The 132666-nt window shown below is 64.0% G+C and overlaps 5 protein-coding genes across 5 annotated transcripts; 3 read left to right on the forward strand and 2 right to left on the reverse strand.

The window, feature by feature from the left end:
* The first annotated feature begins 10568 nt into the window (after positions 1-10568).
* On the forward strand, positions 10569-55675 carry SEC14L5 (SEC14 like lipid binding 5). Its single transcript, XM_054180715.1, has 15 exons — positions 10569-10636; positions 30087-30236; positions 31462-31593; positions 34916-35044; positions 37724-37964; positions 39965-40077; positions 44258-44447; positions 45948-46036; positions 46801-46871; positions 48309-48480; positions 50713-50847; positions 51971-52108; positions 52519-52764; positions 53655-53833; positions 55033-55675. Exons 1-15 carry the CDS (start codon positions 10574-10576, stop codon positions 55136-55138), a joined length of 2154 nt encoding a protein of 717 aa, XP_054036690.1. The 5' UTR covers positions 10569-10573; the 3' UTR covers positions 55139-55675.
* Positions 55676-62508: 6833 nt separating this feature from the next.
* On the reverse strand, positions 62509-74797 carry NAGPA (N-acetylglucosamine-1-phosphodiester alpha-N-acetylglucosaminidase). Its single transcript, XM_054161262.1, has 10 exons — positions 74649-74797; positions 73190-73672; positions 71520-71659; positions 69940-70048; positions 69495-69623; positions 67281-67489; positions 65173-65220; positions 64725-64853; positions 62766-62891; positions 62509-62608 (listed from the first exon to the last, which is right to left on the reverse strand). Exons 1-10 carry the CDS (start codon positions 74795-74797, stop codon positions 62544-62546), a joined length of 1587 nt encoding a protein of 528 aa, XP_054017237.1. The 3' UTR covers positions 62509-62543.
* A 6345-nt stretch (positions 74798-81142) lies between these two features.
* On the forward strand, positions 81143-101277 carry ALG1 (ALG1 chitobiosyldiphosphodolichol beta-mannosyltransferase). Its single transcript, XM_054161355.1, has 13 exons — positions 81143-81350; positions 81454-81531; positions 82923-83026; positions 84917-85065; positions 88442-88531; positions 90119-90228; positions 91140-91262; positions 92454-92492; positions 93726-93785; positions 95227-95337; positions 97583-97697; positions 99893-99968; positions 101042-101277. Exons 1-13 carry the CDS (start codon positions 81143-81145, stop codon positions 101174-101176), a joined length of 1398 nt encoding a protein of 465 aa, XP_054017330.1. The 3' UTR covers positions 101177-101277.
* Positions 101278-102509: 1232 nt separating this feature from the next.
* Positions 102510-114819, reverse strand: EEF2KMT (eukaryotic elongation factor 2 lysine methyltransferase). Its single transcript, XM_054161357.1, has 8 exons — positions 114742-114819; positions 114598-114660; positions 113805-113885; positions 112618-112719; positions 112360-112493; positions 109965-110272; positions 107823-107972; positions 102510-102953 (listed from the first exon to the last, which is right to left on the reverse strand). Exons 1-8 carry the CDS (start codon positions 114817-114819, stop codon positions 102853-102855), a joined length of 1017 nt encoding a protein of 338 aa, XP_054017332.1. The 3' UTR covers positions 102510-102852.
* A 284-nt stretch (positions 114820-115103) lies between these two features.
* NDUFB6 (NADH:ubiquinone oxidoreductase subunit B6) lies at positions 115104-119040 on the forward strand. Its single transcript, XM_054161356.1, has 4 exons — positions 115104-115288; positions 115368-115460; positions 117308-117352; positions 118882-119040. Exons 1-4 carry the CDS (start codon positions 115109-115111, stop codon positions 118948-118950), a joined length of 387 nt encoding a protein of 128 aa, XP_054017331.1. The 5' UTR covers positions 115104-115108; the 3' UTR covers positions 118951-119040.
* Positions 119041-132666: the final 13626 nt, after the last annotated feature.

Genomic DNA, 132666 nt, shown 5'->3' on the forward strand with positions numbered 1-132666 from the left:
AATGAAGCCACTTGCTGCTGGCTTTCACCCCCCCAGCAGCAGGCAGCTGTGGGCTGGAAGGAGCTGAGCAGAGCTGCTGCTGAGCTGGCTGAGGAGCAGGGCTGGGCTGGGGGCTTTGAGTCAGGGCTTCCTCTCTAGCTAAGGCAGGAACTCAGTGTGTGGCTTCCAAGCAGCTGGCTGCTCTCTGCCAGCTCAGCCTCTGCTAGAGTGAAAGTTAAGCATATGGAGAACCCCTCAGGGACAGAGAGGATGACTTGAACCCAAATGGAGGCACAGGGTGAGCGTGGCTGCCTCTCCTCCCTGGCTGTGTCTGCTGAGCTGTGCTCCTCAGGGGAGTGCTCAGCACTCTGCCAGCTCAGCTGCCATGCAGCAGCAGCTTTGCAGGCTGGCTGCACCCCCCTGCTGGGTGTCAGTTGTAGTCTGAGACCTCACCTGCACTGCTGTGCCCAGCTCTGGGGCCCCCAGCACAAGAGAGGCAGGGAGCTGCTGGAGAGGGGCCAGAGGAGGCCAAGGGGATGATCAGAGGCTGCAGAACCTCCCCTGTGAGGCCAGGCTGGGAGAGCTGGGGCTGTGCAGCCTGGAGAAGAGAAGGCTCCAGGGAGACCTCAGAGCAGCTTCCAGTACCTGAAGGGCTCCAGGAGAGCTGGGCAGGGACAGTTCAGAAGGGCTGTGGTGACAGGATGAGGGGCAGGAGCAGGGCAGGGTTAGGTTGGACACCAGAGGCAGTTCTGCACAGGGAGACTCTGGCACAGGCTGCCCTGGGAGGTGGCTGAGGCTCCATCCCTGGAGCCATTCAAGCTCAGCCTGGCTGTGGCCCTGAGCAACCTGCTCTGGTTGGAGCTGTCCCTGCTGCCTGCAGGGGGGCTGGGCAAGATGACCTTTGAGGGTCCCTTCCACCCTGATGCAAGCTGTGACTTTCTAATGCTGCCAACTACAGCAGGGAACTGCATGTGCCATCTTCCATCAGGGGTTCCTGTCCTTCCTCTCCATGCCTCCTTCCCCTGGTACAGTGCCAGCTGGGCTGTCTCAAGCTTCTGATGACCTCTCTGCCTTCCAGGGTTTGCTTCATGTGTGACTTGCTGGGGGGCAGGTTGCAGCCAGAGGGGGTGCAGGGGCCAGCTGGCCTCAGCTGTGGGCACTGCTGGCAGCCTGGCACAGCATGTCCTGGGCCATGGCACTGTGGCTGCCCTCTGTCTTAGGTGTGCAGAGACCCTGAGTGCCCTGCATGGCCAGACCTTGGGGAATACCCCCTGCTTGAGGCCAGGCTGGGAGAGTTGGGGCTGTGCAGCCTGGAGGAGGCTCCAGGGAGACCACCTGGGGACACTGCAGTGCTGAAAGGGGACAGAAAGCTGAGGACAGACTGCTGAGCAGGGCCTGTTGGGCCAGGCCAAGGGGGGATGGTTGGAACTGCAAAAGGGAGACTGAGAGTGGAGAGAAGGGAGAAAGGTTTGGTGCTGAGGGTGGGGAGAGCCTGTGCCAGGCTGCCCAGAGAGCTGGGAGCTGCCCCATGGCTGGCAGCAGTGCAGGGCAGATTGGTTGGGGCTGGGAGCAGCCTGCTGTGGCTGCAGCTGTCCCTGCTGGCTGCAGGGCTTGCTCTGGGTGAGCTCTAAAGGTTCCTTCCAACCCAGTCCATGATCCTAGGGACAACTCTGGCTCCTGGGCTGGGGTGATGGAGCTGCTGCTCCAGTGCACTGCAGCTCCAGCCTCTCTCTTACAAACCATAAGGCCTGGAGGGAGGTGTCCCTGCCCATGGAGGGGAGGTTGGAACTGGATGATGCTTAAGGGCCCTTCCAACCCAAACCATTCTATGATTCACTCTGTGCTGGGCTTGGCCAACTGCAGCCTTGCCTCTTCCCAGGGGTCAGCAGTGAATGGCCACAGAACTGCCTCTGGCCATGGCTTAGGCTTTCCAAGTGGCCTTTATTGGATCACTGGCTGGGGGCAGAGTGGCTGAGAGCAGCCAGGCAGAGAGGGACCTGGGGGTAGTGGTGGGCAGCGGCTGAACAGGAGCCAGCAGTGTGCCCAGGGGGCCAAGAAGGCCAAGGGCATCCTGGCCTGCAGCAGGCAGAGTGTGGCCAGCAGGAGCAGGGAAGTCCTTGTGCCCTGTGCTCAGCACTGCTTAGGCCACCCCTGGAGTCCTGTGTCCAGCTCTGGGCTCCTCAGCTCAAGAAGGACATTGAGAGACTTGAAGGCGTCCAGAGAAGGGCAACAAAGCTGGGGAGGGGTCTGGGGCACAGCCCTGGGAGGAGAGGCTGAGGGAGCTGGGGTTGCTTAGCCTGCAGAAGAGGAGGCTCAGGGGAGACCTTCTTGCTCTCTGCAACTCCCTGCAGGGAGGTTGGAGCCAGCTGGGGGTTGGGCTCTGCTCCCAGGCAGCCAGCAGCAGAACAAGAGGACACAGTCTCAAGCTGTGCCAGGGGAGGTTCAGGCTGGATGTTAAAAAGAGAGATTGCCCACTGGGCTGTGCTGCCTGGGGAGGTGGTGGAGTCCCCATCCCTGGAGGTGTTCAAGAGGGGCTTGGATGTGGTACTTGGAGCCATGGGTTAGTTGTCAGGAGGTGCTGGGTGACAGCTTGGACTTGGTGATCTCTGAGGTCCTTTCCAGCCTTCCTGATTCTGTGATTCCAGGCAGATGCCAGCATGGAGCAGCTTTGGGTGGGCTGTGGTGCTGCAGGGTGCTCTGCTAGGTGTTTGAGGAGCAGGCTCATTCTGCAGCTGCTGAGCTCCTTTCTGCTTTCCTTTCAAGGTGGCTGAACTGTTTGGACTGGGACTTGAGTCCTGAGCTGCCTCCTTTTGGTTCTCAAGCTTTAGGAGATTCATAGAATCCCTGAATGGGTTGGGCTGGACCTCAGAGCTCATCCAGCTCCAGCCCCCTGCCCTGGGCAGGGACCCCTCCCACCAGCACAGGCTGCTCAGGGCCTCATCCAGCCTGGTCCTGAACACCTCCAGGCAGGAGGCAGCCACAGCCTCCCTGGGCAGCCTGTGCCAGAGTCTCCCCAGCCTCACTGCAAGGAATTTCTTCCTCCTCTCCAGTCTCAGTGTGCCCCTGGGGATGCACATCCTTAGCTAAGGTGGCCCTGAACATCCTGCCTGGCTCTGTGCTGTGTCTGTGTGCCCTGAGCAGCACTTCCACTGCCTTGCTGACTCTCTTTGGTTTCTGCAGGAGCTGCAGCTGGAGCCTCTCTTGCTGCCAGGAGCAGAATGACTGCCTTGGAGCTCTGTCTTGAGAAGAGGGCATAGAAGGTCTGCTGCTGAGCTTTCCTCAAGGTATGAAAGCTTTCTTGGGCAGGTGTGAGTTAGCAGTCACTCTGTTCCACAGGGATATCACAGAGTGCCAGGGTGGGAGGGACCCCAAGGACCTCCTGCTCCATCCTCTCTAGGTCCCAGAGCAGCTGAAATGAGCTGGCCCAACCCCTGCCAAGCTGAGCCTGCAAAGTGCCCAGTGCAGGGCACTGCCCTGCTGCCCCTGGGAGATGATTCCAGTGCCTGCCTGTGCCCATGGGGAAACATTTCCTTCTGGAGCCCAAGGGGAGTCTCCCCAGCAGGAACTTGTCCCCATCAGCCCTTGTTTTTCCCAAGGCAGTCTCCACCCTCCTGGGAGCCACCCTGTGTGTCCTGCTCCATGCTGATAAGGTCTGCCCTGAGCCTTCTCTGCTCCAGGCTGAACAAACCCAGCTCTCCCAGCCCCTCCTCATACACCTCCCTGCCTGGCTCTTTCTGTCAGCAAGAGCAGTGTGGGACAAGAAACTGTGGCAGCTCCCAGGGAGCTGCAGCTGTGCCCAAGCATGGTTAAGGCTGTTGAACTGCAGCTTGTGCCATCCCTTTGTGGCTGCTGGCTTCATTTCTGGCTGATTCTAGGCTCAATCATGGAATCAATAAGGTTGGAAAAGACCTCAGAGATCACCAAGTCCAAACTCTCCCCCACCACCATCTGATCAACTCAACCATGGCACCAAGGGCCTCAGCCAGGCTCTTCCTGAACACCTCCAGGGATGGGGACTCCACCACCTCCCTGGGCAGCACATCCCCAGGGCCAATCTCTCTTGCTGGGAAGAACTTTCTCCTCCCCTCCAGCCTAAACCTCCCCTGGCACAGCTTGAGACTGTGTCCTCTTGTTCTGCTGCTGCTTGCCTGCCTGGGAGAGGAGCCCAACCCCCAGCTGGCTCCAACCTCCCTGCAGGGAGTTGCAGAGAGCAAGAAGGTCTCCCCTGAGCCTCCTCTTCTGCAGGCTAAGCAACCCCAGCTCCCTCAGCCTCTCCTCCCAGGGCTGTGCCCCAGACCCCTCCCCAGCTTTGTTGCCCTTCTCTGGACACCTTCAAGTCTCTCAATGTCCTTCTTGAGCTGAGGAGCCCAGAGCTGGACACAGGACTCCAGGGGTGGCCTGAGCAGTGCTGGGCACAGGGCAGGATGACTTCCCTGCTCCTGCTGGCCACACTCTGCCTGAGACTCCTCCTCCTGTGGAGGTTGGGAGAGACCTCTGAGATCCATCCAGCCTGGCTGCTGTCACTCAGCCTTCCTCCTCTGGAGGTCCCTGCCTTCTTCCTGCAGAGCTGCAGCGCTTCCTGGTCCAGCAGGCAAGGTCAGAACAGGGAGTGAGAGGCAGCTGGATCCCTGTGCTGAGGCTTCTGCTGCTGTGGGAGCCCCCTGGGCAGGGTGCAGCAGGGCCTGGCTCTGGCTCTTGGCATGGTCCTGCCCCAGCATTGCATTACAAGGTGCCCTGTGCCTCCGGGCTCGGCTGCCTGATACCTGATAGCTGCCTGCCTGCCTGGCCCTGCTCTGCTCACTCCCCTGGGGGCTGGATGCTCTCTGTGCTCACTTCTGCACAGGCTGCCTGCTAGCAGCAGCAAGTCCCCAAGAGGTTCAGCAAGTCCCCAAGAGGTTCAGCAAGTCCTGTGTTGCCCCTTGAGCAAGGTGATCCTCGGTGGAGTGGCTGAGTGTGAGATCCTGCTGCTAGCATTGCCCCTCCTCAGGTACTCAAAGCTTTGTGAAGTCTCTTTCCCCTCTCCCTTGCTGAGCTCTGGCTGTCAGAGGGTGTTTTGCAGCTGTCTCTCAGGGAGAACCTACCCAAGCACAAGCCCAGGCTGGGTGAGGAGTGGCTGAGAGCAGCCCTGAGGAGAAGGCCTTGTGGGGGTCAGCTGGTGACAAAGTCCCCAGGAGCCAGCACTGGTCCCTGGCAGCCCAGAGGCAGCTGAGTGCTGAGCTGCAGCCAGAGCAGGGAGAGCAGCAGCACAGGGAGGGGATTCTGCCCCTCTGCTCTGCTCTGCTCAGCCCCCACCTGCAGCACTGCCTCCAGCTCTGGGGCCCCCAGCACAGGAAGGACCTGGAGCTGCTGGAGAGGCTCCAGAGGAGGCCACAGAGATGAGCAGAGGCTGCAGAACCTCCCCTGTGAAGCCAGGCTGGGAGAGCTGGGGCTGTGCAGCCTGGAGAAGAGAAGGCTGCAGGCAGACCTCAGAGCAGCCTCCCAGGACCTGAAGGGCTCCTGGAGAGCTGGGGAGGGACCTGGGACAAGGGCTGGGAGTGCCAGGCCCAGGGCCAATGGCTTTGAGCTGGGAGAGAGGAGACTGAGAGTGGAGAGGAGGAAGAAATTGTTTGCAGTGAGGCTGGGGAGACTCTGGCACAGGCTGCCCAGGGAGGCTGTGGAGGCTCCAAGGCTGGAGGTGCTGAAGGCCAGGCTGGATGAGGCCCTGAGCAAGCTGTGCTGGTGGGAGGGGTCCCTGCCCATGGCAGGGGCTTGGGGCTGGATGATCTTGAAGCTCCCTTCCAACCCAGCCCATTCTTGGAATCTATGTTCTGCTTGCCTTCAACTCTCTTGGGCTTAAAATGTCAGGGCTGGGCTGGGGGCTGAGGTGAGGGCTGAGGGCGGGGCAGGGCTGGGCTGAGGTGAGGGCTGGGCTGAGGGCGGGGCTGGGCTGAGGTGAGGGCTGGGGTGGGGGCTGGGCTGTGGGCTGGGGTGAGGGCTGGGCTGAGGTGAGGGCTGGGCTGGGCTGTGGGCTGAGGTGAAGGCTGGGCTGGGCTGAGGTGGGGGCTGGGCTGGGCTGTGGGCTGAGGTGAAGGCTGGGCTGGGCTGAGGTGGGGGCTGGGCTGGGCTGTGGGCTGAGGTGAGGGCTGGGCTGTGGTGAGGGCTGGGCTGGGCTGAGGGCTGGGCTGTGGGCTGAGGTGAGGGCTGGGCTGGGCTGTGGGCTGAGGTGAGGGCTGGGCTGGGGTGGGGGCTGGGCTGCAGGCTGAAGTGAAGGCTGAGCTGCGGGCTGGGCTCCGGGCTGATGTGAGGGCTGGGCTGGGCTCCAGGCTGGGCTGAGGGCTGAGGTGAGGGCTGGGCTGGGGTGGGGGCTGGGCTGTGGGCTGAAGTGAAGGCTGAGCTGCGGGCTGGGCTCCGGGCTGATGTGAGGGCTGGGCTGGGCTCCAGGCTGGGCTGCGGGCTGAGGTGAGGGCTGGGCTGGGCTGCGGGCTGAGGTGAGGGCTGAGGTGAGGGCTGGGCTGGGCTGCGGGCTGAGGTGAGGGCTGGGCTGAGGGTGGGGCGGGGCTGGGCTGCGGGCTGGGTTTGGGGGCTGGGGTGGGCGTTGAGGTGAGGGCTGGGCTGCAGGCTGAGGTGGGGGCTGGACTGCGGTGGGGGCTGGGGTGAGGGCTGGGCTGCAGGCTGAGGTGAGGTGAGGGCTGGGCTGCAGGCTGAAGTGAAGGCTGAGCCGCAGGCTGGGCTGGGCTGAGGGCTGAGGTGAGGGCTGGGCTGGGGTGAGGGCTGGGCTGGGGTGAGGGCTGGGCTGCAGGCTGAAGTGAAGGCTGAGCCGCAGGCTGGGCTCCGGGCTGGGCTGAGGTGAGGTGAGGGCTGGGCTGCGGGCTGGGCTCCGGGCTGATGTGAGGGCTGGGCTGGGCTCCGGGCTGGGCTGAGGGCTGAGGTGAGGGCTGGGCTGGGGTGGGGGCTGGGCTGCAGGCTGAAGTGAAGGCTGAGCTGTAGGCTGGGCTCCGGGCTGATGTGAGGGCTGGGCTCCAGGCTGGGCTGAGGTGAGGGCTGGGCTGGGGTGGGGGCTGGGCTGCAGGCTCAAGTGAAGGCTGAGCTGCGGGCTGGGCTCCGGGCTGATGTGAGGGCTCCAGGCTGGGCTCCGGGCTGGGCTGAGGGCTGCTCTGCATCCTGCTGCCCAGGGCTGCATCTGCTCCCTGCTGGAATTTGAGTGGGGTGCTATCAGCACAGCATCTCCTGCCAGCAGGGCAGTCAGTGCTGCTTCTGCTGCTCACAGAGGATATTAATAGGAGGGATTTAAAGGAAAAGGAGCTGCATAAAGCAGCCCTAATAACTCTTTCCTCCCCCCCCGCCCCGGTGATGTGCTCCTGGAAATGCTGGTTAGTGATGCATACTTGAGGGTTAAAGCCCCAGCAAGGGAGTGTGAGGGAGGAATCCTGATGAGAACAGTGAGAGGTGGCTGGGAGAACTGTCATGCTGAGCAGGGAACTGTTTGCACTGCCTGCACTTACTGCCTGCCTTCAGCTGGAAGCAGGCAGTAGGCATCCAGGCAGTGGGATGTGGTTGCTAGCTTAGCATCAGGCCCTGCTCTTTAACCATGCTGCTTCCTGGCCCCTTCTTTCCCTGGCTTAAACCAGCTCAGAGCTGCTTGGTGTCCAGAAGCATTTAAACCCCCATCAAAGGGGGCTGAAAGCCCTCCTGAGTGCTTCCAGCCAGCTGTGTGGCTGCTGCTTGGTGTCCAGAAGCATTTAAACCCCCGTCAAAGGGGGCTGAAAGCCCTCCTGAGTGCTTCCAGCCAGCTGTGTGGCTGCTGCTTGGTGTCCAGAAGCATTTAAACCCCCATCAAAGGGGGCTGAAAGCCCTCCTGAGTGCTTCCAGCCAGCTGTGTGGCTGCTGCTTGGTGTCCAGAAGCATTTAAACCACCATCAAAGGGGGCTGAAAGCCCTCCTGAGTGCTTCCAGCCAGCTGTGTGGCTGCTGCTTGGTGTCCAGAAGCATTTAAACCCCCGTCAAAGGGGGTTGAAAGCCCTCCTGAGTGCTTCCAGCCAGCTGTGTGGCTGCTGCTTGGTGTCCAGAAGCATTTAAACCACCATCAAAGGGGGCTGAGAGCCCTCCTGAGTGCTTCCAGCCAGCTGTGTGGCTGCTGCTTGGTGTGAGGAGTCGTTTGTCCCCTCCTGTGCCACTTGAGGGGGCTGGGGCTGGGCTGCAGAGGTCACTGGCAGCAGCTGGGAGCAGCCTGAGCCATGCTACCACTGCCCTGCTCTGTGTGGCCAGCCTGGAGGGTGTGCCAGTGGCAGCTTCACAGCAACACAAGCTGCAGCCTGGCACAGCTTGCCCTCAGCTTCCCCTCTCTGTGAAAAGAAAGAAGTTTGAAAGGTCTGGGGAGGGAGCTGGGGGTGTTGAGCCTGGAGGAGGCTGAGGGAGCCCTCCTTGCTCCCTGAGAGGAGGCTGGAGCCAGGTGGCTCCCAAGGAACAAGGGACAGGACAAAAGGAGATGGCCTCAGGCTGCCCCAGGGGAGGTTCAGGTTGGAGATGAGGAGAAACAACTCTGCTGCAAGGGTTCTCCAAGCCTGGCCCAGGCTGCCCAAGGAGGTGGCTGAATCCCCACCCCTGGAGGTGTTTCAGAGAGGCAGAGCTGTGGTGCTGAGGGCCAGGGCTCAGCCCCAGCCTTGGAGGAGTTAGAGATGATCTTGGAGGGCTCTGCCAACCCAGCCCAGGTGTGTGATGCAGGCAGCTGTGGAAGCTTTCAGCAAGGGTTTGGTTTTGCCTGATGGTTGCAGATGTGGTGCAGGGAAGGGGGCTCAGGGCAGGAGTCACCACTGCAGCTTTGCAGGGCTCCTAGGGCAGGCTGCTCCTCTAGAGGACAACTGATTCTGGCTTTGCCTCTGGGCTGTGAGTGATGTAGGGGCTCCAAGCTGAATTTGCTGCAGTCCTGTTGGGAAGGGGGAAAGGACAGCACCATGTGCTGGGTGCTGCACTGCCTGGCACTGCAGGGCCTGCCTGGCCTTCTGCCCCTGCCTTGCTAACTGATGCTGGGCAAGATGTTCATCCTGCTTTGAGCTAGAGCAGAGCTGATCCTGCTCAGTGCTGTCCCTGCCCACCTCAGCCTCTGCTCACTGAGGCTCCTGCAGCTCAGGGCAGCTTGGCACAGCCAGGGGCTGCTGCCAGCAGGGAGGAGCCGATGGGCAGAGCTCCTGCCAAGGGCTGGGGGGCAGAAGGGCTCTGCCTGAGACTTGCTCCTGGCACACCAAGGGCACTGCCACAGCTTGTGCCACACCTTGGGGGGCAGGAGGTGGCAGCTGTGGGGAGGAGCAGGCAGCACAGGGGACCCTCAGCTGCCCACCAAGGGACTGCAGCCTGTGGAGGGCATCTTCAGGAGAGAGCTGAGGGATCCCCAGGGCCAAGCCTCTTCTTCAGTGATCAGTGTCCCAGGAGGGCTCTGAATCTTCTGCCCAACCCATGAGCTCCTGAGTCTGGTTCCCCTCTGGTGCTGGATCCATTCTGGGACTTGCCCAGTGCCTGCCCCCAGCATCAGTGGTGCCAGTGGTGCCATCAGGGCTTGGGTTCTGTACTGGTTTGTGTCTCTGTCTCTATCCCATGGCATTGTTCTTCTTCCCATCCCAGCTGGTTCAGTTTCCTTCCCACCCCATGAGTCTCTCTCCCTTTCTCTTCCCCCTGGGAAGCAGAGGGCTCCCAGAGGGCATCAGGCACTCATTTAGTGGCCAGCCCAGCCCTGCCCCTTGGCCACACTCTGCCTACCCATGGCTCCTCTGCCCTCTCTGGGATTTATAGGCTGCTTGTAAGGTCTGTTTGTGCAGGGGGCTGGAATGCCTTGCAGTGTTCAGAGAATCAGTAAGATTGGAAAGGACCTCAGAGATCACCAAGTCCAAGCTGTCACCCAGCACCTCCTGACAGCTAACCCATGGCTCCAAGTGCCACATCCAAGCCCCTCTTGAACACCTCCAGAGATGGGGACTCCACCACCTCCCTGGGCAGCACAGCCCAATGGCAAATTCCTCTTGCTGGGAAGAACTTCCTCCTCCCCTCCAGCCTGAACCTCCCCTGGCACAGCTTGAGACTGTGTGCTCTTGTTCTGCTGCTGGCTGCCTGGGAGCAGAGCCCAACCCCCACCTGGCTCCAACCTCCCTGCAGGGAGTTGCAGAGAGCAAGAAGGTCTCCCCTGAGCCTCCTCTTCTGCAGGCTAAGCAACCCCAGCTCCCTCAGCCTCTCCTCCCAGGGCTGTGCCCCAGACCCCTCCCCAGCTTTGTTGCCCTTCTCTGGACACTTTCAAGTCTCTCAATGTCCTTCTTGAGCTGAGGAGCCCAGAGCTGGACACAGGACTCCAGGTGTGGCCTGAGCAGTGCTGAGCACAGGGCACAAGGACTTCCCTGCTCCTGCTGGCCACACTCTTCCTGCTGCAGGCCAGGATGCCCTTGGCCTTCTTGGCCCCCTGGGCACACTGCTGGCTCCTGTTCAGCCACTGCCCACCACTACCCCCAGGTCCCTCTCTGCCTGGCTGCTCTCAGCCACTCTGCCCCCAGCCTGCAGCACTGCCTGGGGCTGGTGTGTGGCAGGGATCTGACCTGTTCCTGTCTCTTTGTGTCTCCCTGCTCCAGGTGGTGACCATGGTGCAGAAGTACCAGTCCCCAGTTCGAGTCTACAAGTACCCCTTTGAGCTGGTCATGGCAGTGAGTACCACCCCTGCTCCCCAGCCTCCCCAGGGCTGCTGCCACCTGGGGACTCCCCTCCTGCCTGCAGCCTCCTGGGGAGGTTGCAGCAGCAAAGGTTTAGTTCCCTTTTCATTTTGTTTTGCTCTGTGAGACCTCTCTGCAGTTTCCCAGGGAAAAATCAAATCAGAAGTTCATAGAATCAGTGAGGTTGGAAAGGACCTCAGAGGTCACCAAGTCCAAGCTGTCACCCAGCACCCCCTGACAGCTAACCCATGGCTCCAAGTGCCACATCCCAGCCCCTTTTGAACACCTCCAGGGGTGGGGACTCCACCTCCCTGGGCAGCACAGCCCAATGGCCAATTCATCTCTCTGGGAAGAACTTTCTCCTCCCCTCCAGCTTGTTAGCAGAGTGCCAGAGGGCTGGGGCTGGGTTTGCTTTCCAGGTGCTTCACTGCTGTTAGCTTGCAGGGCCTCAGCTTGCCTGGGATTGCAGTGCTGGGATGGTCAAGGCCATGCCTTAGTTGTTCAACAAACTCCAGCCCCATTAGTTTAGCAGAGCTGTTAGTCCCCTTCCTTCTGAAGGCCAAGAGTGACTTAGAGACATGGAACTGTTTGGGTTGGAAGAGTCCTCCAAGAGCACCCAGTCCAACATCAACCCAACCCAACCCCACCATGGCCCCAGGTGCCATGGCCACAGGGTTCTGCAACCCCTCCAGCCATGGGGACTCCACCATCCCCCTGGGCAGCCTCTGCCAGGCCCTGACCACTCTGGCACCAAAGACATTTTGCCTTCTCTCCAACCTAACCCTCCCCTGGCACAGTTTCAGGCCATTGCCTCTCCTTCTGTCCCCTTGCAGAGAGCAAGGAGGTCTCCCTCAGCCTCCTCTTCTCCAGGCTCACCACCCCCAGCTCCCTCAGCTGCTCCTCCCCAGCCCTCTTCTCCAGACCCTTCCCCAGCTCTCTTGCCCTTCTCTGGCCCTGCTCCAGCTCCTCAAGGTCCTTCCTGCAGTGAGGAGCCCAGAGCTGAACCCAGCACTCAAACTGTGGTCTCACCAGTGGGCACAATCCCTGTCCTGCTGCTGCTGCCACCCCAGTGCTGCTCCAGCCCAGGCTGCTGCTGCCCTTCTTGCCCCCCTGGCTCCTCTCCAGCTGCTGGCACCCAGCACCCCCAGGGCCTTCTCTGCTGGGCACTTTGCAGCCACTCTGCCCCCAGCCTGGAGCCTGCCTGGGCTGGCAGGACCCAGCCTGCAGCTGACCTTAGCCCATTGGTGCAGCCTCTCCATAGCTCTCTGTGCAGCCTCCCTGTGCAGCAGTCTAAGGCTGGTGGCAGAGCTGCTGTCCATGTGAGTGGCTCCTGTGGAGGCAGCAAGGCTTCCAAGGGCTCTCAGCTGTGCCTGGCAGTGGCTGCAGGGTGTGCAGGCAGGGTGGGTGTGCAGCAGGCTGCTCCTCAGCACGTGGAGCTGCTGCTGAGCTGCTGCTGCAGCCATCTGACAGCAGCCTCCCCAGAGCTGGGAGCTGCCACTCAGCTGCTCCCCTCAAGTGCTCTGTGTGAGCCTTTGGGGGTCTCAGTCTGTGGTTGCCAGGAGGAAGGCAGAGGTCTTGTGGCTGACCTCGAGACACCTCCTTGTTTCACAGGGCTCTGTGCACCCTGAGACACTTGTGCTTTGTTCACAGGATGGGAGGGGGTGGAAGGGACCTCTGAGGCTTGAGTCCAACCCCCTGCCAGAGCAGGGGCACCCAGGGCAGGGCACAGCCAGGTGGGGCTTGGAAGTCTCCAGAGAAGGAGACTCCACAACCCCCCTGGGCAGCCTGCTCCAGGGCTCTGCCACCCTCACACCAAAGAAGTTTCTCCTCCTGTTGGGGTGGAACCTCCTGGGTCCCAGCTTGTACCTGTTGCCCCTTGTCCTGTCACTGGGCACCACTGAGCAGAGCCAGCCCCCTTCATCCTGCCCCCACCCCTCACATATTGATAGACATTGACCAGATCCCCTCTCAGCCTTCTCCTGCCCAGGCTAACCAGCCCCAGGGCTCTGAGCCTTTCCCCCTCACACAGATGTGCCAGTCTCTTCATCATCCTCACAGCCTCCCCTGGGCTTCCCCCAGCAGGTCTCTGTCTCTCTGGAACTGGAGAGCCCAGAACTGGACACAGCATTCCAGCTGTGGTGTCCCCAGGGCAGAGCAGAGGGACAGGGGAACCTCCCTAGACCAAGGCATCTGTGGCTCCAGGGGGGGAAATGCTCTTCCTGACACATCCCTTAGCCCATGGCACAGCCTGAGCTGCCCAGGGGATGCAGGACCCTGTGCTGCAGAGGTGAGGAATCCATGGGATTGTGTGAGGAGAGGCTGAGAGCTGGGGCTGGGCAGGCTGGACAAGAGGAGGCTGAGGGGGCATCTGATCAATGCTTGCAGGTATCTGAGGGGTGGATGTCAGGAGGACAGGGCCAGGCTCTTCTCAGGGACAGGACAAGAGGCACTGAGCACAAACTGACCACAGAAAGTTCCATCTGAACATGAGGAGGAACTTCTGCCCTGTGAGGGTGGCAGAGCCCTGCAGCAGGCTGCCCAGAGGGGTTCTGGAGTCTCCTTCTCTGCAGAGCTTCCAGCCCCCCCTGGCTGTGTCCCTGCGTGCCCTGCCCTGGCAGGGCTTTGTGCTGGGTGGTCTGCAGAGGTCCCTTCCAGCTCTGCCAGTGTGTGGCTCAGCTGCAGAGAGCTCTGTGCTGGGTGTGAGGGCCTCAGATAGGATGGGGATGTCTGAGCCAAGGGAGGCAGTGGAGTCCCTGCTTCCTGGCCTTGTTGGCCATGCCTGCTGCCGAGCTCTGCCACCAGCAGCACCGTGTCTCACCCCTGCTCCTGGCTGGAGTGCACTTGTGTGGCTCAGCCTGGGGGCTGTGCCTGGTGCTGAGCTCCTCCTGCTCACCCCTGTGTTGTTGTGGCTGTGGATTCACAGCCTGCTAGCTCCTGTGTGCTGCCTGCAGGCAGCAGCTTGCAGGTCCTGCCTGAGGCTCCAAGTCCATGGGAGGAGAGCTGCCTTCCCCTCCCTCCAGGGAAGAGAGGGGATCCTGCCCCTGGGCTCTGCTCTGCTCAGGCCTCACCTCCAACCCTGCCTCCAGCTCTGCTGGCCCCAGCAGCAGAAGGACACAGAGCTGCTGCAGAGAGCTCAGAGGAGGCCACAGAGATGCTGCCAGGGCTGGAGCAGCTCTGCTGGGAGCACAGGCTGAGGGAGCTGGGGCTGTGCAGCCTGCAGAGGAGAAGGCTCCAGGGGCTCCTCAGAGCTGCTGCCAGCACCTGAAGGGATCCTGCAGGAAGGCTGCAGAGGAACTTTGGCTGAGGGGGTCTGAGCCAGGCCAAGGGGGAAGGGTTTGGAGCTGAGGCAGAGCAGGGTTAGAGTGGAGCTGAGGAAGAAGTTGTTGAGTGTGAGGCTGGGGAGCCTCTGGCCCAGGCTGCCCAGGGAGGCTGTGGCTGCCTCCTGCCTGGGGGTGCTGAAGGCCAGGCTGGATGAGGCCCTGAGCAACCAAGCCTAGCTGAGAGGTGTCCCTGCCCATGGAGCAGATAATGTCTGAGGTCCCTTCTAACCCAAGCCCCTCCAGGGTTCTGTGCCCTTGCCTCTCTCCTGGTCATTCAGGACCTCTCTTTCCTGTTCAGAGTCCTCCCAGCTAACCAGAGGACATCTTTCCACCCCTGGCCTCACTCCCAGCAGATGCTTTCTCCTGCTTTGCTCCTAATCCCCACTCCCATAAAAGGATCCAAAAGCAGCTCTTCAAATGATAACCTCAGGGCTTAGAGGCTGAAACTCCCCAAAGGAGAGTGTGAAAAGAGAGCTGGCCCTGAGGCTGCTGCATGGCAGCCTCTGTGTACAGCCTTGCAGAGGGTCACTGCTGTCCCCTCAGCACCTGCCCTGCTTTAGCTAGGACAGAGCAGGGCTCAGGCCTTTGGCAGCCTGCAGCAGCAGACCTCATGGTGTCTGTGAGCTGTGCTCTGTGCTTCCACCCAAGCTGCTCTGAGCCCTGTGCTGGGAGTCAGGGCTGCCTTCTGCTTCAGCTCCCTGCCTGCCGCTGCCCAGGGCGGCTGCTGACACACTTAGAGCAGCAGCTGAGAGCCTGAGCTCTGGGAAGCAAGGTCACAGCCTGCCCTGGGCTGGGAGAGAGCCTCCAAGGGCCTCCTGTCCCAGCCCCTGCAGGCAGCAGGGACAGCTCCAGCCAGAGCAGGCTGCCCAGGGACACAGCCAGGCTGAGCTTCGATGGCTCCAGGGATGAGGCCTCAAGCACCTCCCTGGGCAGCCTGTGCCAGAGTCTCCCCAGCCTCCCTGTGCAGAGCTCCCTCCTGGTGTCCAACCTAACTCTGCCCTGCTCCACTTCCAAGCCATTGCCTCAGGTCCTATCCCCACAGCCCCTCCCCAGCTCTCCTGGAGCCCTTCAGGTCCTGGGAGGCTGCTCTGAGGTCTGCCTGGAGCCTTCTCTTCTCCAGGCTGCACAGCCCCAGCTCTCCCAGCCTGGCCCCACAGGGGAGGTTCTGCAGCCTCTGCTCATCTCTGTGGCCTCCTCTGGCCCCTCTCCAGCAGCTCCAGGTCTCTCTTGTGCTGGGGGTCCCATACCTGGCCCCAGCCCTGCAGGTGAGGTCTCCCCAGAGCAGAGCAGAGGGGCAGGATCCTCTCTTTCCAACTCTGGCAATGGGCCAGCCCATTGCTGGCTCCTGCCCAGCTCCTCCCCACCCCCAGCACCCCCAAGCCCTTCCCTGCAGGGCTGCTCTCAACCTCCTCACCCCCAGCCTGGATTGATAATGAGGATTGCCCTGACCCAGGTGCAGGACCTTGCACTTAGAACCACAGCACTGTCAGGGCTGGAAGGGAGCTCAAGGCTCAGCCAGCCCCAACCCCCTGCCATGGCCAGGGACACCTCACACTGCAGCAGGTTGCTCACAGCCACCTCCAGCCTGGCTGCAAACACCTCCAGGCAGGAGGCTGCCACCACCTCCCTGGGCAGCCTGTGCCAGGCTCTCACCACCCTCCTGGCCAACAACTTCTTCCTCACAGCCAATCTCCAGCTCCCCACTTCTAGTTCTGCTCCATCCCCCCCAGTCCTATCCCTCCCTGACACCCTCCAAAGTCCCTCCCCAGCTTTCCTGTCCCCCCCCCCCCTGCAGATCCTGGAAGGCCACAATGAGGTCTCCTCAGTGTCTCTTCCTCACTTGGCTTTATTGAGCCTCCTGAGGTTCTCCTCAGCCTGTCCAGGTCCCTTTGGGTGGCTCCCACCCTTCAGCCTTATCAGCCACACCACTCCAGCACAGCAGTGCCCCCCCCCCCGGGGCTGCTTCGGTGCCTCCCCCCCCGGGGGCTGCTGTGCCAGCTCTTCAGCCTGGGCTGCTTCTGCTGCAGGCAGTCTTTCATCTGGGACCAGGAGCAGTTGCTTGGGGGCTTCCTGGCTGCTGTTCAGGCCTTGCTTCTGCTCAGCATCCCCCAGCCCTGTTGGTGCCCTGCCTGGTGAAAGCCTGGTCCAAGCCTGGTCCAAGCCTGGGCCTGGCCTCCCACTGCACTTCCAAGCAGCCTTTCTGCTGTCCAGCAGCAGCTGCTGGCCTTTAGTTCCCAGACTCCTGGACTGGAAGGGATCACCCAGTTCCAAGCCCCAGCCCTGAGCAGCTCCCAGCAGCTCAGGTTGCTCAAGGTCTCCACGGAAGGTAGCTGAGGGAGTGGATGGCAGCAGGGTGGTGGCTCCTGGGCCCCCTCCCCGTGCTGGGGCTCTCAGGTTGCTCAGGGGCTGGGCAGCAGACTTGGCTCAGGCTCCAAATGGTGCAGGTTCATTTGGAGGCAGGAGTTGCTCCCATGAAGGAAGCAGCAGCCAGCAGCCCTGCTCCACCTTCTTCCCTGCCTCATCCTCTCCCAGGGGGGCAGAGGCCATCAAAAGCAAGCTCCCTGCTGCCTGGGTGAGATGTCTTCTGCTGTGCCTGCTCCTGCTGAAGCAGCCCCTGGGCTGGGCATGGGTCTGCACTCCTTCCCCTGGTCACTGCCCCATCCCAAGGCTGTTCTGTGCCAGTGGTGCTGAGGGGGCTCAGTAGCAGTGGAACTGCAGGCAGCTCCTTGCTGGTTTGGATCTCAGCTCCAGCTGCAGAAGAAACTCTGAGTGCTGGCCAGCAGGGCAGGGATTGTGCCCCTGGGCTGGGCACTGGGCAGGCCACAGCTTGAGTGCTGGGTTCAGCTCTGGGCTGAATGTCCTTCTTGGACTCAAAGAATGACACTGAGGAGCTGGAGCAGGGCCAGAGAAGGGCAAGAGAGCTGGGGAAGGGTCTGGGGAGGAGCAGCTGAGGGAGCTGGGGGTGTTGAGGCTGGAGAAGAGGAGGCTGAGGGAGACCTCCTTGCTCTCTGCAGCTCCCTGAGAGGAGGCTGCAGCCAGCTGGGGCTTGGGCTCTGCTCCCTAGGGACAGGACAAGAGGAAATGGCTTCCAGTTGCTCCAGGGGAGGTTTGAGTTGGACATTGGAAGAGGGTTCTTAAGCCCTGGCCCAGGCTGCCCAGGGAGGTGGTGGAGTCCCCACCCCTGGGGGTGTTCAGGACAGGGTGGCCCTGGCTCTTGGGGCCAGGGTCTGGGTGCAGGCTGGACTGGGTGAGCTCAGACAGCAAAGCAGTTGTGTGACTCAGATCCTGCCAGCTGGAATTGCTTTCAGGGTGCTTTGGATTTGTGCCTTTCCCCCAGTCCCTGTGTTCAAGAGGTTCTGTGCTCAAATAGCTTCACTGAATGACTTCTGCCTGTTGCCTGGAGCACACTGAGTGGGTCAGGATGCTGCTCGAGTCCTGCTCTCTGGTGCAAGCTCTCCTCTGCTGTTGGGGTGTCCTGGGGGGGGGCTCTATGTCCCTGCCTGAGGTGATGCTGTTGCAGCAGAAGCTCCAAGGCCTCTTTAGCTGGGTAGGCAGCCAGCAGCAGAGTGCTGTGCCCCAGCCAGCCTGCAGTGCAGCTTGGGGCTGGGTGAGGCAGGGGGGGCTGGGTGTGAGGGCAGAGAGGGTGGTGTGAAAGCAGTGTGGTGAGCAAGCAGGCTGCTGCCTAGCCAGGATCATGTCCCTGCTGGGGGCTGGTTTGGTGACAGCCTCACCCTGTGTGATCACAGCACAGCCAGGCCATGGAGGCTCCAGCAGCTGTGCAGTGGAGCTGGCTGGGTCTGCAGCACGCTGCTTGGCAGGGAGCTTCTGAGGTACCTCACTGCCATCACTGCCTGGGATGTCCCCATGTGCTGAGGGGCCTGGAGCAGCTCTGGGAGCAGCAAAGGCTGAGAGCCTGCAGAAGAGCAGCCCCAGAGGGCAGCTGAGCAATGCTCAGCAAGAGCTAAAGGAGCTGTGGGGGGCAAGAGGCTGGGGCCAGGCTCTGCTGAGTGCTGCCCAGGGCCAGCACAAGGGGCAAGGGGCAGCAAGTGTCAGGCAGGAGGTTGGAGCTGAGCAGGAGGAGAAAGTTGTTTGGGGTGAGGCTGCTGGAGGCCTGGAGCAGGCTGCCCAGAGAGGTTGTGGAGTGTCCTGGTGTGGAGAGCTTCCAACCCCCCCTGGGCACTGTGCTGCTGGGCAGGGTGCTGGGGGTGCCCTGCTGGAGCAGGGCTTGGGCTGGGGCAGCTCCAGAGCTCCCTTGCAGCCTCACCCTGCTGGGGTGCTGCGAACCCAAACTGCATCTGTGAGACATTCAGACCTCTACCCCCAGTGCTGCTGTTTTAAGAGCTCCTGGATGGGGTTCTGTGACCCATCCCAAGCTGGGATTCTGTGAGCTGCAGCTCCAAGCTGTTGTCACTGCTGCAGGCTGACGAGAGGCTGAGTTTAAATAAGGAGAAGCAGAATCCTCACTGGTTTGTGGCAGTTCCCAGCCCCTGCTGGCAAGTGGCAGCTCAGGGAGCTGCTGGGGCAGTTCCTGGCAGCTGAACCCCTCTGGAGCAGCAGTGATGGAGCAGCCTGAGCAGGGCTTGGCAGAGCAGCTGCAGAGGCTGGGGTGAAGCTCTAGGTGCAGCCCCTCCAGCAGTGCCAGATCAGAGGTTCCTGCAGGGCCTTGCTGCTCTCTCTGCCCTTGGGACAGCTGCAGATGCCATGGAGCCCAGTGCTGGGAAGCTCCCTTGGAGCTGCTGTGACACAGGTGAGGACACAGTTTGCAGCCACCCTCTGAAGTGTGCTGCTGGATGGCACCACCCCAGAGACTGAGAAAGGATCCAGCTGTAAGTGGGGGGAAGTGCAGCTCCTGCAGCCCTCAGGCAGCTGTGTGCTGGGCTGCAGCCAGAGCAGGGTGGGCAGAGGGCAGCAGAGGGGATCCTGCCCCTGGGCTCTGCTCTGCTCAGACCTCACCTCCAACCCTGCCTCCAGCTCTGCTGTCCCCAGCAGCAGAAGGACACAGAGCTGCTGCAGAGAGGCCAGAGGAGGCCCCAGAGATGCTGCCAGGGCTGGAGCAGCTCTGCTGGGAGCACAGGCTGAGGGAGCTGGGGCTGTGCAGCCTGCAGAGGAGAAGGCTCCAGGGGCTCCTCAGAGCTGCTGCCAGCACCTGAAGGGATCCTGCAGGAAGGCTGCAGAGGAACTTTTGCTGAGGGGGTCTGAGCCAGGCCAAGGGGGAAGGGTTTGGAGCTGAGGCAGAGCAGGGTTAGAGTGGAGCTGAGGAAGAAGCTGTTGAGTGTGAGGCTGGGGAGCCTCTGGCCCAGACTGCCCAGGGAGGCTGTGGCTGCCTCCTGCCTGGGGGTGCTGAAGGCCAGGCTGGATGAGGCCTTGGGCAATCAGGTGAGAAGTGTCCCTGCCCATGGCAGGGGCTTGCAGGAGATGCTGAGGTCCTTTCCCACCTGAGGCCTTCTGTGAAATGCTTTCAGAGAGCTGCTCTTGGTGTTCAGTGCACGGCAGGGGATGCCCCAGGGCTCAGCTCAGCTGTGCTGAGGAACTGGCTCCCCCCCTTGCAGAGAGGATCTCTCAGGCTGGCAGGATTGACCCAGAGCTCCTGCCTGGGGTGCAGCCACACCACCTGTGCTGCAGCTGTGCTCTGTGCCAGCTGCTTCCAAGGTTCAGCTTCCCTTCTCTGCTCTGCCCTGGCCTGCAGCTGAGTTTGCTGTGGCTGGCAGCAGCTGCTGGGTTAACATTTCCCTGCCCCCAGAGCAGGCAGCGTTGAGTCAAGGCAGGCTGCTGCAGTGTGGCTGGCAATCATGCTGTCAAGATTAGGCTATAAATACCCCAATCACCTTCCTGCTGGGGAGATGTGTCAGCTGGGATGGCTCTCCCAGCTGCACCCAGGATGTGCTCACTCCCTGCCCCTGCCACCCCCTCCTCCAGGCTGAGAGCCAGCAGCAGGCAGCTGAGCACCGAGCTGAAGCCTCCCTGGAGGCTGTGGTGTGAGACATGGCCCTGCAGCAGGCAGGGGGCTGGGGCCCTGCAGCAGGCAGGGGGCTGGGGCCCTGCAGCAGGCAGGGGGCTGGGGCCCTGCAGCAGCTCCCTTCTGAGGGCTGCCTGGGGCCTGCTCCATGTGGCTTGTGGGGGTCATCACAGAGAGGTTGGCTTGGAAGGGACCTCAGATCTCATCCAGCTCCAAGCCCCCCTGCCACGGGCAGGGACCCCTCCCACCAGCACAGGCTGCTCAGGGCCTCATCCAGCCTGGCCCTCAACACCTCCAGGCAGGAGGCAGCCACAGCCTCCCTGGGCAGCCTGTGCCAGAGTCTCCCCAGCCTCACTGCAAGGAATTTCTTCCTCCTCTCCACTCTCAGTCTCCTCTCTCCCAGCTCAAAGCCATTGGCCCTGGGCCTGGCACTCCCAGCCCTTGTTCCAAGTCCCTCCCCAGCTCTCCTGGAGCCCTTCAGGTCCTGGGAGGCTGCTCTGAGGTCTGCCTGCAGCCTTCTCTTCTGCAGGCTGCACAGCCCCAGCTCTCCCAGCCTGGCCCCACAGGGGAGGTTCTGCAGCCTCTGAGCATCGCTGTGGCCTCCTCTGGCCCCTCTCCAGCAGCTCCAGGTCTCTCTTGTGCTGAGGGTCCCATACCTGGCCCCAGCCCTGCAGGGGAGGTCTCCCCAGAGCAGAGCAGAGGGCAGGATCCTCTCTCCAGCTCTGGCCACCCTGCTGTGGCTGCAGCCCAGGCTGCCCTTGGCCTCCTGTGCTGCCAGTGCCCATTGCTGGCTCCTGCCCAGCTTCTCCCCCCCAGCACCCCCAAGGCCTTCCCTGCAGGGCTGCTCTCAGTCTCATCCCCCCCAGCCTGGGCTGATGTCAAGGACTGCAGGACCTTGCAGTTGGCCTTGCTGAACCTCCTGAGGCTTTCCTCAGCCACCCCTGCAGCCTGTCCAGGTCCCTCTGGCTGCCTTCCCCTCCTTCAGCCTTACCAACCCCACTCAGCCTGCTGTGCCCTGCAGCCCTGCTCAGGGTGCCTCAGGCTCTGTGGCATTGAGGAAGATGCTGCACAGCTCTGGTCCCAGTGCAGGCCCCTGGGGGTCACCACCTGTGCCCCATCTCCATGTGGGGGTCACCACCTGTCCCCCATCTGCATCTGGCATCCAGACAAATAACAAACTCTCTTAGTCCCTGCTTAAGTGGTGAGAAAACTCCCCCCCTCAGGCCCTGGCATGGATTTGTTTGCAAGCTCCAAGCCCAGTGACCTGCCCAAGCCTGACCCCAGATGATGGCCAACTCCTCTCACTGCTGGCAGCAGCCCCTGGCAAGGAGAGGTTGTCCTCTGGTGCTGCTGCTGTGTGAGGCAGCCTGGGCTGGGGGTGGCTCAGGGAGCTGGGAGGCTGCTGTGCCGCTTGAGTGCTGTGCTTTGCTCCCTGGGGTGTGAGGCACTGGCATGCAGCACCCCTGGGGGTGCCTCTCTCTGTCTCCACATCTCTCTCAGATGTGTCCAGGCAGCCAGCAGAGCTCCTGGGCAAGGTGTAGCTGCCACAGTTGTGCTCTTTGTCACTTCACAGAGCCCCAGCAGGGGGAGGCTGCAAGGGAGCTCTGGAGCTGCCCCAGCCCAAGCCCTGCTCCAGCAGGGCACCCCCAGCACCCTGCCCAGCAGCACAGTGCCCAGGGGGGGTTGGAAGCTCTCCACACCAGGACACTCCACAACCTCTCTGGGCAGCCTGCTCCAGGCCTCCAGCAGCCTCACCCCAAACAACTTTCTCCTCCTGCTCAGCTCCAACCTCCTGCCTGACACTTGCTGCCCCTTGCCCCTTGTGCTGGCCCTGGGCAGCACTCAGCAGAGCCTGGCCCCAGCCTCTTGCCCCCCACAGCTCCTTTAGCTCTTGCTGAGCATTGCTCAGCTGCCCTCTGGGGCTGCTCTTCTGCAGGCTCTCAGCCCCAGGGCTCTCAGCCTTTGCTGCTCCCAGAGCTGCTCCAGGCCCCTCAGCAGCTCTGCAGCCTGCCCTGGGCTCTCTCCAGCAGTTCTCTGTCTCTCCTGACCTGGGGAACCCAGAACTGGACCCAGGACTCCAGATGTGGCCTTGCTAGGACAGAGTAGAGGGGGAGGAGAACCTCCCTTGCCCTGCTGGCCACACTCTTCCTCATTCCCCCCAGGACACCTTCCTGGCCATGAGAGCACGTTGCTGGCTCCTGGGGACCTTGCTGTCCCCCAGCACTCCCAGGTCCTTCTCCACAGAGCTGCTTCCCAGCAGCTCTCTCCTCCCCTGTCCTGCTCTAGGGCTTGTTCCTCCCCAGGGGCAGGGCTCTGTGCTTGCCCTGGATGAAGGAGGTCTTGCAGTGCTCCCCCAGCGAGGTTCCTCTGTGTGGTGTGCAGAGGAGGCTGCAGCAGAGCAGCCTGCATGGGACACTGTTCCTCCCCAGCAGGAGCTCAGGCTCCTTGGTAGTTTCCTGCATTAGCTTTGTGCAGCTGCAGCCCCTGGCCTGCCTGGGGGAGGTTTGCTGCTCTGCCCTGCAGCAGGCAGCTACAGTTGCATTCTTTCACCAAGATCTGCAGCAATGAGGCCAATCTTTGGCTGGAGTCCAGGCAGAGATGCCCCTGGGTCAGTGTTTGCAGCCTGGCTGCCGTGGTCCAGCGGCCTTGCTGCTGGCAAAGCTCTTTCTTCCTCCCCTCAGAAGTGGTGGTGGTTGTTGGTTTGTCTCCTCAGGCCCCCAGGACCTTTCCAGCTGCTCTGCAGATCCTGCTCCTCTTCTCCCTGAGCCCACCCCAAATACCCACCTGCTCCCTGCCTGCTGCCAGCTGTTCCACATCTGCTGCACTGTACTGTGGCTAGCCAGGAGCTGGTGCCTGTGCTGGTGAGCCCAGAGCAAAGGGATCATTGTCTGTGGGGCCATCTACCAGGGAGGGCAAGCAGGAGGAGGGGCTGCAGGGTCTCCTGGAAGGCCAGAAGCTGAAATGACCTCGATCTGGAGAGAGATGCACAGGAGGAGTTAGAGCTGAGGGAGCTGGGGTTGCTTAGCCTGCAGAAGAGGAGGCTCAGGGGAGACCTTCTTGCTCTCTGCAACTCCCTGCAGGGAGGTTGGAGCCAGCTGGGGGTTGGGCTCTGCTCCCAGGCACCCAGCAGCAGAACAAGAGGATATAGTCTCAAGCTGTGCCAGGGGAGGTTTAGGCTGGAGGTGAGGAGAAGGTTCTTCCCAGCAAGAGGAATTTGCCATTGGGATGTGCTCCCAGGGAGGTGGTGGAGTCCCCATCCCTGGAGGTGTTCAGGAAGAGCCTGGCTGAGGCCCTTGGTGCCATGGTTGAGTTGCTCAGATGGTGCTGGGGGATAGGTTGGACTTGGTGCTCTCCAAGGTCCCTTCCAACCTGGTTCATTCTGTACTCTGTAAATACTCTAAGTCCTGAGAGTTTGTTTCCTGCCTGCTCTCAGGGAGTCTGCTGGAGCACAAGTGCGCTGCATGCCCAGCTGCTGCTGCTGGGCTGTGCCCCCTGCCTGCCCGCGGGGCGAGCAGCTCTGCCCCCTGCCTGCCTGCCCGCGGGGGGAGCGGCTCTGCCCCCTGCCTGCCTGCCCGCGGGGGGAGCGGCTGTGCCCCCTGCCTGCCTGCCCGCGGGGGGAGCGGCTGTGCCCCCTGCCTGCCCGCGGAGCGAGCGGCTCTGCCCCCTGCCTGCCTGCCCGCGGGGCGAGCGGCTGTGCCCCCTGCCTGCCTGCCTGCCCGCGGGGGGAGCGGCTCTGCCCCCTGCCTGCCTGCCTGCCCGCGGGGGGAGCGGCTGTGCCCCCTGCCTGCCTGCCCGCGGGGCGAGCGGCTGTGCCCCCTGCCTGCCTGCCCGCGGGGGGAGCGGCACTGCCCCCTGCCTGCCTGCCTGCCCGCGGGGGGAGCGGCTGTGCCCCCTGCCTGCCTGCCCGCGGGGCGAGCGGCTGTGCCCCCTGCCTGCCTGCCCGCGGGGGGAGCGGCTGTGCCCCCTGCCTGCCTGCCTGCCCGCGGGGCGAGCGGCTGTGCCCCCTGCCTGCCTGCCCGCGGGGCGAGCGGCTGTGCCCCCTGCCTGCCTGCCCGCGGGGCGAGCGGCTGTGCCCCCTGCCAGCCTGCCCGCGGGGCGAGCGGCTGTGCCCCCTGCCAGCCTGCCCGCGGGGGGAGCGGCTGTGCCCCCTGCCAGCCTGCCCGCGGGGCGAGCGGCTGTGCCCCCTGCCTGCCTGCCCGCGGGGCGAGCGGCTCTGCCCCCTGCCTGCCTGCCCGCGGGGGGAGCGGCTGTGCCCCCTGCCTGCCTGCCCGCGGGGGGAGCGGCTCTGCCCCCTGCCTGCCTGCCTGCCCGCGGGGGGAGCGGCTCTGCCCCCTGCCTGCCTGCCTGCCCGCGGGGGGAGCGGCTGTGCCCCCTGCCTGCCTGCCCGCGGGGCGAGCGGCTGTGCCCCCTGCCTGCCTGCCCGCGGGGGGAGCGGCTCTGCCCCCTGCCTGCCTGCCTGCCCGCGGGGGGAGCGGCTGTGCCCCCTGCCTGCCTGCCCGCGGGGCGAGCGGCTGTGCCCCCTGCCTGCCTGCCCGCGGGGGGAGCGGCTGTGCCCCCTGCCTGCCTGCCTGCCCGCGGGGCGAGCGGCTGTGCCCCCTGCCTGCCTGCCCGCGGGGCGAGCGGCTGTGCCCCCTGCCTGCCTGCCCGCGGGGCGAGCGGCTGTGCCCCCTGCCAGCCTGCCCGCGGGGCGAGCGGCTGTGCCCCCTGCCAGCCTGCCCGCGGGGGGAGCGGCTGTGCCCCCTGCCAGCCTGCCCGCGGGGCGAGCGGCTGTGCCCCCTGCCTGCCTGCCCGCGGGGCGAGCGGCTCTGCCCCCTGCCTGCCTGCCCGCGGGGGGAGCGGCTGTGCCCCCTGCCTGCCTGCCCGCGGGGGGAGCGGCTCTGCCCCCTGCCTGCCTGCCTGCCCGCGGGGGGAGCGGCTCTGCCCCCTGCCTGCCTGCCTGCCCGCGGGGGGAGCGGCTGTGCCCCCTGCCTGCCTGCCCGCGGGGGGAGCGGCTCTGCCCCCTGCCTGCCTGCCCGCGGGGGGAGCGGCTCTGCCCCCTGCCTGCCTGCCTGCCCGCGGAGCGAGCGGCTCTGCCCCCTGCCTGCCTGCCCGCGGGGGGAGCGGCTCTGCCCCCTGCCTGCCTGCCCGCGGGGGGAGCGGCTGTGCCCCCTGCCTGCCTGCCCGCGGGGCGAGCGGCTCTGCCCCCTGCCTGCCTGCCCGCGGGGGGAGCGGCTGTGCCCCCTGCCTGCCTGCCTGCCCGCGGGGGGAGCGGCTCTGCCCCCTGCCTGCCTGCCTGCCCGCGGGGGGAGCGGCTGTGCCCCCTGCCTGCCTGCAGGGTGAGTGGCTCTGCCCCTGCCTGCCTGCGGGGTGAGTGGCTCTGCCCCCTGCCTGCCTGCAGGGTGAGTGGCTCTGCCCCCTGCCTGCCTGCAGGGTGAGTGGCTCTGCCCCTGCCTGCCTGCAGGGTGAGTGGCTCCTTTGCCTGCGGGGTGAGTGGCTCTGCCCCTGCCTGCCTGCGGGGTGAGTGGCTCTGCCCCTGCCTGCCTGCGGGGTGAGTGGCTCTGCCCCTGCCTGCCCGCGGGGTGAGTGGCTCTGCCCCTGCCTGCCTGCGGGGTGAGTGGCTCTGCCCCTGCCTGCCTGCGGGGTGAGTGGCTCTGCCCCTTGCCTGCCTGCGGGGTGAGTGGCTCTGCTGCCTGCAGGATGTTGCTCTGCCCCTGCCCCCTGCCTGCCTGCTGGGTGAGTGGCTCCTTTGCCTGCGGGGTGAGTGGCTCTGCTGCCTGCAGGATGTTGCTCTGCCCCTGCCCCCTGCCTGCCTGCTGGGTGAGTGGCTCCTTTGCCTGCGGGGTGAGTGGCTCTGCTGCCTGCAGGATGTTGCTCTGCCCCTGCCCCCTGCCTGCCTGCAGGGTGAGTGGCTCCTTTGCCTGCAGGATGTTGCTCTGCCCCTGCCTGCCTGCAGGGTGAGTGGCTCTGCTGCCTGCTTGTTCTGCCTGCCCGCGGGGCACACCAGGCACAGCTTTATCGTGGTGCCTCAGCTGGCCCTCACATGATCTGTGGCATCTTCAGCTGCTGTATTTTTAGCCCTGGTGGTGCGAGGAGATTAGCAGAGGACTTGGGATCAAAGTGTGGAAGGGATTCTTTGCAGATGGGGGCATGTCCCACCTCTCTGCCTGGGGTACGACCCCCAGCACCAGCACAGCCAGAAGGGTTTGAGCTGCTGGGAAGCAGCTCCATGGAGAAGGACCTGGGAGTGCTGAGGGACTGACTTCTCCATGAGTCCTTGTGGCCAAGAGGCCAATGGTCTCCTGGGGTGCATGAGGAAGAGTGTGGCCAGCAGGGCAAGGGAGGTTCTCCTGCCCCTCTGATCTACCCTTTGAGGCCACATCTGGAGTATTGTATCCAGTGCCAGGCTCCCCATTTCAGGAAGGACAGGGAACTACTGGACAGTGTCCAGAGCAGATCATGAGGATGGTGAAGGGATTGGAACATCTGTCTGGTGAGGAGCAAAGGCTGAGAGCCTGGGGCTGAGAGCCTGCAGAAGAGCAGCCCCAGAGGGCAGCTGAGCAATGCTCAGCAAGAGCTAAAGGAGCTGTGGGGGGCAAGAGGCTGGGGCCAGGCTCTGCTGAGTGCTGCCCAGGGCCAGCACAAGGGGCAAGGGGCAGCAAGTGTCAGGCAGGAGGTTGGAGCTGAGCAGGAGGAGAAAGTTGTTTGGGGTGAGGCTGCTGGAGGCCTGGAGCAGGCTGCCCAGAGAGGTTGTGGAGTGTCCTGGTGTGGAGAGCTTCCAACCCCCCCTGGGCACTGTGCTGCTGGGCAGGGTGCTGTGGGTATCCTGCTGGGGCAGGGCTTGGGCTGGGGGAGCTCCAGAGCTCCCTTCCAACCCTCTCCATTCTATGCAGAGAGCAGAGGTGGTGATGTGGAGGATGGGAAGAGGGCAGGTAGAGGCAGAAGCAGGGAGTATGAACTTTGCCTGAGAAGATCAATGTGCTGGCAGCTGCAGCTGGCAGAGAGCAGGCCCTGAGGGATGCACAGCTCACCTTGTGACCCTCAAGGACCGTGCAGTGTCCTGGGGATAGGTAGCTGGCAGCACCCTGCAGCAGTGTCCCTGGATCCCCAGTGTCGCAGATTCAGCTGCTTCAAGCAGAGAGGGGCTGTGCACCCAGGGGGGTTGGAGGCCTTCTGGAAGTTTGATGTTTGTCTAAACTGGCTGAGTTTTTCTGCTGGTCAAGAGTGGAAAGCACAGGATGAGGCCTTGCAGATAAAGAATCCTGGAACCACAGATTGGGTTGGAAGGGACCTGTGAGGCTCACCCAGTGCAAGCCCTGCAGCCAGCAGGGACAGCTGCAGCCACAGCAGGCTGCTCCCAGCCCCAACCAACCTGGGGATTGAAGCTGCAGCAGCACCTCTGCTGCTCCTGGCTGCCTTCTCCTTCCACCAGCTCTCTGTCTCCACAGCTGAGAGGTTTAGAGGGGAATCACAGAATCCCAGAATGGTTTGACTGGAAGGGACCTTTAGAGCTCACCCAGAGCAAGCCCTGCAGCCAGCAGGGACAGCTGCAGCCACAGCAGGCTGCTCCCAGCCCCAACCAACCTGCCCTGCACTGCTGCCAGCCATGGGGCAGCTCCCAGCTCTCTGGGCAGCCTGGCACAGGCTCTCCCCACCCTCAGCACCAAACCTTTCTCCCTTCTCTCCACTCTCAGTCTCCCTCTTGCAGTTCCAACCATCCCCCCTTGGCCTGCCCCAACAGGCCCTGCTCAGCAGTCTGTCCCCAGCTCTCTTCTGTCCCCCTGAAGCACTGCAAGGCCACCAGGAGGTCTCCCTGGAGCCTTCTCCTCTGCAGGCTGCACAACCCCAACCCTCCCAGCCTGGCCTCCCAGCAGAGGGCTTCCAGCCTCCCAGCACTGCTGTGGCCTCCTCTGGCCCTGCTCCAGCAGCTCCCTGGCTGTGCTGAGGGCTCCAGAGCTGGCCCTGGAGTGGGGCAGGGGCCGAATCTCTCCTTCCTCCTGCTGCCCACACTTCTTTTGGGGCACGTTCCCCAAGCAGTGTGTCCAAGCAAGGAGAGCATTGCTCAGTGCTTCAGGGAGAATAATTCCAAGTCTCCTGCAGGCTGTGGTGGGCAGAGCTCCAGCTGCTTGTCTGCACTTTCCTCCTGCTGCAGGAGCAGTGTGATAAGCTGAGAGAACTTCTGCTCCATGCAGCAGTGCTGAGCAGGAGCTGTGGAATGTGTCCTCAGGTGCCTGAGCTATTTCAGGAGCAGGGATCATTCCCAGCCCCAGGGGCAAGCAGGCTGGGAGCTGCTGTGGTAGTGGAGAGCAGTGCCCTCATCTGCCACACTGATATTGCCTTCTGCATTTGGGCTTGGCCCAGCCTTGCTCTTTGCCTTGTTGACCCTCCTGCAGTCTGTGCTGGCCCACTGCTCATCCCTGGCAAGATCCCTCTGGATTCATTTATTCACAGCAGGGCTCAGGTTGGAAGGGACCTTCAAGAGCATCCAGCTCCAGCCCCCTGCCATGGGCAGGGACACCTCCCACCAGCACAGCTTGCTCAGGGCCTCATCCAGCCTGGTCCTGAGCACCTCCAGGCAGGAGGCAGCCACAGCCTCCCTGGGCAGCCTGTGCCAGAGTCTCCCCAGCCTCACTGCAAGGAATTTCTTCCTCAGCTCCAGTGTCAGTCTCCTCTCAAGCTTAAAGCTGTTCCCTCTCGTGCCGTGGATGGATCCCTTCCCTCAAGCCAGTCCTCTGCAGCACACAGCTTGGTGGCATCAGCAGAGCTGCTGAGGGAGCCTCAGTGCCACTGCCCACGTTGCTGACAAAGATGTTAACAGCCATGGGCCCAGGACAGACCCCTGAGGTCCTCCACTTGTCACTGGCCTCCACCTGCACTCTTTTGAGTGCAAACATGCAGCCAGTTCCTTATCCACTGCATGATCCATGCAGCAAGTCCATGGCCCTGTGCTGAGACCCTGAAACAGGTTGCCCAGAGAGGTTGTGGAGGCTCCAAGCCTGGAGGTGTTGAAGGCCAGGCTGGATGAGGCCTTGGGCAAGCTGTGCTGGTGGGAAGGGTCCCTGCCCATGGCAGGGGCTTGGAGCTGGATGATCTTTGAGGTCCCTTCCAACCCAACCCATTGCATGAGTCTATGACAATGACTACCCAGTAACTGAGGCCTTGGCCTTGATAGTCCGGGGCCACTACCAGTCCAGCTTGGGGGCAGCCAGGAGCAAAAGGTGATGCAGGCAGGAATCCAAGCTGGGTGCAGCCAGAAGCCCAAGGTGCTGCAGCCAAGAGCCCGGGTGTGCAGCCCCGAGCCCGGAGCTGCAGGCAGGAGCCCAGGTGTGCAGCCCTGAGCCCAGAGCTGCAGCCAAGAGCCCAGGTGTGCAGCCCTGAGCCCAGAGCTGCAGGCAGGAGCCCGGGTGTGCGGCCCTGAGCCCAGCGTTGCAGGCAGGAGCCCAGGCATGCAGCCCAGAGCTGCAGGCAGGAGCCCGGGTGTGCAGCCCTGAGCCCGGAGCTGCAGGCAGGAGCCCGGGTGTGCAGCCCCGAGCCCAGCGTTGCAGGCAGGAGCCCAGGCATGCAGCCCAGAGCTGCAGGCAGGAGCCCGGGTGTGCGGCCCTGAGCCCAGCGTTGCAGGCAGGAGCCCAGGTGTGCAGCCCCGAGCCCAGCGTTGCAGGCAGGAGCCCAGGCATGCAGCCCAGAGCTGCAGGCAGGAGCCCAGGTGTGCAGCCCTGAGCCCAGGGCTGCGGGCGGGAGCCCGGGTGTGCAGCCCCGAGCCCAGCGTTGCAGGCAGGAGCCCAGGCATGCAGCCCAGAGCTGCAGGCAGGAGCCCGGGTGTGCGGCCCTGAGCCCAGCGTTGCAGGCAGGAGCCCAGGCATGCAGCCCAGAGCTGCAGGCAGGAGCCCGGGTGTGCAGCCCTGAGCCCGGAGCTGCAGGCAGGAGCCCAGGCATGCAGCCCAGAGCTGCAGGCAGGAGCCCGGGTGTGCAGCCCTGAGCCCGGAGCTGCAGGCAGGAGCCCAGGCATGCAGCCCAGAGCTGCAGGCAGGAGCCCAGGTGTGCAGCCCTGAGCCCAGGGCTGCGGGCGGGAGCCCGGGTGTGAAGCCCTGAGCCCAGGTGTGCAGCCTGAGCCTGGAGCTGCAGGCAGGAGCCTGTCTGTGCATCCCTGCAGCCGGGGCTGCCGCTGCAGCTGCCCTTGCCCTTGTCCCCGCAGGCCTACGAGAAGCGGTTCCCGTGCTGCCCGCAGCTGCCGGTGTTCGTGGGCAGCGAGGTGCTGCGGGAGTGGCGCAGCCCGGACGGAGCCATCCACGTCGTGGAGCGCAGCTGCAGGCTCAACGTCGACGCTCCCAGGCTGCTCAAGAAGGCAAGCAGCACCCCGGGGCCCTGGCCCTGCCTCCCCTCCTGGGCTGCCTCCTAAAGCTGCCCTCCCTCTCTGGGCTTTGTGGTGGGTTGAAGCTTCCCCCCTAGCATTAACTCTGCCAGACCAGCTCAGTCAGGAGGAAGTGGAGCTGCATTTACAAGCAGAGCTCCACTCTCCCATGGCATGCAATGAATGTGAGCAAATATCCAGGAGTGACAACACTTAGAGATATTTACAACTCATGGACAGCACAGGGACCAGAAGCTACCAGCTTCTCCCTTCCTTACCCTCCCGTGGTGGGTTGAGCCTTAACTGGCATTTAAGAGCTCAGATAGGGGCAAGACTGAGAATCCCTCTCCTGCTCCCTCCCCCTTCATCCTTCCCAATCAAGAGAGAAAGGGAAAGGGGAAAGAAGAGAGAGAGATAAGGGAAGAAGTGGGGGGGGGGGGGGGGGGAAGGAAAGGAAGGAAGATAAGGAAAAAGGGAGGAGGTAAATCTACCAAGAAATAATTTGGAGTCTGTTTGGAAGTAGAGAGGTAAAATTTTCTTTAAACAATAGATAGATAACAACAGGAAGGGTTCCTAAGGGTAAGGAACAAGGATGGATAGGGAGAGATACAAAACCAGCAGTCCTTTTGGAGAGGCATGGATGCAGCAGGGAGAAAGACCAGGCCTGAGCACGTGGCAGAGAAGCAGGAAGCCAGCAGCAGCCCTCTCATCCCGGCGAGGCAGAGGCGAAAGAGAGCAAAGGGCTGCAGTGACTTCCTTTTTATAGGCTTGCTGGACAGGGAGAGGGAGTGGAACAGACTGACTCAGTTTCCCAGGGGGAACATTCTTCTCCCACCCTTTCAGGATGGGCATAACCCATCACACCTCCTTGCCCTCTGTACAAAATACATAGAATACATAGAAGGGACAAGAGAAAGGAGCAGAGAAGTTAGACTTAGCCAAGGCCAGCCACAAGCAGGTTGTGTCTCCCAAGCAGAGCAAACCAGCCAGAGGTCAGAGGAGGAAAGGGCAGGGTTGCTATGGTACAGCTCCTCCTGTTCCAGATGTGCACCCAAGGACCCTGATCAGAAGAACCCTTGCTTTGCCTTCTCACGCCCCAGCGCGATTTGGTTGTGCTTCCCCTGCTGCTCTGCTCGAAACCTGTGCCTGAGTTTGAAAGGGCACAGCCTGCCAGCACCCCAGGCTCTAACTGCTGCCGCCCCTCCCTGCCCGGCTGCAGATGGCGGGGGTGGAGCAGGTGGTGTTCCTGCAGACCAACACGGTGAACTGGCGCGAGAGGACGCTGCGCATTGAGGCGCGCAACGAGACCTTCGCCAGCCGCGTCGTCGTCCTGGAGACCTGCAGCTACTCCGTGAGTGCCCTGCCCCACCCTGCCCCCTCCCTGCCCCTGCCCCCTTCCTGCCCCTGCCCTGCCCCGCCCTGCCCTGCCCTGCCCCGCGCTGCCGCCGAAGCCGCAGGGGCCGTGGGGGGGCTTTGCTTTGAGGATAGGATAGGATAGGATAGGATAGGATAGGATAGGATAGGATAGGATAGGATAGGATAGGATAGGATAGGATAAACCAGGTTGGAAAAGACCTCAGAGATCCTCAAGTCCAACCTCTCACCCAGCACCATTTGATCAGCTCAAGCATGGCACCAAGGGCCCCATCCAGGCTCTTGCTAAACACCTCCAGGGATGGGGACTCCACCACCTCCCTGGGCAGCACATCCCAGTGGCCAATCTCTCTTGCAGGGAAGAACTTTCTCCTCCCCTCCAGCCTGAACCTCCCCTGGCACAGCTTGAGACTCTGTCCTCTTGTTCTGCTGCTGGCTGCCTGGGAGAAGAGCCCAACCCCCACCTGGCTCCAACCTCCCTTCAGGGAGTTGGAGAGAGCAAGAAGGTCTTCCCTGAGCCTCCTCCAGGCTGAGCAACCCTTGAGGCCCTGAGCAAGCTGTGCTGGTGGGAGGTGTCCCTGCCTATGGCAGGGGGTTTGGAGCTGGATAATCTTGAAGCTCCCTTCCAACCCAACCCATTCTATGAGTCTCTGGAGGTCCCTTCCAGCCCCTGTGTTCCTATGAAGCAGCCTCATGTGTCGCTGGAAGCCACCAGGCCGTGCTTTGTGTTCCCTCCCCCAAGGTGCAGCTCCTGTTACCTTGGCTGCCCTTTTGGCAGCAGGACAGCAGCTCAGCTTGGGGGGCAGTTAGCAAACTCTGAGCTGCTTCTGTTTGTAGCAAGACAAAGAGCTGGACAGCAGAGTTCTGGATGGTGAGAGGCTTCCCTGAGCCAGGGGTCAAGCAGGAGCTAGGCTGGGGCTTCCTAAAGGCTCCCATAAATCAAAGTGCATCGTGGGGAACGGCTCCAGCAGCTGGGAAAGGCTCCCAGGGCAGCTCTGGAGGCACTCAGTCATTGCTCCCCTTGCTGCTCTTTGGCTCTGCTGCCTCCAGGCTCGTGTCCTTCGGGAGGAAATGTCAGAGCTGGGCTGTGAGGGAAGTGCTCTTCCTGCAGCAGGGTGGGAGCTGGCTGGCTGCATCCTCAAGATGCTTCCCAGCACTATTTTTACCAGTTCCTTTTCCCCTGCCAGGGTGCACAGGAAGCAGGTTTCTGTCCTGTTTGGGGTTGTTTTCCTTGCAGTGTGCCCTGAAGCAGCTTGGAGCAGCAGCACCCTGCTCCTGCAGGCCCCTCACACCCCTCCCCAGGGCAGCTGCTGGCCCTCAGGCAGCTCCCAGCCTGCAGCCTGGGAAGGACTCTCTTTATTCTTGCCTGTCAGTTGGTGAACAGAGAAAAGGCAGAGACCTGTCACAGATGGGTGAGGCTTAGAGAGCAAAGCAGGAGCCAGGAAGGAAGTAACTGAGGGGGAAGCAGTGGAAAAGGAAGAGGTTTCTTGGGCTGATACTGGCAAGCTCCCTGCTCTGCCCTGCCCCTGTGCTTTGGGGGCAGCTGAGAGCAGAGGCTGAGTTCCCTGTTTAAGCCTGGGATAAAAACCCTCCTGCACCTGGGTCAGGGCAAGCCTTGGTACCAGTGCAGGCTGGGGGGGATGAGGTTGAGAGCAGCCCTGCAGGGAAGGCCTTGGGGGTGCTGGGGGGGGAGAAGCTGGGCAGGAGCCAGCAGTGGGCACTGGCAGCACAGGAGGCCAAGGGCAGCCTGGGCTGCAGCCACAGCAGGGTGGCCAGAGCTGGAGAGAGGATCCTGCCCCTCTGCTCTGCTCTGGGGAGACCTCCCCTGCAGGGCTGGGGCCAGATATGGGACCCCCAGCACAAGAGAGACCTGGAGCTGCTGGAGAGGGGCCAGAGGAGGCCACAGAGATGAGCAGAGGCTGCAGAACCTCCCCTGTGGGGCCAGGCTGGGAGAGCTGGGGCTGTGCAGCCTGGAGAAGGGAAGGCTGCAGGCAGACCTCAGAGCAGCCTCCCAGTACCTGAAGGGCTCCAGGAGAGCTGGGGAGGGACTGCTCAGAAGGGGCTGTGGGGATAGGACCAGAGGCAATGGCTTGGAACTGGAGCAGGGCAGAGTTAGGTTGGACACCAGGAGGGAGTTTTGCACAGGGAGGCTGGGGAGACTCTGGCACAGGCTGCCCTGGGAGGTGCTTGAGGCCTCATCCCTGGAGCCATTGAAGCTCAGCCTGGCTGTGTCCCTGAGCAGCCTGCTCTCGTTGGAGCTGTCCCTGCTGCCTCTGCTCCAGAGCTCCCTTCAAGCCCCAGCCTCCTGGGATGCTGTCTTGCATTCTGTTCCCTGTGCAGACACAGAGTGGCTTCATTCCATACTCCTGGGGGCCAGCCCTGCCTACCACAGGGAGCTCTGGATGTGGTGGTTCCTGGTGGGCTTCTCACTGCTGCTGCAGTGCAGCTCTTGCTGTGAATGAGTGCTGACTCAGCCTGCAGGGGCAGAGAGGGGCTTTAAGCTTTCCTTGAGCATGTGAGCAGTGCTGCTTAGCCACAACTGGGGCTCTGCAGCCTGGAGAAGAGGAGGCTGAGGGAGACCTTCTTGCTCTCTGCAGCTCCCTGAGAGGAGGCTGCAGCCAGCTGGGGCTTGGGCTCTGCTCCCTAGGCTCAGGGGACAGAAGGAGAGGCAATGGCCTGAAACTGTGCCAGGGGAGGGTTAGGTTGGAGAGGAGGCAAAATGTCTTTGGTGCCAGAGTGGTCAGGGCCTGGCAGAGGCTGCCCAGGGAGGTGGTGGAGTCCCCATGCCTGGAGGGGTTCAAAAAAGAAAGCTGTGGCCATGGCAGCTGGGGCCAGGGTTTGGTGGCCATGGTGGTGCTGGGTTGATGTTGGCCTGGCTGCTCTGGGAGGGCTTTGCCATCCCAAACAATTCTTTGCAGTGAGGGAGGGGAGACTCTGGAACAGGTTTCCCAGGACAGGCTGTGGATGTCCCCTCCCTGGAGGTGCTCAGGGGTGGATGAGGCCTTGAGCAGCCTGTGCTGGGGGGAGATATCCATGCCCGTGGCAGGGGCTTGGAGCTGGATGATCTCTGAGGTCCCTTCCAACCCAACCCATTGCTGTGACTGGGACTCCATGACTCTGTGCATCAGAGATCCATGTGTCCACTTCTTATGCTGGGAGGATTCCCCTGGGTCTGTCTGTGCCTCCTGGGAAGCCTCCTCTGCCCCCTTCAGCAGCCAGCCTGGCACCGTGGGCACGGAGCCCGCCACACCACGAGCTCTTTGCCTCCATCCCAACCTTCTGTGTGCCTTTGGGCTTAGGTTCACCCTGAGAATGAGGAGTGGACCTGCTTTGAGCAGTCTGCATCTCTGGACATCAAATCCTTCTTTGGCTTCGAGAGCACCGTGGAGAAGATCGCCATGAAGCAGTACACCTCCAACATCAAACGGGTGAGCCGGGCACCCCCCTGCCACCCCCAGCCAGCACCCTGCCCCTCTCCTTGCCTCTGCAAAGGAACCTTCCATGCCCTTGCTCTGCCTCTGCAAGCCCTCAGCAGGGCAAACAAAGCAAGAGGCTGTGTGCAGGGAGCAAAGGGGCAGGGAGCAGCCTGTGCCAGAGGCCGTGCCCGAGGGGGAGGGCGCTGGGCGCTGTGGGTGCCAGGCTCCTCAGACACTGAGGGCACTGTTCTGGGGGAAAATCTGCTCCAGTGGCTTGGGCAGAGACCTCAGAGCAGCCTTCCAGTGCCTGAGAGGGCTCCAGGAGAGCTGGGGAGGGACTGGGGACAAGGGCTGGGATTGCCAGGCCCAGGGCCAATGGCTTTGAGCTGGGAGAGAGGAGACTGAGAGTGGAGAGGAGGAAGAAATTCTTGGCAGTGAGACTGGGGAGACTCTGGCACAGGCTGCCCAGGGAGGCTGTGGCTGCCTCCTGCCTAGAGGTGTTCAGGACCAGGCTGGATAAGGCCTTGAGCAGCCTGTGCTGGTGGAGGTGTCCCTGCCCATGGCAGGGGTTGGAACTGGATGATCCCTTCCAAGCCAATCCATTCTGTGACTCCCTCTGGTGCTCTTTTCCTCTGGACTGGGGCAGCTGAGTCATGTTTTGGGAGCAAGAGGTTGGGGTAAGAATGCTGTGCAAGTCGGGGGTGGTCTCTGCTGCCTACTAACAGCTGACAGGGTGAGGGGAAATGGCCTCAGGTTGCAGCAGGGAGGTTTAGGTAAACAGGAGATCTTTGTCACTGTGAGGGTGCTGGAGGCCTGGAGTGAAGTCTCCTCTGGAGACATTCCAGACCCACCTGGATGTGTTCCTGGGTGACCCTGCTCTGGCAGGAGGGGTGGATTTGATGCTCTTTCAAGGTCCCTTCCAACCCCTAACATTCTGTGATGAGAAGAAACTTCTTCCCTGGAAGGGTTCTCAGTGCCTGGCCCAGGCTGCCAGGGGGGTGGCTGAGTGCCCACCCCTGGAGGGGTTTCCCAGGGGCAGAGCTGTGGTGCTGAGGGCCAGGGCTCAGCCCAGGCCGGGGCAGAGCTGGGGAGTGGTTGGGCTGGAAGAGCTGAAAGGGCTTTGCCAAGCCAAGGGGTTCTGAGCTTCCCCGGCCGTGCGGGCGGCCCCATCCCCGGCCGTGCGGGCGGCCCCATCCCCGGCCGTGCGGGCGGCCCCATCCCCGGCCCTGCGGGCGGCCCCATCCCCGGCCCTGCGGGCGGCCCCATCCCCGGCCCTGCGGGCTGCCCCATCCCCGGCCGTGCGGGCTGCCCCATCCCCGGCCGTGCGGGCGGCCCCATCCCCGGCCGTGCGGGCGGCCCCATCCCCGGCCCTGCGGGCGGCCCCATCCCCGGCCGTGCGGGCGGCCCCATCCCCGGCCGTGCGGGCGGCCCCATCCCCAGCTCTGCGGGCGGCCCCATCCCCGGCCGTGCGGGCTGCCCCATCCCCGGCTGTGCGGGCGGCCCCATCCCCAGCTCTGCGGGCGGCCCCATCCCCGGCCGTGCGGGCTGCCCCATCCCCGGCCGTGCGGGCTGCCCCATCCCCGGCCGTGCGGGCGGCCCCATCCCCGGCCGTGCGGGCTGCCCCATCCCCGGCCGTGCGGGCTGCCCCATCCCCGGCCGTGCGGGCGGCCCCATCCCCGGCACTGCGGGCGGCCCCATCCCCGGCTCTGCGGGCGGCCCCATCCCCGGCTCTGCGGGCTGCCCCATCCCCGGCTCTGCGGGCTGCCCCATCCCCGGCCCTGCGGGCTGCCCCATCCCCGGCCCTGCGGGCGGCCCCATCCCCGGCTCTGCGGGCTGCCCCATCCCCGGCCGTGCGGGCTGCCCCATCCCTGCCCGTGCGGGCTGCCCCATCCCCGGCCCTGCGGGCTGCCCCATCCCCGGCCCTGCGGGCGGCCCCATCCCCGGCCGTGCGGGCGGCCCCATCCCTGCCCGTGCGGGCTGCCCCATCCCCGGCTCTGCGGGCTGCCCCATCCCCGGCCCTGCGGGCGGCCCCATCCCCGGCCCTGCGGGCGGCCCCATCCCCGGCCGTGCGGGCGGCCCCATCCCCGGCCGTGCGGGCGGCCCCATCCCCGGCCGTGCTGGCTGCCCCATCCCCGGCCGTGCGGGCGGCCCCATCCCCGGCCGTGCGGGCGGCCCCATCCCTGCCCGTGCGGGCGGCCCCATCCCCGGCTCTGCGGGCGGCCCCATCCCCGGCCGTGCGGGCTGCCCCATCCCCGGCCGTGCGGGCGGCCCCATCCCCGGCCCTGCGGGCTGCCCCATCCCCGCCCGTGCGGGCTGCCCCATCCCCGGCTCTGCGGGCGGCCCCATCCCCGGCCCTGCGGGCTGCCCCATCCCCGGCTCTGCGGGCGGCCCCATCCCCGGCTCTGCGGGCTGCCCCATCCCCGACTCTGCGGGCGGCCCCATCCCCGGCTCTGCGGGCTGCCCCATCCCCGGCCCTGCGGGCTGCCCCATCCCCGGCCCTGGCCTCTGCCTGCCCAGAGCCTCTGTGATGCTTCTGCGCCGCAGCTCTCCCGGCAGGGGCATGCGGGGGGGAGGGCACAACCCTTTCCCTTCTGCTTCTCTCTGGGCACTGCCGTCTGTGCTGAGCAGAGCTCTCCTGCCCCCCTGGCACGGGGAGCTGTTCTCTCCTGATGGGAGTTTTCCTCTCCTCAGGGCAAGGAAGTGATCGAGCACTACCTGAAGGAGCTGATCTCCCAAGGCATCACCTTCATCCCCCGCTGGACTCCTCCCCCAGCCGCCTCTGGGCAGGAGGAGGAGCACAGCCAGGCTGCTGGGCACCATCCTGCTGCTGGGCACCGTCCTGCTGCTCAGCCCCTCGAGTCTGGGGCTCATGGAAGCACCAAAGAGCAAAGTGGCAGCTGCTGCCCCGCAGCAGAAGCTGTCAGCCCTGATGGTAAGGGCCAGGCTGGGCAGTGGCAGCTGCTGGCACTCACAGGGCCTTTGGTGGCACTGCCTGATAGCTGCAGTTTAGCTTCCTTCTGGATCTGCCCCCAGCTTTGCCTCCTGGGCTCTTTGGGCAGGAGGGAAGGGTTTCATGCCCTTTCTTCAAGAGGAAACAGGAACAATGGAAGTTGGGGCTTCCCCTCCCCCAAAAGGAAGTCAATTGGAGCTCTGCAAAGCAGCTTGGAACAGAAGACCTTTGGGTTGGTCTCAGCTTTAAGGGATTTTACACCTTGGACTGAAAGGTGTCTGTCCCTGAATGGCCATGGAATGGAGCTGACATTCCTCAGGAGGAGAGGCAGCACCTCCTTGGTGGCTGCAGCTAGGGCAAAGGCTGGCAGCTGACAGCTGTCCATGGCTCTGGTCTCAGCAGACCTTCTCTGGGAGCTTCTCTGTGATGGAATCTCTCTGGGCAGTTCTCTCCAATGTCTGCATCATGAGCTGGGGGAGGGCATGGAGGCAGCCTCAGGCAGCCTGCAGATGGCACCACATTGGGTGGCAGAGTTGATCTGCTGCAGGGCAGGAGGCTGTGCAGGGGGCCCTGGCCAGGCTGCAGCCATGGCTGAGGCCAAGGGGATGAGGTTCAACCAGGCCAAGGGCTGGGTCCTGCCCTTGGGGCACAGCCACCCCAGGAAGGCTCCAGGCTGGGGGCAGAGGGGCTGCAAAGTGCCCAGCAGAGAAGGCCCTGGGGGTGCTGGGTGCCAGCAGCTGGAGAGGAGCCAGGGGGTGCCCAGGGGGGCAAGAAGGGCAGCAGCAGCCTGGCCTGGAGCAGCACTGGGGTGGCAGCAGGAGCAGGGCAGGGATGGTGCCCCTGGGCTGGGCACTGGGGAGGCCACAGCTTGAGTGCTGGGTTCAGCTCTGGGCTCCTCACTGCCAGAAGGACCTTGAGGAGCTGGAGCAGGGCCAGAGAAGGGCAAGAGAGCTGGGGAAGGGTCTGGGGAAGAGGGCTGGGGAGGAGCAGCTGGGGGAGCTGGGGGTTGATGATTGGACTGGATGCTCTGGGAGGCCTTTTCCAGCCCAACTCATTCTCTGATTCTCTGACTTCAGTTTCCAAGCAGCTGCTTATTTAGCCTCTTGTGATAGGAATTGTGGGTGAGATCTTTAGGCCAGCAGGGGACTGAAGTGGTTTCAGTGCCCAGGGCTTGGAGTGGTTAATGAGATGAGAGCCAGAGCTCAGGAGGTTTCTTTTACAGCTCCTGCTGGAGCAGTTGAGGCTTGAACGGAGCATTAGAGGTCCATCTTTGATCCCTTCTGTGCTGGCTGTGTCCTCCTGCCCTGACCACCAGTAGCGCATCCCTCACTCCCCTCAGGCAGCCAGCAGCAGAACTCCTGTGCTCCACCAGTGTGAATCACAGAATCAGCCAGGTTGGAAAAGACCTCAGAGGTCATCAAGTCCAAGCTGTCACCCAGCACCTCCTGACAGCTAACCCATGGCTCCCAGGGCCACATCCAAGCCCCTCTGGAACACCTCCAGGGATGGGGACTCCACCACCTCCCTGGGCAGCACAGCCCAGTGGCCAATCTCTCTCTCGGTGAAGAACTTTCTCCTCCCCTCCAGTCTAAACCTCCCCTGGCACAGCCTGAGACTGTGTCCTCTTGTTCTGCTGCTGGGGGCCTGGGAGAAGAGACCAACCCCTTCCTGGCTACAACCTCCCTGCAGGGAGTTGGAAAGAGCAAGAAGGTCTCCCCTGAGCCTCCTCTTCTGCAGGCTAAGCAACCCCAGCTCCCTCAGCCTCTCCTCCCAGGGCTGTGCCCCAGACCCCTCCCCAGCTTTGTTGCCCTTCTCTGGACACCTTCAAGTCTCTCAATGTCCTTCTTGAGCCCACTGGACACAGGACTCAAGGGGTGGCCTGAGCAGTGCTGAGCACAGGGCACATCTGAGGAGCCTGATGGATGCCAATAGCTGCAGCTGGCCCTCTGGCCTCTGAGTTGCTCTCTGGTGTTTCCCCGCAGCCGGCAAGCTGGACGCAGACTACATCGAGCGGTGCCTGGGGCAGCTGAGCCCCCTGCAGGAGAGCTGCCTGATCCGCCTGCGCCGCTGGCTGCAGGAGACACACAAGGGCAAGGTGGGTGAGCCCCGGGCTGCTGTGCCACCAGAGCCACCCTGCCGGGCACCCCCAGGGCTGCTGTGCCACCAGCACCCCCCTGCCACGCTGCTGGGCACCCCCAGGCTGCTGTGCCACCAGCACCCCCCTGCCACACTGCTGGGCACCCCCCAGGCTGCTGTGCCACCAGAGCCACCCTGCCACACTGCTGGGCACCCCCAGGGCTGCTGTGCCACCAGCACCCCCCTGCCACACTGCTGGGCACCCCCAGGGCTGCTGTGCCACCAGCACCCCCCTGCCACACTGCTGGGCACCCCCAGGGCTGCTGTGCCACCAGAGCCACCCTGCCACACTGTTGGGCACCCCCCAGGCTGCTGTGCCACCAGCACCCCCCTGCCACACTGCTGGGCACCCCCCAGGCTGCTGTGCCACCAGCACCCCCCTGCCACACTGCTGGGCACCCCCAGGGCTGCTGTGCCACCAGCACCCCCCTGCCACACTGCTGGGCACCCCCAGGGCTGCTGTGCCACCAGAGCCCCCCTGCCACACTGCTGGGCACCCCCAGGGCTGCTGTGCCACCAGCACCCCCCTGCCACACTGCTGGGCACCCCCAGGGCTGCTGTGCCACCAGAGCCCCCCTGCCACGCTGCTGGGCACCCACGGGGTGCTGTGCCACCAGCACCCCCCTGCCACACTGCTGGGCACCCACGGGGTGCTGTGCCTGCAGCCCCTCTGCCAGCCTGGGGTCCCAGGCCCTTTGTGTTGGGCCTCAGCTGTTCTGGCAAGGTCAGGCCAAAGGCAGATGTGGATGGCACTGTGCCCAGGCTGGGAGCTGGGTGAGAGCAGCCTCATGCAGCTCAGGCAGGGCAGGAGTAGGATCCTGCCCCCAGGGAGGGACAAGCTGCTGCAGCAGGGCAGCTGAGGGGGGAGCTGCTGGAGGAGGAGTTGGGGGTGCTGGGGATAAGTTCATCATGAGCCAGCACCTGCAGGGCTGGGGCCAGCCCTGGGGCTCCCTGCACAAGGCCCTGGAGCTGCTGGAGAGGCTCCAGAGGAGGCCACAGAGGCTGCAGAAGCTCCCCTGTGGGGCCAGGCTGGGAGAGCTGGGGCTGTGCAGCCTGCAGAAGAGAAGGCTGCAGGCAGACCTCAGAGCAGCCTCCCAGGACCTGAAGGGCTCCAGGAGAGCTGGGGAGGGACTGCTCAGAAGGGGCTGTGGGGATAGGACCAGAGGCAATGGTTTGGAGCTAGGGCAGAGTCAGGTTGGACACCAGGAGGGAGCTCTGCACAGGGAGGCTGGGGAGACTCTGGCACAGGCTGCCCTGGGAGGTGGTGCAGGCTCCATCCCTGGAGCCATCGAAGCTCAGCCTGGCTGTGTCCCTGGGCAGCCTGCTCTGGCTGGAGCTGTCCCTGCTGCCTGCAGGGGCTGGGACAGGAGGCCCTTGGAGGCTCCCTCCCAGCCCAGTGAATTCTCTGATTCTTCCTGGGCTCGTCCTGGCTCAAAGGGAGTCTCTGGGTCAGGCCAAGTGGTGTGTGGCTGAGGAAGGAGAGCACCTAGGGGGAGCTGAATACCTCCGGAGGGATCTGACTCAGCACTTCCTGATGGAGAGAGACCGGGAGGGAAGGGAAAAGGACCAAGGACAGCAACAGCAGACTGCTTGTTCGGCCAGGCTGAGCAGAGCAGGAGTGCTGGGGAAGAGGGGGACACAGGAGCAAGGTGGCAGGAACCAGAGCTCCCCTTGGAACCAGAGTGGAGCTGGATAAGGTTTCAACATCGAAGCTTCCTGTCCTGGGAGCTCCTCCACATCCTTCTGGGAGGTCACCGCAGAGCGCTCAGGAGGTGCTCCCCAGGGCTGGGCTCTGCAAGGTGTTAGGTGCTATCCCTGGCCCTTCCCGAGGAGGCTGCTGCTGGCAGGCAGCTTTGGCAGTGCTCTGTGCATGGCCCTGCTGCAGCTGCCTCAGAGCTGGGACAGGCGCTGGCTCAGCTGGGCAGAGCGCGGCCCCGACCCGCACAGCGCGGCCCCGACCCGCACAGCTCGGCCCCGACCTGCACAGCTCAGCCCTGGCTCAGCTGGGCAGAGTGCGGCCCCGACCCGCACAGCGCGGCCCCGACCTGCACAGCGCGGCCCCGACCCGCAGAGCTCGGCCCCGACCCGCACAGCTCTGCTGAGGAGTTGGCTTCAGAAGAGTCATGGAGGGATAACAGGCAGCAGAGATTTGCTGCCAGAGTTCTCTTGTGACTGAGCTTGTGAAGAGTGGGGGAGGTTGGAAGGGAGCCCCTGCCATGGGCAGGGACCCCTCCCCTCAGCACAGCTTGCTCAGGGCCTCATCCAGCCTGGTCCTCAACACCCCCAGGCAGGAGGCAGCCACAGCCTCCCTGGGCAGCCTGGGCCAGAGTCTCCCCAGCCTCACTGCAGAGAATTTCTTCCTCCTCTCCACTCTCAGTCTCCTCTCTCCCAGCTCAAAGCCATTGGTCCTGGGCCTGGCACTCCCAGCCCTTGTCCCAAGTCCCTCCCCAGCTCTCCTGGAGCCCTTCAGGTCCTGGGAGGCTGCTCTGAGGTCTGCCTGCAGCCTTCTCTTCTCCAGGCTGCACAGCCCCAGCTCTCCCAGCCTGTCCCAGAGGGGAGGTTCTGCAGCCTTCAGTCTTGCTGCAGTGCTGACCAAGTGCAGTCCTACACAGCTCTGGGGGCTGCTCTGGGGAGGTTGTGCTTTCTGTGCCATCCCATTTGCAGTGCTCATCTCCCAGCTGCTCCTCAACAGCTTCCTGCCTTGGCTTGGGGCTGTCTGAGCTCTACCCCTGCTGCATTCTCTCGGTGTGATCAATTCTTAGCACCTCTTGCAGCTTCACAGCAGCTGTGTGAGGCTGAGGCTGGGGCTGGGCTTGCTCCCAGCCTGCCTCTGCTGCCTGCTTTGCTCTCTTGTTTCTGTGAGCAAACAAAAGAGCTTTGAGTGCAAGCACAAAGCTCCTCTGTGCTGCAGCAGGGCTGGGGCACTCCAGAGGAGACCATCCCTGCTCCACAGCACCTGCATGGCAATGCAAACCCCATGTGGCAAGCGAGGCCAAGCACTGTGGGGTGAAGGGACTGAGAAATCTGCAGCCAGAGCCCAGGGGGGGTTGTAATTAACAGGGTTTGGGTCTAATTAGCACCTTCCTGGACTCCACTGGGGCTGCTGGTAAGCACTTTCCTCCCAAGGAAGAAGCAAAGAGACAAGAGGAGAGGACTTCAGGTTGCTCCAGGGGATGTTTAGGTTGGACATGAGGAACAACTTCTTCCCCTTGAGGGTTGTCAAGGCCTGGCCCAAGCTGCCCAGGGCAGTGATGGAGTCCCCAGGCCTGGAGGGGTTGCAGAGCTGTGGAGATGTGGTGCTGAGGGCCATGGCTCAGTGGTGCTGAGGGCCATGGCTCAGTGGTGCCCTGGCAGTGATTCGCTAAGGCCAAGAGCTGGGTCCTGCCCTTGGGGCACAACCACCCCAGGAAGGCTCCAGGCTGGGGGCAGAGGGGCTGCAAAGTGCCCAGCAGAGAAGGCCCTGGGGGTGCTGGGTGCCAGCAGCTGGAGAGGAGCCAGGGGGTGCCCAGGGGGGCAAGAAGGGCAGCAGCAGCCTGGGCTGGAGCAGCACTGGGGTGGCAGCAGGAGCAGGGCAGGGATGGTGCCCCTGGGCTGGGCACTGGGGAGGCCACAGCTTGAGTGCTGGGTTCAGCTCTGGGCTCCTCACTGCAGGAAGGACCTTGAGGAGCTGGAGCAGGGCCAGAGAAGGGCAAGAGAGCTGGGGAAGGGTCTGGGGAAGAGGGCTGGGGAGGAGCAGCTGAGGGAGCTGGGGGGGTTGAGGCTGGAGCAGAGGAGGCTGAGGGAGACCTCCTTGCTCTCTGCAGCTCCCTGAGAGGAGGCTGCAGCCAGCTGGGGCTTGGGCTCTGCTCCCTAGGCTCAGGGGTCAGAAGGAGAGGCAATGGCCTGAAACTGTGCCAGGGGAGGGTTAGGTTGGAGAGGAGGCAAAATGTCTTTGGTGCCAGAGTGGTCAGGGCCTGGCAGAGGCTGCCCAGGGAGGTGGTGGAGTCCCCACGCCTGGAGGGGTTGCAGAGCCCTGTGGCCATGGCAGCTGGGGGCAGGGTTTGGTGGCCATGGTGGGGTTGGGTTGGTGTTGGGCTGGGTGCTGTGGGAGGGCTTTGGCAGCCCCAGCCCCTCCATGGCTGCTCCATGGCCTCCCTCAGCTCCCCAAGGATGAGCACATCCTGCGCTTCCTGCGGGCTCGCGACTTCCACCTGGAGAAGGCTCGGGAGATGCTCTGCCAGTCGCTGGCCTGGCGCAAGCAGTACCAGGTGGATTCCATCCTGCAGTCCTGGAGGCCCCCAGCCCTGCTGGAGGAGTACTACACAGGAGGCTGGCACCACCAGGACAGAGGTCAGCAGCTGCCCCTGCCCCTGGCGCCGCGGCGGGGCGGCTGGCGGGGGCCGTGCTGCCCACGCTGCCAGCGCCACCAGGGCAGCTCAGCGCCTGCATGTGGCCACTCTGCCTTGCTTGTGCCAGCTCTGCACACAGCAGGCAGGGCACAGCTGCTGCACAGCAGCTTCTCTCTGGCCAGGTGGCCTCAGGGTATGAGATTGGTCGCTGTGAGACACGGCTGAGAGCCCAGCGCTGCCTGGGCTGGGGAAGAGCAGCCCGGGAGGGGACCTTGGGGAGGTCTGTCGAGGGGTGGGGGGCAAGGAGGAGGCCCCAGGCTCTGCTCAGTGGTGTCCTGTGGCAGGCCAAGGGGCACAAAGTGTCAGGCAGGAGGTTGGAGCTGAGCAGGAGGAGAAAGTTGTTTGGGGTGAGGCTGCTGGAGGCCTGGAGCAGGCTGCCCAGAGAGGTTGTGGAGTCTCCTGGGGTGGAGAGCTTCCAAGACCCCTCTGGACCCCTCAGTGACCTGCCCTGGGTGCCCCTGCTTAGAGAGGGACTGGATGACCTCCAGAGGTCCCTTCCAACCTCACCATTGATGACTCCAGGATTGCACTGTGGCTTTTCTACAGGCCCTGTGGTGGCAGGGGAAGGGGCAGTGGTTTCAAACTAGGCTTGAGGAGATGGAGGTTGGACATTAGGAAGAAATTCCTTGCAGTGGGGGTGGGGAGAGCCTGGCACAGGCTGCCCAGGGAGGCTGTGGCTGCCTCCTGCCTGGAGGTGCTGAAGGCCAGGCTGGATGAGGCCCTGAGCAAGCTGTGCTGGTGGGAGGTGTCCCTGCCCTTCCCCAGGCAGGGCTCAGGGGGTGCAGGGCTTGACCCACACTCAGTCCCTGCAGCTCCAGGAGGTTCTGCTCTGCCTGGCAGCTGAGGACTCCTCTGCTGTGGACCTCCTGGGAGGGAGGATCATGAGATGGAGCCAAAGCAGAGCTCAGCCCTTCAGGAGCTGGTGCTGGCAAGGGTAGGGCTGAAAGCTGCAGCCCTGGGGAGGGTGTTTGCCCTTCTGCCTGCACTGGGGGTGCATCTCCCTGGCTCCTCAGCTCCAGGCAGGGCTCAGGCTTAGGATAAAGCTTCTGAAGTCTGCTCTGAATGTTGGGTTGAAGTAGGCTCCTCAGGATTGGTCCTTGGGTGTGGAAGGCACAGCTGGAAAATGGTTTGAAAGCAGAGCAGGAGAGGTTTGGGTTGGACATGAGGGAGTTCTGCACTGTGAGGCTGGGGTGACTCTGGCCCAGGCTGCCCAGGGAGGCTGTGGCTGCCTTCTGCCTGGGGGTGTTGAGGACCAGGCTGGATGAGGCCCTGAGCAAGCTGTGCTGGTGGGAGGGGTCCCTGCCCATGGCAGGGGGCTGGAGCTGGATGGTGTTGAGGCTCCCTTCCAAGTGAGGCCATTCCATGACTGCCTGATGCTGGAGTGCCAGCCTGGAGAGCTGAGCCCTCCCCTGCCCCCAGCTCTGCCCCCTGTGCCCTGCAGATGGACGACCTCTCTACATCCTGCGCCTGGGCCAGATGGACACCAAGGGGCTGGTGAAGGCCCTGGGCGAGGAGGCCCTGCTGAGACACGTGAGTCCTGCCCTCCCCTGCTTCCTCTGCAGCTCCCTCCTCCCTGGGGGCCTGGGGAGCCTTGGCACAGTGCAGCTGCAGGCTCCCTGCCTGACACACAGCCTTGGCTGGCAGCCCCCAAGTTGGCGACTGGGGCATGGCACAGCTCCTCTGGTGTCCTGCAGAGGCAGGGCTGAGACCCTTGTGGCCCTTGGGCTGCCCAGAGAGAGCTCTCCTGAGGGCTCAGTGAAGCTCTCAGCTTCCCATGCTGCAGGCTGCCCCTTGTGCTGCCCAGAGAGAGCTTTCCTGAGGGCTCAGTGAAGCTCTCAGCTTCCCATGCTGCAGGCTGCCCCTTGTGCTGCCCAGAGAGACCTCTCCTGAGGGCTCAGTGAAGCTCTCAGCTTCCCATGCTGCAGGCTGCCCAGAGAGAGCTTTCCTGAGGGCTCAGTGAAGCTCTCAGCTTCCCATGCTGCAGGCTGCCCCTTGTGCCCCTTGTGCTGCCCAGAGAGAGCTTTCCTGAGGGCTCAGTGAAGCTCTCAGCTTCCCATGGTGCCCTTCCCTGCAGCTTCACCAAGCCCTTCTGATCCTGAGGCTCTTTATTTCAGCTCAGGTTGTCAGGCTCTGTCCCTGGGCTGCTCAGCACAGCCTCCTGATGCAGGCTTCTCTCTCTCTCTCTTCACACTGCATGCCTCCAGCCTGGTGTCCTTCTGGCTTCATGGAAAGAAGGTCTCCAGGCTGCTGTGGTCCCGCAGCCTGAGCCTTGCCTGTCCTCCCTTTGGCTGCAGGTCCTGTCCATCAATGAGGAGGGCCAGAAGAGGTGTGAGGAGAACACCAGCGCCTTCGGCCGCCCCATCACGTCAGTTGGGTTGGCTTTGCTGCCTCCTGCCCTGGGGAGAAGAAATGGCTGGGGAGCTTTTGGGGGCTGAGCTGCAAACAGCAGCCTGGCCCTACCTTGGGCTGGCCCTGGGCTTGGGCTGCACATGAGGACCACAGGAGAGCTGAGGTTGGAGGAGACCTTTACGGTCATCCAGTCCAAGCCTTACCCCAGCATGGCCAGGGCCAGCACTGAGCCCTGGCCCTCAGCACCACAGCCACACAGCTCTGAACCCCTCCAGGCCTGGGAACTGCACCACTGCCCTGGGTCAGGCCTGGACAACCCTCAAGGGAAAGAAATTGTTCCTCATGGCCAACCTGAACCTCCCCTGGGGCAACTTGAAGCTCTTTCCCCTTGTCCTGTGCCTTGTTCCCTGGGAGCAGAGCCCAACCCCACCTCACTCCAACCTCCTGCCAGGTGCCAGAAGGTTTCCCTCTACCTCCTTTAGTCCAGCAAAGTGGAGATTTAAATGCAGGCAAATTCCACAGCTTCACACAAGCCCAGCCCCAGGGCCCTCCTTAAGCCTTTTCTGTCCCACTGCAGCTGAAGTTTCCCTTCCCCTTTGGGCAGTATTCCTCCACATCCATCAAGTTCTCTTTTGTTTACACAGGAAACTGTTTGCCACATTCCACTTCCATTTCAGGTGGGCTTTGGAGTTACTCCCAGCAGCAGCCCTGGAAGCCTGCAGCCCCCTGCAGCCCAGCAGCAGGGCCTTGGCTCTGGGCTGGGCTGGCTGGCTTCCTGCAAGCTCCCTGGCTTCAGCCGGGGCTCTGCTCCCTAGGCTCAGGGGACAGAAGGAGAGGCAATGGCCTGAAACTGTGCCAGGGGAGGGTTAGGTTGGAGAGGAGGCAAAATGTCTTTGGTGGCAGAGTGGTCAGGGCCTGGCAGAGGCTGCCCAGGGAGTTGGTGGAGTCCCCATGGCTGGAGGGGTTGCAGAGTCCTGTGGCCATGGCAGCTGGGGCCAGGGTTTGGTGGCCATGGTGGGGTTGGGTTGGTGTTGGCCTGGCTGCTCTGGGAGGGCATTGCCAACCCAAGCAGTTCCTTTCAGGGAGGCTGGGGAGACTCTGGCACAGGCTGCCCAGGGAGGCTGTGGCTGCCTCCTCCCTAGAGGTGCTGAAGGCCAGGCTGGATGAGGCCCTGAGCAGCCTGTGCTGGTGGGAGGGGTCCCTGCCCATGGCAGGGGCTGGAGCTGGATGATCCCTGAGGTCTCTTCCAGCCTGAGCCATTCCATGCATCTCTGAGGCTGTGATCCAGGTGTCCATGAAGGGGTCTGGATGCTCTGGGAGGGCTCTGCCACCCCAAGCCATTCTGTGCTGGGCAGAGTGGCTTCAGCAGAGCCTCTGCAGCTGCTGCTGCAAGGTTTGGTGGCCCATGAGCTGTGCAGGCCCTGGCAGAGCTTCCCCTGTGTGTTTGCTGCAGGTCCTGGACGTGCCTGGTGGACTTGGAAGGGCTGAACATGAGGCACCTCTGGCGGCCTGGCGTCAAGGCCCTGCTCCGCATCATCGAGGTGGTAGAGGACAACTACCCTGAGACCCTGGGCAGGCTGCTGATAGTCAGAGCTCCCAGGGTGTTCCCTGTGCTCTGGACTCTGGTGGGTGAGAGCTGCAGGAGCAGAACCCTCTTGAGCTGTGCAAAGAGCTGAAGGCTCCAGGCCCTGCCAGCCTGGCTTCGTGAGGAGGGGGAAAGCCTCAGGGCTCTTGTGGCTGAGCTCGGGAAGAGGCCACAGCAGCCAAGGAGGCAACCAGCAGCCTGGGCTGGAGCAGCACTGGGGTGGCAGCAGGAGCTGAGCAGGGATGGTGCCTCTGGGCTGGGCACTGGGGAGGCCACAGCTTGAGTGCTGGGTTCAGCTCTGGGCTCCTCACTGCCAGAAGGACCTTGAGGAGCTGGAGCAGGGCCAGAGAAGGGCAAGAGAGCTGGGGAAGGGTCTGGGGAAGAGGGCTGGGGAGGAGCAGCTGAGGGAGCTGGGGGGGTTGAGGCTGGAGAAGAGGAGGCTGAGGGAGACCTCCTTGCTCTCTGCAGCTCCCTGAGAGGAGGCTGCAGCCAGCTGGGGCTTGGGCTCTGCTCCCTAGGCTCAGGGGACAGAAGGAGAGTCAATGGCCTGAAACTGTGCCAGGGGAGGGTTAGGTTGGAGAGGAGGCAAAATGTCTTTGGTGCCAGAGTGGTCAGGGCCTGGCAGAGGCTGCCCAGGGAGGTGGTGGAGTCCCCATGCCTGGAGGTGTCCCAGAACCCTGTGGCCATGGCAGCTGGGGCCAGGGTTTGGTGGCCATGGTGAGGTTGGGTTGGGGTTGGCCTGGCTGCTCTGGGAGGCCTTTCCCAGCCCAAACAACTCCAACACTGCTCCAGTGCATGCCTGCAGCTCACTGGCTTCTCGTGGCTGCTGCCCACCAGCACAGGCTGTGGGAGCTGCCCTGCAGTTCCTCATGCAGCTGTGGCAGCCCAGCCCTGGTGCTTGTGCTGTTGAGCAGCCAAAGGTGGTGTAACCTCCTTCTGGAGGACACTGCAGGGAAGAGCAATGCAAATGGCTGTGCCTGGGGCCTGCTGCTGGCTCTGGCAGTGTCACAGAACCAGGGACCCACTCGGCTGGAAGAGACCTCTGAAGTCCTCAGCTCCAACCACTGCCCCAGACCAGGCTTGTGAGGCTCCCACCTGGTGTGGGGACCTCAGGCAGCAAACCCTGGGAGAGGGTCCTGGGCACATCCCATTTGTCATCCCCCTCTTTGGGGACCTCTGCAGAGCTGGGAAACTGCCCTGCTGCTCAGCTGCCCTGCTGCTCAGCTGCCCTGCTGCTCAGCTGCACTGCCCTGCTGCTCAGCTGCCCTGCTGCTGAGCTGCCCTGCTGCTCAGCTGCACTGCACTGCCCTGCTGCTGTGCTGAGCTGCCCTGCTGCTGAGCTGCACTGCACTGCCCTGCTGCTCAGCTGCACTGCACTGCACTGCCCTGCTGCTGTGCTGAGCTGCCCTGCTGCTGAGCTGCACTGCCCTGCTGCTCAGCTGCCCTGCTGCTCAGCTGCACTGCACTGCCCTGCTGCCCTGCTGCTCAGCTGCCCTGCTGCTCAGCTGCCCTGCACTGCCCTGCTGCTCAGCTGCCCTGCTGCTCAGCTGCCCTGCACTGCCCTGCTGCTGTGCTGAGCTGCCCTGCTGCTCAGCTGCACTGCACTGCCCTGCTGCTCAGCTGCCCTGCTGCTGAGCTGCACTGCACTGCCCTGCTACTGAGCTGCCCTGCTGCTCAGCTGCCCAGCTGCCCTGCTGCTCAGCTGCACTGCACTGCACTGCCCTGCTGCTGAGCTGCCCTGCTGCTGAGCTGCACTGCCCTGCTGCTCAGCTGCCCTGCTGCCCTGCTGCTCAGCTGCACTGCACTGCACTGCCCTGCTGCTGAGCTGCACTGCCCTGCTGCTCAGCTGCCCTGCTGCTCAGCTGCCCTGCACTGCCCTGCTGCTGTGCTGAGCTGCCCTGCTGCTCAGCTGCACTGCACTGCCCTGCTGCTCAGCTGCCCTGCTGCTGAGCTGCACTGCACTGCCCTGCTACTGAGCTGCCCTGCTGCTCAGCTGCCCAGCTGCCCTGCTGCTCAGCTGCACTGCACTGCCCTGCTGCTGAGCTGTCCTGCACTGCCCTGCTGCTGAGCTGCACTGCACTGCACTGCCCTGCTGCTCAGCTGCCCTGCTGCTGCACTGCCCTGCTGCTGAGCTGCACTGCCCTGCCCTGCCCTGCTGCTGAGCTGCCTTGCTGCTGAGCTGCCCTGCTGCTGCTGCACTGCCCTGCTGCTGGGCCCTGCAGGGGGGTGCCAGCAGTGCCTGAGTGCTGTGCTGTGTCCCCTGTGGCTGCAGGTCAGTCCCTTCATCAACGACAACACCAGGCAGAAGTTCCTCATTTACAGTGGCAACAACTACCAGGGGCCAGGGGGCCTGGTGGACTACGTGGACAGAGAAGTGATCCCAGACTTCCTGGGGGGAGAATGCATGGTGAGGCTCCCTCCCTGCCCTGCAGCTGCCATCTCCAGTGCCCAGCCTCCCTCACTTCCCTCCTCTTCCTCACCCTGGCCTTCCCCCAGTCCCTTCTGCTGCCCACCCCCAGCACGGTGCAGTTAACCTGTGCATGGAATTCACCCTGGCCTGGTGCTGAGGGCCTGGAGAAGGTTAAGACCAGCTCTGCCTGAGCTCAGCTAAACCACTGCAGTGCAAGGAGACTACTGGAGGGCAGCTGGAAGGGGCAGCCAGAGGAGATTGTGAGAAAGGATCCAGCTGTAAGGGGGGGGAAGTGCAGCTCCTGCAGCCCTCAGGCAGCTGTGTGCTGGGCTGCAGCCACAGCAGGGTGGGCAGAGGGCAGCAGAGGGGATTCTGCCCCTGGGCTCTGCTCTGCTCAGACCTCACCTCCAACCCTGCCTCCAGCTCTGCTGGCCCCAGCAGCAGAAGGACACAGAGCTGCTGCAGAGAGGCCAGAGGAGGCCACAGAGATGCTGCCAGGGCTGGAGCAGCTCTGCTGGGAGCACAGGCTGAGGGAGCTGGGGCTGTGCAGCCTGCAGAGGAGAAGGCTCCAGGGGCTCCTCAGAGCTGCTGCCAGCACCTGAAGGGATCCTGCAGGAAGGCTGCAGAGGAACTTTGGCTGAGGGGGTCTGAGCCAGGCCAAGGGGGAAGGGTTTGGAGCTGAGGCAGAGCAGGGTTAGAGTGGAGCTGAGGAAGAAGTTGAGTGTGAAGCTGGGGAGGGCCTGGGACAAGGGCTGGGAGTGCCAGGCCCAGGGCCAGTGGCTTGGAGCTGGGAGAGAGGAGACTGAGAGTGGAGAGGAGGAAGAAATCCTTGGCAGTGAGGCTGGCGAGACTCTGGCCCAGGCTGCCCAGGGAGGCTGTGGCTGCCTCCTGCCTGGGGGTGCTGGATGAGGCCCTGGGCAGCTGAGTCTAGCTGAGAGCTGTCCCTGCCCAGGGCAGCTGAGCTCTGAGCTCCCTTCCAGCCTGAGCCACCCTGGGAAGCTTAGTCCCGTGGTGAATTCTTGGAGCAGCTGAGGGTGGCCTCCTGTGCCTGGCAGGGGGGTGCTGGTGCAGGGCAGGTGCTGGCTGGGGCTGGGGTGACTTTGTCTGCTGGCTCTTGCAGTGCACTGTCCCAGAAGGAGGCCTGGTCCCCAAGTCGCTGTACCAGAGGGAGGAGGAGGCCGAGAGCTCAGACCACATCCGCCTGTGGACAGAGACCATCTACCACTCTGCCAGCCTGCCCAGGGGAGCCCCCCACGAGGTACCCCACAGCCCTGGGGGCTGAGGGAGCTGCTGCCATGGCCAAGAGCCTGGAGCTTGGGCTCTGCTCCCTAGGCTCAGGGGACAGAAGGAGAGGCAATGGCCTGAAACTGTGCCAGGGGAGGGTTAGGTTGGAGAGGAGGCAAAATGTCTTTGGTGCCAGAGTGGTCAGGGCCTGGCAGAGGCTGCCCAGGGAGGTGGTGGAGTCTCCTGGTGTGGAGAGCTTCCAACACCCCCTGGGCACTGTGCTGCTGGGCAAGCTGCTGGGGGTGCCCTGCTGGGGCAGGGCTTGGGCTGGGGGAGCTCCAGGGCTCCCCTCCAGCCTCCCCCTGCTGGGGTGCTGTGGGAAGCCTGTCTGAAGTGCTGGCTGAGGATCTGACTCCTTACAGCTGGGCTCTGTTCCCTCTGCAGATAGCTGTGGAGATTCTGGAAGGGGAATCTGTCATCACCTGGGACTTTGACATCCTGAAGGGGGATGTGGTCTTCAGCCTCTTCCACTCCAAACGAGCTCCTGAGGCAGGGCAGCAGGAAGGCCAAGCTGCCAGCGGCTCTGCTGCTGGGGACAGCTCCCAGCTGATCGAGAGGAGCTGGGTGCTGGGGGTGGACTACAGCCTGGTGGAGTCCCCTCTGGTGTGCAGGGAGGGGGAGAGCATCCAGGTGAGACCTCTGGGGCCTGGAGTGCATCTGGAGCCCCCAGAGTGGAGAGAGGGAGGGCTTGGTGGCTTGGGAAGTCCTGGGGGGGTGGTGGTTGAGGTCTGGGCTCCCTCTGCAAGGGGCTGCTGCTGCTGCTGCAGTTGAAATTGAGGCTGAGGCAGTGGAGAAAGGTCCAAAAAGCCACTGGAAAGAGGATTCCTGCTATTGCTACCACCACTCCCACCACTCCTGCTGCTACTAGCTAGTGCTATCTGATAGATCCTCTAACAAGAGAGTGAGTGCTGTGTCCCCTCCCATCTGGTGTAAGCAGGACAGCACTTGTGTCTCTCCATGGAGGTGAGCTCCTTTTGATCATCACCACACAGCATTGCCAAGTCACTAAGCTCTCTGTGGGGGGCTGGGAGCAGGATCCCAGCTGGGGGCTCAAGCTGGAGAGGCCTCTGCCCACTGTGTGCTTCCCAGAGCAGCCAGCTCAGCAGAGCCCCAGCAGGGGGAGGGCTGGAAGGGAGCTCTGGAGCTCACTCACCCAAGCTCTGCCCCAGCAGGGCACCCCCAGCACCCTGCCCAGCAGCACAGTGCCCAGGGGGGGTTGGAAGCTCTCCACACCAGGACACTCCACAACCTCCCTGGGCAGCCTGCTCCAGGCCTCCAGCAGCCTCACCCCAAACAACTTTCTCCTCCTGCTCAGCTCCAACCTCCTGCCTGCCACTTGCTGCCCCTTGCCCCTTGTGCTGGCCCTGGGCAGAGCCTGGCCCCAGCCTCTCAGCCCCACAGCTGCTTTAGCTGTGTCCCTGGGCCCCACCCCAGGCTGTGGCTTCTCTTCTGGCCTCACTTTGCCTTGGCCAAGTGCCCAGGTGCTGGCAGTCAGCTGGTGCCCTCTGCTCCTGTGCCAGGGCTCCCATGTCACCCGCTGGCCTGGCTTCTACATCCTGCAGTGGAAGATGCACAGCCCCCTGCCCAGCTCCAGCAGCAGCCTCCCAAGGGTTGATGATGTCCTGGCCTCCCTGCAAGGCTCCAGTCACAGGTGCAAGCTCATCTACTACTATGAAGTGCTGGCATCCAAGGACTTCAGGTAGGGGCATTGCTGGGGGAGCATTTCCCCTCTGGCCTGCAGCAGGGCAGCCCCAGGAGAGGGCTGAGTGGGAGGCAGACAGCCAGGGGCCTGGCAGTGCCCTCCCCTGCTCCTGCATTTCTTTGGGGGGAACTTGGATGGACCTTGGTGACACTTTGTGCCAGGAGCCTCCCTCAGTGCTGCAGGTGGGCAGAGCCCCTTTGGCTGGAGGCCCACAGTGGGACTGCTGCTTCAGATTCCTTTGGCTGCTCCAGGCCAACATTCCCAAGCTCAGCCCAGGCTGGGGCTGAGCCCTGGCCCTCAGCACCACAGCTCTGCCCCTGGGAGACACCTCCAGGGAAGGGGATTCAGCCACCCCCCTGGCAGCCTGGGCCAGGCACTGAGAACCCTCCCAGTCAAAAAGTTCTCATGTCCAACCTAACCCTCCCCTGGCACAGTTTCAGGCCATTGCCTCTGCTTCTGTCCCCTGAGCCTAGGGAGCAGAGCCCAAGCCCCAGCTGGCTGCAGCCTCCTCTCAGGGAGCTGCAGAGAGCAAGGAGGTCTCCCTCAGCCTCCTCTTGTCCAGCCTCAACCCCCCCAGCTCCCTCAGCTGCTCCTCCCCAGCCCTCTTCCCCAGACCCTTCCCCAGCTCTCTTGCCCTTCTCTGGCCCTGCTCCAGCTCCTCAAGGTCCTTCTGGCAGTGAGGAGCCCAGAGCTGAACCCAGCACTCAAGCTGTGGCCTCCCCAGTGCCCAGCCCAGGGGCACCATCCCTGTCCTGCTGCTGCTGCCACCCCAGTGCTGCTCCAGGCCAGGCTGCTGCTGCCCTTCTTGCCCCCCGGGCACCCCCTGGCTCCTCTCCAGCTGCTGGCACCCAGCACCCCCAGGGCCTTCTCTGCTGGGCACTTTGCAGCCCCTCTGCCCCCAGCCTGGAGCCTTCCTGGGGTGGTTGTGCCCCAAGGGCAGGACCCAGCCCTTGGCCTTGCTGAATGGGTTAGCTGTCAGGAGGTGCTGGTTGCCAGCTTGGACTTGATGATCTCTGAGGTCTCTTCCAACCTGATTGATTCTGTGAAGGACACAGAGTTGTAGAGCCCAAGTTGAAACTGAGTGGAGCAGAGCTGAGACCCTTCTGCCAGCCTCAGAGTGCCCCTCGGTGTGCCTGGTGCAGAGGGCTGCCCCCCAGCAGCTCCCTCCTAACTGCCATCTCTTTCTTCTGTCCCAGGGGCTCCATGTCCAGCCTGGAATCTTGCACCAGTGGCTTCTCCCAGCTGAGTGGAGCCACCACATCCTCCAGCCACTCCCAGAGCAGCTCCCACCTGTCCAGATAGCAGGGACACAGCTCCAGCAGGGAGGAGAAATCACTGGGGGTGTTCCTGGCCACCCCCTCAGCTGCTCTGTGCACCCAACCAAAGAGCCTCCAGGAGCTTCCTCTCCAGGAGCTTCCCCTCCAGGAGCTTCCCCTCCAGGAGCTTCCTCTCCAGGGGCTTCCCCTCCAGGAGCTTCCCCTCCAGGAGCTTCCTCTCCAGGAGCTTCCCCTCCAGGAGCTTCCTCTCCAGGAGCTTCCCCTCCAGGGGCTTCCCCTCCAGGAGCTTCCCCTCCAGGAGCTTCCCCTCCAGGAGCTTCCCCTCCAGGAGCTTCCTCTCCAGGAGCTTCCCCTCCAGGGGCTTCCCCTCCAGGGGCTTCCCCTCCAGGAGCTTCCCCTCCAGGAGCTTCCCCTCCAGGGGCTTCCCCTCCAGGGGCTTCCCCTCCAGGAGCTCCTTTGCCCTCCCACAGGGAGCAGCCCTCTGGACACAGGGAGCCTGTGGGGAGCCCTCAGTGGCAGCCCAAGGCCTTGGCTGGGGGCTGCCTGTTTCTGTCACACCTGGGGGGGGGTTGGGGTGAATGCAGGTGGCCTGACCCCACCTGTGGTCTCCAAAGGGCTGGTTGCAGTCAGTGCTTCCCCTGCAGCTGGTGGCTGGAGGAGGCTGACCTTGCCTTCCCTTGGCTGCTCTCTGCCTGCCCAGGCTGCCAGCTGCACACCAGGCAGCCCAGGAGGCATCTGAGGGGCAGGGACTGGAAGCCAGCTGGAAAGACCCTTCCTACAGCTTGGCTGTTCCAGGAGTCACCTCCAGCTCAGCCCTGAGGCCTCATCAGCTCCCAGCAGGACAGCAGCAGGGAACCTTTGGGATGTTCTGCTGGGAAGCCCCTGAGGCACAGAGGACACAATGGATCCGGGGGGGGGGCACAGGCTGAGGAGCTGCCTGCAGCCAGCAGCAGCTTCCCTCTTGCTCCCCCCTCAGCTTTACAAGCAATAATGCCCAGGTCTGAGCCAGCCCAGGGGCTGGGGGCTGGCTCCAATCCCCAAGGGCTAAGCCAAGCAATATTCTCCCTCCTGAGGGCACAGCCTTCTGGACTTTGCTTCTCTGGAACCTGAGCTAACTTGAAAACCTTAACCCCCTCCCCCCCAGCATGGCTCTGCTGGAGCTCCTCCTGCAGCCTTCCTGCAGTGCTGGGCTGCTCTGGCCTGGAGTTGTAACTTATTGATCCTTTCAGCAAGGAGTATTTATTAAACCCAGAGCCCTCCTGCTCTGTTTTCACTGGGATGAGCTTTGGCTTGGGAAGGAAGCTGCTTTGGATTGAACCTTTGCCACCTTCCTGGGGCCAGGGCTGGGGTGGTTGGGCTAAGGGCTGGCTCTCACCACCTCCCCTGAGCTTGTTGGACTCCAGAGGGATGTTCCTTGGCAGTAAGAAGCAAGAGCTGGAGCTGAGGAGCTGGGAGGAGGTGGCACAGCTTCACCAGGGGGGTCACAGCTGGCACTGGGCTGGGAGGGAGCCTCCAAGGGCCTCCTGTCCCAGCCCCTGCAGGCAGCAGGGACAGCTCCAGCCAGAGCAGGCTGCCCAGGGACACAGCCAGGCTGAGCTTCAGTGGCTCCAGGGATGAGGCCTCAAGCACCTCCCAGGGCAGCCTGTGCCAGAGTCTCCCCAGCCTCCCTGTGCAGAGTTCCCTCCTGGTGTCCAACCTCACTCTGCTCCAGCTCCAAGCCATTGCCTCTGCTCCTGTCCCCACAGCCCCCTCTGAGCAGTCCCTCCCAGCCTGCCTGCAGCTGCCCTGCAGACACTGAAGAGCAGCTCCAAGCTGCATTTAACACACCAGAGGCAGCAGCCTGCTCCAGGGGCTCCCCTGGGTACTGCAGAGGTGCAGCAGAGGTGGCAGTGCCCTCTGCCCAGCGTGGGCAGCACAGCTCCTTGTGGCAAGCCTGTCTGGGTGGCAAGCCAGGGAGAGCAGCTGGCAGCCCTGGGCTGCCTGTGGGCAGTGTTCACAGCTGCTCCCCAGGCAGGGCCTGGGCCCTGGCCAGATGTTAGCTTGCAGCTCCAGCTCAGCCCCCAGGAGCTTGCCCCTGCCCTGACCTGTGCCCCTGCAGCTGCTCAGCTCACCCTGGCCCAGGGGCTCCTGGCCTGTGGCCACCCAGGGCTGAACCCAAGGAGTTTCCAGGGGCTGGGCTGGGAGCAGCACCCAGAGCTGGGGGCTTGGGGTGGGGGTGGCACAGGGGGGTTCCTCCAGCTCAGCAGTCCATGGAGCCACAGCCACCTTCCTCAGGCACCCCTTGGGGCTTCTGTCCCTCTGGCCAGGTGCTTCTGAAGGCAGCAGGCTGTGAGGCAGCTCCTCCTGGCCCAGCTCTCTCTGCTGGATGGCAGGAGAGCCCCAGGGGCTAAGGAGCTGCTGCTCAGGGAAGCTGCTGTGCGTTTGGAGGAGGGGAGCCACGGGAACGACTGCCCCTGGCCCGGCCTCCCCCCGGGGGAGGGGAGCAGGCCCCCAAGCGCTGTGGCAGTCCCCTGGAGGCTCTGGGGGCTTCACCTTCTGCTGGGGCACCTCAGCGTGCCTGGAGCCTGGCAGAGAGGGCAGGGAGCTGCTCTGGGCAGGCAGCAGCCTGGGGTGGAGCTGGCTCTGTGTGTCCCTCCTTCAGCCCGGACTCAGGAGCAGGCTTCCCCGCTGAGGCCACAGCCCCAGGAGCGCCCCCAGCCTCCCCTCCCTCTGCAGCTGCCTGTGGCTGCAGCCTCGATGCCAGGGTGCTCACCACCCCCCGGCCCGGCTCTCCCCTGCTGTGCCCTGCCCGAGCACTGCGCTCCTCTCCTCCCCCCAGGGGCAGGTTTGGCTCTTGGACCCCCGGCAGGGAGGTTCCTGCAGCCTGCCCCCTCCCCGGGCAGGGCTCTGGCTGGGGCAGGGAGGAGCTGCCCTGCTGCTGCAGGCCAGGCTGCTGCTGCAGGCCAGGCTGCTGCTGCAGGCCAGGCTGCTGCTGCAGGCCAGGCTGCTGCTGCAGGCCAGGCTGCTGCTGCAGGCCAGGCTGCTGCTGCAGGCCAGGCTGCTGCTGCAGGCCAGGCTGCTGCTGCAGGCCAGGCTGCTGCTGCAGGCCAGGCTGCTGCTGCAGGCCAGGCTGCTGCTGCAGGCCAGGCTGCTGCTGCCCTTCTTGCCCCCCTGGGCACCCCCTGGCCCATCTTCAGCTTGCCAAGTGAGGGCCAGCACATGCCCTGTGCTGCTGGCCCAAGGCTGAGCAGGCTGGGCTTGGGCCAAGGCCCATCCCCCAGCCCAGCTGTGCCACGGCAGCCGGTGCCAGGCTGCTGCCAGCTCTTCCCTTTGCAGGTGGGACAGCCCCTGGGTGCCCAGCCAGGGCTGCACAGGGAGCAGGGCAGTGCAGGGGCTTGAGAGAACACCAGGATGCCATTTTGGAACTGGAAAGGCTTTTTATGTTGCTGCAAGGACCTCCCCCCTGCCCTCCTGCCCTGCCCCCAGCCCTGAGGAGGCGCTGGGCAGCCTCTGGCCCACCGAAGGAAGGAGCAGGGAAGCCCCAGCCCTGCGTGCCAGCCCCTGAGCCTCCCGGCAGGGCCAGCAGCAGGGGTGCTGGGGGCTGCCTGCCAGCTGCCCCTGCCTCAGGGGCTTGCAAACTCCTCCCGTCCCGGGTTCCTGCCGAAGAGCTGCGCGGGCAGGCCCCGGGAGGCCGCAGCAGCCCTCGGCCGGCTGCCTCAGCCCCAGCTTCCTGCCGGAGCACTGCAGCCCGGCTGAGGGAGGACCCCCCGGAGGTGCCCGCGGCTCACACTGCCCCCGCCCCGGGGCAGCCTCCCCCCTGCAGCACTGCGGCCGCCGCAGCCAGCAGGGGGCGCTGGAAGCCGCCGCAGGGCTGCCGCCCCGCAGCCTCCCCCGGGCGGGAGCGCAGCAACCAGGCGGGGCCGGGGCAGGGAGGCGCCGCGGCGGAGGGGCAGCGGCCGCGCAGGGCAGCGCTCGGCCCGGGCTCTGCAGGGCGGCGCTCGGCCCGGGCTCTGCAGCGCAGCGCTCTGCAGGGCAGCGCTCGGCCCGGGCTCCGCAGGGCGGCGCTCGGCCCGGGCTCTGCAGCACAGCGCTCTGCAGGGCAGCGCTCGGCCCGGGCTCCGCAGGGCGGCGCTCGGCCCGGGCTCCGCAGGGCGGCGCTCGGCCCGGGCTCTGCAGCGCAGCGCTCTGCAGGGCAGCGCTCGGCCCGGGCTCTGCAGCGCAGCGCTCTGCAGGGCAGCGCTCGGCCCGGGCTCTGCAGCGCGGCGCTCTGCAGGGCAGCGCTCGGCCCGGGCTCCGCAGGGCGGCGCTCGGCCCGGGCTCCGCAGGGCGGCGCTCGGCCCGGGCTCTGCAGCGCAGCGCTCTGCAGGGCAGCGCTCGGCCCGGGCTCTGCAGCGCGGCGCTCTGCAGGGCAGCGCTCGGCCCGGGCTCTGCAGCACAGCGCTCTGCAGGGCAGCGCTCGGCCCGGGCTCTGCAGCGCGGTGCTCTGCAGGGCGGCGCTCGGCCCGGGCTCCGCAGGGCGGCGCTCTGCAGCGCAGCGCTCGGCCCGGGCTCTGCAGCGCGGTGCTCTGCAGGGCGGCGCTCGGCCCGGGCTCTGCAGCGCGGTGCTCTGCAGGGCGGCGCTCGGCCCGGGCTCTGCAGCGCGGCGCTCTGCAGGGCGGCGCTCGGCCCGGGCTCTGCAGCGCGGCGCTCTGCAGGGCAGCGCTCGGCCCGGGCTCTGCAGCACAGCGCTCTGCAGGGCAGCGCTCGGCCCGGGCTCTGCAGCGCGGTGCTCTGCAGGGCGGCGCTCGGCCCGGGCTCCGCAGGGCGGCGCTCTGCAGCGCAGCGCTCGGCCCGGGCTCTGCAGCACAGCGCTCTGCAGGGCGGCGCTCGGCCCGGGCTCTGCAGCGCGGTGCTCTGCAGGGCGGCGCTCGGCCCGGGCTCCGCAGGGCGGCGCTCTGCAGCGCAGCGCTCGGCCCGGGCTCTGCAGCGCGGTGCTCTGCAGGGCGGCGCTCGGCCCGGGCTCTGCAGCGCGGTGCTCTGCAGGGCGGCGCTCGGCCCGGGCTCTGCAGCGCAGCGCTCTGCAGGGCAGCGCTCGGCCCGGGCTCCACAGGGCGGCGCTCGGCCCGGGCTCTGCAGGGCAGCGCTCGGCCCGGGCTCTGCAGCGCAGCGCTCTGCAGGGCAGCGCTCGGCCCGGGCTCTGCAGCGCAGCGCTCTGCAGGGCAGCGCTCGGCCCGGGCTCTGCAGCGCAGCGCTCTGCAGGGCAGCGCTCGGCCCGGGCTCTGCAGGGCGGCGCTCTGCAGGGCAGCGCTCGGCCCGGGCTCTGCAGCGCGGCGCTCTGCAGCGCAGCGCTCAGCCCGGGCTCTGCAGCGCGGCGCTCTGCAGGGCGGCGCTCGGCCCGGGCTCTGCAGCACAGCGCTCTGCAGCGCAGCGCTCAGCCCGGGCTCTGCAGCAGGGCCTGGCTCTGGTCCTGGGCGTCCTCGGGCGGGCCGGCGCCGCGCAGCTCCCGCAGCGGCTGGTACAGGCAGGGCCCCGGCCGCCCGGCCCTGCCCCGCAGCACCTGCCCCACGTTGCCCAGGGCGCTGAGCAGCAGCAGCAGGGCCAGCACGCAGCTCAGGGACAGCCACGCTGCTCTGTCAGGCAAGAGAAACCCCAGTGAGCGACTGCAGCCACCGGCCCCGGGCTGCACCCCGCGGGACCACCCCGGGGGGCTTGGAAGGGACCTGGGAGCTCACCCAGAGCAAGCCCTGCGGCCACCCCAGGCTGCTCCCAGCCCCAACCAACCTGCCCTGCACTGCTGCCAGCCATGGGGCAGCTCCCAGCTCTCTGGGCAGCCTGGCACAGGCTCTCCCCACCCTCAGCACCAAACCTTTCTCCCTTCTCTCCACTCTCAGTCTCCCTCTTGCAGTTCCAACCATCCCCCCTTGGCCTGCCCCAACAGGCCCTGCTCAGCAGTCTGTCCCCAGCTCTCTTCTGTCCCCTTGAAGCCCTGCAAGGCCACCAGGAGGTCTCCCTGGAGCCTTCTCCTCTGCAGGCTGCACAACCCCAACCCTCCCAGCCTGGCCTCCCAGCAGAGGGCTTCCAGCCTCCCAGCACTGCTGTGGCCTCCTCTGGACTGGCTTCAGAAGGTCCAAGTCCTCCTTAGGCCCTGCTGTGCTGCACTGACTGCTTCAGCACCGTGGCAGGAGCTGTGCTCTGCTGTCACTGCTGCCTGCTGCACTCTCAGTGGCAAGGGGAGGAGGCTCCTGTTGAAGTGACAGGCTGGGAGAGCTGGGCTGTGCAGCCTGGAGGGGAGAAGGCTCCAGGCAGACCTCAGAGCAGCCTCCCAGGACCTGAAGGGCTCCAGGAGAGCTGGGGAGGGACTTGGGACAAGGGCTGGGAATGCCAGGCCCAGGGCCAATGGCTTTGAGCTGGGAGAGAGGAGACTGAGAGTGGAGAGGAGGAAGAAATTCCTTGCAGTGAGTCTGGGGAGACTCTGGCCCAGGCTGCCCAGGGAGGCTGTGGCTGCCTCCTGCCTGGAGGTGTTGAGGGCCAGGCTGGATGAGGCCCTGAGCAAGCTGTGCTGGTGGGAGGGGTCCCTGCCCATGGCAGGGGCTTGGAGCTGGATGAGCTTTTAAAGTGCCTTCCAACCCACCCCACGCTGTGGCTCTCTAACCTGTAAGCTGCAGAGCCCCAGGCTCAGTGTGGTCACTGATGGGCTCCAGCTCAGCACAGGTCTCACAAGGAGGGCTCAGCACTTTGCCCTCCCTGTGCTCCTGCTGCCCTTCAGGAGGGCAGGAGGTGACCCCTGCAGTCAGAACAGAGACACTGTGGACTAGGGAGCAGCTCAAAGCTTTACTGGCACTGCCCTGGCACCCAGCAGGTGGTGAGAACAGCAGCAGATGGCATGGGCTTGGTGTGTGTACAGACACATGGATGAAGCACAGCATCATGGAATGGTTTGGGCTGGCAAAGCCCTCCCAGGCAGCCAGGCCAACACCAGCCCAGCCCCACCATGGCCACCAAACCCTGGCCCCAGCTGCCATGGCCACAGGGGTCTGGGACACCTCCAGGCATGGGGACTCCACCACCTCCCTGGGCAGCCTCTGCCAGGCCCTGACCACTCTGCCACCAAAGACATTTTGCCTCCTCTCCAACCTAACCCTCCCCTGGCACAGTTTCAGGCCATTGCCTCTCCTTCTGTCCCCTGAGCCTAGGGAGCAGAGCCCAAGCCCCAGCTGGCTGCAGCCTCCTCTCAGGGAGCTGCAGAGAGCAAGGAGGTCTCCCTCAGCCTCCTCTTCTCCAGCCTCAACCCCCCCAGCTCCCTCAGCTGCTCCTCCCCAGCCCTCTTCCCCAGACCCTTCCCCAGCTCTCCTGCCCTCCTAGGATGAGCACGACACAGCAGGATGAGCACCACACAGCAGGATGAGCACCACACAGGCACCACCAGCCCCCCACACACACCAGCAGCCCAGAGCAGGATGAGCTCCTCACACTTACTCTGACATGAATGCTTTGTCTTTGCTCCTTGCTGCCTTCTGGGAAGCCAAACACCTCCCAGCTGGAAAACAGAGAGGAGAATTGGGGGGGGACAGGGAGGGGTCAGCCCCCTGAGGGCCAGCTGAGGGAAGCTGATGGGCAGCCAGAGCTGCCAACTCCACAGCCCCCAGGCTGTGCTCCTCCAGCTTCCCTCCCAAGCCCCCCTGCAGCAGAGGTACCTTTGGTGAGCTGCTCCTGCAGCTGGTGGGTGAGGTTGCAGCTGCCTGTCTGAGGGTGGCAGGGACAGGAGTGGGCACACTCACACTGCTGCTGGCAGCCTGGCCCATGCCAGCCCAAGGGACACTCTAGGAGCACAAAGAGGTTGGTCACTGCCAAAGCCAACCTCAGCCCAGCTGCTCTGCCTGCCCTGCAAGCACCCAGCTCTGAGCTCACTGCCCCCAGGGCCTGTCAGGGAGGAGGTTTGTGGGGCTGGGAACAAAGCATCACCACTGTGAGCACCACAGAACCGTGGCCTGGGCTGGCCTGGAAGAGAGCTCCCAGAGAGTAATGAGCCCAAGCACCACCCAGGGCACCACTGAGCCATGGCCCTCAGCACCACAGCTCTGAAACCCCTCCAGGGATGGGGACTGCACCACTGCCTCTGCCAGGCCCTCAAGGGGCAGAAATTGTTCCTCCTGTCCAACCTGAACCTCCCCTGGGGCAAGCTGAGGCCATGCACAGCAGGAGCTCACAGCCAGGCTGCAAGCAGCTTGTCCTGGCAGCAGAGTGGGCTGGAGTCAGGGACAGAGGCCTTGAGCACCCAAGAGAAGTGGAAGACAACCCTGACCAGCACCGACTCTGCCAGCTGGGGCCAGCTGGGGCTTGAGGGTCACAAGCCAGGAAGGCTCTTTGGAACACCTCACACTGCCTTGGATCAGCCCAGTGCTGCTCCAGGCTGGGGGCAGAGGGGCTGCAAAGTGCCCAGCAGAGAAGGCCCTGGGGGTGCTGGGTGCCAGCAGCTGGAGAGGAACCAGGGGGTGCCCAGGGGGGCAAGAAGGGCAGCAGCAGCCTGGCCTGGAGCAGCACTGGGGTGGAAGCAGGAGCAGGGCAGGGATGGTGCCTGTGGGCTGGGCACTGGGGAGGCCACAGCTTGAGTGCTGGGTTCAGCTCTGGGCTCCTCACTGCCAGAAGGACCTTGGGGAGCTGGAGCAGGGCCAGGGAAGGGCAAGAGAGCTGGGGAAGGGTCTGGGGAAGAGGGCTGGGGAGGAGCAGCTGAGGGAGCTGGGGGGGTTGAGGCTGGAGAAGAGGAGGCTGAGGGAGACCTCCTTGCTCTCTGCAGCTCCCTGAGAGGAGGCTGCAGCCAGCTGGGGCTTGGGCTCTGCTCCCAGGGAGCAAGGGACAGGGCAAGAGGCAATGGCCTCAAGCTGCCCCAGGGGAGGCTCAGGTTGGATGTAAGGAGCAAGTTCCTCTCCAAAAGGGTTGTCCAGGCCTGGCCCAGGCTGCCCAGGGCAGTGGTGCAGTCCCCATGCCTGGAGGGGTTCAGAGCTGTGTGGCTGTGGTGCTGAGGGCCAGGGCTCAGGGGTGCTGAGGGCCAGGGCTCAGGGGTGCTGAGGGCCAGGGCTCAGGGGTGCTGAGGGCCAGGGCTCAGGGGTGCCCTGGCAGTGCTGGGCTCAGGGCTGGGCTGGAGGATGCTCAAGGCCTTGTGCACCCTGAATGATTCTGCAGCGCTCTGATCCTACATCCTTGGAAGGTTTTGCTGCCTTGACTCCACCTGGAGTCCTTGAGAAGCTCTTCTGTTCCTCCAGAGGTGTGGTGCTGAGGGCCATGGCTCAGGGGTGCTGAGGGCCATGGCTTAGCAGCAGCCTTGGCAGTGCTGGGTTAAGGCTTGGCCTCAGTGAGCTCCAAGGGCTCTGTGACTCTGCCAGCCCAGCTCAGGCACAGGCAGGGCCTGGATGTCCCACTCCAGCCTGGGCAGAGCCCTGCAGCTCCCTGGGGCAGGGGCTGCAGAGGATCCCACATTTCCCCACTGCTGAACTCCTTCCCCTCTGCTCCCCACTTTGGGCAGCCCAGCCCAGCCCTGCCAGGTTGCAGTGGAGCTGTGCAGTGCCAGCCTGGGCCTGCCTGGCAGCCCCCAGGCTCACTGCCATGACAAGAGGTGGCTCCAAGGGACCCAAAGGTGTGCCCAGGGCAGCCCTTACCGTGCTCACAGGTGGTGCCATGGTAGCCAGGTGGGCAGGAGCAGGCCCCATGCACAGGCTCACAGGAGCCTCCATTCTGGCACTGGCACTGCTGGCTGCAGGCCTCCCCGAAGGAGCCACTGGGACAGGCTGCAGGAGACAAGCAGAGACCTCCTCAGGACCCTCACTGCAGGGGGAGGAGATCCCACCCCATGCTGGCAGCCAGGGACAGCCCTGGGCACGGTGTACCGAGGGCTGCCCAGGGGAGCTGCACCCTGAGCCAGCAGCAGAGGCTCCAAGAGCTCCACTCCAGCCCTGCTCAGGCTGCAGGGAAGCTCCCAGGGGCAGGCAGGGAAGCAGAGGGAGCAGCTGCTGCCCTCACTGCTCCCCCCTGGGCAGCCACCCAGCCCTGGCAGCTGTGCTCACACTGTCCCCTTGCTGGCTGTGAAGGAGTGGGAGTGATCCTTACCTTCAGTGCAGTTGCTGCCAGTCCAGCCAGCATCACAGAGGCAGCCAGCTGTGCAAACACACACAGAGCATCAGGCACAGCAGGGACTCACAGCAGCAGCCTCTGCTGCTGGGGCTGCCCCCTTCACACAAGCACACAATGGCCTGCCTTGGAAGGGAGCTTCAACACCATCCAGCTCCAGCCCCCTGCCATGGGCAGGGACCCCTCCCACCAGCACAGCTTGCTCAGGGCCTCATCCAGCCTGGTCCTCCACACCCCCAGGCAGGAGGCAGCCACAGCCTCCCTGGGCAGCCTGGGCCAGAGTCTCCCCAGCCTCACAGTGCAGAACTCCCTCATGTCCAACCCAAACCTCTCCTGCTCTGCTTTCAAACCATTTTCCAGCTGTGCCTTCCACACCCAAGGACCAAGCCTGAGGAGCCTACTTCAACCCAACATTCAGAGCAGACTTCAGAAGCTTTATCCTAAGCCTGAGCCCTGCCTGGAGCTGAGGAGCCAGGGAGATGCACCCCCAGTGCAGGCAGAAGGGCAAACACCCTCCCCAGGGCTGCAGCTTTCAGCCCTACCCTTGCCAGCACCAGCTCCTGAAGGGCTGAGCTCTGCTTTGGCTCCATCTCATGATCCTCCCTCCCAGGAGGTCCACAGCAGAGGAGTCCTCAGCTGCCAGGCAGAGCAGAACCTCCTGGAGCTGCAGGGACTGAGTGTGGGTCGAGCCCTGCACCCCCTGAGCCCTGCCCAGTGGCTTCCCTGGGGCAAAGCTGGCTGTGAGGTGAGGCAGGAGAGCAGCAGCTGAGGGCTGTGCTGTGGCAGTGCCCAGGGTCAGGAGCTGGGCAAGAGGAGCAGCTGCACACTGGGGCAAAGCATGCAGCAGGAAGGGAGGGGGCAGAGGCCAGCTGCTGGCAGGGGGGGCTCACACTCTGCCCTTCCCAGCAGAGCAGAGGGCACAAAGGGAACTGAGGCAGGCAGGGGGAACTCCAGCCCCACCACACAGCCAGCTGCCAGCTGTGAGCCCCAGCCCAGCCCTGCTGCTGCCTCCCAAAGGCAAAGGGCTCTGCCCACCTTCGCTGCCAGCCAGAGCACGGGGGGGAGGAGGGCAGCAGCTCCACACACCCAGAGGGTGGAGGCCATCAGCACCAGCTGGCTGCCAGGGGCAGGGCACAGGCTGGGCACAGTCACCCAGAACCTGCCCCCCTCCAGCTGGTGCTTTCTGCAGGGAAGGAAGCTGCTGCTGCTGCCAGTTCCTGAGAGCTCTGCCCCTGCACAGCACACGAGATGCCCCTGGGGCAGCAGTCTGCCCTCATGGCAGCCTGGGCTGCATCCAGAGGAGTGTGGCCAGCAGAGCAAAAGAGGTCTTCTCCCTTCTCTACTCTGCCCTGGTGAGACCTCACCTGGAGAACTGGCTCCAATTCTGGGCTCCTCAGATCAAGAAGGACAAAGAACAACTGGGGAGAGTCCAGCACAGGGACACTGAGCTGCTGAGGGCACTGCAGCAGCTCTGAGGAGAGGCTGAGGGAGCTGGGGCTGGGCAGCCTGGAAAGGTCTTGTGAATGCTTACCGGTATCTGAGGGGTGTCAGGAGGCTGGGGCCAGACTCTGCTGAGTGCTGCCCAGGGACAGCACAAGGGGCAAGGGGCAGAAAGTGTCAGGCAGGAGGTTGGAGCTGAGCAGGAGGAGAAAGTTGTTTGGGGTGAGGCTGCTGGAGGCCTGGAGCAGGCTGCCCAGAGAGGTTGTGGAGTGTCCTGGTGTGGAGAGCTTCCAACCCCTGCTGGGCACTGTGCTGCTGGGCAGGGTGCTGGGGGTGCCCTGCTGGAGCTCCAGAGCTCCCTTCCAGCCCTCGCCCTTCTGATTCCTCCCAGGAATCCCAGGCTGCCCCAGGTGGCACAGCTTTAAGGTGACTGCATCAAGGCATCGTCCCAAGCTCCTGCTGCCTGTGTTCCTGGGGGACCTGCCCTGGGTGACCCTGCTCTGGCAGGGGGCTTGGACTGGGGTTCCAACCCCTGCCATTCCCTGATTGGCTCCAGAGGGGGAGAGAGCCCCGTGGAGCACCCAGCCCGGGGCAGCTGCCCACCCAGCCCGGGGCAGCTCCCCACGCCGGCCCGGGGCAGCGCTCACCTTCGGTGCAGGCTCCGTGCAGGCTGCAGTTGGCGGGGCCGCAGTCCAGGCGGTCGCAGGCCGGCCCCGTCCAGAAGGGCCCCGAGCAGCGGCAGTGTCCCTGCAGGCAGTGGCCGTGGCCGCTGCAGTCGGGCGGCCGGCAGGGGGCGTGGTGCACACACAGCACCGTGGAGATGCGGCGAGCACAGCGCCACCTGCTGTCGAACGAGCTGCAGCACGGGGAACGGGGAACGGGGGGGGACGGGGGGAACGGGGGGGCACTGTCAGAGCTGCGAACCTCTGCAGTGCCCAGCCCTGCCTGGCAGAACCCCCAGAGTGCCAGCCTGAGCACACCGGGGAGCAAGGTCCTGAATAAAGCCACAGATGCATGGAATGCTTGGGAGGGACCTTCAACATCAGCCAGTGCCAGCCCCCTGCCATGGGCAGGGACCCCTCCCACCAGCACAGGCTGCTCAGGGCCTCATCCAGCCTGGCCCTCAGCACCTCCAGGCAGGAGGCAGCCACAGCCTCCCTGGGCAGCCTGTGCCAGAGTCTCCCCAGCCTCACTGCCAACAATTTCTTCCTCCTCTCCACTCTCAGTCTCCTCTCTCCCAGCTCAAAGCCGTTGGCCCTGGGCCTGGCACTCCCAGCCCTTGTCCCAAGTCCCTCCCCAGCTCTCCTGGAGCCCTTCAGGTACTGGGAGGCTGCTCTGAGGTCTGCCTGGAGCCTTCTCCACTCCAGGCTGCACAGCCCCAGCTCTTCCAGCCTGGCCCCACAGGGGAGCTTCTCCAGCCCTCTAGTGATCTTTGTGGCCTCCTCTGGCCCCTCTCCAGCAGCTCCAGGTCCTTCCTGAGCTGGAGGCAGTGCTGCAGGTGGGGGCTGAGCAGAGCAGAGGGGCAGAATCCCCTCCCTGTGCTGCTGGCCACACTTCTCATGCAGCAAAGGACATGGTTGCCCCCTGGGCTGGCAGTGGCCATGGCATCTGGACATCAAACTAGACTGAGTCAGCTCCGGCTGCTCAGGAGCCCTTTCACCCATGGAATCACAGCCAAAGCCTCCCTTTAAGCACTCCCAGCTTCCCCAGCATTGGTGCTCCACACATCTTTCCCTGGCTCTCAGCTGCCTGGCTCTGAGAGATCACTCAGTGCCAGCAGCACTGCCCCTCAGCTGTCACTCCCTTCATGCCTGCCCTCAGAGATGACTGAAAACCTGACCTAAAGTGAAATACTCCTCAGGCTCCCCCACATGAAGCAGGGCAGGGTCTGCAAGTCTGAGCTGCTCTTCCTAGAGAGGTGATTGTCCCTCTCTGCTCAGCACTGGGGAGGCCACAGCCTGAGTGCTGGGTTCAGCTCTGGGTTCCTCACTGCCAGAAGGACCTTGAGGAGCTGGAGCAGGGCCAGAGAAGGGCAAGAGAGATGGGGAAGGGTCTGGGGAAGAGGGCTGGGGAGGAGCAGCTGAGGGAGCTGGGGGGGTTGAGCCTGGAGCAGAGGAGGCTGAGGGAGACCTCCTTGCTCTCTGCAGCTCCCTGAGAGGAGGCTGCAGCCAGCTGGGGCTTGGGCTCTGCTCCCTAGGAACAAGGGACAGGACAAGAGGCAATGGCCTCAAGCTGCCCCAGGGGAGGTTTGGGTTGGCCATGAGGAACAATTTCTTCCCCTTGAGGGTTGTCCAGGCCTGGCCCAGGCTGCCCAGGGCAGTGGTGCAGTCCCCATGCCTGGAGGGGTTCAGAGCTGTGTGGCTGTGGTGCTGAGGGCCAGGGCTCAGTGGTGCTGAGGGCCAGGGCTCAGTGGTGCTGAGGGCCAGGGCTCAGTGGTGCCCTGGCAGTGCTGGGCTCAGGCCTGGACTGGATGATCCCAGAGCTCTCCCAGCCTAGCCCATCCCATGCTCCCAGGCTAAAAAGCTGCTGACAGAGCTCTGCCAGTTGCTGTGAAGCTGCAGCTCAGCATCCCCCAGACCAGGAGCTGGTTCCTTATCTGCTTCCCAGAGCAGGCCACTCAGCCATGCCCAACAGCTTCGCTGCAGGGCTGAAAGCAGCTCAGCTTTAATCCTGCATCACCCAGAGGGGAAACATCTGCAGGCAGTAAAGAGCTTTGCAGTTCTGAACCTCCCTCAGCAGCTGTCCCCTGCCCTCCCCCAGTGCTCTCTGGGCAATGCAGGTTGCCAGGCAGAGCAGAGGGGCTAGGCCTGGGAGCTGCACAGCTGCTGCTGCAGCCCTGGCCATGTGCCACCAGCACCTACCAGTGCTCAGAGGGGTAACTTGCAAGGGTCCCATTCAAGACCAGGGTTGCAGAGCCTCCACCATCCAGGTTGATAGCATTGATGATGCCCTGCTGCTTGAGGAAGTCAGCCATCTCCCACAGGTTCACCCTGCAAAGGCAAAGCTGCTCCTCGCTCACTTGTGCTGGTTGACTGCAGCGGAAGTGCTGCACTGGGAGCTTGGTGCCTCTCCCCTGGGGGGAGGAGGAAGCTCTCCCACCCCAGGTGTGGCTGCCTGGAGGCTGCCTTGGCCTTCTCTGGCCCTGCCAAAGAGACATCAAGCAGCAGTGCCTCCAGCTGCCCTCCTCAGCTCTGCAAGCCTCTGCCTCCAAACACAGGGCTGGCTGCTGCTGTGCCCCTCCAGCTGCACTGGGAGTGTTTAAAGCCCAGTCCTTGCCCCAAGGCCTCAGCAGAAGCCCAGCCTTACCCTCTGGATTCTGTCTGCCCATCCACATGCACCAAGACCAGCTGCCCCTGCCTGTCATGTCCCACCGCAGTCCTGGCCGAGATGACGTTGATGAACCTGTCGAAGGTTCCTGGGGAGGAGAGGGAGCAAAGCACCCAGCAGCTGGGGGAGAGCACTGCCGCCGGGGGAGAGCACTGCCGCCGGGGAGCGCCGCAGCCCGGGGAGCGCCGCCGCCGGGGAGCGCTGCAGCCGGGGAGCGCCGCAGCCCGGGGGAGCGCCGCAGCCCGGGGAGCGCCGCCGCCGGGGAGCGCTGCAGCCGGGGAGCGCGGCCAGCCGGGGAGCGCTGCAGCCCGGGGAGCGCTGCAGCCCGGGGAGCGCTGCAGCCCGGGGAGCGCGGCCAGCCGGGGAGCGCTGCAGCCCGGGGAGCGCGGCAGCCCGGGGAGCGCTGCAGCCCGGGGAGCGCGGCCAGCCGGGGAGCGCTGCAGCCCGGGGAGCGCTGCAGCCCGGGGAGCGCTGCCGCCGGGGAGCGCTGCAGCCCGGGGAGCGCTGCCGCCGGGGAGCGCTGCAGCCCGGGGAGCGCCGCTGCAGCCCGGGGAGCGCTGCAGCCCGGGGAGCGCTGCCGCCCGGGGAGCGCTGCAGCCCGGGGAGCGCGGCCAGCCGGGGAGCGCTGCCGCCCGGGGAGCGCGGCCAGCCGGGGAGCGCTGCAGCCCGGGGAGCGCTGCCGCCCGGGGAGCGCGGCCGCCGGGGGAGCGCTGCAGCCCGGGGAGCGCGGCCGCCCGGGGAGCGCGGCCGCCCGGGGAGCGCGGCCGCGCGGGGAGCGCGGCCGCCCGGGGGAGCGCTGCAGCCGGGGGAGCGCCGCCGCCCGGGGAGCGCCGCCGCCCCGGGAGCGCCGCCGCCCGGGGAGCGCCGCCGCCCGGGGAGCGCCGCCGCCCGGGGAGCGCCGCCGCCCGGGGAGCGCTGCCGCCCGGGGAGACCTGCCTGCAGCACAGCTCCCAGCAGGGAAAGGCAAGGACAACACCGCCCAGGCCCCGCTGCTTCACCCCCAGCCCCTCTCCAGGGTGTGCTGCTGAAGCTTCTGCCTGGCACGGGGGCAGGGAAGGGGTTTCACATGCTGCAAGAGGCCTCTCCTTGGAGCTCCTCTGGACCAGCACCACCACCACTTACCATGCAGTCACAGCAGCACAGGACCACAGGGTGCTCTGGGTTGGAAGAGACCAAAGCTCACCCAGTCCAACCCCCTGCACTCAGCAGGGACACCCTCTACCAGCTCAGGGTGCCCAGAGCTCTGCCCAGCCTCGCCTTGAATAGCTCCAGGGATGTGGCCCCAACCACCTCCCACCTCCCCAGCCAGCTGTGCCACCCCTCTCTGGGGTCCACCTTCTGCTCAGCAGCCCTGATAGAGGTGAGTGCAGCTTCACCTTGCAGGCAGCCAACTGCTGGCACTGGCCTGGCTGCAGGCTGAGGGTAGAGCAGCCCAGAAGGAATTTGGCCCTTTCAGGTGAGTGGCAAACTGCAACCAAGACAACCCAGTTCCTCCTGCTCCCCACTCCTTCCAGCAGCCCCCTCAGCAGGCCAGTCTCCAGCCAGGCTGCAGTGTTTACCTGTGGTCTGAACATCCCCACACTCAGCTGCCTGACTCTGGTTGATGTACACTTCTCCATCTCTGAGCAGCCAGACCACACCACTCACCAGCTGCACAAAAGGGTTTGCTTCATCCAGGACTTCCTCCTCAGACAGGTACCTGGGAGAGAGGGAGCAGCAGGGGTTACCCACAGCCACAGCAGTGGCATGGAAAAGCCTCTTCTGCTGCTCCAGAAGCAGGCAGCAAGGAGAAGGTGGCAGGATGAAGGCCCCTGCACCTCAACTAGAGGCCAAGCAGTGCAAAGCATCACTTCAGCAGCCAGGGTGCAGCCAGCTCTCCACTGCTCCACACAAAACCTCCTCAATCACAGAACCACAGCATGGGTTGGGGTGAGCTGGGATGCTGCTCTGCACCTGGCTGAGTGGGCAGTGCAGACCCCTCTGCTCTTCACCAACAGGTAATGGCAGCAGCAGAGGGCTGGGGGCGGGGGTGGCTTTGTTCATGCTCCACAGCTCTTGGTGCAGAGATTCATAGCATCACAGAGTGGGTTGGGTTGGAAGGGACCTGGAAAATCATCCAGCTCCAAGCCCCTGCCATGGGCAGGGACACCTCCCACCAGCACAGCTTGCTCAGGGCCTCATCCAGCCTGGCCTTCAACACCTCCAGGCAGGAGGCAGCCACAGCCTCCCTGGACAGCCTGTGCCAGAGTCTCCCCAGCCTCACTGCAAACAATTTCTTCCTCCTCTCCACTCTCAGTCTCCTCTCTCCCAGCTCAAAGGCACTCCCAGCCCTGTACATGAAACAATTGCTGCCAAGGCTGTGGCCAGTGGACCTGAGGCAGGAAAACAAGGGCAGAAGGCATCTGGCAGGACAGGAGGGCAGAACCTCTGCTGAACACTAAGGGATGTGTAAAGCAGCTGCAACACCTCACTGCCTGTCAGCTACACCAGTGACACCAAGCAGCTGCTGAGAGGTTTCAGCAACAGCACCCACTCTGCCTGCAGCTGCACTGAGAGGAGCCCACTGCTGCAGACGTGGGCTGGAGCCCCTCTGCTGCGAGGCCAGGCTGAAGGAGTTGGGCTTGCTCAGCCTGGAGAAGAGAAGGCTGCAGGGAGACCTCCTGGTGGCCTTGCAGTGCTTCAAGAGCACAATCAGAAAGCTGCAGGGGGACTCTTCATCAGGGCAGGACAGAGGGGGATGGTTTGAACTCTAAGAGTGGAGAGAAAGGAGGAATGTTTGACCCTGAGGGTGGGGAGAGCCTGGCCCAGGCTGCCCTGAGGTGGGAGCTGCCCCATGGCTGGCAGCAGCGCAGGGCAGGTTGTTTGGAGCTCTGATCTGAATGTCCCTGCCCATGGCAGGGGGGTTGGACTGGATGAGCTGTCAAGGTCCCTTCCATCCCAGCGTGTCCGTGCTGTTGTCAGAGTCATGCAGCCCACTCTGCCTCTCCTCTGTGGGGGAGGACACAGACCTCTCTTCCTCCTCCCACAGCCTGGCTGCTTGCTGGGACTGGGAACCCAAGCAGCTGGAGACCATCCGAGCAACCCCTCCAGCTTCTGCTCACCCTAGGCCGAGGAGCCGAAGGGCGGGGAGAGAGCTCAGCCGGGAGCAGACAGCGCGGCCCCGCCGGCAGCGCTCCGGCAGGGGCGGGGGCGGCGCCGAGCCGGCTGCCGGCGGGCGGGCAGCGCTTACCCGAACACCAAGGTGCCGTCGCGGCGGATGCCGAACTGCGCGTTCTGCAGCCCCGCGGCGCTGCGGGCCAGCCTGCCGTCGCTCACCACGTTGCCCAGGCACTCGCCGCTCTCCATGTCGAAGTAGCCGCCGTTCTGCGCCACCAGGCAGCCGCCCAGCCTCGCCGTCTCCTCCACGGTGGCCCTGCGGCGCTCCCGGCAGCCGCCGGCGCCGCCCGGCTCCAGCACCGAGAAGGTGCGGAGGGGGTTCCTCACGAAGGTGAGGTGGCCGTAGACCGCCCTGCGGCCCTCCCCCTCTGCGGGCAGGTAGGAGACGAAGGTCCTGGTGGTGGCGGCGGGGCCGTCGGTGCCGTCGCCGCGCCAGGCCTCGTGCGTGGCGTTGCCGTAGCGCAGGGGCTGGCAGTCCCGCACCTGCCGGTGGCTGAGCCGGGAGCCGTGCCGGGAGGGGAAGTAGGGCCGCAGCAGAGGGTCGCCGGGGGGGCTCCTGCAAGGAGAAGAGCCGCTTGCCCTGTGGCTACCTGCGTGGAATCACGGAGCTGCTTTGGTTGGCAAAGATCCTGAGTTCAGCCATCGCCTAACTCGGCCCAGGCTGGGGCTGAGCCTTGCCCTCAGCACCACAGCTCCGCCTCTGGGAGACACCTCCAGGGCTGGGCACTCAGCCACCCCCCTGGCAGCCTGGGCCAGGCACTGAGAACCCTCCCAGGGAAGAAGTTCCTTCCCACGTCCAACCTGAACCTGCCCTGGGGTTCTGTTTGGAAAAGCTCTTCAAGCTCACCCAGTCCAAGCCTGAGCCCAGCAGTGCCAGGGCAGCACTGAGCCATGGCCCTCAGCACCACAGCTCTGCAACCCCTCCAGGCATGGGGACTGCACCACTGCCCTGGGCAGCCTGGGCCAGGCCCTGACCACTCCTGCAGCAAAGACATTTTGCCTCCTCTCCAACCTAACCCTCCCCTGGCACAGTTTCAGGCCATTGCCTCTCCTTCTGTCCCCTGAGCCTAGGGAGCAGAGCCCAAGCCCCAGCTGGCTGCAGCCTCCTCTCAGGGAGCTGCAGAGAGCAAGGAGGTCTCTCTCAGCCTCCTCCAGGCTCAACCCCCCCAGCTGCCTCAGCTGCTCCTCCCCAGCCCTCTTCTCCGGCCCTGCCCCAGCTCCTCGGTGTCGCTCCCGTCTCCCTTAGCCGGCGGAGCAGCCCTGTGTGCAGCGAGCATCGGTGCGGGGCGGGCGGGGAAGGCCTCATGGACAGTGCGGGCCCCGGGGAGTCCCCGGCGCTGCTGTGTCCCGCCCGGTTCAGTGCTTGCTGTCCAGCTCAGTACCCGCAGCACCAGGCGGGCCTCAGGGCATCGGCTCGGCGGTTCCCGGCCAGAGCCCCAGGCGTGGCTCGGCGCCGCCGGCCGGCAAGGGACTCGGTACCGGGCACCGCCGGGCCGGGCTGGCTTCGTCCCGCACCCCGCGCGGACACTCACCCGGCGCCGTGCGCCGCCTGCAGCCAGCCGAACAGCGCCAGCGCGGCTGCCAGCGCCGCCCGGGCGCCCAGCGCGGCCCGCCCCGCCGGCAGAGCCAGCGCCGGCCGCCGGCTCCCGCGGCCCCCGCCCGCGGCCGCGCTGGCCGCCATCTTGGAGCGCCCCCAGCCGCCCGCAGCGCGCCCTCTAGCGGCCGGCGGCGGCGCAGCCCCGGCGCCCCGCGCGCTTCCCCGCCGTGCGCAGCCGGGAAGCTCGGCCGGGGCCTGGCCCCGGGCGCGGGGGGGGCTCCGTGACTCCCGGCGAGGCCGAACCTCGCAGCCTGCGTTCAGCTCCGGGCTCCTCGGTCCCAGAAGGGCACTGAGGAGCTGGAGCAGGGCCAGAGAAGGGCAAGAGAGCTGGGGAAGGGGCTGGGGAAGAGGGCTGGGGAGGAGCAGCTGAGGGAGCTGGGGGGGGTTGAGGCTGGAGAAGAGGAGGCTGAGGGAGACCTCCTTGCTCTCTGCAGCTCCCTGAGAGGAGGCTGCAGCCAGCTGGGGCTTGGGCTCTGCTCCCTAGGCTCAGGGGACAGAAGGAGAGGCAATGGCCTGAAGCTGTGCCAGGGGAGGGTTAGGTTGGAGAGGAGGCAAAATGTCTTTGGTGGCAGAGTGGTCAGGGCCTGGCAGAGGCTGCTCAGGGAGGTGGTGGAGTCCCCATGGCTGGAGGGGTTGCAGAGCCCTGTGGCCATGGCAGCTGGGGCCAGGGTTTGGTGGCCATGGTGGGGTTGGGTTGGTGTTGGCCTGGCTGCTCTGGGAGGGCTTTGCCAGCCCAAACCATTCTATACTTTACCACTAGAGAGAGGGAAATAAATGCTGTTGAATCTGTTGTTTCAGTCATGAGCTGTGCCCTGCCTCTGTGGGGCTCTCCCAGCCGTGCCTGACTCAGCCTTCACCTCGGGGAGGACTCTTCCGCCCTGCCTCGGAGTCTGCTCAGCACCACCTGTCAGATCCTCACTCAGTGTCTCACAGACAGCAAAGTGGATATGGCCTTCACAGCCATGACAGCTTCACCTTCCTTGGGAGCAGTGCTGGGAGGCTGGAAGCCCTCTGCTGGGAGGCCAGGCTGGGAGGGTTGGGGTTGTGCAGCCTGGAGAGGAGAAGGTTCCAGGGAGACCTCCTGGTGGCCTTGCAGCACTTCAAGAGGCCAGAAGAGAGCTGGGGACAGACTGCTGAGCAGGGCCTGTTGGGGCAGGCCAAGGGGGGATGGTTGGAACTGCAAGAGGGAGACTGAGAGTGGAGAGAAGGGAGAAAGGTTTGGTGCTGAGGGTGGGGAGAGCCTGTGCCAGGCTGCCCAGAGAGCTGGGAGCTGCCCCATGGCTGGCAGCAGTGCAGGGCAGGCTGGTTGGGGCTGGGAGCAGCCTGGGGTGGCTGCAGCTGTCCCTGCTGGCTGCTGGGGCTTGCACTGGGTGACCTTTAAAGGTCTCTTCCAACCCACAGCATTGTATGAAGCTGTGAATAACCCAAACCACAGCAGTGTTAGCAAACTGAGTGCTCTTCCCCTCCATTTACTTCCTTCCCTGAAGCATCCCCTCCCACTGCACTACTGTTGAGCACTACATGCAGTGTAATGGCCTTGTGTTCCTGGAGCTTTTCCCAGAGGGAAGGGTGGGCATGGTCAGAATGCCATTGTCTGCTTGCTCCCTGTTGTTACCCACTTGCCATTTCCAGCATGTCACAAACACAACCATGTCCCCAAAACACAGGCTCTGAGCAGGTGCTGACCCACCACAGCCTTCACCACACCTCAGTGAATGAAGGAGGGCTCTGGGGAGACCTCAGTGCTGCATTCCAACACCTGAAGGGGACCTGCAGGCAGGCTGGGAGGGACAGTTCAGAAGGGCCTGTGGTGACAGGATGAGGGGCAGTGGTTTGCAAGTGGAGAAGGGCAGATTTAGGTTGGACATCAGCAGGATGTTGTTCTTCAGTGTGCTTGGTTTGGGGACTAATGTCAATAAACATTTAAGAGCATGATGTCACAGGGAGGGGGTAGCAGTCTCAGATACTGCTCTACTTATCTGAGAGCTAAAAGTGGCTTGATCAATGGTGTAACACACACAGGATGCATCAGGTTGGAGGGAACCCTCAAAGCTCTGCATTTCAGTGTCTGAGGGGGACCTACAGGAGGGCTGGAGAGGGACTGTTCAGAAGAGTTTGTGGTGATAGGACAAGGAGCAATGGTTTGAAACTGAAGCTGGGGAGGTATAGGTTGGACATCAGGAGGAAGCTCTGCACAGGGAGGCTGGGGAGAGACTGGCACAGGCTGCCCTGGGAGGTGGTGCAGGCTCCATCCCTGGAGCCACTGAAGCTCAGCCTGGCTGTGTCCCTGGGCAGCCTGCTCTGGCTGGAGCTGTCCCTGCTGCCTGCAGGGGACTGGATAAGATGACCTTGGAGGTGAGGGGCAGTGGTCTGAAACTGGAGCAGGGCAGAGTTAGGTTGGACACCAGGAGGGAGCTCTGCACAGGGAGGCTGGGGAGACTCTGGCACAGGCTGCCCAGGGAGGTGCTTGAGGCCTCATCCCTGGACACACTGAAGCTCAGCCTTGCTGTGGTGTCCCTGGGCAGCCTGCTCTGGCTGGAGCTGTCCCTGCTGCCTGCAGGGCATTGGATAAGATGACCTTGGAGGCTCCCTTCCAACCCAGTGCAAGCTGTGAAGCTGTGAGTCCTGCAAGCTAAGCTGCCAACCCAGCTTAGTTTTCAGTCTAAGCCAGGTTCCAGATCAGAATGTCTGAGTTTTCTGCAGTCTGTGGAGCTCAGCCAAGCCTGGTTTGGGTTTGTTTAGGGCCTGTTTTCACAGTGGGCATCATGGAAGGAACACCCATGCTGATGTTCAGATCTGTCACCAGCTCCACCTCTGCCTTCAGCCTGACCTTCAGCCCAGCTCTGAAACCCCGGGGTGTGAACACAAACAGCAACCACTGAACCCTGGTCCTGCCAGAGCAGAGTTGTTACCTGTGCGAACACATCTCTGGTAATGGCTGAGTTGAATTAGCCTTCAGGAGGCTGCTGGGAACCTTGCATGCCCTGGGTGCTGCTTTGATGGTGGTGTTGGGCTGAGGGAGGGACTCGATGGCCTTAGAGGTCTTTTCCAACCCAAAGGATTCTTTGATTCTCTCCCTGGTTAACTTATTTCCCTTTGTCCTCTCCTGTCCCCTGCAGAACTGAGTGGAAGCAATGAATTTGCTTCTCTAACATTACCATAGAACCACAGCATGGGTTGGGTTGGAAGGGAGCTTCAAGACCATCCAGCTCCAAGCCCCTGCCATGGGCAGGGACATCTCCCCCCAGCACAGCTTGCTCAGGGCCTCATCCAGCCTGGTCCTGAACACCTCCAGGCAGGAGGCAGCCACAGCCTCCCTGGGCAGCCTGTTGCTGCTGGAGCAGGGGCTGCACTTTGGAAACTGAGCAACAAGGAGAACAAGAAGCAGCCAGCCATGGTGTTAGAAATGTCAGTGACTGATGAGATGAAGACAGGGCAGCCTGAGCATGCTGAGCCCTCTGAAGTCGTCTTGGCTTCACAAACAGTTTGCCCATACCCCTATGGGGCAGTTGTGGTTGGGGCAAATAGTTACTACTGAGATCACAGCATCACACAATGACAGCAGGGAGGGGCTGGAAAGGAGCTCTGGGGCTCCCCCAGCCCAAGCCCTGCCCCAGCAGGGCACCCCCAGCACCCTGCCCAGCAGCACAGTGCCCAGGGGGGGTTGGAAGCTCTCCACAACCTCTCTGGGCAGCCTGCTCCAGGCCTCCAGCAGCCTCACCCCAAACAACTTTCTCCTGCTCAGCTCCAACCTCCTGCCTGACACTTGCTGCCCCTTGCCCCTTGTGCTGGCCCTGGGCAGCACTCAGCAGAGTCTGGCCCCAGCCTCTTGCCCCCCACAGCTCCTTTAGCTCTTGCTGAGCATTGCTCAGCTGCCCTCTGGGGCTGCTCTTCTGCAGGCTCTCAGCCCCAGGGCTCTCAGCCTTTGCTGCTCCCAGAGCTGCTCCAGGCCCCTCAGCAGCTCTGCAGCCTGCCCTGGACTCTCTCCAGCAGTTCCCTGACTCTCCTGAACTGGGGAGCCCAGGACTGGACCCAGGACTCCAGTTGTGGCCCTACTAGGGCAGAGTGGGAGGAGAACCTCCCTTGCCCTGCTGGCCACACTCTTCCTCATGCCCCCAGGACACCACTGACCTTCCTGGCCAAGAGGGCACATTTCTGGCTCCTGTGGAGCTTGTTGTCCCCCAGCACTCCCAGCTCCTTCTCCCTGGAGCTGCTTCCCAGCAGGTCCCCCCTCAGCTGCCCTGCTGCAGGAGGTTGTTCCTCCCCAGGGGCAGGATCCTACACCTGCCCTTGATGAATTTCATGAGGTTCCTTCCACCCAGCTCTCAGGCTGGCCAGGCCTGGCTGCATGGCAGCACAGCCTGAGGGGTGTTCAGCCACCCCTTCCAGGTTGGTCCCATCAGCAAGCTGGCTGAGGGGACACTGTGCCTTCACCTGGATGAAGAGGATGAGCATCAGGGCTGGGTATTTAGCACTATACTTAACCCGAGGTTACTGTAGGATACTTTTGTCACCTCTGGGGGCCAGAAGTCACTTCTCTGTTCTGCCTGAGTCAGCAGCAGACACAGGACACGTTGTTTTGTTGGCTGGGGACCTTCTGTCCCTAGTCAAATTCCTTGATAAACTCTTGTTCTTTGGACACCAGGGGAAGACAGCAGCTCCCTGAGCTCTCAGCTCAGGATCAGGGATCCACCAGGAATCAAAGAATCAATAAGGTTGGAAAAGACCTCCAGGATCATCAAGTCCTTCTGAGGGTCGCTGTTCCCAGGCTCCCTTCAAGCACCCAGCAGCAAGAACATTCATTTCCATGCTCCCCTAAACTCAGTTTAAACCCCAGGGGTTTGGAGCCTCCACTAGTGACCCCCCAGACCCCTGTGTTCACATGAGACCTGACTCAGAGCTTGAGGCTGCTCCTCTCGCCCTCTCTTCCCCATCTTCACCTAGAGCTTGAGGCTGCTCCTCTCACCCTCTCTCCCCCATCTTCACCCAGGGCTTGAGGCTGCTCCTCTCACCCTCTCTTCCCCATCTTCACCCAGAGCTTGAGGCTGCTCCTCTCACCCTCTCTTCCCCATCTTCACCCAGGGCTTGAGGCTGCTCCTCTCACCCTCTCTCCCCCATCTTCACCCAGGGCTTGAGGCTGCTCCTCTTGCCTCCCCTTCCACGATGACCTCCCCATGATGACCATGAGCCAGCAATGTGCTCTTGTGGCCAGGAAGGTCAATGCCACTCTGGGGTGGATTAGAAGGGCTGTGACCCTTCTAATCCCTCTTGTGATCAAGAGAGGTTCTCCTCCCCCTCTACTCTGCACTGGTTAGGCTGCATACTGTGTCCAGTTCTGGGCTCCTCAGTTTAGGAAGGAGGTTGAGCTGCTGCAAGGTGTCCAGAGAAGGGCAACAAAGCTGGGGAGGGGTCTGGGGCACAGCCCTGGGAGGAGAGGCTGAGGGAGCTGGGGTTGCTTAGCCTGCAGAAGAGGAGGCTCAGGGGAGACCTTCTTGCTCTCTGCAACTCCCTGCAGGGAGGTTGGAGCCAGGTGGGGGTTGGGCTCTGCTCCCAGGCAGCCAGCAGCAGAACAAGAGTCTCAAGCTGTGCCAGGGGAGGTTTAGGTTGGATGTTAGGAAGAAGTTCTTCCCAGCAAGAGGAATTTGCCCTGGGGATGTGCTGCCCAGGGAGGTGGTGGAGTCCCCATCACTGGAGGTGTTTAGGAAGAGCCTGGCTGAGGCTCTTGGTGCCATGGTTGAGTTGATCAGATGGTGCTGGGTGATAGGTTGCACTTGGTGATCTTGAAGGTCTTTTCCAACCTGGTTAATTCTATTTCTATTCTATTTCTATTGTGCCCAGTTCTGAGCCCCTCGGTTCAGGACAGTGAACTGCTTGAGAGAGTCCAGTGCAGAGCCACGAGGATGCTGCAGGCAGTGGAAGATCTTTTCCTCACCAGGAGAGCCTGAGGGAGCTGAGGGCTCTGTAGCTTGGAGAGGAGGAGCCTGAGGGTGACCTCCTTGCTGGTGATGAAGCTGTGCAGGGTGCTGCCCAGAGGCTGGAGCCAGGCTCTGCTGGGTGCTGCCCAATGCCAGCACAAGAGGCAGTGGTGGAAGCTGAGGCAGAGGAAGTGCCATGGAAACAGAAGGAAGAATTATTTCCCTGTGGGGGTGACAGAGCCCTGCAGCAGGCTGCCCAGGGGGGTTGTGCAGTCTCCCTCGCCGGAGACGTTCAAACCTCTCCCGGATGCGTTCCTGTGTGCCCTGCTCTGGGCGCTCCTGCTCTGGCAGGGGCTCGGACTGGGAGAGCTCTGGAGGTCGCTTCCAGCCCCACTGGGGGGCGCTCTGTGCCGCTGTGATTCTGCGGCTCCGCGCCGCTGCCGGCTGGCCTCGGCCCTCCGCGCCGCCAGGGGGCGCCGCCCGCGGCCGCCTCCCCGCTGGGCGGCCGCTGGAGATGGCGGCGGTCGGCGCGGCGCTGGCGCTGGCGCTGGCGGCGGCGGCGGCGCTGGCGGCGGCGCTGTGGCGGCGGCGGGCGGCGGCGGGCGGCGCGGGGCGGGTGTGCGTGGTCGTGCTGGGAGACCTGGGCCGCAGCCCGCGGATGCAGTACCACGCGCTCTCGCTGGCCCGGCACGGGCGGGCCGTGGCGCTGCTGGGCTACCTCCGTGAGTGAGGCGGGGACGGGGGGGAGGCAGGGCTGCCCCGGGGCGCTCCGGCGGGGCCGCGGCCCGGGGCCGCTCCTCTGATGGGTGTCTCCCCCTCCGGCAGAGAGCAGGCCGCACGGCGATGTGCTGCGGAACGGCAGGATACGGCTGGTGCCGCTGTCTGACCTGCGGGCGCTCAGAGGTGGGTGCCCCGCGGCGCGGCGGCTGCGCACGGAGCCGCCGCGGGCCGCAGCCTGGCCCTGGCGAGAGCTTGCCTGGAGGAGGGGCAGGGGACGAGGCAGAGCGGGATTGCTGCGGGGGAACAGAGGGGCGGAGGGGGATCGGGGCCGGGCTGGCCAGGGGAGGCTGTGCGCTGGCTCAGCGCAGCGGCTGCGCCGCCCTTGCGCCTCCCCTCCCCGGCCCTGAGCTCCCTGCCCAGGCGCCGAGGCCTGGCGTTTCCCCGCCCTGCCTGTGCCCATCTGGGCACGGGTACCTCCCCGCGGCACGTTAGACACAGGCTGTTTGACATGCAGGCTGGGCTCAGAGTGGCTGAGAGCGGCCAGGCAGAGAGGGACCTGGGGGTGCTGGTTGATGGTAGGCTGAACATGAGCCTGCAGTGTGCCCAGGGGGCCAAGAGGGCCAAGGGCATCCTGGCCTGCATCAGGAACAGTGTGGCCAGCAGGAGCAGGGAGGTCATTCTGCCCCTGTACACTGCACTGCTCAGGCCACACCTTGAGTCCTGTGTCCAGTTCTGGGCTCCTCAGTTTAGGAAGGAGGTTGAGCTGCTGCAAGGTGTCCAGAGAAGGGCAACAAAGCTGGGGAGGGGTCTGGGGCACAGCCCTGGGAGGAGAGGCTGAGGGAGCTGGGGTTGCTTAGCCTGCAGAAGAGGAGGCTCAGGGGAGACCTTCTTGCTCTCTGCAACTCCCTGCAGGGAGGTTGGAGCCAGCTGGGGGTTGGGCTCTGCTCCCAGACAGCCAGCAGCAGAACAAGAGGACACAGTCTTAAGCTGTGCCAGGGGAGGTTTAGGCTGGAGGTGAGGAGGAAGTTCTACACAGAGAGAGTGATTGCCCACTGGGCTGTGCTGCCCAGGGAGGTGGTGGAGTCCCCATCCCTGGAGGTGTTCAGGAGGAGATTTGCTGGGGTGCTTGGTGCCGTGGGTTAGTTGATTAGGTGGTGTTGGGTGATAGGTTGGACACAATGATCTTGAAGGTCTCTTCCAATGTGGTCTATCCTATCCTATCCTATCCTATCCTATCCTATCCTATCCTATCCCATTCCATCCCATTCCATCCCATTCCATCCCATTCCATTCTATTCCATTCCAGCCTATCCTATTCTATTCTATTCTTCTGTGCCCTCCACCCATCCCCTGACGTTCTGGAGCCACCACGGCAGCGTTTGCAGGGCCAGCTGCCGGCGCCGGGCGCTCCCCGAGGCCCCTTCCAGCCCTCACCCTGCTGTGATTCTCTGTCGGTTTCTTGTCGGTTTCTGCCGTCCTTTCCCTGCAGCAGGGCTGGCTGCCTCAGCCTCAGCGCAGCACAGGTTCCTGGGGCAGCTGGGCTGTTCCTCACCAGGGTTTCTGTCCTTTTCCAGTGGGCCCAAAGCTGCTCCAGTACGTCCTGCGTGTGGCTGTCCAGGCGGTGCAGCTGCTGTGCGCCCTGCTGAGGCTGGAGCGGCCGTCCTGTGTGCTCCTGCAGGTACGCCCTTGGGACTCACCCTGATGAGCTCTGGGAGCATCACATCACAGGGAGGGCTCCAGCAGCCTCGGTTTGAGAGCTGAAAGTGGCTTGGTGAACGGTGTAACACGCACAGAGGGGTGCCTCAGGTGGGAGGGAACCCCCAGAGGTCTGCGTTTCGGTGGCTGAAGGGGACCTGCAGGAGGGCTGGAGAGGGGCTGTTCAGAAGGGCTTGTGGTGACAGGACAAAGGGCAGTGGTGTGAAACTGAAGCTGGGGAGGCATAGGTTGGGCATCAGGAGGAAGCTCTGGACAGGGAGGGTGGGGAGACACTGGCACAGGCTGCCCAGGGAGGTGCTGGAGGCTCCATCCATGGAGACATTCAGATCAGCCTGGCTGTGTCCCTGGGCAGCCTGCTCTGGCTGGAGCTGTCCCTGCTGCCTGCAGGGGGTTGGCCCTTGGAGGCTCCCTCCCAGCCCAGGGCAGGCTGTGAATCTTGCCCACCCCCCTGCAGTGAGCAGGGACATCTCCAACTAGCTCAGGCTGCTCAGAGCTCCATCAGGTTTGACCCTAAATGTCTTCAGAGGCAGGGCCTCACCCACTGGGCAGAGTTCCACCACTCTCCCCAGTGGTGAAACTGTTTGGCTCTAAGCTTTGGTTCCTCTGCCCCTGCTGCTGACTGCAGAGCTTTTGAGTTTCCCTCCTGTGGGTGGGAGGGAAGGGGAAGTCTCCCTAGAAGCATTTGGGTTATTGGAGGGGGATTATGAGCCTGAAGCTGAGAGGAAATTTGGAGCTGCTACCAACCCTCATGCTCTTTAACATCTTCATTGATGATCTGGAGGAGGGCATTGAGGCCATCAGCAGTAAATCTGCAGCTGACACCAAGCTGGGGGCAGGAGTTGATCTGCTGGAGGGCAGAGAGGCTCTGCAGAGGGACCTGGACAGGCTGGGCAGAGGGGCAGAGGCCAAGGGCAGGAGATTGAACACATCCAAGTGCCAGGGGCTGCACTTTGGCCACAGCAACCCCAGGCAGTGCTGCAGGCTGGGGGCAGAGTGGCTGAGAGCAGCCAGGCAGAGAGGGACCTGGGGGTGCTGGTTGATGGTAGGATGAACATGAGCCTGCAGTGTGTCCAGGGGGCCAAGAAGGCCAAGGGCATCCTGGCCTGCAGCAGGCAGAGTGTGGCCAGCAGGAGCAGGGAAGTCCTTGTGCCCTGTGCTCAGCACTGCTCAGGCCACCCCTGGAGCCCTGTGTCCAGCTCTGGGCTCCTCAGCTCAAGAAGGACATTGAGAGACTTGAAGGTGTCCAGAGAAGGGCAACAAAGCTGGGGAGGGGTCTGGGGCACAGCCCTGGGAGGAGAGGCTGAGGGAGCTGGGGTTGCTTAGCCTGCAGAAGAGGAGGCTCAGGGGAGACCTTCTTGCTCTCTGCAACTCCCTGCAGGGAGGTTGGAGCCAGCTGGGGGTTGGGCTCTGCTCCCAGGCACCCAGCAGCAGAACAAGAGGCCACAGTCTCAAGCTGTGCCAGGGGAGGTTTAGGCTGGATGTTAAAAAGAGAGATTGGCCACTGGGATGTGCTGCCCAGGGAGGTGGTGGAGTCCCCATCCCTGGAGGTGTTCAGGAGGAGATTTGCTGGGGTGCTGGGTGCCATGGGTTAGTTGATGAGGTGGTGTTGGGTGATAGGTTGGACACAAAGATCTTGAAGCTCTCTTCCAACCTGGTTTATTCTCTTCCATTCTATTCTCATAGCCCAGAGTGGCAGTCCTGCAGCTGGTGAGCACAGAATTGGCTCTGTTCCTTCAGAGCCTTTAAGCCAACAGCATTTCAGTGCCTGGATGCCCTGTTGTTCTCTGGCAGTGGCTTCATGCCTGTCACTTGAGCTCCCTTCTCCCTGTTCTTCCCTTCTCTTGTGAAGCAGAACCCTCCAGGCCTGCCTGGCATTGCTGTAGCCTGGGCAGCCTGTCTCTTCTGGAGAAGCAAACTGATCATTGATTGGCACAACTATGGCTTCACCCTGCTGAGTCTGACTCATGGAAGAAACCACCCCCTGGTGCAAGCTGCCAAATGGTGGGTGCTGTCATTTCTTCCCCTCTGCCTGAGGGATGGGGCTCTGCAGAGCACAGGAGGGTGGAAACCAGAGGGCAGAGGGTAATGAGCAAAGGGCTGATCCTGGGAAGGGGTTCTGGGCTTTGCTAGCTTGAGGCCTTGGGCAAGCTGGGCTGGTGGGAGGTGTCCCTGCCCATGGCAGGGGAGCTGGAGCTGGGTGAGCTTTGAGGTCCCTTGCAAGCCATTGTGTCATGCCATGAGTCTGTCTCAGAGCCCAGTGTGTAACACATGTCCTGGTTAGACAGGCAGGAGTCTGTGGGGTGGAGCAGGGAGGTTGCTTCTGTGTCTGGAGCCATGGAATCAAGGAGGTTGGGAAGCACCAACCAAGATCAAGTCCAACCTTGCAGCCAGCTCCTCAGTGGCCACTCAGCCATGTCCCAGAGTGTCAATTCTGCTTGGGTTCTAAGCACCTCCAGGAGACTCCACCACCTCCCTGAGCAGCCTCTGCCAGGCCCTGACCACTCTGGCACCAAAGACATTTTGCCTCCTCTCCAACCTAACCCTCCCCTGGCACAGTTTCAGGCCATTGCCTCTCCTGTCCCCTGAGCCTAGGGAGCAGAGCCCAAGCCCCAGCTGGCTGCAGCCTCCTCTCAGGGAGCTGCAGAGAGCAAGGAGGTCTCCCTCAGCCTCCTCTTCTCCAGGCTCAACCCCCCCAGCTCCCTCAGCTGCTCCTCCCCAGCCCTCTTCCCCAGACCCTTCCCCAGCTCTCTTGCCCTTCCCTGGCCCTGCTCCAGCTCCTCAAGGTCCTTCTGGCAGTGAGGAGCCCAGAGCTGAACCCAGCACTCAAGCTGTGGCCTCCCCAGTGCCCAGCCCAGGGGCACCATCCCTGCCCTGCTCCTGCTGCCACCCCAGTGCTGCTCCAGCCCAGGCTGCTGCTGCCCTTCTTGCCCCCCTGGGCACCCCCTGGCTCCTCTCCAGCTGCTGGCACCCAGCACCCCCAGGCCCTTCTCTGCTGGGCACTTTGCAGCCCCTCTGCCCCCAGCCTGGAGCCTTCCTGGGGTGGTTGTGCCCCAAGGGCAGGACCCAGCTCTTGGCCTGGTTGAACCTCATCCCCTTGGCCTCAGCCATGGCTGCAGCCTGGCCAGGGCCCCCTGCACAGCCTCCTGCTCTCACATGCAAGCTTTGCTCCTGTTTCCTGCCTGCCTTCATGTGCCCAGAGGGTTCTCTCTCTGATGCTGCCTGCCACTGCAGCCCTTCAGAGGTGAGTTTGGCTGCACACAGCCAAGGGCTGAAGCTTTCAAGTGTGGTGCTCTTGGGTCTTAGGGGGTACAAGACTCCCCTCTGCTGCCTCCCCTGCTTCAGTGTAAGGGGGCACTAAGTCTTCACAGGAGGAGGCTGAGGGGAGACCTCATCACCTCCTGCAAGTCCCTGAGAGGAGGCTGGAGCCAGCTGGGGCTTGGGCTCTTCTCACATGCAACAAGAGGCAGGGCAAGAGGAAAGAGCCTCAGGTTGTGCCAGGGGAGGTTGGGGCCGGCCATGGAAGGTTTCCATCACCCCAGGCTGTGCAGCAGCTGCCCCTGGACAATCAGCTCTCCCTCAGCTGCCATCTGCAGCTGTGACTGCACCACCACTGCCAGCTGGGGAGGGGGGGGGACCTCTGCTTTAGAGAGGGTTCAGAGTTCTGGGGCTTGCACTTGATGAGCTCCTTGGGTCCCTTCCAACCCCTGACACCCTCTGAGCCTCTGGCATGAGCAGCAGTCTCTGCCCAGCCAGGGGTCTCAGGCCCTGCCCAGGCAGCTGGTGGAGTCCCCAGCCCTGGAGGGGTTTCAAAGCCTCCTGGAGGTGGTGCTGAGGGAGGGGGGGCTGAGGGAAGGGGTGCTGAGGCAGGGGGTGCTGAGGCAGGGGGGCTGAGGCAGGGGGTGCTGAGGCAGGGGGGCTGAGGCAGGGGGGGTTGTGGCAGGGGGTGCTGAGGCAGGGGGGCTGAGGCAGGGGGCGCTGAGACAGGGGGTGCTGAGGCAGGGGGGGCTGAGGCAGGGGGCGCTGAGGCAGGGGGCGCTGAGGCAGGGGGTGCTGAGGCAGGGGGTGCTGAGGCAGGGGGGGCTGAGGCAGGGGGTGCTGAGGCAGGGGGGCTGAGGCAGGGGGTGCTGAGGCAGGGGGTGCTGAGGCAGGGGGTTTGTGGCAGGGGATGCTGAGGCAGGGGGCGCTGAGGCAGGGGGCGCTGAGGCAGGGGGTGCTGAGGCAGGGGGTGCTGAGGGAGGGGGGGCTGAGGGAGGGGGGGCTGAGGCAGGGGGGGCTGAGGCAGGGGGTGCTGAGGGAGGGGGGGCTGAGGCAGGGGGGGCTGAGGCAGGGGGTGCTGAGGCAGGGGGGCTGAGGCAGGGGGTGCTGAGGCAGGGGGTGCTGAGGCAGGGGGTTTGTGGCAGGGGATGCTGAGGCAGGGGGTGCTGAGGCAGGGGTGCTGAGGCAGGGGTGCTGAGGCAGGGGTGCTGAGGCAGGGGGTTTGTGGCAGGGGATGCTGAGGCAGGGGGGGCTGAGGCAGGGGTGCTGAGGCAGGGGGTGCTGAGGCAGGGGGGGCTGAGGCAGGGGGGCTGAGACAGGGGGTGCTGAGGCAGGGGGTGCTGAGGCAGGGGGGGCTGAGGCAGGGGGGCTGAGGCAGGGGGTGCTGAGGCAGGGGGTGCTGAGGCAGGGGGGGCTGAGGCAGGGGGGCTGAGGCAGGGGGTGCTGAGGCAGGGGGTGCTGAGGGAGGGGGGGGCTGAGGCAGGGGGGGCTGAGGCAGGGGGGGCTGAGGCAGGGGGGCTGAGGCAGGGGGTGCTGAGGCAGGGGGGGCTGAGGCAGGGGGTGCTGAGGCAGGGGTGCTGAGGCAGGGGGTTTGTGGCAGGGGGGCTGAGGCAGGGGGGGCTGAGGGGATGCTGAGGCAGGGGGGCTGAGGCAGGGGGTGCTGAGGCAGGGGGTTTGTGGCAGGGGGGCTGAGGCAGGGGGGCTGAGGGGATGCTGAGGCAGGGGGGCTGAGGCAGGGGGGCTGAGGCAGGGGGTGCTGAGGCAGGGGGTTTGTGGCAGGGGGGCTGAGGCAGGGGGGCTGAGGGGATGCTGAGGCAGGGGGGCTGAGGCAGGGGGGGCTGAGGCAGGGGGTGCTGAGGCAGGGGGGCTGAGGCAGGGGGGCTGAGGCAGGGGGTTTGTGGCAGGGGGGCTGAGCTGCAGGGCTGGGTTGGGAGCTCTGCCTGGGGGCTTGGCCTGGCTGAGCTCCCAGGGCTCTCCCAGCCTCCCCAGCTCTGTGCTGCTGTGGTGCAGCTGTGCTTAGGGGCAGTTGGGTGCCCTTTGAGGCAGCAGGAGCCCTGGTGGGCAGCTGCTGCCCCCTGGGGGTCCCTGGCAGGGGTCTCCAGCTCTGCTGTGCTTCCTGCAGGTGTGAGAGGCTGTGTGGCCGTCTGTCTGACCACAACCTGTGTGTCACCCAGGCCATGAGAGAGGACCTGTGGCTCAACTGCAGCATCAGGTGAGTCTCCTACCCCTCACCAGTGGGAAGGAAAAGGAGAGAGCACAGCCCTGATGAGCCTGGAGGGAACCAAGCCCTGAGCATAAGCACCCAGGCACATGAGCTCAGCTCTGTAGTGAGCTGGCAGAGTGTGGGCAGTCAGGAGCCTTGACTGCCCTGCAGGAGCCTGCACTGCCCTGCAGGAGCCTTCACTGCCCTGCAGGAGCCTGCACTGCCCTGCAGGAGCCTGCACTGCCCTGCAGGAGCCTGCACTGCCCTGCAGGAGCCTGCACTGCCCTGCAGGAGCCTGCACTGCCCTGCAGGAGCCTGCACTGCCCTGCAGGAGCCTGCACTGCCCTGCAGGAGCCTGCACTGCCCTTCACAGTTAACACCTAGCAGAATGTGGTAGTTGAGGTGTGAAGCAAACCTGCTGCCAGGCTGCCTGAGGCAGATTCCACTGAGGCCTCTGACAGCCTGCCCTGGGTAGGCTGCTTGTGCAGTCAGAAGGCTTTAAGGTCAGAGCTGCTGAGGAGAGGCTCTGGAGGAAGCTACAGGAGCAGGGCAGGGATGTCTGTGGGGTTGGCACTTGCCTCACACAGATCCCCAGCAGGCTGAGGGGGGAAAGAGAGCTCTGGAGCTCCCCCAGCCCCAACCCCCCTGCTGGAGCAGGGCACCCACAGCAGCTTGCCCAGCAGCACAGTGGCTGAGAGCCCTGGGGCTGAGAGCCTGGAGCAGAGCAGCCCCAGAGGGCAGCTGAGCAATGCTCAGCAAGAGCTAAAGGAGCTGTGGGGGGCAAGAGGCTGGGGCCAGGCTCTGCTGAGTGCTGCCCAGGGCCAGCACAAGGGGCAAGGGGCAGCAAGTGTCAGGCAGGAGGTTGGAGCTGAGCAGGAGGAGAAAGTTGTTTGGGGTGAGGCTGCTGGAGGCCTGGAGCAGGCTGCCCAGAGAGGTTGTGGAGTGTCCTGGTGTGGAGAGCTTCCAACCCCCCCTGGGCACTGTGCTGCTGGGCAGGGTGCTGGGGGTGCCCTGCTGGGGCAGGGGCTTGGGCTAGGGGAGCTCCAGAGCTCCCTTCCAGCCTCCCCCTGCTGGGGCTCTGGGATCAGTCTTTGTACACTTGCTTCAGCCACTGCTTCCTTCTCCTGGCAGGGAGGATAGAGAAGATGATGTCTAAGCTCCATTGCCACCTGAGCTGCTCTGTTATTAGCCAGTGCATTGCACCCAGGTGCTCCAACCCTTACAGTGACCTTCTCCTCCTGGAGCTGTGGCTTTGGCTGTTAATATCCCCAGAGGCTCTGGAGGGGCCAACCTCCTTTTGACCTGTGTCCAGATCTCTGCTTGCTGCCACAGGCCAGAAGGAGCTGCTTGCTGCAAGGCTTGGCAGGCTGTGCCTGGCTTCAGCTACTGCTCTTAACTCCTGCTTGTGTTAACCTTGGAAGCCATCCTGTCCTTTACCCCTGGGGACCTTCCCTTCCTCTTGTCCCAGTCTCAAACCAGGTCATTGTCAGCTCATTGAGCCTGGCAGTTGGGAGCTCCACCCTGCCCACACCAGGTTCCTGGGGTGTGTGTGTGTGTGTGGGGCTGTGTGTAAGCTGTGCCCTTCTCTCCCCCCAGGGCAGTGACTCTCTATGACAAGCCAGCTGCTCATTTCAAGGAAACCCCTTTAGCTCTGCAGCATCATTTGTTCCTCAAGCTTGCCAAGGACCATGAGCCTTTCAGAGCAGGTATGTGTGAGCAGGGCACCTCAGGGGCCTGCCCTCAGTCACCTCAGCACTTGGCTGCCAGGGTGGGAGGCAAAGCTCAGGGCTGGCCACTGAACAAGGGACACACACAGTGAAGGAGGGGGTTCTGCCCCTCTGCTCTGCTCTGCTCAGCCCCCACCTGCAGCACTGCCTCCAGCTCTGGGGTCTTCAGCATCAGAGGGACCTGGAGCAGGGGCCAGAGGAGGCCACAGAGATGAGCAGAGGCTGCAGAACCTCCCCTGTGGGGCCAGGCTGGGAGAGCTGGGGCTGTGCAGCCTGGAGAAGAGAAGGCTCCAGGCAGAGCTCAGAGCAGCCTCCCAGGACCTGAAGGGCTCCAGGAGAGCTGGGGAGGGACTGGGGACAAGGGCTGGGAGTGCCAGGCCCAGGGCCAATGGCTTTGAGCTGGGAGAGAGGAGACTGAGAGTGGAGAGGAGGAAGAAATCCTTTGCAGTGAAGCTGGGGAGACTCTGGCACAGGCTGCCCAGGGAGGCTGTGGCTGCCTCCTGCCTGGAGGTGTTCAGGACCAGGCTGGATGAGGCCCTGAGCAAGCTGTGCTGGGGGGAGGGGTCCCTGCCCATGGGTTGGATGTTCTTGAAGGCCTCTTGCAGCCCAAACCATTTCATGACTCTGTGAAGCCCTTCTGCCTTCCCAAGGGGAAGGGAAAGGGAGCAGTGGAACTGATGGGATGGGAAAGAAACTGCCCCAGCTGGGGTGGAAGGAAGAGCAGTGCAGGGAAGTGGAGACAGAGAGCCCCAAAGCAGGCTGGAACCCGGCGGCGGCTGGCAGGGACGGCACCGCCGCAGCCGCTCGCTGGCACCTCCTGCCGGCCCAGCAGGCTGCTGCCTGCTGGCTTTGTGCATGCTCCATGCTCAGGAGGTTCTCTTTTCCCTTAGTACAGAGGCTGTCAGTTGGGAGTGGCCAGAGCTCTGCTTTCACAGAAGTGGATGAGCAGAGTGGAGAGGTGAGGAAGGCCAGCGGCCGCCCAGCGCTCCTCGTCAGCAGCACCAGCTGGACAGGTGGGGAAGCAAACTGCTTTGGTTCCAACAGTCAGCTGGTGGCAGATGAAGCTGGGGCTCTCTACCCTTCAGATGCCATGACAGGACTGGGGGCAGTGGGGGAAAACTGCAAGTGGGGAGATGCAGATTGGCTGTGAGGAAGAAGTTGTTGCCCAGGAGGGTGGTGAGAGCCTGGCACAGGCTGCCCAGGGAGGTGGTGGAAGCCTCCTGCCTGGAGGTGTTTGCAGCCAGGCTGGAGGTGGCTGTGAGCAACCTGCTGCAGTGTGAGGTGTCCCTGGCCATGGCAGGGGGTTGGGGCTGGCTGAGCCTTGAGCTCCCTCCCAGCCCTGGCAGCTCTGTGGTTCTATGTGGGAGGGAGATCAAGGTGCCCTGCAACCCAGGGAGTCCCTGTGGGCTCCAGACAGCCCCTCAGCTCCTCAGGAAGTATCTCTGGGGCAGGAAGCTTAGGAGGCCCCAACCCTGTTGATGTTACTACTGCTGCCTCCAATAATGCTTTGTAGCTTCCAACAGGATTTATAACCACATTTGGATTCTTTGCACACAGTTCCATCCCTGGAGGTGCTTAAGGCCAGGCTGGAGGTGGCTGTGAGCAACCTGCTGCAGTGTGAGGTGTCCCTGCCCATGGCAGGGAGGTTGGAGCTGGCTGAGCCTTGAGCTCCCTTCCAGCCCTGAGCATTCTGTGATTCTATACAGAATGGGAGGGGCTGTGCCAGGGGAGGTTCAGGCTGGGGGGGAGGAGAAAGTTCTTCCCAGAAAGACTAATTTGCCACTGGGCTGTGCTGCCCAGGGAGGTGGTGGAGTCCCCATGCCTGGAGGTGTTCCAGAGGGGCTTGGATGTGGCCCTTGGAGCCATGGGTTAGCTGTCAGGAGGTGCTGGGTGACAGCTTGGACTTGATGACCTCTGAGGCCTTTTCCAACCTTACTGATTCTATGAACTCTCCAGCTTCAGACACATCATTGTCAGGGGATGGCTTTGAGGGTGTGCAGTGTCTGAGCCTTAGGTGTCCCCCCTGTAAGGGGAGCAGATGAGCACCTGTGTGGCTGTGGGCTTTGGAGTGGGTTAGAGCAGGTTTTACAGGGCCCACAGCTGAAGGGGAAGGTGAGGAAGGTCCTGGTGGCTGTTGTTTAAAGGCAGTGATGGACTGTGCAAGCCAGAGCTAGAAATGGCACTGATCAAGCTTTCTCTTTCAGAGGATGAAGACTTTTCAGTCCTTTTGGAAGCTTTGGAAGGTAAGTGTGAAGGAATCTCAACTCTTCAGAGGGGAGTGGTGGTGCTCTGGAGACTTCTGAAGGGTTCCATACAGTGGCCTAGACTGGAAGGGATCTCAGAGCTCAGCCAGCTCCAAGCCCCTGCCATGGGCAGGGACCCCTCCCACCAGCACAGCTTGCTCAGGGCCTCATCCAGCCTGGTCCTGAACACCTCCAGGCAGGAGGCAGCCACAGCCTCCCTGGGCAACTTGTTCCAGTGCCTCCCCAGCCTCACACTGAGGAAATTTGTCTGTGTTGAAGTGAAAATGCAGAGCTGTGGTGGGTTCATCAGTGCTGGTTTCACAGCAGTTGCTGCAGCACAGGAGGGCAGCTCCTGGATTCCACTGTGGCCAGGCAGAGGGGAGTCTAACCAGCTGGAAAACTGCAGCTCTGAGGTGTTGCATGAACTCCCCACAGGCATCTGGAGAGAGGTTCTCCTCCCCCTGTTATGGCCCTAATGAGGCCACAGCTGCAGCCCTGGGGTCCAGCTCTGGGCTCCCCAGTTCAGGAGGGACAGAGAACTGCTGGAGAGAGTCCAGGGCAGGCTGCAGAGCTGCTGAGGGGCTCTAGGAGGACTAAAGGCTGAGAGCCCTGGGGCTGAGAGCCTGGAGCAGAGCAGCCCCAGAGGGCAGCTGAGCAACGCTCAGCAAGAGCTAAAGGAGCTGTGGGGGGCAAGAGGCTGGGGCCAGGCTCTGCTGAGTGCTGCCCAGGGCCAGCACCAGGGGCAAGGGGCAGCAAGTGTCAGGCAGGAGGTTGGAGCTGAGCAGGAGGAGAAAGTTGTTTGGGGTGAGGCTGCTGGAGGCCTGGAGCAGGCTGCCCAGAGAGGTTGTGGAGTGTCCTGGTGTGGAGAGCTTCCAACCCCCCCTGGGCACTGTGCTGCTGGGCAGGGTGCTGGGGGTGCCCTGCTGGGGCAGGCCTTGGGCTGGGGCAGCTCCAGAGCTCCCTTCCAGCCTCTCCCTGCTGGGGTTCTGGGTTCTGCTAATAGCAGAGGAGGGAACAGGCATTGTCCTGCTCTGTAGGCCTGGCAGCTGCAGGTTCCACAGTGCTGCAGTGGAGCAGCTGCTCTGCAGTGGTTGAGGAGTCCCTTGCTGAGCCAGAGCAGACCTGGTGCTCAGTCTGCTCTTTCCTGGATGGATCTAAACCTTCCCCTGTGACCATTCTGGACCCAGGCAGCTGTGTCCCTGCCAGCTCTGAACAGTTGCTTTTCTCCTCCAGGTTATGAACATTCCATCAGGGAGGGAGCCAAGCTTCCATCTCTGGTCTGTGTGATAACAGGTAAGGGGTTGTCCACCTTGCAGCTCCCTCAGGGCTGGTAGGTCAGGACTCATTTCACTTCCCTGTTCGGCTGGTGGGGAAGAGAGAGAGGAGGAACTGATGCCTTGATGTCTGGCTGTGAGAGCAGTGATTCACAGCTGGGCTCTCACAGACAGGTCAGTGAAGAGGAGAAGCTCTCAGCCTGCTTCCTACAGCTGTGCATTGCTCCCTCTTGAGAGGAATGTAAGCTCAACATGGAGGTGATGCTGTAGAGGAAGGGTAAAATTTGCAGGGGTAAGCAGAAGGAGTTTTGTTTAGCACCATCAGAGGAGGTTCTGCTGGAGCCAGGTGGATGCTGTTTGATTTACAGCCCTGTTCAAAGCAAACAAAAGCTGGCAGTGATGCCAGAGGGCCATTTGTGCTTCTGGAGGCTGTCACTGGGCTGCCTTAGAGCTGTAGGCAAAGTGCAGCTCAGGACTGGGGCATGGTGGGGGGATGAGGCCAAGGGGATGAGGATCAACCAGGCCAAGGGCTGGGTCCTGCCCTTGGGGCACAACCACCCCAGGAAGGCTCCAGGCTGGAGGCAGAGTGGCTGCAAAGTGCCCAGCAGAGAAGGCCCTGGGGGTGCTGGGTGCCAGCAGCTGGAGAGGAGCCAGGGGGTGCCCAGGGGGGCAAGAAGGGCAGCAGCAGCCTGGGCTGGAGCAGCACTGGGGTGGCAGCAGGAGCAGGGCAGGGATGGTGCCTCTGGGCTGGGCACTGGGGAGGCCACAGCTTGAGTGCTGGGTTCAGCTCTGGGCTCCTCACTGCCAGAAGGACCTTGAGGAGCTGGGGCAGGGCCAGGGAAGGGCAAGAGAGCTGGGGAAGGGTGTGGGGAAGAGGGCTGGGGAGGAGCAGCTGAGGGAGCTGGTGGGGCTGAGCCTGGAGAAGAGGAGGCTGAGGGAGACCTCCTTGCTCTCTGCAGCTCCCTGAGAGGAGGCTGCAGCCAGCTGGGGCTTGGGCTCTGCTCCCTAGGCTCAGGGGACAGAAGGAGAGGCAATGGCCTGAAACTGTGCCAGGGGAGGGTTAGGTTGGAGAGGAGGCAAAATGTCTTTGGTGGCAGAGTGGTCAGGGCCTGGCAGAGGCTGCCCAGGGAGGTGGTGGAGTCCCCATGCCTGGAGGGGCTCCAGAGCTGTGTGGCTGTGGTGCTGAGGGCCAGGGCTCAGTGCTGCCCTGGCAGTGCTGGGCTCAGGCTTGGACTGGATGAGCTTGAAGATCTTTTCCAAACAGAACTGCCAAGGGCAGTCCTGAGTTCCTGCTGCTTTCAGAGGGGACTGAGCATTGGCCATGTCTGCCTGGGGCCTGGCTGTGGCCTCCTCTGGTGAGGTACAGCAGGAGTTTGTCAGCTGGGCAGCAGGGTGCACAGACAAGACCTGAAAGCCACTGATAGATGGATGTCTGTCTTTCTGCTTCCTGTTTTAAACAGGGAAAGGACCTCTCAAGGACTACTACAATGGCCTGATACATCAGCTGCACTTCAAACACATCCAGATCTGCACACCCTGGCTGGAAGCTGAGGATTACCCCCTGCTGCTTGGTGGGTGGTGAAGGAGGCTTGAGAAGCACAGAGTCATAGAAGTGGCAGGGCTGGAAGGGAGCTCAAGGCTCAGCCAGCTCCAACTCCCTGCCATGGCCAGGGACACCTCACACTGCAGCAGGTTGCTCACAGCCACCTCCAGCCTGGCTGCAAACACCTCCAGGCAGGAGGCTTCCACCACCTCCCTGGGCAGCCTGTGCCAGGCTCTCACCACCCTCCTGGCCAACAACTTCTTCCTCACAGCCAATCTCAGTCTCCCCACTTCTAGTTCTGCTCCATCCCCCCCAGTCCTATCCCTCCCTGACACCCTCCAAAGTCCCTGCCCAGCTTTCTTGGAGCCCCCTGCAGATCCTGGAAGGCCACAATGAGGTCTCCTGGGAGCCTTCTCCCCTCCAGCCTGCACAACCCCAACTCTCTCAGTCAGGATGTGTGGACACAGCCTGGCACTGCTGCAGGGAGCTGCTGCAGACCCTGCACAGCAGCTGGTAGAGGATAGGAAGCAAATCAAGATTCAAAGGGCAGTCTCAGGAGGATGGAGCCAGGCTCTGCTCAGGGATGTCCAATGATAGGACTTAGGCAGTGGGTGCAGGCTGGAGCAGAAAGGGAAACAGCCACTGTGAGGGTGGCAGAGCCTGGAGCAGGCTGCCCAGAGAGGCTGTGGAGTCTCCTTCCCTGGAGGCTTTCAAGAGCCTTCTGGATGTGTTGCTGTGACCTGCCCAGGGTGACCCTGCTCTGGCAGGGGCTTGGACTGGATGACTGGCCTGGATGACTGGATTCTGTGCTTCTATGACTTCAGTTGCTGGCCAGGGGCAGCATGTCCAAAGCTTTGACTCAGGCCAGCATCTTCATTGATGATCTGGAGGAGGGCATTGAGTCCATCAGCAGTGAGTTTGCAGCTGACACCAAGCTGGGGCAGGAGTTGATCTGCTGGAGGGCAGAGAGGCTCTGCAGAGGGACCTGGACAGGCTGGGCAGAGGGGCAGAGGCCAAGGGCAGGAGACTGAACACATCCAAGTGCCAGGGGCTGCACATTGGCCACAGCAACCCCAGGCAGTGCTACAGGCTGGGGGCAGAGTGGCTGAGAGCAGCCAGGCAGAGAGGGACCTGGGGGTGCTGGTTGATGGTAGGCTGAACATGAGCCTGCAGTGTGCCCAGGCAGCCAGGAGGGCCAAGGGCATCCTGGCCTGGATCAGGAAGAGTGTGGCCAGCAGGAGCAGGGAGCTCATTCTGCCCCTGTACTCTGCACTGGTTAGGCCACACCTTGAGTCCTGTGTCCAGCTCTGGGCCTCTCAGTTTAGGAAGGAGGTTGAGCTGCTGGAAGGTGTCCAGAGAAGGGCAACAAAGTTGGTGAGGGGTCTGGGGCACAGCCCTGGGAGGAGAGGCTGAGGGAGCTGGGGTTGCTTAGCCTGCAGAAGAGGAGGCTCAGGGGAGACCTTCTTGCTCTCTCCAACTGCCTGCAGGGAGGTTGGAGCCAGGTGGGGGTTGGGCTCTGCTCCCAGGCAGCCAGCAGCAGAACAAGAGGACACAGTCTCAAGCTGTGCCAGGGGAGGTTCAGGCTGGAGGTTAGGAGGAAGTTCTACACAGAGAGAGTGATTGCCCATTGGGATGTGCTGCCTGGGGAGGTGGTGGAGTCCCCATCCCTGGAGGTGTTCAGGAGGAGACTTGCTGGGGTGCTTGGTGCCATGGGTTAGTTGATTAGGTGGTGTTGGTTGATAGGTTGGACACAATGATCTTGAAGGTCTCTTCCAACCTGGTCTATTCTATTCTATTCCTATTCTATTCCTATTCTATTCCTATTCTATTCTATTCTATTCTATTCTATTCTATTCTATTCTATTCAACCCCCCCTGGGCACTGTGCTGCTGGGCAAGCTGCTGTGGGTGCCCTGCTGGAGCAGGGCTTGGGCTGGGGCAGCTCCAGAGCTCCCTTCCAGCCTCACCACTCTCTGGGGATTGTTTCTCTGAGCAGCCTGAGAGGCAGAGAGGCCTTCTGCTTTCAGACACATGGCACCTGGGCATTCCCTTTCATTTCAGGTGCATTCACCTGCTCCCAGTGCCTGGCTAACTTCAATCACCAAACCCTTTGCTCTTTTCTCCCCTGAGTGCTGGGAATGAGTCAGCCTGGGCAGTGCTGAAGGCAGCTCCTCTTTGGCTTCTATCCCCCAGCACAAACAGAAAGGCTGCCAGGAAGCCTCAGGAGCTGCTTGCAGGGAACTCAGCCTCTTCTCTCTTTCCTTTGCTTCTCAGGCTCAGCAGACCTTGGAGTGTGTCTGCACACATCATCCAGTGGGTTGGATTTGCCCATGAAGGTGGTGGACATGTTTGGCTGCTGCTTACCTGTCTGTGCAATCCATTTTGCATGGTAAGAGCTTGGTCAGGCTCCCCTGAGGCAGTGCTGGTGGCAGAGCAGGGCTTCAGCAGCATGGAGCAGAGGAGATGGCAGTGGGATGCCCTCACACCTTGATGTGAGCCCATCAGGTGCTACAACCTGTGGCCCTTTTGTGCCAAGGGAAAGAATTAACAGTGGATTGAGAGAGTTGGGAGCAGTCATGCAGCCTCCTGCCCTGAAACTGCAGGCTGGGAGCATCCCATGCAGCCTCCTGCCCTGAAACTGCAGGCTGGGAGCATCCCATGCAGCCTCCTGCCCTGAAACTGCAGGTTGGGAGCATCCCATGCAGCCTCCTGCCTTGAAACTGCAGGTTGGGAGCATCCCATGCAGCCTCCTGCCCTAACACTGCAGGTTGGGAGCATCTCATGCAGCCTCCTGCCCTAACACTGCAGGCTGGGAGCATCCCATGCAGCCTCCTGCCCTAACACTGCAGGCTGGGAGCATCCCATGCAGCCTCCTGCCCTAACACTGCAGGTTGGGAGCATCCCATGCAGCCTCCTGCCCTAACACTGCAGGTTGGGAGCATCTCATGCAGCCTCCTGCCCTAACACTGCAGGCTGGGAGCATCCCATGCAGCCACCTGCCCTAACACTGCAGGCTGGGAGCATCCCATGCAGCCTCCTGCCCTAACACTGAAGGTTGGGAGCATCCCATGCAGCCTCCTGCCCTGAAACTGCAGGTTGGGAGCATCCCATGCAGCCTCCTGCCCTAACACTGCAAGTTGAGAGCATCCCATGCAGCCTCCTGCCTTGAAACTGCAGGTTGGGAGCATCCCATGCAGCCTCCTGCCCTAACACTTCAGGCTGGGAGCATCTCATGCAGCCTCCTGCCCTAACACTGCAGGCTGGGAGCATCCCATGCAGCCTCCTGCCATAACACTGCAGGTTGGGAGCATCTCATGCAGCCTCCTGCCCTAACACTGCAGGTTGGGAGCATCTCATGCAGCCTCCTGCCCTAATACTGCAGGCTGGGAGCATCCCATGCAGCCTCCTGCCTTGAAACTGCAGGTTGGGAGCATCCCATGCAGCCTCCTGCCCTAACACTGCAGGTTGGGAGCATCCCATGCAGCCTCCTGCCCTGAAACTGCAGGCTGGAAGCATCCCATGCAGCCTCCTGCCCTAACACTGCTGGTTGGGAGCATCTCATGCAGCCACCTACTTCAAACCTCCCACCCTGTAATCCTTTGTTTGCATGGGCTCCATCAAGCCCAGCCTGGTCTTGCACTGTCCCCTGAAGGCTGAGTGTGTGCAGTCAGGGTCCTCTGAAGGAGCCTTTAGGAAGGAGGTTCTCTGTGAGGGCCTCAGGAGCTTGGGGCATGGACAGACCTTCCCTGGGGCTTGGTTTTGAAGGCAGATTGTGTTCTAATGGCTGGCTGGCTGGGTGCCACAGACAGAGTCCTTTTCCTACAGTCATACAATCCTTTGGGCTGGAAGAGGTCTTGCAGACCATTGAGTCCAAGCATGAGCCCAGCACTGCCAGGGCACCACTGAGCCATGGCCCTCAGCACCACAGCTGCATGGCTTGGAAACTCCTCCAGGCATGGGGACTGCACCACTGCCCTGGGCAGCCTGGGCCAGGCCTGGACAGCCCTCAAGGGGAAGAAATTGTTCCTCATGGCCAACCCAAACCTGCCCTGGGGCAGCTTGAGGCCATTGCCTCTTGTCCTGTCCCTTGTTCCTGGGGAGCAGAGCCCAAGCCCCAGCTGGCTGCAGCCTCCTCTCAGGGAGCTGCAGAGAGCAAGGAGGTCTCCCTCAGCCTCCTCTTCTCCAGGCTCAACCCCCCCAGCTCCCTCAGCTGCTCCTCCCCAGCCCTCTTCTTCAGACTCTGTTGCCCTTCTCTGGCCCTGCTCCACCACCCCAGTGTCCTTTGCTTTGTGCTGTACTGCTGAATGTCCTTGCTCTGACACAGAAGGGAGAAGCACTCTTGAAGTGGAAAGGTATAAAGCTGCCTCCTTCCTGCCACTGTGGCAGCTGGGGAGCTCCGACCCAGGCTCTCCAGGTCACAGCTGGGGCTCTTGTGGGGTGTCAGCCTCAAGAGGGCTCTGAGTCCCCTGATCTAGGGGAGGATGTTGGACTGGGTGACCTTTGGAGGTCCCTCCCAGCCCAGGCCATTCTGTGAGCTTTTGTGCCCCTCACTGCTCTTTGTCTCTCTCTGGCTTTTGCTCCCAGCTTGCCTGAACTTGTGAAGCACGAGGAGAATGGGCTGGTATTTAAGGACTCAGCTGAGCTTGCAGAACAACTCAAGGTAAAGGTCTGGTGTCCCCCAGCAGAAGGAAGTGTTTGAAGTGCAGGAGGGCTTCTGAGCTGCACAGCTTGGCAAGAGGAAAAGCCCAGAAGGGCAAATTGGAACCTGGGCTGCAGCCACAGCAGGGTGGGCAGAGGGCAGCAGAGGGGATTCTGCCCCTGGGCTCTGCTCTGCTCAGACCTCACCTCCAACCCTGCCTCCAGCTCTGCTGGCCCCAGCAGCAGAAGGACACAGAGCTGCTGCAGAGGCCAGAGGAGGCCCCAGAGATGCTGCCAGGGCTGGAGCAGCTCTGCTGGGAGCACAGGCTGAGGGAGCTGGGGCTGTGCAGCCTGCAGAGGAGAAGGCTCCAGGGGCTCCTCAGAGCTGCTGCCAGCACCTGAAGGGATCCTGCAGGAAGGCTGCAGAGGAACTTTGGCTGAGGGGGTCTGAGCCAGGCCAAGGGGGAAGGGTTTGGAGCTGAGGCAGAGCAGGGTTAGAGTGGAGCTGAGGAAGAAGTTGTTGAGTGTGAGGCTGGGGAGCCTCTGGCCCAGGCTGCCCAGGGAGGCTGTGGCTGCCTCCTGCCTGGGGGTGTTCAGGACCAGGCTGGATGAGGCCCTGAGCAAGCTGTGCTGGTGGGAGGGGTCCCTGCCCGTGGCTGGGGGTTGGAGTGGATGATCTCTCAGATCCCTTCCAACCTGAGCCCTTCCATGATGATTCCATGGTGATGATGATGATGATATTTCTTTCCCACTAGCTACACCAGCCCAGGTGCTGCTGTCTGAGCCACCTTTCCCTACCTGCCCACCACCTGCTCTGGGCTTTGCATTCTCAGAAGAGCTTTGCCTGAGGGATGGTCTTTGCCTCCCTCCTCCTTGGGTCTGAGTCTGAAGCTGGGCCAGAACATTCTAGATCCTCTCACTGCCCACTCCCCTTAGGGCCAGAGCAGAGAGCAGGCTCTCCCTGCAGCCCTGTGCTGAGGGCTTGAGCCTGGGGAGGCTGCAGTCTAACACTCTGCTCTTTGTGCTTCCCCCTTTCACCTCAGGGATGCTGTTCTTGGCCTTCCCCTCACTGCTGTTTTCCCTTTCACCTCCCAGATGCTGTTCTTTGGTTTCCCCTCCCTGGAAGGCAAACTTCACAGCTTCAGAGAGAACCTCCGGGCCTCCAAGCAGCCAGGCTGGGAGGAGAGCTGGGACCAGACTGTGCTTCCCCTGCTGGAGCACAGAGAGTGACCCTGGAGGGGCAGGGGGAAGAGGGTGACAGAGAAGCTGAAGCATTCCTGGGGCTGCCCAGATGTGGTGAATGGTGGAATAAACACTTTGTGTGGGCTGGAGCTGCAGTCCTTAACTGCTTCAACTTGGAGCATGTGCTCAGGCACAGCTCTGCCTCTACACTCTGAGCTTCTCCTGGGAGGAAGAGAAAGGCTGAGGGTGCAGCCAGGGCTGTTTGCTGTGTGCTGGGAGTGTAAGTGTGGAGGGAAGATGTGGTTCTTGTGCTGGAGAGCCTGAGCAGCCTGGCCTGGAGTAGCCACGGTGTGGCAGCAGCAGCTGGGCAGGGGTTGGCTTCCTCTGCTCAGCATGGGGGAGGCCACAGCTCAAAGCCTGGGGTCAGCTGTGGGCTCCTGACTCCAAGAAGGACATTGAGGAGCAGGGGCAGGGCCAGAGAAGGGCAAGAGAGCTGGGGAAGGGTCTGGAGAAGAGGGCTGGGGAGGAGCAGCTGAGGGAGCTAGGGGGGGTTGAGCCTGGAGAAGAGGAGGCTGAGGGAGACCTCCTTGCTCTCTGCAGCTCCCTGAGAGGAGGCTGCAGCCAGCTGGGGCTTGGGCTCTGCTCCCTAGGCACAAGGGACAGAAGGAGAGGCAATGGCCTCAAGTTTCCCCAGGGGAAGTTTAGGTTGGACATGAGAAGAACTTTTTGACTGGAAGGGTTCTCAAGCCCTGGCCCAGGCTGCCCAGGGAGGTGTTTGAATCCCCATCCCTGGAGGTGTTTCCCAGAGGCAGAGCTGTGGTGCTGAGGGCCAGGGCTCAGCCCCAACCAGTCAGAAAATGGTTGGCCTGGATGACCTTCAAGGGCATTTCCACCCCAGCCAGTGGTGTGGAAGCGTCAGAGCAGCTGAGCTCAGCTCCTGCTCCTTCCAGCACAGCAGAAGGCTGCAGCCTGGCTCTTGCTCTATGTCCTGGCCAGGCAGAGGGTGGCTTCCCAACAGCTCCTTGTGCCAGTCCTGCCAGGAGAGCAGTGACAACTCAGGAGCTGGTTTGTGTCAGTGCTGCAGGGGAGAGCTGCAGCTGCTGCACAGCAGAGTCCCTCAGCCCCTCCTGCAGCACCACATCAGCCCCTGGCCCTCTGCAGGCCATGGGCTGGAGGTTACTCCTTTTCCAGATGCCCAACCCTGCTCAGCAGGTGTAGAACCCAAGAGGAGAGGAGGAAGCTGCTTTTGGCAGGAGGAAAGACTTCATTGCCAGGAGAGGTTGGCTTTGCTGCCTTCCCAGGGTGAGGTGCTCACCCCAGCCTGCTGCAGGTGTGTCTCCAGTGTACCAATCAGAAGCAGACTGCTTTGGGATGGAAGGAAACTTCAAGGCCATCCAGTTCCAAACCCCTGCCACGGGCAGGGCCACCTCCCACCAGCCCAGCTTGCCCAAGGCCTCATCCAGCCTGGCCTTCGACACCTCCAGGGTTCAAACCAAAGCAGAGTTCAGTTCAGTTGCCTCCTGCAGCATGAGCAGGGCTTTCCTTGGCCGCTGCTTGAGGTCTTGAGGGGCAGCAGCTTGCCTGTGTGCGTGCTGCCGGCAGCAAGAGCTGGCACTGGCTCTGCCTGTGCTCACAGCTGTGTCCTCACTTCCTCTCATGGTGTCCAGAACTCCATCCCAAGGAGCAGAGGGCTGCAGATTCGGAGTCTGCCCCTCTGGCCAGGCCTACAGAAAGAGCTGCAGGATCGTTAGGTTTGGCTGCAGGTCCGAGAGCAAAGCACTGCTGCTGTGGGCTGGAAGGAGCTGCCAGCTGATCCCAGCTTTATCTGCAAGGGGAAACAGTCACAGCTGGGCCTCCTGCAGTGGCACAGCAGCTCCAGCCAGGGCTGCCCCTCAGCTTGTGCTGAAGGCAAGCTGCAGGCAGGGGCTGAGGAGCGCTGCTGGCAGAGCAGTGCTGCCTGACCGAGCCGGTGCTGCCCTACCCGACCGACCCGGTGCTACCTGACCGAGCCGGTGCTGCCCTACCCAACCAACCTGGTGCTGCTCTACCCGACCGACCTGGCGCTGCCTGACCGACCCGGTGCTGCCCTACCCGACCGACCCGGCGCTGCCCTACCCGACCGACCCGGTGCTGCCCTACCCGACCGACCCGGCGCTGCCTGACTGAGCTGGTGCTGCCCTACCCGACCGACCCGGTGCTGCCCTACCCGACCGACCCGGTGCTGCCCGACTGAGCTGGTGCTGCCCTACCCGACCGACCCGGTGCTGCCTGACTGAGCTGGTGCTGCCCTACCCGACCGACCCGGTGCTGCCTGACTGAGCTGGTGCTGCCCTACCCGACCGACCCGGTGCTGCCTGACCGAGCCGGCGCTGCCTGACTGAGCTGGTGCTGCCCTACCCGACCGAGCCGGTGCTGCCTGACTGAGCTGGTGCTGCCCTACCCGACCGACCCGGTGCTGCCCTACCCGACCGACCCGGCGCTGCCTGACTGAGCTGGTGCTGCCCGACCCGACCGACCCGGTGCTGCCTGACCGAGCCGGTGCTGCCCTACCCGACCAACCCGGCGCTGCCTGACTGAGCTGGTGCTGCCCGACCCGACCGACCCGGTGCTGCCTGACTGAGCTGGTGCTGCCCGACCCGACCGACCCGGTGCTGCCTGACTGAGCTGGTGCTGCCCTACCCGACCGACCCGGCGCTGCCTGACTGAGCTGGTGCTGCCCGACCCGACCGACCCGGTGCTGCCTGACCGAGCCGGTGCTGCCCTACCCGACCAACCCGGCGCTGCCTGACTGAGCTGGTGCTGCCCGACCCGACCGACCCGGTGCTGCCTGACTGAGCTGGTGCTGCCCTACCCGACCGACCCGGTGCTGCCTGACTGAGCTGGTGCTGCCCGACCCGACCGACCCGGTGCTGCCTGACCGAGCCGGTGCTGCCCGACCCGACCGACCCGGTGCTGCCTGACTGAGCTGGTGCTGCCCTACCCGACCGACCCGGTGCTGCCTGACTGAGCTGGTGCTGCCCTACCCGACCGACCCGGTGCTGCCTGACTGAGCTGGTGCTGCCCTACCCGACCGACCCGGTGCTGCCTGACTGAGCTGGTGCTGCCCTACCCGACCGACCCGGTGCTGCCTGACTGAGCTGGTGCTGCCCTACCCGACCGACCCGGTGCTGCCTGACTGAGCTGGTGCTGCCCTACCCGACCGACCCGGTGCTGCCTGACTGAGCTGGTGCTGCCCTACCCGACCGACCCGGTGCTGCCTGACTGAGCTGGTGCTGCCCTACCCGACCGACCCGGTGCTGCCTGACTGAGCTGGTGCTGCCCTACCCGACCGACCCGGTGCTGCCTACCTGACCTGGTGCTGCCCTACCCGACCGACCCGGTGCTGCCTACCTGACCTGGTGCTGCCCTACCCGACCGACCCGGTGCTGCCTGACTGAGCTGGTGCTGCCCTACCCGACCGGCCTGGTGCTGCCTGACTGAGCTGGTGCTGCCCGACCCGACCGACCCGGTGCTGCCTGACTGAGCCGGTGCTGCCCGACCCGACCGACCCGGTGCTGCCTGACTGAGCTGGTGCTGCCCTACCCGACCGACCCGGTGCTGCCTGACTGAGCTGGTGCTGCCCTACCCGACCGACCCGGTGCTGCCTACCTGACCTGGTGCTGCCCTACCCGACCGACCCGGTGCTGCCTGACTGAGCTGGTGCTGCCCTACCCGACCGGCCTGGTGCTGCCTGACTGAGCTGGTGCTGCCCTACCCGACCGACCCGGTGCTGCCTGACTGAGCTGGTGCTGCCCGACCCGACCGACCCGGCGCTGCCTGACTGAGCTGGTGCTGCCCGACCCGACCGGCCTGGTGCTGCCTGACTGAGCTGGTGCTGCCCTACCCGACCGAGCCGGTGCTGCCTGACTGAGCTGGTGCTGCCCTACCCGACCGACCCGGTGCTGCCCTACCCGACCGACCCGGTGCTGCCTGACTGAGCTGGTGCTGCCCTACCCGACCGAGCCGGTGCTGCCTGACCGAGCCGGCGCTGCCTGACTGAGCTGGTGCTGCCCTACCCGACCGAGCCGGTGCTGCCTGACTGAGCTGGTGCTGCCCTACCCGACCGACCCGGTGCTGCCCTACCCGACCGACCCGGTGCTGCCTGACTGAGCTGGTGCTGCCCTACCCGACCGAGCCGGTGCTGCCTGACCGAGCCGGCGCTGCCTGACTGAGCTGGTGCTGCCCTACCCGACCGACCCGGTGCTGCCTGACTGAGCTGGTGCTGCCCGACCCGACCGACCCGGTGCTGCCCTGCCCGACCGACCCGGCGCTGCCTGACTGAGCTGGTGCTGCCCGACCCGACCGACCCGGCGCTGCCTGACTGAGCTGGTGCTGCCCTACCCGACCGGCCTGGTGCTGCCTACCTGACCTGGTGCTGCCCGACCCGACCGACCCGGCGCTGCCTGACCGACCCGGTGCTGCCCTACCCGACCGACCTGGTGCTGCCTGACTGAGCTGGTGCTGCCCGACCCGACCGACCCGGTGCTGCCCGACCCGACCGACCCGGTGCTGCCTGACTGAGCTGGTGCTGCCCTACCCGACCGACCCGGTGCTGCCCTACCCGACCGACCCGGTGCTGCCTGACTGAGCTGGTGCTGCCCGACCCGACCGACCCGGTGCTGCCTGACCGACCCAGCGCTGCCCGACCCGACCAACCTGGTGCTGCCCGACCGACCCGGCACTTCCTGCCCAACCCACCCAGCGCTGCCCTACCCGACCCACCCGCCGCTGCCTGACCGAGCCAGTGCTGCCCTACCCGACCCACCCGCCACTTCCCTACCCGACCCGGCGCTTCCTACCCAACCCACCCGGCGCTGCCCTACCCGACCCACCCGGCGCTGCCCTACCCAACCCACCCGGCGCTGCCTGACCAAGCCAGTGCTGCCCTACCCGACCCGGCGCTTCTTACCTGACCCACCCCGTGCTGCCCTGCCCGACCCGGCACTTCCTGCCCGACCCACCCCGTGCTGCCCTGCCCGACCCGGCACTTCCTGCCCGACCCACCCCGCGCTGCCCTGCCCTACCCGCCCCGGCGCTGCCCTGCCCGACCCGGCGCTGCCCTGCCCGACCCCACCCACCACTGCCCTACCCGCCCCGGCGCTGCCCTACCCGCCCCGGCGCTGCCCTGCCCGACCCCACCCACCGCTGCCCTGCCCGACCCCACCCACCGCTGCCCTACCCGCCCCGGCGCTGCCCTGCCCGACCCCACCCGGCGCTGCCCTGCCCGACCCGCCCCAGCGCTGCCTAACCAAGCGACCCACCGTTGCCCTACCCAAACTGGTGCTGCCCTAACCAACCCGGCACTGCCCACCCGGCCCACCGCTGCCCGACCGACCCAGCGCTGTGCAGCAGCAGGCTGCAGGGGATGAAGTGTGAAGAGCAATCCCAAACCCCTCCCTGCTTGCCCCTCCGAGCACAGTTAAGGCTGAGGCTTCAGGCTGCATGCCCAAGGTGCTCACCCTGGGACTGCAGCAGGGTTGGTTTCCCTCCTTGGAGCTTAACCCATTTTGCATTGCCTGTGGCCACCACACTTGGAGGTCACCTCAGGCTGGCAGTGCCACAGGTGAGCTGGCACAGGCAGGATGTAGCAGCAAGCAAAGTTCCAATCTCCTGATGACTTCCACCTGGGCAGACCACCCAGGGCTAGCTCTGGGGCAAGAACCTCACCCCTGGACAACAACCACCACCAAGAGAGGATCACAGAATGGGTTGGGTTGGAAAGGACCCTCAAGATCATCCAGCTCCAACCCCCTGCCACGGGCAGGGACCCCTCACACTACATCAGGTTGCTCACAGCCACATCCAGCCTGGTCTTAAAAACCTCCAGGGACCCTCAAGATCATCCAGCTCCAAGCCCCTACCATGGGCAGGGACACCTCCCACCAGCACAGCTTGCTCAAGGCCTCATCCAGCCTGGCCTTCAACACCTCTCTGGGTAAGCAGTTCCAGTGCCTCCCCACCCTCACTCTAAAGAATATCTTCCTCATGTCCAGGCTAAACTCAGCTCCTGCCAGTTTGAAGCCATTGCATAGAATCATAGAATCAACCAGGTTGGAAAAGACCTCAGAGATCACCAAGTCCAAGCTGCCACCCAGCACCTCCTGACAGCTAACCCATGGCTCCAAGGGCCACATCCAAGCCCCTCTGGAACACCTCCAGGGATGGGGACTCCACCACCTCCCTGGGCAGCACAGCCCAATGGCCAATTCCTCTTGCTGGGAAGAACTTTCTCCTCCCCTCCAGCCTAAACCTCCCCTGGCACAGCTTGAGACTGTGGCCTCTTGTTCTGCTGCTGGCTGCCTGGGAGCAGAGCCCAAGTCCCACCTGGCTCCAACCTCCCTGCAGGGAGTTGCAGAGAGCAAGAAGGTCTCCCCTGAGCCTCCTCTTCTGCAGGCTAAGCAACCCCAGCTCCCTCAGCCTCTCCTCCCAGGGCTGTGCCCCAGACCCCTCCCCAGCTTTGTTGCCCTTCTCTGGACACCTTCAAGTCTCTCAATGTCCTTCTTGAGCTGAGGAGCCCAGAGCTGGACACAGGACTCAAGGGGTGGCCATGTGCCCTCATTCTGTCATTCCATGCCTTTGTTCACCTCCAGCACCAAGCAAGGAACAGGGCAAGAGGCCAAAGCTCTGGCTGCAGGTGGGGCCAGAAGGCACCTACCCAGCTGAGCCTGGAAGAGGAGGTAGGTGTCTGGGTTGCGGATGGTGGCAGCTATGTAGACCTCAGGAGGTTTGCCATCTGCTCTGCCAGTGGAGAGCTTCTGCAGCACCCCAATAAGGGCTAGAATGATCTCTGGATCATAGATGACATCTGCAGAGGAGGGAAAAAGAGGCCAGATTTAGGGAGGAGTCAGCCAAGCAGCAGGAAAGCTCCAAACCCAAACTCTGGAAGATCAAGCCAGCAGCTGAGGTTGAGGTCTGCAGGCAGGGGACCCAGGGAGCTGAGAACATGCCTCTGGTTTCTGTGCTCTGTCCTCATCTCCAGATCAGCCTAAACCCACCCAAAATCAGTGCTGCTTTTTGTGAAGGACCTCTGAGACACTGCCTGGAGCCCAGCCCGAGGGAGCCACCGAAGCCACCTCCCTGTCCCAGCCACGCTGGGCAGCAGCTCTGTGGCAGAGGCTGATTGCAAAGGCCTTGAGGTGAACTGCTGCAGATTTCCCCTTGACTCATCTCCCTGAGAGCAGAAACACTGCTGAGAGGTAAAACTGCCCACTGAGGGGGACAAGACAGCAGCCTGACCCAGCAGCAGTGGGGTGCTGAGAGGTGCCAGAATCACAGATGGCAGGGGGTGGAGGGGACCTCTGCAGATCAAGTCCAACCCCTGTGCCAAAGCAGAACCACCCAGGGCAGCTCACACAGGGACACAGCCAGGGGGGGTTGGAAGCTCTCCACACCAGGACACTCCACAACCTCTCTGGGCAGCCTGCTCCAGGCCTCCAGCAGCCTCACCCCAAACAACTTTCTCCTCCTGCTCAGCTCCAACCTCCTGCCTGACACTTGCTGCCCCTTGCCCCTTGTGCTGGCCCTGGGCACCACTCAGCAGAGCCTGGCCCCAGCCTCTTGCCCCCCACAGCTCCTTCAGCTCTTGCTGAGCATTGCTCAGCTGCCCTCTGGGGCTGCTCTGCTGCAGGCTCTCAGCCCCAGGGCTCTCAGCCTTTGCTGCTCCCAGAGCTGCTCCAGGCCCCTCAGCAGCTCTGCAGCCTGCCCTGGACTCTCCAGCAGTTCTCTGTCCCTCCTGAACTGGGGAGCCCAGGACTGGACCCAGGGCTCCAGATGTGGTCTCCCTAAGGCAGACAAAAGGGGCAGGAGAACCTCCCTTGCCCTGCTGGCCACACTCTTCCCCATGCCCCCCCAGGACACCTTTGGCCTTCTTGGCCCCAAGGGCATATTTCTGGCTCCTGGGGAACTTGTCCCCAGCACTCCCAGGTCCTTTTCCATGGAGCTGCTTCCCAGCAGGTCCTCCCTCACCTGTCCTGCTGCAGGAGCTTGTTCCTCCCCAGGGGCAGGACCCTACACTTGCCCTGCTTGACCCTCATGAGGTTCCCTCTGCCCAGCTCCCAGCCTGGGCACTCTTGTGTTCAGGATGGAGATTAAAGGGGTGGGTGGGTGCCATGCAGATGTCTCAGTGTGTCCCTGCAGCAGGGACAGACACCCTGCTCACTCCTGATGCCAGACCCCTCAGTGGTGCCAGGGCCAGCACAAGGGGCAAGGGGCAGCAAGTGTCAGGCAGGAGGTTGGAGCTGAGCAGGAGAAAGTTGTTTGGGGTGAGGCTGCTGGAGGCCTGGAGCAGGCTGCCCAGAGAGGTTGTGGAGTCTCCTGGTGTGGAGAGCTTCCAACCCCCCCTGGGCACTGTGCTGCTGGGCAGGGTGCTGGGGGTGCCCGTCTGGAGCAGGGCTTGGGCTGGGGGAGCTCCCTTCCAACCCCTCCCTGCTGGAATTCCATCTTGGATACCTGGACTGGAAGATCCTTGGCTGCTGAACATTGCCCCTTCCTCCTTTCCCTTGATGTGCCTCAGGCTGCTGGGTCCAGCCCTGGCTCAGCCTTTGCACAGGAAGCCTCCCTGGGCATCCTGCAGCTTTCCTCAGCCCCAAGGGTGGCATCCTTCATGCTGGGCCACCTCCAGGCCACTTCCCACCTTCTCCCACCCCACAGCTGGCTGCTTTGCCATTTTAATCTCCCCCCTCCAGTGATTTCTGCTGTGCATAGCCCCAGAGGAGGGCAAAGCCCTGCAGCTGCCTTCCCCTCTCCCCTCCTCCTGCGTGGCAGTGCCCAGCCAGGCACAAGCAGGAGCCTCAGGTACCTGCTGCAATGATGACCTCAGGCTGAAGGGCCAGCAGCTGGCTTTGAGTGACTGAGCCCCAGTCAAGGTCTGCAACCATCACTTGTGGGATCTGGCCACTTGTTCCTGCTGCCCCCTGGCCCTGGCACTCCCCCTGGGTGCGAGCAGCAGCCTCTGGCCCCGGGCTGAAGCCGTTCAAGCAGATGTTTTGTGTCAGCTGGTGGAGGACACAGGGGTGGCAGTCACTGAAGATGTACCTCCTGGGCCTGCAGGCTTTGCAGATGGCAATGCCAGTGAAGCCAGCCCCACTGCCAAGCTCCAGGATGGTCCTGAAGGGTAGTGAGGAACAGAAGTGCTTGTTAGGGACTCCAAATGGAGACAAGACAGCAAAAACCTTCCAAGGATACAGAATCAGAGCACTGCAGAATCATTTAGGCTGCACAAGGCCTTGAGCATCTTCCAGCCCAGCCCTGAGCCCAGCACTGCCAGGGCAGCACTGAGCCCTGGCCCTCAGCACCACAGCCACACAGCTCTGAACCCCTCCAGGCATGGGGACTGCACCACTGCCCTGGGCAGCCTGGGCCAGGCCTGGACAGCCCTCAAGGGGAAGAAATTGTTTCTCATGGCCAAGCTAAACCTCCCCTGGGGCAGCTTGAGGTCATTGCCTCTTGTCCTGTCCCTTGTTCCCTGGGAGCAGAGCCCAAGCCCCAGCTGGCTGCAGCCTCCTCTCAGGGAGCTGCAGAGAGCAAGGAGGTCTCCCTCAGCCTCCTCTTCTCCAGGCTCAACCCCCCCCAGCTCCCTCAGCTGCTCCTCCCCAGCCCTCTTCCCCAGACCCTTCCCCAGCTCTCTTGCCCTTCTCTGGCCCTGCTCCAGCTCCTCAAGGTCCTTCTGGCAGTGAGAGCCCAGAGCTCAAGCTGTGGCCTCACCAGTGGGGACAGTCCCTGCCCTGCTCCTGCTGCCACCCCAGTGCTGCTGCAGGCCAGGCTGCTGCTGCCCTTCTTGCCCCCCTGGGCACCCCCTGGCTCCTCTCCAGCTGCTGGCACCCAGCACCCCCAGGGCCTTCTCTGCTGGGCACTTTGCAGCCCCTCTGCCCCCAGCCTGGAGCCTTCCTGGGGTGGCTGTGCCCCAAGGGCAGGAGCCAGCCCTTGGCCTGGTTGAACCTCATCCCCTTGGCCTCAGCCATGGCTGCAGCCTGGCCAGGGCCCTCTGAAGGTGGACAAGTTATGTGAAGTTTAGCTCAGCTACAGAGTGGAGCAAACCATCCCCCAGCTCCTCTTTGTCTGGGATGACAGAGAGTTGGTGAAGGCTGTGAGGAACAAAATGAAGGACTTGAAATGCTGCTTTTGGGACCTTCCCACCCTGGGGCTGAGATTCTTTCCCACCTGGCTTTAGATTCCTACAGCCCAAGGGGCTCCATCCCAACTGGTTCCCAGGTCTTTGATAGCCAGTGGAGAGGAACAGCCACCCCAGCCCCACAGGTCCTCTGCTTGCCAGCTCTGCTCCTCTCAGCTGCTGTGGGCAGAGGAGGAGATCAGATCTGCACCATACCTGCAGATGGATCACAGCCCAGAATCACAGAGTGCCAGCTTGGCAGGGACCCCAGGGATCACCTCTCCAACCTTTCCAGGTCCCAGGCTACTTGAAAGGAGCTGGCCCAGCAGCCTGCCAAGCTGAGTCCAGTGTAGGGGAATCCAAACCATCTGAAGGGGTGAGATTCATCTCACCAGGGAGGGAAGAGCACCAGTTCAGGCTCCTAGCAGGACACTGTGGTACTGGAACTTCAGCCACCTGGCTTAGGAAGCAGCACATGGTGTGATCTGTTTGACCCTGAACCCTGGCTGAGGAGAGCTGTGAGGTGCTGCCACAGAACAGATGAGAGCAGCAGGAAGCAAAAGGCTGCAGTCAGGTACCTGGGTGGTGAATACCTTCTGTGATTCACTTGCACCTCTGTGGGGCCAGGCTGGGAGAGCTGGGGCTGTGCAGCCTGGAGAAGAGAAGGCTGCAGGCAGACCTCAGAGCAGCCTCCCAGGACCTGAAGGGCTCCAGGAGAGCTGGGGAGGGACTTGGGACAAGGGCTGGGAGTGCCAGGCCCAGGGACAATGGCTTGGAGCTGGGAGAGAGGAGACTGAGAGTGGAGAGGAGGAAGAAATTCCTTGCAGGGAGGCTGGGGAGACTCTGGCACAGGCTGCCCAGGGAGGCTGTGGCTGCCTCCTGCCTGGAGGTGTTGAAGGCCAGGCTGGATGAGGCCTTGAGCAGCCTGTGCTGGTGGGAGGGGTCCCTGCCCATGGCAGGGGTTGGAGCTGGATGATTTTCAAGGTCCCTTCCAACCCAACCCACTCTGTGATGCTATGAATCTCTGCACCAAGAGCTGTGGAGCATGAACAAAGCCAGCCCTGCCCCCAGCTGCTGCCATTACCTGTTGGTGAAGAGCAGAGGGTTCTGCACTGCCCACTCAGCCAGGTGCAGAGCAGCATCCCAGGTCACCAGCCCTGTGGTTCCTCCAGAGACCATGGCCAGGCTCTCACAGAGGGTAACAGATTCCCCTGTGGGCTGGAGGGGGCAGGAGAAGAGAGGGCTGGAGCAGCACTGACAGGCTGTACTCCTGCAAAGGGGCAGGAAGCACTCGGGGGGGGCTGGGGCACAGCTCAGGTGATCCCCAGTGGTTTGTCCTCACCAGGAAGTAGCTCTTGTAACAAGCAGGAGATTCCTCTTCCTTCAGGAGCTCTGCCAGAGTCTCATAGAGCTCATCCAGGGGCTCAGCTGCCGTGGCTTCGTGCTGAGGGACACAACATCCAACTGTCACTGTGCTCAACAGCTTCAGAAACCTGGCTGAAGGCAGTGTCCCCTCAGCCCCTTTGCTGATGGGACCAACCTGGGAGGGGTGGCTGAACACCAACAGCCCTCAGGCCGAGCTGCCCTGCAGCCAGGCCTGGCCAGGCTGAAAGCTGGGCAGAGGGAACCTCATGAAGTTCAGCCAGGGCAAGTGGAGGCTCCTGCCCCTGGGGAGCAACAACCTCCTGCAGCAGGGCAGCTGAGGGGGGAGCTGCTGGGAGGCAGCTCCAAGGAGAAGGAGCTGGGAGTAAATTAAACATGAGCCAGAAATGTGCCCTCATGGCCAGGAAGGCCAATGGTGATCTGGAGGGCACGAGGAAGAGTGTGGCCAGCAGGGCAAGGGAGGTTCTCTTGCCCGTCTATTCTGGCCTAGGGAGGCCACATCTGGAATCCTGGGTCCAGTCCTGGGCTCCCCAGTTCAGGAGGGACAGAGAAGTGCAGGAGAGAGCCCAGGGCAGGCTGCAGAGCTGCTGAGGGGCCTGGAGCAGCTCTGGGAGCAGCAAAGGCTGAGAGCCCTGGGGCTGAGAGCCTGCAGAAGAGCAGCCCCAGAGGGCAGTTGAGCAATGCTCAGCAAGAGCTAAAGGAGCTGTGGGGGGCAAGAGGCTGGGGCCAGGCTCTGCTGAGTGCTGCCCAGGGCCAGCACAAGGGGCAAGGGGCAGCAAGTGTCAGGCAGGAGGTTGGAGCTGAGCAGGAGGAGAAAGTTGTTTGGGGTGAGGCTGCTGGAGGCCTGGAGCAGGCTGCCCAGAGAGGTTGTGGAGTGTCCTGGTGTGGAGAGCTTCCAACCCCCCTGGGCATTGTGCTGCTGGGCAGGGTGCTGGGGGTGCCCTGCTCCCCCTGTGCTGGGGGAGCTCCAGAGCTCCCTGTGCTGGGAGTCTCTCCTGGAGCAGCTGTGGCACACTCAGGCAGCCCCAGCTGAACACATCTCTGGCCACAAGTGCTGCTGCTGTGAACAGAAAGCCTTCAGCTTGGCCCTGCTGGCAGATTTTGCCACGAGAGAAGGTGCAGGCAAGAGGAGGAGCAGGCACCAACCTTTTTGATGAGCTGGGTGAGAAAGCTCAGCCTGTACTTGGTGGGAGGAGGATACTGCACACACAGAGGGTGCAGGAGGGTCTGAAACAAGGAGAGAAGAACAGTTGAGAGCAGCTCCCAAAGGAAGACCCAGGAGCCACTACCAGGCTCTTTGTGCCGTGAAGTTTGGTGACTTTGGATCTTTTGGTTAGCTCCCAGAGCTGCTGCAGCAAACCTGAGCCTCACTCCTGAGAAAGCAAACAGCAGGACTGGGTGGAAGGAGCCCAGAGAGCTCTGCTTGGCTTCCCTCTCCTCTCTTCGGTTTGCTTTGCCTCCCGCTTTGTGATTTCCATCCAGGTGCAAAGGGGTCAAGCACCAGAAGGACTGACACAGCCCAGCAGCAGCTGGGATATCCCTCGGGGGCTGGGGGGGTCTGCTCCTCCGCGGGGGCTGGGGGGGGGGGGTCTGCTCCTCCGCGGGGGCTGGGGGCGGGGGTCTGCTCCTCCGCGGGGGCTGGGGGCGGGGGTCTGCTCCTCCGCGGGGGCTGGGGGCGGGGGTCTGCTCCTCCGCGGGGACTGGGGGGGGGGGTCTGCTCCTGCGCGGGGGCTGGGGGGGGTCTGCTCCTCGTTGACCATCAGCAGGCGCGGGGCCAGCCGGGCGTTCAAGCCATCCCTGCCCAGGCACAGTGACCTTACCACTGGCACTAAGGAAGAGCTGAGCTGAGGAGGGGCAGGGCGTTCGCCGTCCTGCCGGGCACGGAGTGCTCCCCCTCGGCCCCCAGCAGCTGCTGCGGGGGCACCGAGCTGCCGCTCACCTTGTGCAGGATGTCCAGCAGCAGCGAGCAGTCCGCAGACGTCCGCAGCTTTTGCTCCAGCTCCTAAAAGGGACGAAACACGCAGCTGAGCCCCTGCCCATTCCTGCCTGCCCGCCCCAGCACCCGCCGCCCCCCGCCCCGTACCGGCCAGGGGAAGCAGCGCAGCTGCCGAGCCGCCAGGAAGCGGCGCTGGAAGCAGAGACCCAACTCCGGCTCGGCCATGGCCGCACGCCCGGCAGGCCTCACGCATCCCCGGCCTCGCCTGACCGCCGTGCCGGGGGGAGGAGCCGCCTAGAAGGGAGGAGGCCTCCGCTGTGACGCGGGGCTCGAACCCGCGGCGCTGCGCTTGCGAGCCGAGCGCTCTCCCAGCTGAGCCGCAGGGGGCGCCCCGGCCCCGCCCGGCGCCGCGCAGCCTGATGGCGTCACGGCCGTGCGCCGCGGCGAAGGACACAGCGCCCGTCCGCTGCGCGGCCCCGCGCCAGCCCGCGCCGCCGCCCGCACCGCCACCGCCATGAGCGGCTACACCCCGGACGAGAAGCTGCGGCTGCAGCAGCTCCGCGCCCTGCGGCGCCGCTGGCTGCGGGACCAGGAGCTGAGCGAGCGGGAGCCCGTCCTGCCGAAGCGGCAGCTGGGCCCCGTGGCCTCCTTCTGGGAGCGCTTCCTGCAGCCCGGGGGGCTCTGGCGGCAGCAGGTCAGCGCGGGGGGGACGGGGCAGCAGGGCCCGGTCGCGCCGGCCCGGACCGCCTGACGCGCCTCTGTGTGCCCGGCAGGTGTACAAGGTCTGCGAGACCAGCGGCTTCCTCCTGACGCGGGTCCTGGTCCCCGCCTGGATCATCGCCTACTACTTGAAGTACCACGCCATGGTGAGCCCCCGAGGCGCTGAGGGGTTGAGGGTGTGGTGGTTGGGCCCTGGCCCGGAGGCCAGCTGCCCACCGAGGCCGCTCTGCCACCCACCCCTCTTGAATGGACAGGGGGAGAGGGGAAAAATGCACCAAAAGCAGCTGATAAGGTAGAAGCAATTTTAATAACAATAATGAGCAAAGAGCAGCATAGAATCACAGAAGCATAGAATCGGTAAGGTTGGAAAAGACCTCAGAGGTCACCAGGTCCAAGCTGTCACCCAGCACCTCCTGACAACTAACCCATGGCTCCCAGGGCCACATCCAAGCCCCTCTTGAACACCCCCAGGGATGGGGACTCCACCACCTCCCTGGGCAGCACAGCCCAGTGGCCAATCTCTCTTGCTGGGAAGAACTTTCTCCTCCCCTCCAGCCTAAACCTCCCCTGGCACAACTTGAGACTGTGGCCTCTTGTTCTGCTGCTGGCTGCCTGGGAGCAGAGCCCAACCCCCACCTGGCTCCAACCTCCCTGCAGGGAGTTGCAGAGAGCAAGAAGGTCTCCCCTGAGCCTCCTCTTCTGCAGGCTAAGCAACCCCAGCTCCCTCAGCCTCTCCTCCCAGGGCTGTGCCCCAGACCCCTCCCCAGCTTTGTTGCCCTTCTCTGGACACCTTCAAGTCTCTCAATGTCCTTCTTGAGCTGAGGAGCCCAGAGCTGGACACAGGGCTCAAGGTGTGGCCTGAGCAGTAGGCAGTGGGGAAGTGACAGCAGAGAGAGCTGTTGGTCTCTGCTTCCCAGCAGCAGCACAGGGTCAGTCTCAGGCAGCAGGGCTCTCTCAGCTTGGTGGTTACTTAGGAGGGGAGATGCCATGGATGAATCCCCCAACCTCCTTCTTTCACTTCATTCTTACACCTGAGCTGACCTCATCTGGCATGGAAGACCTCTTTGGCCAGCCTGGGTCAGCTGGCTCAGCCCTGTCCCCTCCCAAAGTCTTGCCCACCCCTCAGTGTACTCTGGGGGCAGGGAAACATGGAAAGGACACAGGCTGGAGGCTGCTGTGCTGTGTCCACTCCTGCTGCCAAACACAGCACCAGAGAGCTGCTGTGAGGAGATGTCCCTCCAGTACAGAGGGGAAGGGAGGGAAATGGAGGTTAAAGCCTGGAGGAAGCTCTCTTGTAGAGAGAGAGGTTGGTGAAACCAGGGCTGTGGGGAGGGTTGACATGGTCAGGCTGGTCAGGTGTCTGCTGCAGGCTTCCCAAGGTCCCTGCACTGCCTGCTCATGCTTGCTGGGGTGGCACAAGCAGGCCTCTGGTTGTGGTCCTTTAGGGTCGTGACCAGCTGGGCCCCTGCTGCCTCCTGGCAGCTGCCCAGCTGTGCCTGCATGCTGGGCTGGTGAGCCTGGGGCTGAGCAGGCTGCAGCTGCTGGGCTGGGGGTGGGGGCAGTGCATGGAGGATGGGGCAGGCCTTGCACTGCTGCAGGCCTTGCACTGCTGCAGCTGCTGGGCTGGGGGTGGGGAGGGGGCAGTGCATGGAGGATGGGGCAGGCCTCGCACTGCTGCAGGCCTCGCACTGCTGCGGGCCTCGCACTGCTGCGGGCCTCGCACTGCTGCGGGCCTCGCACTGCTGCGGGCCTCGCACTGCTGCGGGCCTCGCACTGCTGCAGCCCTCGCACTGCTGCAGCCCTCGCACTGCTGCAGCCCGGCCTGGCTCGGAGGGGTGCCGTTTGACCAGCCTCAGGCATTTCAGCGGTGGAAAGAAGCTGTCTCCACGAGCCTGGTGCTCAGTAAGGCTGCTGCAGGAGGGTTGTGCCCTCCCTCTGTGCCCCTGATGCTAACAGCCTTTCCCTTCCCTTCCCTCTCTCCCTGTGCCTGCAGAAAACCCCCCACGGCATCGTGATGTCCAACCCCCCCATCTACCCAGTAAGTCTCTGCTGACTCCTTGGTTCCTGCCCAGGCAGGCTGGGGGTGGGGGGCAGAGGGGCAGCTGGGTGCAGGGAGAATCTCTAGCAGCAGGAGCTTGCTGCCATGCAGCTGCACAGCTCAGCCCTTCTGAGCAGTTCTGCTCTTGCCCTCGGGGCAGAGGGTGCCCAGGAGCAGCAGATGCTGAGAGCAGGGCTCAGCCTGGGGGGAGCACACCAAGCTGGCCTGATGGCATGCAGATTGCAGCAGCTTGCTGAAGGGGTTTGGGGCTCTGAAGCCTCCCTGAAAGCGTCCCCATGAGCTCCTGCAGTGACAGAGGGGTGGCTCTGCCTCTCCTGCTGGCAGGAGCAGCCAGTTGTCAGGAGCCCTGAGGGGGTTGGTGCTGAGTGGGTCACTTGTGGCCACACAAGCTTGGTCCCAGGTGCCCCTGAGGGTCATGCCCCCCACACTGAGGTGTCTCCAGGGAGAAAGCCACATCCCCTCAGCTTGGGATCAGCCTCATGAAGTGGAGAGTGTCAGCCTGGTTGATCTTTGCTGTCTGCAGGCTGCTCCTGGAGCTCCTGGGCAAGTACTGTGATGGTTTAGCTCTGCTGTTTCTCCCAGTTCCATAGTTTTGTGGGTTTGGTTTTTGCAGTGCCTGCCCAGTTCTGCTCTAGCTACAGCAAAGCATTGCCAAGCAGCCTACCAAACACCCAGCAAGGGGCTGGAGGCCAAGCTGGCTCTGACTTCAGCTTAACTCACTTCAGTCAGCTCAGCTCAGCAGGCCAAGGAAGTGCCTGGAGCTGGGACAAGCAGCAGCTGGGCGTCAGGTGGGGTTCTGAGGGCTAATGTGAGCCATGGTGGGGCTGGAAAGGACCTCTGGAGCTCATCCACTCCAAGCCCCTGCCCCAGCAGGGCACCCCCAGCAGCTTGCCCAGCAGCACAGTGCCCAGGGGGGGTTGGAAGCTCTCCACACCAGGACACTCCACAACCTCTCTGGGCAGCCTGCTCCAGGCCTCCAGCAGCCTCACCCCAAACAACTTTCTCCTCCTGCTCAGCTCCAACCTCCTGCCTGACACTTGCTGCCCCTTGCCCCTTGTGCTGGCCCTGGGCACCACTCAGCAGAGCCTGGCCCCAGCCTCTTGCCCCCCACAGCTCCTTCAGCTCTTGCTGAGCATTGCTCAGCTGCCCTCTGGGGCTGCTCTGCTCCAGGCTCTCAGCCCCAGGGCTCTCAGCCTCTCCTGCTGAAGCAGCTGGGAGCTGTGGGTCTGGGCAGTGGCTCCCAGCTCTGCTGGAGCTCTGCTGGTCCTAGAGCTGACCATCTCCAAGCATTTGGCTGCTGTGCTGTGGCTGAGCAGGAGGGGTGAGGCCAGGCAGGTTTGGGTGGCTTGGCTGAGGAGCTGTGGGCAGTGCTGAGGGCACTGGGAGCCTTGGGAGGGAGCTGAGGTGAGGCTGGGCTTGGTCTGGCAGTGGGGACAGTGTCAGCTGGACTGGGAGGGCTGAGCCTGGGTGTGGGGGGAAATGCTGACCCTGTGCTTCCCTTCCACCAGGGGGACAGGATTCTGGAGACAGGAGAAGTCAGGCCCCCCCTGAAAGAAGACCCTCATGAGCACCACTGATGGGCCAGCCCTGCTCAGCAAGCCAAGAACTGCAGCTGCTTCCTCTGCTCCATAAAGGAGTCCTGACTCTGCCTCTCCTTGGCTCTTCTGTCCTTCTCTTCCCCTCACCCCACACAGTTCCTGCTGCTGCTCCTGTGGGAATTTCTTCTGTCTTTGGTGAGCTTCAGTGCTCAGTCTTAAGAGAATGGTTTGGGCTGGCAAAGCCCTCCCAGAGCAGCCAGGCCAACCCCAACCCAACCCCACCATGGCCACCAAACCCTGGCCCCAGCTGCCATGGCCACAGGGTTCTGCAGCCCCTCCAGCCATGGGGACTCCACCACCTCCCTGAGCAGCCTCTGCCAGGCCCTGACCACTCTGCCACCAAAGACATTTTGCCTCCTCTCCAACCTAACCCTCCCCTGGCACAGTTTCAGGCCATTGCCTCTGCTTCTGTCCCCTGAGCCTAGGGAGCAGAGCCCAAGCCCCAGCTGGCTGCAGCCTCCTCTCAGGGAGCTGCAGAGAGCAAGGAGGTCTCCCTCAGCCTCCTCCAGGCTCACCACCCCCAGCTCCCTCAGCTGCTCCTCCCCAGCCCTGTTCTCAAGTGATCCCCAGCCTCCCTTCCTCAAGTTCCCCTCGGGCCTGGCAGCAGGGCAGTCACCTGCAGGGCCTGGGGGTGGGCTGGTGTGCCCCAGGCTGTCCCCCTGAGCTCCCCCAGGGGCTGTCCCCTTCCCAAGCAGTTCTGATAGAGACTTCCAGGGGCAGCTCAGCTTCCAACAGTATCTTCCCCCCAGTTCTGTGCCAGGGCAGGGGGGCAGAAGTGGCACTGCTGCCCCACATTCTTCTCAGCCTTTACCCTTCAGCACTCCCTGCTTTGCCAGCAGCCCTCTCGTGGTGTCACCTTCCTGGGGTGCTTGGGGTTGGGGCATGGAGGCCTCTTGGTGGGCAGGGAGCTGCTGATGCTTCTGGATCCCTTTCCAGCTCCAGCTGTTCTAGAGGGGCACTGTGGTGGTGGCTGCCCTGGGGGTGGCAGTGGTTCAGCCAGCACTGAGGTGAGCAGCAGGTGAGGCACAGAACCCCAGCAGGGTGGGCTTGGAAGGGAGCTCTGGAGCTCACCCAGTCCCAACCCCCTGCTCCAGCAGGGCATCCACAGCAGCTTGCCCAGCAGGTGCCAGAAGCCCCTGGTGACCTCACCATGTGTGCCCAGCAGAGCCACTGTTTGTGAGGTCAAGGGGACAGGCAGGAGGCTCTTGCTGTGCCAGGGGACAGCCAGACCACCCTGGCCAAGGCAGCAGTGAATGTTCTGCAGCCATGGACCCTGCCCTGGGCAGCCCTGCTCAGCCTGCAGCCCCCAGGGCCCTCCCCGAGCCCATCCCTGTCCTCTGGTGACAGCTCAGGGCGGGACAGCAAGTGGGGGGCAGCTGTGGGCTGGAAGGGGGCTGCAGGCTCCTGGGGGGCATCACTGGCAGGCTCTGGAGGGGAGCCCTGGGGAAGCTCGAGGGCTCCTGGGGAAGCTGGAGAGTCAGGAGTGGTGAGGGGCTCTGGAGAAGGCAGAGTCAGGGGGGAGGCTGGGGAGCTGTTGGGGGGCTCTGGAGAAGGCAGAGTCAGGGGGGGAGGCTGGGGAGCTGTTGGGGGGCTCTGGAGAAGGCAGAGTCGGGGGAGGCTGGGGAGCTGATGGGGGGCTCTGGAGAAGGCAGTCAGGGGGGAGGCTGGGGAGCTGTTGGGGGGCTCTGGAGAAGGCAGAGTCAGGGGGGAGGCTGGGGAGCTGTTGGGGGGCTCTGGAGAAGGCAGAGTCGAGGGGGAGGCTGGGGAGCTGTTGGGGGGCTCTGGAGAAGGCAGAGTCAGGGGGGGAGGTGGGGAGCCGTTGGGGGGCTCTGGAGAAGGCAGAGTCAAGGGGGGAGGCTGGGGAGCTGTTGGGGGGCTCTGGAGAAGGCAGAGTCGGGGGGGAGGTGGGGAGCTGTTGGGGGGCTCTGGAGAAGGCAGAGTCGGGGGGGAGGCTGGGGAGCTGTTGGGGGGCTCTGGAGAAGGCAGTTGGGGGACAGTGAGGAGCTGGTGGGGGCTGTGAGTGGTGATGGAGGGGATGGGGGTGGCAGGGGGGGGTCATGGGGGCTGCAGGGGGTCGTGGAGGCTGCAGGGGCAGGCTGGGGTCTGGGTGGCTGTCTCAGGGCCTTAATGGGGTCCCTGTCACTACCCCCCCCCCCGGCAGTGACCCCCCCCAGGAGCTGTCCTGCCCCCAGCTGCTGCAGCCTGAGGAGAAGCTCTGCCTGCACCAACCTGCTGCTGCTCAGCCTGGCCGAGCCGGCGGGCACAGGGGCCCTGGCCGAGCCGGCGGGCACAGGGGCCCTGGCGGAGCCGGCGGGCACAGGGGCCCTGGCGGAGCCGGCGGGCACAGGGGCCCTGGCGGAGCTGGTGGGCACAGGGGCCCTGGCCGGGCCGGTGGGCACAGGGGCCCTGGCTGAGCCGGTGGGCACAGAGACCCTGGCTGGGCCGGTGGGCACAGGGGCCCTGGCAGAGCCGGTGGGCACAGAGACCCTGGCTGGGCCGGCGGGCACAGAGACCCTGGCAGGGCCGGTGGGCACAGGGGCCCTGGCGGGGCTGGTGGGCACAGGGGCCCTGGCTGCCCCCCACCTGCACACGGACAGCCCTGAGCCCGGCAGCCCCCCGGTGAGTGCCCCCTGGGGCTGCCCTGCCCCTCCCGCACCGGGGCAGGGGCTGCCTGGGCTCTCCCCACGCTCCTCTGCAGGGCTCGTGGTGTGCTGGGGGCTGCCACCTCTCCTGCAGCTGCCTGGGACCCCCAGACTGCCCCCCAGACTTCTGAGCCCCCCACCCCAGCACTACAGCGAATTGAGGGTCCCATGGACACCCCCACAGCTCCAGCACCCCCAGAGCCACCTCTGATCCCCCCCAGCCCTCCCCCAGGAGGCTGCTGCAAGCTACAGGCTCAGTCCCAAGCCTCCAGGAGCAGTGGTGGTGGCCCTGGGACCACCGGGGTGTCATGGAGCAGAGGACTCCCACCCCGGGGGGGTAGAATGGGTCCAGGGAGGGGGTTGAGGGTCACAAGGCTGCCAGGAAAGGCCAATGCAGGACATGCAACTTACTGCAGGAGGCTTCATCACCACCCCTGCCCCCGGGCTGCCGATGGAAGAGCTCCGGTGGCACAGGGGAGAGGAGGACAACCTGCCCCTGGGAGACACCACCCTGCTGGCAGTGTGCTCCTCAGATAGAGTGTGGCCCTTCCCTGGGGGCTCAGCTCCCCCTCAGGCTGCTGCTGGAGTCTGTCTCACCCTGCCAGAGCAGCCCCAGCTCTGCCGGCTCCCTGCAGCCCCAGCCTCTGCTGCACACCCACCCTGCCCGCGGGCAGGCAGCAGGGCAGCTGCTTCTGAGGGCATTGCTGCCCAAGCCCCAGCCCTCTGCTCAGGGACAGTGGCACCCAGAAGGCTTCAGTCCAAACCTCAGAGCTTTTTGCACCTCTTGCTGCAAAAGGCCTTCCCCTGCAGCACCTCAGGGCACCTGGAGGGAGACCTCTTCCAAAGAGGTGCTGGACTCAGGAGGTGCAGCCTCAGCAGTGCCCAGGGGCACAGTCCCTGCCCTGCCACCCTGCTGCCACCCCAGTGCTGCTCCAGCCCAGGCTGCTGCTGCCCTTCTTGCCCCCCTGGGCACCCCCTGGCTCCTCTCCAGCTGCTGGCACCCAGCACCCCCAGGGCCTTCTCTGCTGGGCACTTTGCAGCCACTCTGCCCCCAGCCTGGAGCCTTCCTGGGGTGGTTGTGCCCCAAGGGCAGGAGCCAGCCCTTGGCCTGGTTGAACCTCATCCCCTTGGCCTCAGCCATGGCTGCAGCCTGGCCAGGGCCCTCTGCACAGCCTCCTGCCCTGCAGCAGATCAACTCTGCCACCCAATGTGGTGCCATCTGCAGGCTGCCTGAGGCTGCCTCCATGCCTTCCCCCAGCTCATCCAAGAGAGCTGTGCCCAGTGCTGAGCCCTGGGGAGCACCACTGCTGAGTGGCCACCCACTGGAGCTAACTCCCTTCCCCACCACTCCTTGGGCCTTGCCTCCAGCCAGTTTTTCACCCAGTGAAGCCTCCACCCAGCCAAGCCCTGAGCAGCCAGCATCTCCAGGAGGCTGCTGTGGCAAATGCTTTCCTCAGGTCCAGCTCAACACCGTCAGGAGGAGCTGGGCAGCACCAGGCCAGCCAGCTGCACTGCAGTGCTCAGGGAGTCCTTCCAGGAGGCATGGCAGGAGAGGATGGGGAGCAGGCAGTGTGGACTTGGAGGGCCTGACACTTGATGGTTTCTGTGCTGAGATGCCAGGGCTGGAGCAGGGAGGGTTTGGTGCTGCTGTGTTTGGTTTGCAGCTGCCTCTGCTGCCTGGGGCAAGTGCTGGATTCTCTTCCTGATCCCTCCCCGGCATGGTGGCGACCCTGCTGCCTCCTGCATTGCCCAACCATGGAGAGTTGATGGCCAGGACCATTTCACAGAGTCTCAGAACTGTCAGGGCTGGAAGAGAGCTCAAGGCTCAGCCAGTTCCAGCCCCCTGCCATGGCCAGGGACACCTCACACTGCAGCAGGTTGCTCACAGCCACCTCCAGCCTGGCTGCAAACACCTCCAGGCAGGAGGCTGCCACCACCTCCCTGGGCAGCCTGTGCCAGGCTCTCACCACCCTCCTGGCCAACAACTTCTTCCTCACAGGCAATCTCCATCTCCCCACTTCTAGTTCTGCTCCATCCCCCCCAGTCCTATCCCTCCCTGACACCCTCCAAAGTCCCTCCCCAGCTTTCTTGGAGCCCCCTGCAGATCCTGGAAGGCCACAGGGAGGTCTCCTGGGAGCCTTCTCCTCTCCAGCCTGCACAACCCCAACTCTCTCAGGCTGTGCTCACAGCAGAGCAGCTCCAGCCCTCTGCTCCTCCTCGTGGCCCTGCTCTGGACACCTTCCATCCCTCAGCTGCTACATCTAAAAGGAGGTGGCATCAGTGCCAGTGCCTCCTAACAGAGCATGCTGCCACTCAGCCCCCACTGGACATGGCTGTGGCTGGGCAGAGGGAGCTGGAGGCGTTTGCTCTGGGTGCTGTCCTTGTTTCATTTAGGTGGTGTCATTGGCTGAGCAGCTGATGGCCTTGTGCTAAGTGACCCTGTCCTGTGTGGCATCCTGGGCACCACATGGGCAGAGCAGGGACCTGGGGCCACTGGCTGGGCAAGGGTTTGGCTGGAGAGCTGCACTCAGTGTCCAGCTGGAGACCTGTGATGAGTGGAGGCCCTCAGGGGTCAGTACTGGGAGCAGTGCTGTATGGCTCAGCTGGCAGCTGGAGGGAAGGAATCCATCCAGAGGGACCTGAGCAGGCTGGAGGGAAGGGATCCATCCAGAGGGACCTGAGCAGGCTGGAGGGAAGGGATCCATCCAGAGGGACCTGAGCAGGCTGGAGGGAAGGGATCCATCCAGAGGGACCTGAGCAGGCTGGAGGGAAGGGATCCATCCAGAGGGACCTGGGCAGGCTGGAGGGAAGGGATCCATCCAGAGGGACCTGGACAGGCTGGAGGGAAGGGATCCATGCAGAGGGACCTGGGCAGGCTGCAGAGCTGGGCACAAGGCAGCCTCATGCAGGTCAGCAAGGCCAAGGGCAAGGTCCTGCAGCTGGGGCAGGGCAATCCCCAGCACAAACCCAGGCTGGGTGAGGAGTGGCTGAGAGCAGCCCTGAGGAGAAGGCCTTGGGGGGGTCAGCTGGTGACAAAGTGCCCAGGAGCCAGCACTGGTCCCTGGCAGCCCAGAGGCAGCTGAGTGCTGAGCTGCAGCCAGGGCAGGGAGAGCAGCAGCACAGGGAGGGGATTCTGCCCCTCTGCTCTGCTCTGCTCAGCCCCCACCTGCAGCACTGCCTCCAGCTCTGGGGCCCCCAGCACCTGGGGCTGCTGGAGAGGGGCCAGAGGAGGCCACCAAGATGAGCAGAGGCTGCAGAACCTCCCCTGTGGGGCCAGGCTGGGAGAGCTGGGGCTGTGCAGCATGGAGAAGGCTGCAGGCAGACCTCAGAGCAGCCTCCCAGGACCTGAAGGGCTCCAGGAGAGCTGGGGAGGGACTTGGGACAAGGGCTGGGAGTGCCAGGCCCAGGGCCAATGGCTTTGAGCTGGGAGAGAGGAGACTGAGAGTGGAGAGGAGGAAGAAATCCTTTGCAGTGAGGCTGGGGAGACTCTGGCACAGGCTGCCCAGGGAGGCTGTGGCTGCCTCCTGCCTGGAGGTGTTGAGGACCAGGCTGGATGAGGCCCTGAGCAGCCTGTGCTGGTGGGAGGTGTCCTTGCCCATGGCAGGGGCTTGGAGCTGGAGGAGCTTGAAGGTCCCTTCCAACCCAACACTTTCAGGTTCTCCAAGCAGAGAGGGCCAAGCTGCCAGCGCCAGCCAGGACCTCTCCCCTCACGCCAGGAGAGCTGGATGCCAGCAGCTGCTTCTTTCATGCCCTTGCAGCTGGGATGATGCTGAAGCCCACAGGCGACGTGCAGTGACTCCACCACCCCTTCCTTCCTCCCTCCCTCCCTCCACACGGTGCCAGGCAGTCGTGCTTCTCGTGCCTCAATTAGCAGCCATCTGCATAACAAAAGGGCCTTAATTGAGCTGCCCACACAGAAGCGTGCAGAGCTGTTCTGGGTGCTCGGAGGAGCCTTGCTTCCCCCTGCTCCTCGGTCAGGGTGAAGGCACCAAGCAGGCAGACATCTGCTAGGTCTCCTGTGGCATGTGGCAGGCTCGTGTGGGCACCTCGGGCATCTCACGTGGCACCCGATGCCAACATGCAGGCGGTAAGTGGAGTCCAGAGGTGTCTCTGTGAGGTGCCACCACGGGCAGCACTCAGGGGTTTAGATGTAGCCAATGGTTTCCTTCTGAGCCCACCTTAGAACCACAGAGCTGGCAGGGCTGGAAGGGAGCTCAAGGCTCAGCCAGCTCCAACCCCCTGCCATGGCCAGGGACACCTCACACTGCAGCAGGTTGCTCACAGCCACCTCCAGCCTGGCTGCAAACACCTCCAGGCAGGAGGCTTCCACCACCTCCCTGGGCAACCTGTGCCAGGCTCTCACCACCCTCCTGGGCAACAACTTCTTCCTCACATCTAATTTCCCCCTTTCTCCAGGGTCCCTGACAGGGTTTTGCCCTTCAGCAGGCTCCATCTGACATTTTGGGATGCTGACCCTCTGCCCACACTGGGCTGCACCCCAGGATTCCTGCCCTGGGCTCTCCTGAGGCAAGCACCAAGCCCTCTAATCCCTCCAGTGGAGGAAAGCTCTGCTGTGAGTGAGGGCAGAGGGAGAGCTGCTCTGCCCCTGGGCCACTCCTGCAGAGCAGGGGGAGAGCTGCTCCAGCAGCCTCTGGAGAAGGTTCACACCTGGAGAGGGGCAGAGGCAGAGCTGCTCCAGCAGCCTCTGGAGAAGGTTCACACCTGGAGAGGGGCAGAGGCAGAGCTGCTCCAGCAGCCTCTGGAGAAGGTTCACACCTGGAGAGGGGCAGAGGCAGAGCTGCTCCAGCAGCCTCTGGAGAAGGTTCACACCTGGAGAGGGGCAGAGGCAGAGCTGCTCCAGCAGCCTCTGGAGAAGGTTCACACCTGGGGAGGGGCAGAGGCAGAGCTGCTCCAGCAGCCTCTGGAGAAGGTTCACACCTGGAGAGGGGCAGAGGCAGAGCTGCTCCAGCAGCCTCTGGAGAAGGTTCACACCTGGAGCTGTGGGCTCCAAGGTTCACACTTGGGCTGTGGTCCCTGCATCACCATGGCAGAAGCCTGACAGCCCCCCAGACGTGGTGCCCCCACAGCTGCCCCCACAGAAAGCCTCAGCTCCCCTTTGGGGAGGGTCCAACCCCCCCGAAGTGCCCTTTGCCCTGTGCAGCAGCTGTCCTTCACCATCCATCCCCATCCATCCCCTCCCCAGGCATGGTGGCCTGGACACTGCTGCAGCTGCTGCAGCAATGACCCTCCAGCCCGTGCCTGTGTGTGCTGCCCCAGCTTGGCCAAGTCACCTCTGGCATCCTCCCCCTCTGCTCTGCCCTGCTGAAGCCACCCCTGGAACATTGCAGCCAGCTCTGGGCTCCCCAGCTCAGGAGGGACAGGGAGCTGCTGCAGAGAGGCCAAGGGAGGGCTGGAGGATGATTGAGGCACTGGAGCACTGCCCCACGAGAGGGGCTGGGGGAGGCTGAGCCCTGGGGCTGCTTGGTCTGCAGAGGAGAAAGCTGAGAGGAGATCTAGTAAATGGCTATCAACAGCCAGACTCGGGGCACTGCACAGCCAGGCAGTGGGCGCTGCACAGCCAGGCTGTGGGTGCTGCACAGCCAGGCTCTGGGCGCTGCACAGCCAGGCAGTGGGCACTGCACAGCCAGGCTCTGGGCGCTTAACAGCCAAGCCCTGGGCACTGCACAGCCAGGCTCTGGGTGCTGCACAGCCAGGCAGTGGGCACTGCACAGCCAGGCTCTGGGCGCTTAACAGCCAAGCCCTGGGCACTGCACTGCCAGGCAGTGGGCACTGCACAGCCAGGCTCTGGGCGCTGCACAGCCAGGCTGTGGGCACTGCACAGCCAGGCTGTGGGTGCTGCACAGCCAGGCCGTGGGCGCTGCACAGCCAGGCCCTGGGCGCTTAACAGCCAAGCCCTGGGCGCTGCACAGCCAGGCCCTGGGCGCTGCACAGCCAGGCTCTGGGGGCTGCACAGCCAGGCTCTGGGCGCTTAACAGCCAAGCCCTGGGCACTGCACAGCCAGGCTCTGGGTGCTGCACAGCCAGGCCGTGGGTGCTGCACAGCCAGGCCCTGGGGGCTGCACAGGCAGGCTGTGGGCACTGCACAGCCAGGCTGTGGGTGCTGCACAGCCAGGCTGTGGGGGCTGCACAGCCAGGCCGTGGGTGCTGCACAGCCAGGCCCTGGGGGCTGCACAGCCAGGCCCTGGGGGCTGCACAGGCAGGCTGTGGGCACTGCACAGCCAGGCTGTGGGTGCTGCACAGCCAGGCTGTGGGGGCTGCACAGCCAGGCTGTGGGGGCTGCACAGCCAGGCCCTGGGGGCTGCACAGCCAGGCTCTGGGCGCTGCACAGCCAGGCCCTGGGCGCTGCACAGCCAGGCTCTGGGCGCTGCACAGCCAGGCTCTGGGTGCTGCACAGCCAGGCTCTGGGTGCTGCACAGCCAGGCTCTGGGCGCTGCACAGCCAGGCTCTGGGTGCTGCACAGCCAGGCTCTGGGTGCTGCACAGCCAGGCTCTGGGCACTGCACAGCCAGGCTCTGGGTGCTGCACAGCCAGGCCGTGGGTGCTGCACAGCCAGGCCCTGGGGGCTGCACAGGCAGGCTGTGGGCACTGCACAGCCAGGCTGTGGGTGCTGCACAGCCAGGCTGTGGGGGCTGCACAGCCAGGCCGTGGGTGCTGCACAGCCAGGCCCTGGGGGCTGCACAGCCAGGCCCTGGGGGCTGCACAGGCAGGCTGTGGGCACTGCACAGCCAGGCTGTGGGGGCTGCACAGCCAGGCTGTGGGGGCTGCACAGCCAGGCCCTGGGGGCTGCACAGCCAGGCCCTGGGGGCTGCACAGCCAGGCCCTGGGCGCTGCACAGCCAGGCCGTGGGCACTGCACAGCCAGGCCGTGGGCGCTGCACAGCCAGGCTCTGGGCACTGCACAGCCAGGCTGTGGGTGCTGCACAGCCAGGCTCTGGGTGCTGCACAGCCAGGCTCTGGGCGCTGCACAGCCAGGCTCTAGGCGCTGCACAGCCAGGCTCTAGGCGCTGCACAGCCAGGCTCTGGGGGCTGCACAGCCAGGCCCTAGGCGCTGCACAGCCAGGCCCTGGGGGCTGCACAGCCAGGCTCTGGGCGCTGCACAGCCAGGCTCTGGGCGCTGCACAGCCAGGCCCTAGGCGCTGCACAGCCAGGCTCTGGGTGCTGCACAGCCAGGCCCTGGGGGCTGCACAGCCAGGCTCTGGGCGCTGCACAGCCAGGCCCTGGGGGCTGCACAGCCAGGCTCTGGGGGCTGCACAGCCAGGCCCTAGGCGCTGCACAGCCAGGCCCTGGGGGCTGCACAGCCAGGCTCTGGGCGCTGCACAGCCAGGCTCTGGGCGCTGCACAGCCAGGCCCTAGGCGCTGCACAGCCAGGCTCTGGGCGCTGCACAGCCAGGCCCTGGGCGCTGCACAGGCAGGCTCTGGGCGCTGCACAGCCAGGCTCTGGGGGCTGCACAGCCAGGCCCTGGGTGCTGCACAGCCAGGCTCTGGGGGCTGCACAGCCAGGCTCTAGGCGCTGCACAGCCAGGCTCTGGGCGCTGCACAGGCAGGCTCTGGGCGCTGCACAGCCAGGCTCTGGGGGCTGCACAGCCAGGCTCTGGGGGCTGCACAGCCAGGCCGTGGGGGCTGCACAGCCAGGCCCTGGGGGCTGCACAGCCAGGCCCTGGGCGCTGCACAGCCAGGCCCTGGGGGCTGCACAGGCAGGCTCTGGGCGCTGCACAGCCAGGCCGTGGGGGCTGCACAGCCAGGCCCTGGGCGCTGCACAGCCAGGCCCTAGGCGCTGCACAGCCAGGCCCTGGGGGCTGCACAGCCAGGCCCTGGGCGCTGCACAGCCAGGCCCTGGGGGCTGCACAGCCAGGCCCTGGGCGCTGCACAGCCAGGCCCTGGGGGCTGCACAGCCAGGCTCTGGGCGCTGCACAGCCAGGCCGTGGGGGCTGCACAGCCAGGCCCTGGGCGCTGCACAGCCAGGCCCCGGGGGCTGCACAGCCAGGCTCTGGGCGCTGCACAGCCAGGCTGTGGGGGCTGCACAGCCAGGCTCTGGGCGCTGCACAGCCAGGCTCTGGGTGCTGCACAGCCAGGCTCTGGGCGCTGCACAGCCAGGCCCTGGGCTCTGCACAGCCAGGCTCTGGGCGCTGCACAGCCAGGCTCTGGGCGCTGCACAGCCAGGCTCTGGGCGCTGCACAGGCTCTGGCCGTGGGCACTGCACAGCCAGGCTGTGGGCGCTGCACAGCCAGGCTCTGGGCACTGCACAGCCAGGCTCTGGGCGCTGCACAGGCTCTGGCCGTGGGCACTGCACAGGCTCTGGCCGTGGGCACTGCACAGCCAGGCTCTGGGCGCTGCACAGCCAGGCTCTGGGCGCTGCACAGCCAGGCCGTGGGCGCTGCACAGCCAGGCTGTGGGCGCTGCACAGGCTCTGGCCGTGGGCACTGCACAGGCAGGCTCTGGGCACTACCCAGCCATGCCCTGTGCCTGGCTGCTGGCACAGCTCCTGGATCCGAAGCCGGAGCATGGCCTGGAGGCAGGAGGTGACTCCGTGCCAGCCGCGGCCTCGTTTCATGCCGTGCCAGGTCATTAGGAGCTGTAATTAGCCGGGTTCAGCCGTAATTAGGCGGGCTCGGCGGCTCCTTCCCAGGCCGCCCGCGCAGCGGCGAGGCCGAGAGGGCTGCGCTCGGCCCCGGGGCTGCGCCGCCCGCGCCGGGCCCGGGGTCTCCATCTCCCTCCGCCGCCCGCCCGCGGCACCGGGACCCGCCCGGGCGCTCGCTCAGCCTGCAGGGAGAAGCTCCTCCGCACCCTGCACCCCGCACCCCCGGCCCCGAACGGCCGCGCAGCCGGGGTCGGGGCAGGCCCCGCGGACCCCCCGCACCCCGCCACGGCCTGCGGGGACAGCGCCGCCTCCCCCGGCGGCCTCCCGGCCAGGCGGGGGCGCTCTGCCCGGCCGCCTGCCTGCCGCAAAGCGGCCTGGGAGCGGTAGTCCCGGCCCCCAGCGCAGCTGCCCGCTGCCGGCCGCGCCTCGCCGCCGTCTCCCGCCGCTCCCACCGGGCCCTCGCCCACCGGGCCGACCCCGCCGGGTCTCGTCCCGGCCTCCAAGCCCCGCTCCCGGTGAGCTCCGTTCGGCCACCGCCTTCCGCTTCCTCCGCGCGGCGCCCCTCGGGGCTTGTAGTTCGCGCGCGCTATTCACGACGGGCTGTGCGCTGTTTGCGCGGCGCAGCGCCCGGGGGCCGGGATGGGACGCTACGCCACGGCGGCGGCGTAAGGGCGGGCGCGGGGACTCCGGGGCAGGCCGGGCCGGCGGCGGAGCGGGAGGAAGGCGCCGGCGGAGCGGCCGGGCGCCGCGGCGGGCGGGCAGGCAGGAGGGAGGAGGTGGAAGTTGCTCTGCCCGGGGGAAAGTACGGGACCGGGGAGGGACGCGAGCGGCAGCGCGGCCGCCTCCGTGCCCAGGTAAGCGGCGGCGGGGGGCGGCGGGGGCCTCCGGCGGCGCGGGGGAGGCGGGGACGGGCCGCCCCGGGCCTCTCGCCCTGCGGGCCGCGGCTCCCACCCGCGCAGCCGGGTTGCCGTTCCGCCGGCCGGAGCCTCCGGCTGGGCCCCGGCCTCCCCCGGCTCGCCCCGCACCACCTGTTGCCGGTGGGCCCGAGCCCGGCTGGCTGGGGAGGGGGCGGCGGGAGCCGGGCCTGGAGGCCGGGGAGGTGGTGGCCGGTGCCGAGGTCCTGCTGCTGGGGCCAGCTGGGGAGCCGGGAATCCGCCTTCGGGGGTCTGTGGCTGTTGGGGTGCCTCATGCGGGGTCTGAGGAGACCCGAGGCTGCCCTCCTGTTCCCTCAGCCCCGGCGGGGCTCCGGCCAGCTCGGGAGCGGTGCAGCAGCCGTGGGGCACGGAGAGGCTTCGTGCTGCAGCGCCCGACCTGCCTGCACCGAGCCCTGGCACTGCGCTCTGCTCTGGGCACAGGGAGATTGAAGCCCCCGGGTCCCCCCCCGGGCCGGTGCGCCTCGGGCACGGTAACGCCGAGCTCCGGGGCTGGACCACGGCAGAGCCTCCGAGAGAACCGGGGACGCCTGTCCTTGAGCTCTGCACTCTAACCTCCAGGTTAGAACCCTCTCTTCTGGCGGCTGAGAGGGGCTTCATGCGGAGTTTCCAAAGCGTTTGCTGGTTGGCCCTTTGGCATCGTTCGTCAGGCTCTTGGGTTTGGGTCTGCTAAGGCTGTTGGGGCCCCGATGCCTCATCAGCACCCCTGGAGCCGCCTGCACGTCGGCTCCGCTGCCGTTGCAAGCACGCCAGCCTCCGGGTCCCGGGTGCAGACCTCGGTTCCCGTGGATGGGAAAGGCTCTGCCTGCGGTGCAGCCTCTCCATTTTCTGAGCAGCTCTCTTCTCCCTCCCTGCCCCCCTGGCCCAGCAGGAGGCACACGTTTCGGGGTGGTCATCTGGTGAGCTGCTGGGGGGCGGTGGAACAACGTGCCCGTTGTGTGGGGAAGGGCAGGGAGTTTCCTACCAGCAGCTGTTCCCATGGGAATCTCAGCTGGGGCTCAGCAGTCAGCAGGCCCAGGGCTGCGGCTGGGTGGCTTTGCATGGTCAGGCAGAAGGTTAGCTGAGAAGTGCTTACTGGGCATGGCCTGGGGTGGTCATGCACAGACTGTGGTGTGCTGCTGAGCGTCAGTCAGGAGGCTGTGGAGAGCAGGAGGAGGGTTGAGAGGGAGCTGAGGTGCTGGAGAGCTCAGGCTGTGGCCCTTGTGGAGCTGAACACAGAGCTTGTCAGACTTTGAACATTTGGCACCTGGGATGTGTAGGGACTTGTGCCTCTGTAATAGGGGCTCCAGACCTGGAGTACTGCATCCAGTGCTGGAGCCTCTGTGCCAGGAAGGATCTGGAGAGGCTGGAAGGTGTCCAGAGCAGGGCCACGAGGAGGAGCAGAGGGCTGGAGCTGCTCTGCTGTGAGCACAGCCTGAGAGAGTTGGGGTTGTGCAGGCTGGAGAGGAGAAGGCTCCCAGCAGACCTCCCTGTGGCCTTCCAGGAGACCTCCCTGTGGCCTTCCAGGAGACCTCCCTGTGGCCTT

Source organism: Dryobates pubescens, chromosome 4 (genome assembly GCF_014839835.1).
Source record: "Dryobates pubescens isolate bDryPub1 chromosome 4, bDryPub1.pri, whole genome shotgun sequence".
In the NCBI taxonomy this organism is placed as follows: domain Eukaryota; kingdom Metazoa; phylum Chordata; class Aves; order Piciformes; family Picidae; genus Dryobates; species Dryobates pubescens.

Coding starts and splice junctions, on each gene's coding strand:
- SEC14L5 (XM_054180715.1), top strand. CDS start 10,574: ATGGTGCAGAAGTACCAGTCCCCAGTTCGAGTCTACAAGTACCCCTTT. Junction 35,045..37,723: donor ACACCTCCAACATCAAACGG/GTGAGCCGGGCA, acceptor TCCTCTCCTCAG/GGCAAGGAAGTGATCGAGCA. Junction 37,965..39,964: donor AGAAGCTGTCAGCCCTGATG/GTAAGGGCCAGG, acceptor GTTTCCCCGCAG/CCGGCAAGCTGGACGCAGAC.
- NAGPA (XM_054161262.1), bottom strand. CDS start 74,797: ATGGCGGCCAGCGCGGCCGCGGGCGGGGGCCGCGGGAGCCGGCGGCCG. Junction 71,660..73,189: donor GACGGCACCTTGGTGTTCGG/GTAAGCGCTGCC, acceptor CCTCTCTCCCAG/GTACCTGTCTGAGGAGGAAG. Junction 67,490..69,494: donor AGTTACCCCTCTGAGCACTG/GTAGGTGCTGGT, acceptor CCCGTGCTGCAG/CTCGTTCGACAGCAGGTGGC.
- ALG1 (XM_054161355.1), top strand. CDS start 81,143: ATGGCGGCGGTCGGCGCGGCGCTGGCGCTGGCGCTGGCGGCGGCGGCG. Junction 83,027..84,916: donor CGTCCTGTGTGCTCCTGCAG/GTACGCCCTTGG, acceptor CTTGTGAAGCAG/AACCCTCCAGGCCTGCCTGG. Junction 97,698..99,892: donor TGTGCAATCCATTTTGCATG/GTAAGAGCTTGG, acceptor TTTTGCTCCCAG/CTTGCCTGAACTTGTGAAGC.
- EEF2KMT (XM_054161357.1), bottom strand. CDS start 114,819: ATGGCCGAGCCGGAGTTGGGTCTCTGCTTCCAGCGCCGCTTCCTGGCG. Junction 114,661..114,741: donor TGCGCTGCTTCCCCTGGCCG/GTACGGGGCGGG, acceptor CGTCCCTTTTAG/GAGCTGGAGCAAAAGCTGCG. Junction 112,720..113,804: donor TCACCCAGCTCATCAAAAAG/GTTGGTGCCTGC, acceptor TGTGTCCCTCAG/CACGAAGCCACGGCAGCTGA.
- NDUFB6 (XM_054161356.1), top strand. CDS start 115,109: ATGAGCGGCTACACCCCGGACGAGAAGCTGCGGCTGCAGCAGCTCCGC. Junction 115,461..117,307: donor ACTTGAAGTACCACGCCATG/GTGAGCCCCCGA, acceptor CTGTGCCTGCAG/AAAACCCCCCACGGCATCGT. Junction 117,353..118,881: donor CCAACCCCCCCATCTACCCA/GTAAGTCTCTGC, acceptor CCCTTCCACCAG/GGGGACAGGATTCTGGAGAC.